At 41.3% G+C, this 144179-nt stretch overlaps 5 protein-coding genes across 8 annotated transcripts; 2 read left to right on the top strand and 3 right to left on the bottom strand.

The window, feature by feature from the left end:
• Nucleotides 1–63400: 63400 nt before the first annotated feature.
• si:ch73-109d9.3 (zinc finger protein 768) lies at nucleotides 63401–70614 on the bottom strand. Its single transcript, XM_039814204.1, has 4 exons — nucleotides 69783–70614; nucleotides 69553–69695; nucleotides 68099–68198; nucleotides 63401–66001 (listed from the first exon to the last, which is right to left on the bottom strand). Exons 1-4 carry the CDS (start codon nucleotides 70072–70074, stop codon nucleotides 64890–64892), a joined length of 1647 nt encoding a protein of 548 aa, XP_039670138.1. The 5' UTR covers nucleotides 70075–70614; the 3' UTR covers nucleotides 63401–64889.
• A 1184-nt stretch (nucleotides 70615–71798) lies between these two features.
• Nucleotides 71799–82632, bottom strand: si:ch73-109d9.2 (uncharacterized protein LOC565042 homolog). 2 transcript variants are annotated; one of them, XM_039795917.1, is made up of 4 exons: nucleotides 81707–82632; nucleotides 75019–75146; nucleotides 74602–74695; nucleotides 71799–73771 (listed from the first exon to the last, which is right to left on the bottom strand). In XM_039795917.1, the coding sequence occupies exons 1-4, from the start codon at nucleotides 81969–81971 to the stop codon at nucleotides 72606–72608; spliced, it is 1653 nt and encodes a 550-aa protein (XP_039651851.1). In that variant the 5' UTR covers nucleotides 81972–82632; the 3' UTR covers nucleotides 71799–72605. The 2 variants fall into 2 exon arrangements, with proteins under 2 accessions (XP_039651851.1, XP_039651845.1); XM_039795911.1 differs by having other exon boundaries at nucleotides 71800–73777; nucleotides 81707–82629.
• An 85-nt stretch (nucleotides 82633–82717) lies between these two features.
• LOC120556345 (mucin-17) lies at nucleotides 82718–103511 on the top strand. Its single transcript, XM_039795899.1, has 5 exons — nucleotides 82718–83123; nucleotides 95830–96017; nucleotides 96111–96180; nucleotides 96344–99030; nucleotides 99410–103511. Exons 1-5 carry the CDS (start codon nucleotides 82853–82855, stop codon nucleotides 102062–102064), a joined length of 5871 nt encoding a protein of 1956 aa, XP_039651833.1. The 5' UTR covers nucleotides 82718–82852; the 3' UTR covers nucleotides 102065–103511.
• An 838-nt stretch (nucleotides 103512–104349) lies between these two features.
• On the bottom strand, nucleotides 104350–143514 carry vwa11 (von Willebrand factor A domain containing 11). 2 transcript variants are annotated; one of them, XM_039814668.1, is made up of 18 exons: nucleotides 143404–143514; nucleotides 119496–119685; nucleotides 117327–117463; nucleotides 117066–117210; nucleotides 116822–116915; nucleotides 115797–115925; nucleotides 114137–114323; nucleotides 113818–113987; nucleotides 112230–112342; nucleotides 112001–112117; nucleotides 111157–111327; nucleotides 110902–111034; nucleotides 110615–110767; nucleotides 109304–109396; nucleotides 107229–107500; nucleotides 106934–107067; nucleotides 105973–106132; nucleotides 104350–105797 (listed from the first exon to the last, which is right to left on the bottom strand). In XM_039814668.1, exons 1-18 carry the CDS (start codon nucleotides 143439–143441, stop codon nucleotides 105417–105419), a joined length of 2817 nt encoding a protein of 938 aa, XP_039670602.1. In that variant the 5' UTR covers nucleotides 143442–143514; the 3' UTR covers nucleotides 104350–105416. The 2 variants fall into 2 exon arrangements, with proteins under 2 accessions (XP_039670602.1, XP_039670608.1); XM_039814674.1 differs by lacking the exon at nucleotides 143404–143514 and adding an exon at nucleotides 120518–120547.
• Nucleotides 124270–134232, top strand: LOC120567709 (prostaglandin D2 receptor 2). 2 transcript variants are annotated; one of them, XM_039814688.1, is made up of 2 exons: nucleotides 124270–124394; nucleotides 132370–134232. In XM_039814688.1, exon 2 carries the CDS (start codon nucleotides 132377–132379, stop codon nucleotides 133790–133792), a length of 1416 nt encoding a protein of 471 aa, XP_039670622.1. In that variant the 5' UTR covers nucleotides 124270–124394; nucleotides 132370–132376; the 3' UTR covers nucleotides 133793–134232. The 2 variants fall into 2 exon arrangements, with proteins under 2 accessions (XP_039670622.1, XP_039670615.1); XM_039814681.1 differs by having other exon boundaries at nucleotides 124270–124398.
• Nucleotides 143515–144179: the final 665 nt, after the last annotated feature.

Raw genomic sequence — 144179 nt, 5'->3', positions numbered from 1 at the left:
GTTTGAAGGGCAAAATTATTATTTGAAATAAAAAATGATTTCCAACCTCGTCAATATCAATATGACTATATTTTCTCTTCATTTTGCAACTCATTTGTTGAGTTTTAATGGAAAACATGAAATTGTCTGGGTGACCCCAAACTTTTGAACAGTGGGGTCTGTTATTTTTAATCTTATCTTGACTAAAATATAACATCACATCAAACATATTTACTTCAACATTTATCTTAAGTTTCATTTTTAGAAAGTTGTCTACATCCATCCCGAACATTCTTCATTCTCTAAGGTGAAAAAATAGATGTATTGTAGCTATCCACAGTCAGAAAAGAAATGACAGGGGAGTGAATGACAGTCAATGAGAGAGAGAGAGAGAGAGAGAGAGAGAGAGAGAGAGAGAATCGTTTATAAGTTCAAAAGAACTTCATCCTGGCGCCTGGCCTCTGTAGACTACCGTTTAGTAAATATTTCTCAGAATCCGTGCAGAATGTCAAATGACAGAGAGCGAGAATGTCCAGTGGACTGAATCAATACACTATACACTTAAAAGCTATGAGGCAACATTGGATCAGCATTAGAGTCCAAGCTACAATTACAGATCAAGGATTCAAATGGGACTTTGGCAATCTCACTAATAAGGCTTTTTTTGGAATTACCCAATCCCACATTTGAAAGAAAAGAAAAAATGCTTTTACTCTCCTGCAGGCCATGGATTGCATTTTCTGTTCAATACATTTTCAGTTTAGTTCAGTGAAACTTCATCACAGGGAGGCAAAAATAATGGCCGGCAGTGTACTTTAGACAGACCGAGTGGGACTGTACACACTATCAACTTATCACTGGATAGGGAAATTCTTCCATGAATCTGGTGACTATAAGGAACTGTGCGGATGTGCTGCCGTTGATGAGAGTGCAGCTGGAGAAATGTTCAGCTCAGCTAATGGACACAGAGACTGGCCATCAAAACACAAGCGTGCACTTCACTCTTTTTTTTTCCATGGCACAAATGGAAATATTTTAATTTGGAGAAACTATTCCACCATAATGGAGGCGATGCCTATAACTGCTATCCAAGGTCTTGCAGTCCTTATAACATTGTTTTGAATGTTAAGAGGGGATGAAGGAGGAAACATATACTTATACAAAGCCATGGCACAATTGTAAAGTTTCACTTATATATTTTTCAATGTTAAAAACTAAGGATTGCATTATAAATCCTTGAATTAGGTTGTTGATTGCATGAGTGAGTACAAAAGACACAGAATGGGCCATGACATACAACTAAAACTACTTTTGGGGTCTACTAGATATAGCTTTACATGCTTTAATGTAAAAAATAAATTCTCATACTGCCCATTGCTGACCTCTGCCTCAAACGCTCTCTCTGAGCTTTTGGCCCGCCTTCCAGAAAAGCCCAGTCCGCGCTGATTGGTCAGCTGGCCCAGTCTGTTGTGATTGGTCAAGCAAATTCAAACAGTGCTTTCTCAGGCAGCACCAATGAGCAACATATGAAAAACTGGGCTGGCTTTCTCAATCAGGCGAGGCATGTGGGAGAGAGAGCTCCATTTAGATTGAAATTAGTTTTTCCTGTATTCTATACATTTATTATCTATTATACACAACAAACTATATTACACCCTAAAACAGTCCTTCCAGAAAAACGCTGAGTTTTTTTGTGATTGTTGCGGGCAAAATATGGTATATTTATTCAATTTTATGCGATGAAATTGCGGGAACTTGCAAAGAAAAAGAGAAAAAAAAAAAACGTTATTTCCAAAAATAGTTTACAGATATTCAGTCATCGCAATACATAAACAAATAAGATACAAAAATAGATACAAATAATACAATATGAAAGTAAAAATAAAAGTAATAGTCTAAACAGAGGGAAATAAAAGATACAAAAGAGACAGACTTTCAAAAATCGTTAATAATATAGACAGTAGGAGCACTTAAACAAAGAGATTTGAGTAGACATCAGATATTAAAATAGCTTTCTGATACCAACTTAAGAGACTCAAAGTACATGTCAAATTCAACTTCCAACACCTGCTTTTCGATGAAGTAGACGTCGCGTAATTACGTCACTTCATAACGTTCCCATGGCAACAGGGGAAAATGACTGCTCTTGTTTGAAGTAAACGCAACAATTTTCTACTTTCTGCTAAGATATATGTGACTTTTTTGCAACAAAAATGCGGGGATTATGAAATCATGCAAGCCCCGCATATTTTGCGCGGAAATCGGCAATTTATGCGGCGTATTTGAAAAAAATGCGGCCCCACATAAATATGCGGACTTTGGCTGATTATGCATTGAATTATGCGATCGCATAATCGCGTTTTTCTGGAGGGACTGCTAAAAGTCCCCCAAAACATAATAGGAGCTCTTAAAAAATGGAATTTTAACTACATGACAGTAGTGTTGTTAAAGTAACTCTATATCATTTTTAAATGTTTCCGTGTCACAGATTTCTCTGTAACACCAGAAAGCCTGTGTTAGTATGCAGGTAAAAGGTAGCAGGAGATGTCTTTATACAGGCCTGATTGTATTTTTACACCGAAGCGGGAAAAGTTCTCTTGTGTTGCTTTCAAAGCGTCCTTGGGTTTCATGAAATGCGCTATATACAACTACAACTACAAGTACATGAAAATGAATATAAATGGGCACATCGTGTCTACGGTCTTTATCACATAGACATGTCCTGCAGGATGTCATGAAGCACACCTCATCTTCATATGGTTCCAGGGACTCTATCATGTTTATCATTTTTGGAATGAGGTGAAATGGAACGCTAACGGTAGGTTTTTTGAAATCATCAACATGAGGAACTGTGTGATCAGCATCTTGTTGAATCTTTGTCAGGCTGTTCCCAAAGGAAAAAGGAGTTGTACTGGGCACCAACAAGGTGTACCTACTGAAATGGACATTGAGTGCGCATGAATCGATGCCAATGGCACTGGTGATGATGACATGATGCTCAAGTCACAACGTTCCTAAATCACTTCCTTCACATGAACGACTAGATTCACCAAGACACACATTAGAACAAAATGCATTGAAAGTAATTGCTGATATAGATTTTTACTATACTATAGACACAGAATAACACCCAAGTGTGGACCTATGGTCAAACCGTTATGTCAACTTTTATAGAAAAGTATCAGCAGAAACAGACACACACACACACACACACACACAGTCAAAACAAAGAACATTCTTACTGAAGATGGGGGCAGAAGTCGGGGAATGCATCAGAAAACAGAACCGAAGTCAGAAGCAAGTGAGGGAAAGGAAAAAGAAAACAAACACACAGGACACCACAACAGTTGAGAACAGGCAGTTCAATTGGGGAGAACACATGCACTTGTACAATCTTACAGTTCGGCAGCAGGAAGAAAAAAAAAAGGAAGATGATTAAGAAGAGAGGACAGGGAAGGAGTGTTCTTTTTTTCTCTCTCTTTAGCTCAGAGTGCGGCAGAGAGACGTGGGGGGGGGGTTCCACATAAATCTAATTTATTTTGCTGTCTCTGCCACTAATTTGCCAAAGGAAGGATTCTTGTCAAAAGGGTGAGACGTGAAGGTCTTGCTCTGACACAAGTAATTGATGGTATTCACTTTTGGAGTCCAGCTATAAAAAAAATAAGTGGGCCCAGTGCAAGTCTGAGCAAATTGAGAGGGTCAGGTGAGGTGAAAATAACTTGCTTGTTTGTGTCTTTTCCTCCATTTCAGAATGTCTTACCTTTTGATCGAATGTTGATGCAGATGACTTATAGTTGCTTGATTATTTTTGAATAATGATGAGTGTGTTTGTTGCTCATTCATCTACTGACTTTCCTTCTTCCAGGCGCGGATTTTTCACCAAAATAAAAAAAAAAAAACTCTTCTGAAAGTCCCAGATTCCCTTAGTTTTCTTATTGTTTTCCCATCTCACCCTCCCGCTATTGTTGTCTTACTCATCTTCCTAAAGGGTTAGTTGGATTTTCCGTGTGGTTACAGGTTAATTTGCTAGTGCAGCTGTGCAGCTTGAGTGAGCAGACAAATGTGGAGGGGAAAAACAAAACAGCATCAAATAAAAAAAGTCTGGAAAGCTTTGCCCTTCTTGTCTCATTTCTCCTGTGTTTTCTCTCTCTCTCTCTCCGTCTGTTTCTCTTGCTTTCTCTAGCTTCTGGCTTTGACTCACCGAAATCTCAGAAATTACAGCCTGCTTTTTATAGTGTGTGTAACCAGTGCACCGTGTTCTCTCCTGATTCGTCCTCACTAAAGGCCCACAGTCAGTCTCGCTCCCATCACGTCAAAAAGTGGCGCTTGGTCAGGTGCCTTTGCCGTTTGTTATTGACGCAAAAAGTCTCCTTTAGCGTCACATTTAGACATGCGTTTAACTGACATGCGGCACGAGAACGGGACATTAACCCAGGGTCTCCTGGGTGAAAGTCCTGTGTTGTTTAACCCATCCACCACCCCAACCAACGTTCTTTTAGGTCTTTCATACTACTCGCTACTGTTGTCGCTCTCAATACTACGTCATCTTACAGCGCCACGGTCAAGCTACTGCTCTTCCCGGGGCGTTCCATACAGGCGCTGAAAGGTCATTTACGCACCGGTAGCGGATGCTGAGAGCCACTGACCAAGCATCATTATTTTACGAGTTGCCAGACCTTCCTTCACAGAGGAGGGTCTTGCTAGTCCTTACAGCAATCTGGGATGGGAGAAAAACTTGCTCTGGTTTATTGGCATTTCTTTAAACCAATCACAATCGTCTTCAGCAAAATAGCCTCGGGAAGGAACTTGTTTTGGTGGAACGAGTATGTTCAAAAGCTGTTTTAGTCGTGCAACAGAAAACTCAGATTGGACAGATAGTCTAGCTAGCTGTCTGGATTTACCCTGCAGAGGAGCAGTTAACCCTCCACGACGTTCCACTTCTGGGATTGCTCAGGTGCCGCCTAAAATTCCGCCGGATGTCCGTTAACTTCCACTTTCTTTGTGTTGTAGTTCTAAACTCCGGTGGATTTGTGAGGACTATGGTTAACTGCTCCTCAGATCTCTGCAGGGTAAATCCAGACAGCTAGCTAGACTATCTGTCCAATCTGAGTTTTCTGTTGCACGACTGACACAAGCTTCGAACGTACACACGTTCCACCAAAACAAGTTCCTTCCCGAGGCTATTTTGCAGCAGCACCGTTGCTCCGTCGCCCAAGACAATTTTGATTGGTTTAAAGAAATGCCAATAAACCAGAGCATGTTCCATCCTCCCGGAATGCTGTGTGGACTAGCCAGACCCTCCACCGCAGCGCTGTGGAAGAAGGTCAAGACGAGGTAGTTTGAGGAGATTAGTCCATTGCTAATTGATACTGCTAGCTCACCTGAGCTAGCTAAAATTAAAGCTCAGCCGAGGAGGACGCCAGAAATGTTCACGTCAATCATGTCACGAGCACGAACCTCTCGTCTATGAGTACGCTACCTTCTGCGCTATACGTTATACGTTTTGACAGGTGTAGTGTGGGAAAAAGAAAATAGTTCCTTCATTAAACTGCTCACAACCAGGTCTGTGGATTATCTTGGGTATCCGGGTAATCTTTCAAATTAATTTTTCTGGCGCTTTGACCACCACATGCCGAGTACCATCAAGTTAATTATTTTTGAGAGAAGGCAGACATTTCTATGGCTGCTATCTCCAACACTGAGCAACTCACACCAAAACAATCTAGATTGATACCTAGCACTACAGGTAAGAGGGAAATATGTATTTTGGATTTGCGGGTTTAACTGTCCCTATAAGATTGTTTGAGCCATGGATAATTAGGGGTCCAAGCCCGAGGCTGGAAGAATCGTGGTAGCAAAGCTACGCCGTTCGCACAGCAGGGCTGTGGAACCCTATTGCTTTCCTAAGGTTTCTTATTATTATTCTTCGGCCGATAAAACAGATGCTACAGCCTAAACCGTACATGATGGGGGGGTGCCGTTTTCAGGACTGGTCCAGATCACTGCAGGGACCTCGGACAAAAAAATTCAGCCACTTCCACCACTAGGTGGTGCTATAGCAGAAAAAACGCGTTTGGCCCTATAACTCCCACACCGTACACCCTATATTCAAAACCCATACATCTACGCGTTCACTGGATCCAGCTGAATCACGTGATATAGGCCACGCCCATTTCCACCTGACTTTTATGCGTGAAAAATCGCGATTTATCATAAACCTGCTTTTTCGTACTCCTCCTAGACCGTGCGACCGATCTGCATGAAACTTGGTAGGTAGCCTCTCCGTACCGACCTGACAAAAAGTTATCAAAAGAATTTTTTCTGGATTTCTTGAATTACGCACAATCAAATTTGTGTAGCTAGCTACGAAGACACAAACATTGCCATATCTCGGCCAAAATAAATGGTATCATCGCGAATCTTTAGAATCTTGTTTGGCATGACCCTCTAAGGCTCCCCAACCAGTTTCACAAAAATTGGCCACTAGGGGGCGCTACAAGTAAAAAACGTTTATATCTCATGAACGGCTCATCCGATTTTTACGAAATTTTTTGTGTACCATCTCGGCCCACTCCTGAGGCCACACCTACAGTAGGGTACTGATTTGTCAAAGTGGGCGTGGCCTATGGGACCCAGGTTTGGATTCACCACTTACACTAATGTGAGCAACTTAAAATTTACAGTGTAGATGGACAATGGGTCATGGACCTTACCTACCAAAAATTACACACATGCACCACTAGGTGGCGCTATAATGATGTAAAACGTGTTTCTGCCTATAACTCCCACAGTCTACATCGCAGATTATAAACCCTTATATCCACGTGTTCCTTGAATCCATCTGAGTCTGATGACAGAGGCCTCGCCCATCTGCGCTAAGAAGTTTTTTCGCAATATCGCGCAAAGCGCAAAACCAACGTTTCATACTCGTCCTAGGCCGTAGGAGATATTGGTACAAAACTTGGCAGGTAGCATCTCCATACGGACCTGACCTAAAGTTATCAAAAGAATTTTGCTACGTTACACCATTCGCAATTTACAAGCAAACAAATTTTTTTAGCTATAGCCACAAAACACGAACTGAAGCATATCTCGGCCAAATTAATGAGTATCGCAGCAAAACTTGGTATTGTTGTTCGACATCCCACTCCGAGCCTCCCTACCAAATTTGGTGAAAATCGGCCGTTAGGGGGCGCTGTAATGAACGTAGAAGCCTTTTGGCAAATAAGTCAATGCATTTAAATGGGAATAATTTGCAATGAAATATCTCTGCTGTAGTAAATGCTATCATCACAAAACTTGAGATTATTGTTGGACATGCAATTGCATTTCACTACAGACTTTGGAGCTCGCACTTGGTCAAATTTCCTTACTTTTGCCGCGCCGCCATCGTGCTTTGGGTTCTCCTTTCGCGGGCTCTTAGCGTCGTCAGGGGCGACTGGCGCCAGGGGGGACTGGCGTCAGGGAGGCTTGGACCCCGTTCATAACTGCTTGCAGTTCTAGTTCTTCTTTGCTTCTCTTCAACTTCCAATCGTTTTTAATCAAAAACATTTTGGTTGTCATTCATCTAACTATTGGATATATGCTGGAGATGTGATGGGAGCAGAGGCACACTCACACACAAGCTTTATGAATGCCACATGACTAAGAACCTATGGAACAATATAATATCCCTCAATAAAGTTCTTGGATCAGAGTTGTTGCAGGGCCCTGCACTCTGCACATTAGCTTTAATAACAGGTGTGGTTGTCGGCTCAGCAGCAGACTCGGTGGAACAGATTGGCCCTAACCACAGGTTATAGAATTGTGCTCAGGCGCTGGAAAGTAAAAAAAAGAAATATCATTCCTTTTAATGAATGGTTTGGAGAAATGACCAAAATAGCCAATTATGTAAATGTATGACTTTAAACAATGACTTTATGGAGGACTAGGATTAAATGAGTGTATACTTCTTCCCACTCCTTTTCGGACATGTCACCAAAAAAAACGATCAAGCGTGTGTTATTCATTTTGTGTAATATTGTTAAATGTATGACCTTTTCTGTTAACTTTTACATGTTCGAAATAAACAGACAGGAAGTACTTCTGACAATATGGGGACCCTGCTTGAATACAATATTTAATCGCTTATTTAGCAGCAAGGTAAGTTTGAATGTTAGCCTCGGTGTATGTAAATAAATGAAAAAGAATTCATGTACATTCAGACGATAAATACTAGGTGTAGGAGAGAAGAACATGTCTAAGACAGGAAAAATAGAGTCTGCGCATTAGAAAATGCTCCCATGAAACATATTTAGTAGATTACCGCCAAGGTGATGTTTTGAGCGTCAAAAAATATATGTTTCATTGGAGCATTATCTGTGCAGACTATTTTTCTTGCATTGAAATATATGGCCTGTTACAGTTTTAATCGACTCCTAGCTAATGAGAAGCAAGTATTTTCTGTGGATGTAATAAAAACACTACATTTCCCATATTTTCTCTCATAACTTAATGTGCCAATATGTCTAATGGGCAACTTTATGGCATCAATCACACTTTCATGTTGTCAAAGTACACCTACGCAAGCTGCATGTATAGCATCTGTATATCACATGTCCCCCACAAAGAGCCTGTGTTTTCGCAGTGCAGTCGGTTTGTTAGCAGACCCCCTTTGGAGCCTGGGTCACTACGTTCTATTACTGCGCAGTATGCATTAAGCCAAACAAACACACTGGCAATAGGCAAAACAAACAGCAGCTCAGCACCCTGCCGCCATTTACGGCACAGCATGGTGTGTGTGTGTGTGTGTGTGTGTGTGTGTGTGTGTGTGTGTGTGTGTGTGTGTGTGTGTGTGTGTGTGTGTGTGTGTGTGTGTGTATGTGGTTTGGAGGGATTGTGACACTGGAGGTTAGCTCATAATATTTCTAATAAGTTGATTAAGTTGAGAAGCGTGTGTGTTTTTGATTGTTCATGATTATGTGATGAATCTGGAACTATGATAATAACTTTTTCAGCGTCAAAACATGCAAAACTGTGACTTTTTAAGCATGTTTGATGTCTAAACTCTGAAAAAGTTATTATCATAGTTCCAGATTCATCACATAATCATATTTCTTCCCATCTAGGTCCCCTCTCATCTGATATTACAGTGTTGCAGAAATCTAGGAATTATCTTTGGCAAACATCTCAACTTCAATCAGCATATTAATTTAGTTGTCCAGACCTATTTCTTTCAGTCAAGAAAAATTTCAAAAGTGAATAATTTGTATCTGCCAAAAATGTACAGTCATACATGCATTCCTTTTATCCCAGTTAGATTTCTCCAATACACTTTTATCATGCATCTCACAATAAAACTTAAATAAACTATATAACTTATAAGCTCATTCAAAATGCCGCAGTCAGACTCATAACTAGGTCCAACAGGAGAGAACACATAACACCTACTGTAAAATCACTTCACTGGCTCCCAGTCCGTTTTATAGTAGATTTTAAGGCTCATATGTAAAATATGTAACTGAACTTCATACCCCGTACAAGTCTAAACGTAACCTCAGACGTACGTTTAGCTGACATGCGGCACAAGAACGGGACAGTTAGGTTAGGAAAAGATTGTGGGTGGGGTTACAAAATATACATTGCAGTGACAAGCGGGACAACAACATGAGTGAAGGTCCTGTGTTGTTTGACCCATCCTCCACTCCAACCTGCTTCCTCATGCAGATTTGCGATCTTTCATACTACACGCTATCGTTGTGGCCCTTAATCAGAGCTGTATAGTAACGAAGTAGAACTACTTCACTACTGTACTTAAGTACTAAAAAGGCTGTATCTGTACTCTACTGGAGTATTATTTTTTTCTCCTACTTCCACTTTTACTTGAGTACATATTTTCGATGAGTTTAATACTTTTACATGTATTTTTTATGTGCTGCATCGTTACTCGTTACTGTTGTGAATTCCTCACGCTACGGAGACTGTGTAGGTTACAGTGTGTGTAGCTTGGGCTACGTTGTTACGTACGATAAGTACGTAAGTTACGAGATCGCATCGTGTTTCTTTTCATTACGGTTGCCCGTTCAGAAGTCAGAGATGATGTAAATTTGTAAATTTGTACTCTGCAGTGAGTCCAGAATGTTAACCGTTTCACCCTGTGATGTGAAGCTGCTAGCTTATCTGTATTTTGCTAGCTTGCTAACTTTCCACTACATCACACATTTTATTTCAGTATTTGTTAATAAGTGATTAATAACCCACTGTTATAGCAGATAATAGTAGTTATAACAGCTGTGACATTAATGTACCTTTTGGAGTTTATTTCAGAAACTTCATATCCAGCAATGTACAGCTTGTGACTGCCTTACTACCAAGTAAAAAGTTTAACTCCAACAATATGATATTCAAAATTTGACTGCTTTCTGTAATAACTACATAACACTATACTATAACACATAACATAAATACTTGTACTTTTACTTTTAGTACTTGAGTAGTACATTTTATAATAAACTACTTGCAATACTTAAGTACAAAAAATGTTGAATACTTTAGTATTTCCACTTAAGTGGGGTGCTTAAAGAGCACTTCAACTTCTACTCAAGTCACTTTTTTGATAGAGCACTTGTACTTTTACTCAAGTCTGGGTCTCTAGTACTTTATACACCTCTGCCCTTAATACTACGTCATCTTACAGCACCACGGTCGAGCTAATGCTCTGCTTGATGCGTTCCATACAGATGCTATAAAGGGTGATTTTTGTGTCAGTATCTGACGCTGAGAGACACTGGCCAAGCGTCTGTATTTGACCAGTTGGTATTGAGAACGGGTTGGGTATGTCACTCTTGATCATTCCCTGGTCAAATCTGAAAATTAAAGGTGATCAGGCCTTTTCTGTTTGGGCCCCTAAGCTGTGGCCAACGCACTTCTTCACGTCTTCTTTTAAGTCTCTTTTAATAACTCACTATTTCAGAATTGGATTTTATTGATTGAAATATTTGTTTGTTTAGATCTCATTTTGTTTTAGCTTTTTCTTATATTATCTGTGTGCTTATTGTCTTTTTAAATGAATGTGAAGCACTTTGTAACTTGTTTTTGAAAAGCGCTTTATAATTAAAGGTATTATTATTATTATTATTATTATTATTATTATTATTATGTGTGTATGCGTGTGTGTTTCTGTGCATATTTGTACACTTCGCTGATGTGCTGCGGCCAATGATTCATTGTCCTTCTGCAGCCGACTAGATCAGGCTGTCTGCCAGCTCCATTGTGTCCCGACAACACCCTTGTCTCCTGCTGATAATTATCTGCACGACTGCTCTCGTCTGAATGGGAAAGACAAAGAGCAAGTTTGTTAAAGAGCCTGAAAACTTCGTTTGGGAGTAAGGAGGGGGGAAAAGAGAGCGACAGTCAGCAGAGTGGGGAGCTGGTTCAGGGGAGGGGCAGGCGGTGGAGCAGACAGACGAAAGGAGAGGAAGGAGAAATGATGATGATGAGTGTGGATAGGCAGGGAGAATTGAATCTTTTAATCTCCCAAAGTGGGAAGAAAGCGACCTGAGGCATTTGTGATTGGATTTCCTTTAAGTCCACAAGTAGGTCAATAGAGCTAGCATTGCTCATTAGCAAAGAGGGAGGAGAGCGAGGGGAAAGTTTTGTGTCGATACAGTGAGCATCATTCATTTGCCCTTTCCTCAGAAGACAACGAGGAGGAGAGAGAGGAGCAGAGAGAGTGTTATGGGAAGTTTGTCTGTGTGGCTTTTTGTTGACTGTCTGAAAAGGGTGGAGGAGTGGTCAGAGCAGGCAGCAAATATAATGAAGTAGGGAAAACTTGCAAAAGGGCATTCACACTCAATATCAATCACAAGGTTTGCAGATGAAATAGACATTTCTCATTGTTGAAACCAGTGTTGTAGTCAAGACCACCTAAACCGAGGCCAAGTCATCACCAGCGTTGTAGTACTCGAGATTGGTCTCGGTCTCAAGACCACTTTTTGAAGGACTCTGTCTCATCTCGGACTCAACCACATTTTTACTTGGTCTAGGATCAAGACCATAGGCGGCGCCAGGGAGGGGCTAGGGGGTGCTGTAGCTACCCCTAGGATTGCCATAGCACCCCCTTAGCACCCCCAAGAAATTGCTCTGGTTGATTTATAAATTAATAAAAAATTGTTAATGTGTAAATAGTATTTCTATTTGAAAAATGAATAAATACATTAAAGCGCCCATATTATGCTCATTTTCAGGTTCATAACTGTATTTTAAGGTTTTACCAGAATAGGTTTACATGGTTTAATTTTCAAAAAACACCATATTGTTGTTGTACTGCACAGCTCTCTCTCATTGCTGCAGATCCTCTTTTAACCTGGTTTCTGTTTTAGCTACAGAGTGGGACCTCTTTTCATCTACTTCTTCTGTACTATCTTTGATTGCACTCGCACATGTGCAGTAGCTCAGATGTAGAGCATGTCAGCTAGCTAACTCTAGAGACAGTAAAAGAAAGCTGTTTCTTCAACTTTGGTCAGTTACAAGGCAGGATTAGCTGGGAGACTTCTAAATGAGGGCACACATGTAAGTAGTTCTTTTGTAGATTATGGTGAACTTGTGTGTGTTGTAGCAGTGCTTTGCTATTGAGAACGACGTAGCATGCTAGCGTTAGCGTTAGCGTTAGCCGCTAATGCTACAAGCTAACGGTTGTGGTTAGCCAGCTCATTTCGGACTGTGACGTCACAGTCCGAGCCGATTTTGAACAGCTCACTAGGAGACTGAAAGCAGGACACATTCAGAAACCTGTATCTCACTCAAAACAGCATGGATTTTTTTCAAAGTTTGTATGTGTGTGGAAGCACCAGAGACACAAAATAACACCCCAAATCCCAGAAAAAGTGTTTTTTTCATAATATGGGCACTTTAATAAAACAAACTGATTATTTTTAGGCTAAAAAACACAGGTGATTGTATTCGGCCAAAGGGTGCAGCACACATTGAATTTTTGACCTTACTTCAGCAGTAACGTTTTCATACAGAAGAGGAAGAGCTCAATATTTGGAGCCGTTAGGATTAGAGAAGTGAATCTAACGCTAGCAATGGATAGTTTTTTACTCCCTAAACGTCAAGGTGTGGAGACTTTATCAAAACCTGTAAATGAGACTGAGAGATATGGTGAACTTGTCACCAACCAGGACCAGGAAAAGCGGCCGGAGGAAGGTGACCTGACCACGGCCGTGATTGCTGCTGAGGATGATTAACATCACCCTGCTGTAAATGACATTAGACCAGGGGATCGCCCAGCCAGGCCACAGTGGGTGAGTCAGCTCATAGGGATCCATGCAAGAACTTTAATCTCATCTCTGTCTCGTAGAAGAACATTACAGTAAACATGGGTTTTACAGAAATGGGAATAAATGGATCACCGAATCTAAAGTTATACAGGACATTGGTTTATTTTTAGCCCAGAAAACATGTTCGCCCTCAGTGGCTTATTTAGATATATTAAGTCACTACAGATATGATTTTGACCATATGTGCAAGTGTGAAAACTGTGTGAGGATACATACGCGTGTGTTTTTATGTGTGTGCTTGGCTATGTGTGGTGTATTTGGCCTGCTCCATTACTCTTCTGAGCCAATGTATGAGAGCTGCAGTAATGACTGTTTGAACCCGGCTTGTTGGCTGGTATTTGAAATGTGTTTGGTGGGCTAATCAGAGTTCTATGGTGCTGTTGTATCGGCAACTTTAAATCAATCTCTCTCGTTCGCTTGCTTAGTAAACCGCGGCGGAGGTGGGTGGGCATCTGCGCGAGTGTGTGTAATGTTAGGCTATTTGTGTCAAGGGAAACTCAAAATTTCAGAGCACCCTCACTGAAACGTCCAGCAAACCCAAAGCACCAGCAAAAGAACATCTCTGGCGCCGCCACTGATCAAGACCGGTCATGACCACAACTGTAGGGATTCCACTAAATTGCCTATGTATGGTCTGAGATGATCAGCAAAGGGCTGCAGGTCAGAGTCGAACCTGCGGCCGCTGCAACACGCACTGAGCCGCTGTACATGGGGCGCACGCTCCACCAGGTGAGCCATCCAGGCGGCCCCTTCACGAGGTTATTTTGTAGCGTCTCTGTAAGGAGCTTAGCGCCACCCATGACGAATGTGATTGGTTTAAAGAAATGCCAATAAACCAGAGCACGTTTTTCTCCCATACAGGAATACTGTGTGGACTAGCCAGACCCTCCTTCGCGGCGCTGTGGAGGAAGGTCTGGCATGCAAGACTACCACCTGAGTCTCAAATACCACTTGCTGGCTAAGCATACGCAGGGAACCCTCCTCCCCCTTCGCCAAAGCAAATATTAGCTATACATATTAGATATCTGTGTATACACTGTATGTTTTAGGGATCTAGTTTCAGTTGTTTGCCAGTTGTTTGGTCTGGTCTTGGTCTTGACTCGGTCTCGCCCTGCCTTGGTCTTGGACTTTACTCGGTCTCAACCCCCCAAAGTCTTGGTCTTGTCTCGGTCTATGCTCTGGTCTTGGGAATGACTTGGTCTCGGTTTAGGTGGTCTTGACTACAACACAAGACCAGTGGATTGAGACCGAGACAAGACCAAGACTTTGAGGTGTTGCGACCGAGTCAAGACCAAGACCAGACCAGTGCGAGTCCCGCACTGCATGCCACGATAAAATGTGGAAAATAACCATAGGCACTCCTCCAATTGATCTGGAAGATCCAGATTCCACAAGACCGATCTTGAGTACTACAACACTGGTTGAAACCCAGGGGCCTTGTTAAGTCAAAGGAAAATTAGCTGAGGTCTCATCCAGTCAAGGAGAAAATGAATGAATAAAAGTAAGACAGCATGCCAAAGTCTCATATTTATCAACCCTTAAAATAACTACGACCTACATTGGAGTGTGAATGAAGGCATTAGCCACTGGTGTTGGCATTTGGCTGAATAATAAACAAGTACTAAAAGGTTGGAGTAATTCTTCCAGCCCAGAATTCTTTCTGCACAATTAGATTGTGCTCTTAAAGCACAATTAGCAATATGGTGCCAAAGGCAACTGGGGAGAGGAAGGAACAAGGTGGCAGAGCTGTGGGAGGCAATAAAAAAGAAAGGAAAAGGTTAAGTTTAGTGGAGCACAGTTTGTATGGAAATGTCAGGATGTTTTTAAATTTGCTGTGGCTGGGTTGCTGTTGCTTTCCAAATTGCAAGGGCTTTATCTGAATGTCATTCTAATTGTGTCTTTAGAATTACTAGTTTGACAATATGATGGTGTTAATTACAACACACTTTAAATTAAATACACAGCTCACGATGGCTATCACAAAAACATGACTGAAGCTGCAAAACCAGTGTTGTGCCTGCAAAAGTCTAACAGAACCATTGTGCGGTTTATTAAAGGGTCACTTTGCATTCTGGGTATTTCATGGGCTAATATACTTGCTGAGAGTTAGATGAGGTAATCAATACCACTCCCATGTTTACCCGTTAAGTATGAAGCCAGGGCCAGCAGGCAGTTAGCTTAGCTTAGCATATAACCTGAAAGCAAGGGGAAACACCTAGCATGACTCTGTCCTAAGGGAAACATAATATGCCCACCAGCAGCACTACTAGCAAGCTGGACAGAGTCAGGCTGTGTTATCCCCAGTCTAGACCAAAAACGTCAGCACATGACACTAACAGCGACTATACAGCCTATGGAGCTTATCAATGTGGTTCCAAAAGTAAAAATCCATTCATTTTCTCTATAAGGATTTTGATTATTAGCCATGATGTCTAAACCATCCCAGGCAGACTAACCACCCAGCCCGGTCTCATGGAAGTTTGTGTAAATGTGACGTTATTTGAATCTATTGATACGTGTTCACGGAGACGTTTTTGTCGTTTTTTACGTGGTGGACAACACGAAAATGTGAACTAATGTATTTCAATGGGAAGCATATTTCGTTACCACAGCACGAAATTGTAGGGAGTAATATAAAAAGCCGAAAACAACGTGAGGGAGGTTGGTCGGGTGGTGGATGGGTCAAACAACACAGGACTTTCACCCGGGCGAAGCGGGGATCGGCGTCCCGTTTGCGGGCGCTTTGTTTCCCGGGATGGCTCCCCTGCGTGTGGCGTTTTGTCCCGCGTGTGTTACTGTGGCGCGTCTCCCAGCGTGTTAGCAGCGCTCTTCCTCGGCGTTTAAGAGCCCTTTCCCCGGCGTTTAAGGCGCTCTTCCCGCGTGTTTGAGCGGGCGTTTGCGTCTCGCTAGCTTTCTCCGCTAGGGCGTTTATGGCGGCGTTTGCTTTCCCGGCGTTTAAAGCCCTTTCTCCGGCGTTAAAAGCGCGTTTAAGGCACCCCTTTCCCCGGCGTTTAAGGCGCCTCTTTCTCCGGCGTTTATAGGCGCCTTTCCCCGGCGTTTAAGAGCAACTTTTCCCCGGGCGTTATAAGGCCCTTTCTCCGGGCGTTTAAGGCGCCCTTTCCCCGGCGTTTAAGGCGCCCTTTCCCCGGCGTTTAAGGCGCCCTTTCTCCGGCGTTTAAGGCGCCCTTTCTCCGGCGTTTAAGGCGCCCTTTCTCCGGCGTTTAAAGCGCCCTTTCCCCGTAAGTTTTTTCCTAAACCCAACCTCCGCCATCCCGGGCCGTCTCGCGGGCGCTTCACGGCTTATGGAGCGTCCTTTTCGGCCGCCTCCCGGCTGGTCCCCAGCGGGCCGTCTCGCGGGCGCCTCCCGGCTTATGGAGCGACCTTTTCGGCCGCCTCCCGGCGTCCTTTCCCCGAGAAAATAATGTGACATTTACACGTAAAAAATAACGTGACAGTTACACGTAAAAAACGAGAAAAACGTCTCCGTGAACACGTATCAATAGATTAAGAATAACTTGTACGTTTACACGAACTGCCGTGAGACCGGGTTGGACCACCACAAGGTTGTGAGATGAAAGTTTCTGCTCTTGTAGAAGCTAGAAGTCCATGTGAAATCAACCTTGTTTTATTCACTATCTTATGGAGAAATACTACACTACCCCCAATCCTAAACGTAACAGCGATGTCTCTGATTGGTGGAGCTTGCTGTTACCATAGAAATGTTTATCCCCCCCGCAAACAACTAGATCAAGCTGGACCATTGAAGTCTATGACAGTTTCTGTACACAGTCTTGTACCTTTTCCTTTTTTGCCATTTATAAAATGTTCTTTTGCATCAAATCAAATGTTTCATCATCCGTTATTAGCCCCTAGGTTCGTCCTTTAAGCCTACGGTCAAACTGAAGGCTGAATGGCAGACGTGTTCATCTCGCTGTTACTGTACTGTCAATAGCCGGTACGTTGGGGTACAACCATTACACGTCACTACCCCAGAATGCATTGAGACGTAAATAACCATGGCGGCCTACGATGGAACAGATTTTCTGCATTTTTTTAAGAGAAAACAAAACATTTGGAGTATCACCTTTTAATAGCTGACGCCCACGTTAATCTTATAAGGCCAACATGTCGTACTAGTCGGGGTTCCTTTTAAAGGAGAACACAGGACAAGTGATTTACAGAGCAGATATGTATGCTGTAGCAGAACCCAAATGCAATAAAATTCCAGTTAAACTTTGAAGAAGATAAACTCTGAGCAGCAGAGTGAAGGGAATATGACTCTGTTGTTGTTGTTATGATGGAATTAGTGTTGTGAAAAAGCACATTTTACCAAATTTAGAATGTGACTTAATGTAGCAAGTTACAGGTAATCCCCCCCCCCAATGTGTTTTTTTACCTTGCTTTTTAGATTAACCCAGCCAGAGCCACCATGCTACTGAATGAGCCACAGGGACGTCGTTAGGCCTATTTTAGGGGGGCTGAAGCTACCCCAAAATGTTCCTAAGCCCCCCTAAATAATAATAAGAACAACAATAACAATTCCATTTATCCTCATTGATATTTAGACGCAACAAATGATATATATATATATATATATATATATATAGCTACAAAACAAATAGCCGAAAAGTCGGAAGTTAGACAGAAGTACAGAGAGTCGTTGTGCTATCAAGATGATGCACCACACCGTCTGGTTGCATTGGTTTAAACTGGCAGCTTTCAGAGCGTTGCAGACCGGCGCTTTGCAAGTAACTGGGGGATTCATCTCGTCTCGTCGCTACTCTTTGGTCTGAACTCGCTATGCACCCTCCCCCCCCACACATACACACACCGATACACACGTTAATGGTGAAAGGAAGATTGATTACACCTAGTGTGATACAGAGTGAAATTGTAAGTTGTTTTTAATTACCTGCTTACCTTTAGCTACCTTTTCTTGAGGTAAAGGAAAGGGGATATTTTGGTTTGCTATGGAAAACTATAGTCTATAGCTAGAGTGAACGAGCGAAATACAAGTAATGGTTAACTTAGCAAGCTAATCACAACTCTTTATTCATTGCCAATAATATAGCCTATCTCTGTAGGAGGCCTATTCTAAAACAATAGCAATCCCCATAGAATGTTGTTGTCACTGAAAACTAAAGTCATAGGGTCCCTGTTAATGCTATTGTACCGTCGTATCCTTCAATTCATTGAGCAGATGAGATGGATATTGGAAGATATTTCATCAGAGAGAAAGAGAAGCAGAGCAGTTGATTCTGAGGGAGCCAGCGTGATTGAGGTCAGTAGTGGTCTATAGGTCTAAGGATTGTTTTGTAACAGTAAGCATTTGTTGGCAGGTCTAGGTACTATGCATAGCCTAAACTAAATTATTTCATTATATTTATTAAATATGCTAGCTATATTCTAACCAATTTAACTTTCTGCATTCATTGGCTGTGATAAATTAAATAAATATGTAGATGTTGCCTAAATGTAGGCTAGGCTAAAGATGAGCACATGCCCACAGATACACATGTGAAAATAAAATGAAAGCAATCCTACATACAGTACATACAGTACATACAGTAATTATTACTCCAAATCTTTTATTCCTTCCGCCATCAGGTTATTGTATTTAGACAGTAGCCACTTTAAATAGGATCCGTATTAATATCTTACATGATAAAGTATGCAGTGATGCCTACTTTTTTCTTTTTCTTGTACTGCTATTTGTCATATTTGTTTAACTTACCAACTTATTAGCTGTCTGTCCTCTGTTTGTCTGTTTTTGAACATTTTGGATGTTGTTTCATGTGACCAATTTGCATTTCGAAGTCATATAATTAGCATCAGGGTTTTGTTTTTATCTTAAAGGATAAGACACACTTTCTACTTGTTAACACATTGGTTTCTATTCTGGTTGTTGACATAAGTGTAGCTCTAATACAGTAACGAAAGATGTGAGCGCAAAGATTTTGCAAACGCAAGTTACAAATACCCTGGGGGCTAAGCCCCCCCTGTCTTTCAATCCTAGTGACGTCTCTGATGAGCCACATCATGATATAAGTTACTATAAAAATATGTTATGTTGACTAAAATACTTTTTATTTGGGCATTTTAAGCCTTTATTCCACAAGACAGCTGAAGATGTACAGTAAAAGGGGAGAGAGGGGGAATGCATGCAGCAAAAGGCTGCATATCGGAATCCAACCTGCAAACTCTGCAAAAAGGAGTGATACTTTGTACATGGGCCACATGCTCAACCAGATGAGCTTCCCAGGCACTGAGACCAAAACACTTAACTTAATAATAATTTAAAGCAAAATCCCCTCTTACAAAATAAAATTATGATGTTGTGACAGAGAGAGTTTTGATGAAAAGCTGTTCAGATGAAGGCAAAATTGTTGCTAACATGTTGTTGTTGTTTCTTCCTTCCTTCCAAGACATGCAACTCAAGTGAACTAGAACTTATTATTGCTGCATGTGTCTCTACACTCCTTCCATTTTGCTCGATGCATTATGGGAAAGGCCCCACCTCCAGCATGCATTTGTCAATTATTCTTTTAACCTGTCCGTGTTCAAAAGTTTTGGATATCGCTAACTAGTTTGGCTCAAAGGATGTACATTGCTGCCACAAAGCCTGACATAATGATGCGTGCATGTCCCTCCCCTTCCACTACCTAGGGCAGTGGAGATAGGGCTGGCTATGCATCGCTAACCGCTGACTTGCTACAAAGATCCCATGCATAAAAACTACTTTATTTCTACGTGAAATGTTATCATATTTGGTAAATATTACAAACAATCAGAAACAGAAAAGACCCTGTAATATTATTTTATCATTCATGTTGACTGTATATTTACAAAAAGAGTATACGCAGTGTGTATATACAGAGTATATTGTGTGATTTTGGAAGAAAAAAAGATAACTCTTAGAAAACCGTAAACATGGCAATTATTTCTGTTTCTACATCTACTTCTTTTTATTACATTTTTATGATTTTTTTCACACACTAACGTTTGTACGTATAAGTGTAGGTACTTCAGTTGTGGTTTTTATAGAAGCCGTTTCTACCACACCCTTACATGTATTTTGTATTTCTTTAATGTAATTTGTTTTTTTATGTTCTGTGAAACAAATAACCTAAACTAACATACAAGTATAGTATGTAGGCCAATATACACTTAATGTGGCACACACTTTTAAAAACAAATATTCATTAACCTGCCTGTGAATGTGCGTGCACACACACACACACACACACACACACACACACACACATATACATACGCATAATGTACAAGGAGCTGATGAAGCAGTGGCAGCCTTTGGGCTGAGGCAGATGATGGATGGAAGGGAGTTGATGACTGTGTTGGGTGGCTGCTCACTCCCTTTCCTTCTCTCTCTCTCTCTCTCTCTCTCTCTCTCTCCCTCCCTCTTTCTCTGTCTCTCTGTCCCTTCCTCCAGTCACACCCGTGTCCAAATGTGAGTGATGGAGGGAGGATATGTCCTGCCTCTTCTCTTCCTCCCTGCCATTTAGGGTGTCAGCATCCCCTACATCCTCCACTGTTTGGACCCTGTACAATTTATATAACCGCGGCAAGACAGACGAGGGCGAGGGAAAGGGAGACGGAGGGAGACAGATAAAGAGGGAAAGAGATGGGGAAACTAGAGATGGTGGGACAGATAGAGGGACGGGAAGAGAGTGAGACAAAATGGAGGGGGGGGGGGTGCAGAGACAGCCAAAAGTATGAGACCAAAACCACTCTGAAGCTCCACTTAGACCAAATCAGTGATAAGCAACAACAAGGGAATGTGTCTGACATCCATGCAACTTATGCCCAGAATTGTCAAAGTTCTTATTCTTTTGCTGATCTGTGAAGCCACAATTTCAACCAAAAAAAAGAAAGAAATATATATATATATAAAGTCCAACGTGAGCACAAAGTTAACCATAGCCTCATGGGAAACTTCATGTCAAAGAACTCTTACGTTGTTGCTGCACCAGAAAGTGACAACCGATTAAACGGTGTGAGATGGTTATTAGGATTAGCACAGAGCAATTAAATGCTAATGATGTAATGAATAATGAGTCCCCACTCGTTCTCATTAGCCAACACTTGTTAATTGTATACAAGGCTACTACCAGCTAAAGCAGGAAGGGGAATTAGGGACAGAAGAGAAGAAGGTAAATTTGGAGTGTAAAAAAAGGGAAGGGAGATCAAGCAAGAGAAAAAAAGGGGAAGGAATGGAGGAAGGAAAAGCACAATAGGTGTAATATACCTACTTAATTGCGATTTTTTTGGGATTAGAAGACATGATGGACACCTCAATCCAAAGTCCTAAATCAAACACTGCCTGCTTCAATATACTGCCTGACATTTTGTATAGACCCAGGAGCAGGTTACCGAACTCGGCAGCTGCTCGGAGAGCACAAAAAAAACCTCTCTCATTTCCTGAAAACGCCCAGAAATCTGAGACAGCGCCGATAACAAAAGTAGTCTTCTCAAAAACAGGATTTTAATAGAGGGTTAGAGCCTGTTTCTTGTACTATTTTTTGTGTGTGAATAACGTCTATGTATTTATTTATTTTGTTCATTTGGGAGTCCTGAGGAGGTGGAGGTTTTTCTTTTCTTTCCGTATAACCAGAGCGCCCCCATGAGGCGGCAAGCCGGACCTGCTGACTGTCCAGAGGGATGAGCATCACTTCGGGGAGCTGGCGGGCAGTGCACCGGAGTAGATTAAGAGGGGGGAAATTATTTATAAATTCCCCTTCAATTATTTATTGAGCAATTCCTCCCAGTGTTTACTCAGGGGTTATTAAATATGATGCTGCTATAAGCTACTCAAAAGACAGAATCGTCAGAGGACATCCCGGGATACTTTTAATTCCAGCGCTCACAGTACTCACAGAGCTTCCAGAACTGGCGTTCAGAATGCAATTAAAAGGAGCGCGTCCTCAATCAATTTTTCTCACCATTTCACTTTCTTTTTTTCCTCCTCTCTTCCACTCTTTTTCATTTGTGTTCAGTAAGAAAAATGTGCAGTCTCCGGCCAAACACTATGGTGTGTGTGTGTGTGTGTGTGTGCGTGCACACGTGCGTCTGTGTGTGTGTGTGTTTGTGTGTACACAGACACTCATGTATGCGTGGCGGAGAGGTAATGGAATAACTGCGACTCAGCTAATCCGATCTGTCTCTCTTCCTCCCATGTCCAGCCCCTGTCTCCCTCTCTCTATCGCACTCCCTCAGTACATGGAGAGACAGACCTCTGTCTGCTGCCTCAGAGACCGTCAATAGTTTGTCCAGATAGTGGCAGCAGGCTTAACCAGGGAGATGAAATGTAGCCTTGGATTTTGTCCTTCTTGGCTCCCACAACAAGCCATCTAATAGGTTTTGGGAAGGGGCAAAGTAAGAGGAAAAGAGAGAGAGAGAGAGAGAGAGAGAGAGAGAGAGAGAGAGAGAGAGAGAGAGAGAGAGAGAGAGAGAGAGGCAGAAAGAGAGTACCTTTAGCTACCAGACAGTAGGTGAACATTACGCAGCTGAATCGGTCTAAATCAACCTGGCTCACACTGATAACACACACATAGGGACACACATATAGTTCTTCCTACTTGTGTCTCCTACAAATAGCACTTTTGTGCACGCGCACACACACATGCACTGTCAAACTGAAAGAGAGAAATTTAAAATGAGCACATAGATAAAAGCTCACAGGGAAGGGTGTGTTTGACATTTCTTCAGCCACGCTTACTGCTTGTTGCCCCTTGTAGGGATTCATTCCGTGTGCTCTGTTCCCTCTGGAGCAAAAAAAAAGAATATAAAGCTGAGGTGTGTGTGAGTGTGTGTGTGTGTGTGCTTGCGTGTGTGTGTGTGTGTGTGTGTGTGTGTGTGTGTGCATGTTTCTCACTTTACCAAAGGAGAAATGTGGAAAACACAAACCACAGCCTATCATCCCTCTCCACTCTTACCCACACTCACAGCCTCTCTTGACTCTCCTACCTCACTTCGCTCTGTGCGTGTGTGTGTGTGTGTGTGTGTGTGTGTGTGTGTGTGTGTGTGTGTGTGTGTTTATGTGTGTGTGGCCAGAGGGTAGAACGCTTAACAAAACAAAAAAAAAGACCAATAGTTTGAAACACGAAAAGCAAGAGGAGGAAGTAAGAGTAAAGAAAAATGTGTCACCTGTCTGATAGTTGTGGAAATCAAAGCTGGGGATGACATCTGTGTGTTTTTGTTTGTGTGTGTGTGTGTGTGTGTGTGTGTGTGTGTGTGTGTGTGTGTGTGTCATATCAGTTTAACTTTTGCTTCAAACAAACACACACACACACACACACACACACACACACACACACACACTGCTCAATCAACACACAGTGATGGAGGCTGGTGGTCTGGCACATTTTAATGGAGCAACACTGACCCCTACTGAATGCATCCAGTTTTCAAACATGTATCAGAATCAGTATGATGCTGCTACTCACAGCATTGCACACCAGAGCCTGTGAAATCTTAGACCCGAGGGATAATAGGTGTTCAACAACACATTTAAATCTACAGAAATCATTCAAATGGAAATGTTCAGCTTCTCACTTTCTAATCTAATCAGGTTGACAGACTGTGATGCTACTATATTCTTGCAAGTGTTTTATTGTGGCTCGACAATAACAATTAGAAAGGAATTTAATGAACAACTTTGAATGATTCTCTTTGAAATTTGCTCCTTCTCTTTTATTCTCCTCGGCGACCTGTTGAAGGCCACGTTCATCCTGTTTGTTTTCAGTGGCATAAACTTTAAATGACTCCGTCCCCGCTCTCTTCAAAAGCAATGATTGTTCAAGGAGCGTGAGCTGGTGTGTTTTTCGCGCGGCACTCAAAGAGCGGCGCCGACATTTTCAAATGGCAGTTTTGGGGATTCAGCAGCAATCTCTCGGCTGATTGAACTCTCTAATGTCGGTCTGTTTCTGATTTGCGGCGCGGCATGTGCACGAGCTCGAGTCGGAAAGGAAAAACGGGGTTTGCTGAAAGAAAATTGAACAGTGGATGGGGACAACCCTAGTATTTCAGCTTCATTAGTAAACAGCTGACAATCTTTCATCTTTTCATGTTTGCCACAAAGAGTGCTGTGCTTTACTGATTTCATTGATGCTCAATTCCCGCATCATTTAAAGAGAACACTAAGTACAAGTAAAAATAGGATTTGTGATGTGAAATAAAGCAGAGAGCTGGATTCCTATTTCAGCCCCGAGTAGTGCCTGCAGTTGAAGCAAGTTAGGTCCAAAACATTTTCTTCTCCCTCTGGGCCCATCCCAGGTGCTCCTGATTTGATCATTAGTGGGTGGCCGGTCAGTGTAACGCTTATCAGGTCAATTTTCTAAGCACAAACGGACATTTGGAAAAACAGAAAAATGGGTTCCAATATCCAATTTTTCATTTTTTTTTTTGCTTTTTTTTTTTTTGCGTTTTTATTCAGAGGATCACAAATTTAGAACATTACAAAATTGCATCTGGGCTCCAATTATTCAATACTGCAATGGTATTCTCTCCCTCGTTCCGCCTAGCTACGCGGTGAGGATGGAGGTCTGGTAGTAGTTTTCGCGGCTTTGTTTCTTTGTTAGTTTTTATCAGAGGTGTCAAGTTACGAAGTACAAATACTTTGTTACCTTACTTAAGTAGACATTTTGGGTATCTATACTTTACTGTGGTAATTATTTTACAGCAGACCTTTTACTTCTACTCCTTACATATCCATGCAATTATCTGTACTTTCTACTCCTTACATTTTAAAAATAGCCTCGTTACTCCTATTTCAGTTCGGCTTGTTTTCATTCCGGCTTGTCATCGTTCAAAATAACACACACACACACAAAAAAAACCCTATCCAGATAAATCGCCCCAGCCGGAGAGAGTAAATTTGATTGTGGTTGGATGAGAAGTATAAACATATACCATTCCGACACTCTATTGGTTTGTACGCGATGCATCGCACCTGCACAGACCCGGTGCTAATACGCCACCAGTGTCTTAACGACCGTTATCTACCGGACCGAATAGCAGCACGGATTTCGGTGCCTTATTTAGGTGCTACTTAAATGACTGCGCTTCTCTCTGATGCTCTGAATACGGACATAAGAGGGAACTGAAACATCGCTGCACGGGACGCTAGTTAACACTACACCAGACAGCAGGTAACGTTAGCCTAGCGTTAGCTAGCAGCTGGAGTAAACACGGTTAAAATGCTGAGAGCTAAACGGTGTAAAAGTGTGTCTGGATTTCACTGGAGAGGATTATAACACCAGACTGTAGCTGCCCTTGTCTGAAAAACACAGACTCAGCCTGAAATAAGTTATTGTTATAAATTATTGTTATTACATTTTTAATAAATCATTTAATTTTGACCCTGTGGCCTTAGCAATACACAAGCTGTTCTTTAATGTCGCCTTGTGCTCCTTTTTTTTTGGATCAACTTTTTATTGTTTTATATTTTTGAACATACAGAACAGACAAATACAATTGAACAAGGTGCTTCCTTTTATTGTGGAGGTAAGGTAGTGCACTAGAGGCCCCTGTGGGAGGGGGCTAAGCTTTTGTCCTTAATGGCATTACTTTTACTTTTATACTTTAAGTAGTTTTGAAACCAGTACTTTTACACTTTTACTTGAGTAAAAAGCTTGAGCTGATACAGAAATCGTTTCAAACCCTAGTATCTATACTTCTACTAGAGTAATGAATGTGAATACTTTGGAAACCTCTGGTTTTTATACTATTTTTGATAGTTTAGTGGGGGGAGTTCTGGGTCCCACGGCCCTTTGTGGGTTGGCCCAGGCTTCTTCCCTTCTTTTGTTCTTTTTGGCCAGACCTCCAGACTCCCAAAGTTTTGTTTAAATCCTTAGTAGTTATTTTTTTGTGAATACAATTAATTTACTCAATTAACTAATCCTCGGGTATGGTGTCCTTTTAATATATTGGCGCTCACAGTTGAGTTCTTTTGTTGTGGCTGTAACAGTAATGCCATTCCATAAACGCTTTTAGGGGGTACTGTTGTTGGCACACGTTCACAAAACGACCTGTTTCCACACGTCTTTACTTACTTTATGTGCAAAAACTACTTTGGTCCGTGTTGCAAATGCAACACCAACAGTGAAGTAAAGGCGACCCTCAGCCCGTGTCTAGTGCTCTCGTTGGCTGTAGTTCTCCTGCAGAGTCCCCGACACCTCCAGATATTTAAACGTTAGATATCTGAAATGGGTCTGCGAGGCACCAGCAAGCCTCTCGTCTCGCAGTTTTCTCACATCGCGCTCGAGCCTACGTCAATTTGCCTTGCCTTGGGGCTTTTGTCGGGGGAGCAGAAAATCAAGGCTAAAGTCCTGTAGTGGGAACTTTAGTCTTCACAAACATGCTCTAACCATTTTTCACAAAAAGTTGAATATTGCCAAAGAATTCAAAGTTACAAGCTGTTGTTGAATTGTTATAGGTGTTCTTTTAAAAATAAATAAATGGGCATCGCAACTACTTGGTAGACGCTAGTAAATAAAAACTGTACTTTATTAGTTTTTTTTAATTCAAAAGCTGTAATTAATTTCTTTCTTTATTTTTAAAAATAAGGCTTCTGGGAGGGACTGTTAAATAAACTCAGGTGAGTATGGCTATATGCATACATATACTGTGAACACACATATACACTCAATCACTGAAAGAAGAAATAAATGACAATAATCCACTCTGTGTAAGTCACTCTGTGTTTTGTAAATGCAGACACACAAGTGGCATTTTCAGCTTCTTGACAAGGAGACAGAGAAGTTAAAGAGAATAATAAAACCACTGCCTGATGGCAGTGGCAACAGGAGCCGCTGTCTTTTGGGAGTGTGGGTGGGTATGTGCCTACAGCTAAACGAAGGGAAATGTCAAGTCGGGGTGGCACTTTTCAATGTTCTGGATCCTCGTAGTGGTGCTGCTAGCATCTCAACATGAGTAATCCTATGCTTGGCTGGAAATGTTGCACCGCAGGAAGAGAACTGCAACTCAGTGACAATATATGCATTGATTAACATGGTGAGCCCTTCCCCCCCCCACTACGCGCTGAGCAATAATTGTTCACACCAAGGATTATCAGAGCAATGGTGTGACGTGGGTGGATGACAGGAGGAGGGAGAGGGTCAAAGAGGTGAGAGAGTGAGAAAATGAGAGGGGCTGCACAAACGAAGGCAAAGAGAGAAAAACAAGAAAGATAAAGGGATGAAATAGGGTGGAAAACACGATGCAAACACAACATTAAAAAGGGACTTTGAAGAGACAGACTCACAATTACAAAGGCACTTGCACACCCAACTTACAATAACTGGAACGGCGATGATAATTAACAAACAGACAATCACTGTCCAGACCGAGGAGTTTTTTTCAAAACAACATGAGACAAAAGTTTCAACAAGAGAAAGTGGGCGATGCCCAAAGTGCCGGGAATTGATTAGTTAAACTGCATTGTGATTCACAGTGGAGGGGGAACTTGACTTTTAACATTCAATGTCCATGACAACGTGAAAAAATAGCATCAGCAAAGTCACTCATGGCCTCTAATACTCTACATAAAGGACTTTAAAAAGTTATGATTTGTGTCTAAAACTACTTGTATTTAAAGTGCTAATAGTATGATTTTTGGCTTTTTCCCTTTCCTTTATCGTGTTATACTGTCTATCTTTTTTTGTGCATGTTATAGGTTTACAAAGTGAAAAAGCCCAAAGTCCACCCCAAAGGGACTTACCATCTCCAACAGAAAACACTGTTCACAAACTGCTCCAAATAGCTCTATTATAGTCCAACCTTTACTTCAGAGACAAAGGCGCTTCATTTTGCGTGCACTGTCGCAAGACACATTATAATGCTCGCCTAGCTGCTAGTGTGGCACGCCCTTAAACCGAGCTAGTTGGTTAGCTAGTGTTAGCTAGCTAGTGGCTACTCTCAATCCTGTTCACAGAGTATACATGTAAGAGGAGTTCTTATTTGTGCCAAGGGAACATATGCACAATGTATTTCTCTTGCCAGCTGGAGTTTTCCTGAATTAAATTTTATTTATAGTATCAAATCATAATAAGAGCTATCTCAAGACACTTTACAGATATAGTTGGTCTAGACCACACTCTATAACAGTGTTTCTCAAATGGGGATACGTGTACCCCTAGGGGTACTTTGGAGGACTGCAGGGGGTACGTGAGATATTTAACAAAATGTTTAATAGTTACAAGGCTGTTGTCCAGAACATTGTTCCTCTTTATGTAGAATCTTTTTTTTCCTACCAAAAATGTGACATTTGTGTCACCTTCTTTCGACCTAATTGCCTTCCTTCCTATACTGTCCTACTTTTTACAAGTTTCTTGCTTTTTTCCTCTTATGTCACTGTTTTTGAAGTTTTTAATAATATTTTGTCCTATTCTTGCCTTTTTTCTACCATCTTTTTCCAAGTTTTTGTATTTTTTACAGTCTTTGTCTCTTTTTCTCATTAGCATTTGAATGGTTTTTTTTTACTTACAAGGCTGTTGTTTAGTAAATCTAACGCTGACAGCGCTGTACTGTTCCTGTTTATATACACTTTTTTTTCCACTGAAAATGATTAGCGCTGGTCAGGGGGGGTACTTGGCTTAAAGAAACAATTCAAAAGGGGTACATTATTGAAAAAAGTTTGAGAACCACTGCTCTATAATATACAAAGACCCAACAATTCCAGTAATTCCTGCAAGAGCAAGCATTTACTGCGATAGTGGCGAAGAAAAACTCCCTTTTAGGAAGAAACCTTGGTGGTGAGAAAAACTTCCTTTTAAGGGAGAAAGCTCGGACAGACCCAGGCTCTTGGTAGGCGGTGTCTGACGGTGCCGGTTGGGGGTGTGATGAACAGTGGCAATAATAGTCACAATAAAGATAATGGAACAGTGACTAGAAATAGTAGTTGTAGTAGTTCATCGTTACAGGACGTAGCAGGGCACAGCAGAGCGTAGCAGGGTGTAACAGGGCAGGGCGCGCAGCAGGACCACGGCGACAGCTGCAACCATGATTTAGGTGCCACCCTAATCAAAGGAAATATGCTGGACAAAAAAAACATAAGGACGCCGGAGAATAAGCTACCCAGAGCTAGGTTAGTAACAAGCATTTCTGCATCTTCTGAATGCCACTTTTTATTACTGACTTACAGTGTCTTCTTAAAAACCTATTCAGCAGTATTTTCCAAACAACCAAGAGAACTCAAAAGCTAAAAGCAATTGTGCGGTTGACCTTGTTGCCTCAAGAATATTGGAATATTGACATGCTAATAATTAATGTCGCCTTTAACTGTAGATGCATCTAAAGGAAAGAAATACAAAATAATACATCACTCTAAAGAAAATGAATCTAAGAAAGAGATAAGAAGAAGATAAAAAGCTGTTTGCCCTAAAGAGAGAAGGTGATCCAGTGTTGGGAGCAGATGCTACAGAGCAGATGAAGAAGGTAAAACGTTGGATGGATCACCCTGTGCATTAACGAAGCTTTGATGCAGTAGCAATAGCTTTATTTGTATAGTAAAACAAAGTGTAATGTCACGGATAGTAGAATAAAAGGTGATAATACAAATAGATCATAGATCCATGGGGGTTTCTAACAATGAGTTTTTAGTGGATAAAATGTTTTGTTGGTCCTGAGTTTAAGGGAATATAATATAATAGCACCTAACATCAAAACACTGACAAGAAAGGAGATCAGTTTAATAGATTTTGGGTGATTGATGCAAGGGATACAAGACATGACATATACTTAGACTGCTTTTATCCTATAGACCTTCAACAATTAATGTTAAAGGTCTCTTTAGCTAAGCCATCTACCTGTCTCTTAGACCCCATCCCAACGAGGCTACTTAAAGAAGCGTTACTTGTGGTTAACACTCCGTTACTAGATATGATCAATATGTCTCTATTAACAGGTTATGTACCGCAGTCATTTAAAATAGCTGTGATAAAACCTTGTCTGAAAAACGATCCTGAGGTCTTAGTCAACTATAGACCTATATCTAACCTTCCCTTTCTCTCCAAGATCCTTGAGAAGGGAGTCACTAATCAGTTATGTGACTTTCTACATAGCAATAGTTTATTTGAGGACTTTCAGTCAGGATTTAGAATGCATCATAGCACAAAAACGGCACTGCTGAAAATTACTAATGACCTTCTAACTGCTTCAAACAAAGGACTTGTCTCCATACTTGTCTTACTAGATCTTAGTGCTGCATTCGACACTAATGACCATACCATCCTGTTACAGAGACTGGAACATTTAGTTAGCATTAAAGGAATCGCACTGAACTGGTTCAAGTCCTATTTATCTGATCAATCTCAATTTGTTAATGTTAACGAAGAATCCTCCAGGCACACTAAAGTTAGCCATGGCCTTCCACAAGGCTCAGTGATTGGACCATTTCTATTAACCTTATATATACTTCCTCTAGGCAATATTATTAGGAAACACTCCTAAACTCCAAGCATGCATCAAAGATATAAAATCATGGATGACCTACAATTTTCTGATGTTATACTCAGACAAAACTGAAGTTATTGTGCTGGGCCCTAAACACCTCCAAACCTCATCATCTAAAGCTATAAATCTATAGCTACTCTGGATGGTATTGCCCTGGCCTCAAGCACTACTGTCAGAAATCTAGGAGTTATTTTACCAAAGTTTTCACCTTCGTAACATTGCCAAAATTAGGAACATCCTGTCTCAACACGATGCTGAAAAACTAGACCATGCATTTGTTACTTCCAGGCTGGACTATTGTAATTCCTTACTATCAGGATGCTCAAATAAAACACTTACGACTGCAGCTGATCAAGAATGATGCAGGGCGTGTTCTGACAAGAAAAGAAAAAGAGAAAAGAGATCATATTTCTCCTGTATTAGTATCTCTGCATTGGCTTCCTGTAAAATCCAGGATTGAATTTAAAATCCTTCTTCTGACTTACAAAGCTCTGAATGGTCAAGCACCATCATATCTTGAAGAGCTCATAGTACCTTATTGCCCCACTAGAGCACTGCGCTCCCAGAATGCAGAGTTTCTGGTGGTTCCTAGAGTCTCTAAAAGTAGAATGGGAGCCAGAGCCTTCAGCTACCAGGCTCCTCTCCTGTGGAACCAGCTCCCAGTCTGGGTTCGGGGGGCAGACACCATCACCACATTTAAAGGTCCCATGGCATGAAAATTTCACTTTATGAGGTTTTTTAAAATTAATATGAGTTCCCTCAGCCTGCCTATGGTCCCCAATTGGCTTGAAATGGTGATAGGTGTAAACCGAGCCCTGGGTATCCTGCTCTGCCTTTGAGAAAATAAAAGCTCAGATGAGCTTTTCTGGAATCTTCTCCTTATGAAGTCATAAGGAGTGAGGTTACCTCCCCTTTCTCTGCTTTGCCCGCCCAGAGAATTTGGCCAACCCATGAGAGAGAGACATCATGGCTTTCAAACGAGAAAAGTGGCAGTTGGTCAAGGCCACACCCCCACTCTCCACCTTGCCCCTCCTCTCTCTCCTCCTCAATAGCTACAGACATAGAAATGGCACATCCTAAGGAAAGCTCATTGTGGGACTGGCTCTAGTGGCTGTAATTCTGCACCAAGGCTGAATTTTGGGAAAGAGACTTCAGATACAGTATTAGGGGACCACTAAGGAATATATAAAAGAGACTTCAGATACAGTATTAGGGGACCACTAAGGAATATATAAAAGAGACTTCAGATACAGTATTAGGGGACCACTAAGGTCTATATAAAAGAGACTTCAGATACAGTATTAGGGGACCAGTAAGGAATATATAAAAGAGACTTCAGATACAGTATTAGGGGACCACTAAGGTCTATATAAAAGAGACTTCAGATACAGTATTAGGGGACCAGTAAGGAATATATAAAAGAGACTTCAGATACAGTATTAGGGGACCACTAAGGTCTATATAAAAGCATCCAAAGAGCACCATATCATGGGACTTTTAAGAGTAAACTTAAAAATCTCCTCTTTGATAAAGCTTATAGTTAGGGAGTGAGGAGTCGCAGCGTTCAGCCAGACCGGCAGGGAGGGTGTGTGTCTGCAGACGCAGACACCCCTTCTCTTCTCCTTTCATAATCGTCAGATTCATCTACCATATAATCAATGATATAATCAAAGTAGAGGGAGTTCTAGCCCGACCAGGCTCCTCTCCTTAACCTGTCTCTCTTAATTATGCGGTTATAGTTTTAGACTAGCGGGGGACTTCCTTTGACACACTGAGCTTCTCTCTCCTCTCTCTTTCCATCTGTGTGCATCCATGTCCCAGAAATGCCTGTTACCAACCTAGCGAGTACTTATGTGTTTTTTTTCGCCCAGCATGTTTCCTCGGATTAGGGTGGCACCTAAATCATGGTTGCAGCTGTCGCCATGGTCCTGCTGCGCACCCTGCTATGCTCTGCAGTTCCCTCCAGTGCCCTGCTACGCTCTGCTGTGCCCTGCTACGTCCTGTAATGCCCTGCAGTGCCCTGCTATGCCATGAACTACTACAACTACTATTTCTAGTACTATTTTTCTCACCCCCGAGGTTTCTTCCTAAAAGGGAGTTTTTCTTTGCCACTGTTGCACTAAATGCTTGCTCTTGGGGGAATTACTGGAATTGTTGGGTCTTTGTATATTATAGTGTGTGTTCTAGACCTACTCTCTGTAAATGTTCTTGAGCAACTCTTGTTAGGATTTGATACTATAAATAAAATTGAATATGCCTCCCAATATTCAGAAGGGGTAGATTTCTCCCCGCTCAAAAAATATTAAAGACAACACACTCCCCATAAAGAGGTAAAAAAAATAAAAATAACCATTCAGGGTGCTCAAAAATGTATATATCCTTCTTAGGGCTTCTTCTTAGGGTTGCGTTTCTCTAAAAGTTTAATCTGTCTTAACTTTATTACAGTATTGAAAAAAAAAAAAATATGAATATTCAAATCCTAAACTTTAAAAATCGAACCCAACAAATGAATATCCGTATGCTGATCCAGCCCTTCTTACCAGTAAATAGGTTTTCCACAGGAAATGACGCTCAAAAGGTCTTGGGGGAGGACACCCCCCCAATATTTAAACAACCCACACCATTTTATGAATCAAAGCACTACTATGTAGTGATGGCCAAATGAAGATTCGTGAAGAATTTTCTTTATTTTCTGAGCGCACTAGATGGCGCTCTCTGCTCAACAAAGAATTGAGAATACACTGAATTGCAATGCCTTAGGCCTTACTCTTAAAAGCAAGAGCGCCACCTAGTGGGCTCAGAAAATAAAGCAAATGCTTCACAAAGCTTCATTTGGCCATCACTACTACTATGCCCGAAATTTAAGCCACTTTGTGTAGAATTAGAAAATTGATGATGGCAAACATCCACATTGTTTATCAATAATTGTATGTCATAAAGGGGGTTAGGTGCATTCAAGGGCTCAAATAAAAAATTGGTATAAAAAAAAAAAAAAAAAAAAGGGGCTGACAACGTCACCTAGGTTTTTATAGGACTGAGGACTAGGACCTCTTTAAAACTACAGTAATTAAAAGTAAACTATTAAAAACAGGTTCTTTTTTTCCAGGGGAGAGCAGTAAAACAGTGTATTTAAAACAATGAATAAAAACAAAAGTGAGGAGTAAATTTATTTTAAAAAGAACAAAATAAAAATTAGTTAAAAGGATTTAAAACTAAAAGAAAACTAAAAAAAATAAATAAGGCTAAACAGTCCAAACAGCACAGGAGTCTTGGCTTTAAAATGTCCACAGGGTTCTGCCAGGAAGCAGCCTCCTTTTCATCGGTCACCTTCCATGGGCATAACCTGCAACAGAAACTCTGGCCAGTAAAACATCCTTAGAAACTGCTACCGCTTCATACACTTCACCACCATCAACACAGGTCTCAAAAAGGACTTATGTGGGAGGGAGAGGTTTTACGCTCTCCCACTTTTGCCGCTAGCGGTCGGTGTTGGGGTTTCCTTCGTTGTAGCTTCAGGGCTCTAGGTTCTTTTTCCGTGTTTCTTCGTCCGATCTCCTGGCTGCTTCTCCGCCTGTTCCGTATGTTCTGTCGTGCTGCGTCTTCACTGGTGTGCTCCCCTCCATCTTCTATGTGTCTCTTCTCATACTCTCAGGACGCCCTCATGTTCTCCATGGCCTCCTCCTTCTCCCATGTGCCTCCGCCCTGTTCCTGCTCTGTCCTTTTTATCTAAGGGCCAATCAACCCCTTCTCACTCCCAGGTGCGAGTCATTAGCCTCAGTCAGTGTCCGGTGGCGGAAGTCAACATTAAAAACCACACACACACACATTTCAGAATAAAAGCATGCAATTAAAAAGATAAAAACAGCAAATAAAACCACAGCAAATCCAATAAAAGCATGCTCAAAATAAAATAAACTTCCGCCCCGTGACATATATAGCAGAGATCTTCAACAGGGGGTCCGCGACCCCTAGGGGGTCCTGAGAGTCACTGCAGGGGGGGCCGCCAAATCATTGTTCAATACTTTTTTGAAAAACAAATGTCCCCCCAAAATTAAAATATTTCTGAAAATATACAGTATATGATTAAAGCATATTATTAGCAAAAATAAATCGGCCTATCCGCAAAAAAAACAAACCACAACCTTAACAACTTTGATGATGCGCTTACAGGAAAGGTATCCAACATGGTAGCCATCCACACTGGATTTATACATAGTATACATGTCTTCCACATGTATGTTTGACATTAAAACATGAGGATATATGAATATGTTAATAGAAGCTTAGTATTGTAGGGCACCATGAAAAGGAATGTGTAGGGGACATATCCCCTACACATTCAACTTATCTCCTTTCTTGTCATTGTTTTGATGTTAGGTGCTATTATATTATATTCCCTTAAACTCTGGAGCGACAAAACATAATTTTATCCACTAAAAAGTCATTGTTCAAAACCTCCATTGATCTATGATCTATTTGTATTATCACTTTTTATTCTAGTATCCCTGACATAAGACTTTGTTTTGCTAACCAAGATATTTTCTCTACTACTCACAGACCACCAGGAGTCGCTTGCGGACCGAGGGCTGTGGTCACCAAACTGGCTCAGCAGAGCTCCCCCCAGTGGTACGTTCCAGTAGGACATGGGAAGGCCTGCACCCAGAACAGACAAGTGACCATAGGCCATGTTCGGTTCGAGCAGGTTTGTGGTGTTGTAGTAGTGATGGGGCTTTCCATATGGGTTTCTGTAGGATGAGGAGGGAACAATGGGATTCAGGGAGTGTCCGTGGCTCTGGGGAAGGAGGAGGCAGCAGACTGGCTGTTGGGAGACAATGCATTGCATGGTTCCATGAGCTTCACCGCATTGGTGCCTATCAGCAATTCCACCTCTGCCTCAAGACTGGGAACTCTAATGCCGTTGAGGTATTTCCATCCCTCTAGGTCCTGTTGAGTGAGAATGTTATTTCTGCTCACAGGCATGGTCCTCTGAGTATAGACTTCAGGTAAGTCCATGAAGTTTTCTTCATTCAAGCCAGAAACCTTGAGACCCCTAAGCAAGAATGTGTCCACAGACCTCTCTTGGCAAACAGTACGAAGAAGAATGCAGGTCTTGACTCCTGAAAGATTTAGTTTTCTCATGAGATGTTGGATACAGAAAGAAGCTGAACTCCCAGGGTCTAGAAAGGCCTGTACACCTGTTCACCTGTACAGGCACAATAGAGAGAACACATTCATCACTTCCTGTCCCAGTATGGCCACGTCTCCAATGACACAAGTGCATTATTGACTGACACTTCCTGTGTTTTAGCTTTAGATTCGATGTATAGGACAGTTGGACAGTTGTTCACATATATCACATGTCAAAGGCTTGTCGCATTCCCTGCTCATATGACCTCTCCTCAGACAGCTGGAACACACTCTTGCCTCTGCCTACTTTCAGAGCATCCAATTTCTCCCTGTTTGTCATCTCATCAAACTGTGAACATTTCTCCACTGAATGCTGGCTCTTACACACAGCGTGACTCTTTGTTGTTCCTCTGTGAAGCTGGCCCTCTGCGCTGTTGGTGCCAAGCTGATGATGTAGTTGGTGCTAAGGCAGTATTGATGGCAGCAACAGTAACTTGGCCTCTTCCAGTATGTCTGCTCTTGGGTTTAGAGGAAGGGTCTGGTTGCCTACCCTGTAGGTCACCAAAGTGAGGATCAGACAGAATCTTTACCTGCCGCTCAATGAAGGCCACAAAGTCTGGGAACATAGCTCTGTAACCACGGCTCCCAGGCCTCCATTTGTCTTTGTTTATATGGCAACTTCATCATTATCAGGCGAAGATTGGATGGCATGTTCATCTCCTCCATATGCTGTAAATCTTCCATGACATTGCAACACTCCCTTAAAAAGATTGAAAAAGACTGCAGAGCATTAGTATCATCAACCCTCATTGTTGGCCACTTCATAGCCTTCTCCATATAAGCTACAAAGTATTCTTTCAATAGATTATTTGCTCTCTCATAGCTCACAGGAGCCATGTTATAGCAACTCCAAACCAGTTCTCTTGGCTGCCCTTTGGTCTATTGCTCGAGGTAATAAAGACATTCTTGTTTATCTGTAGTTTTCTTTTTAATAGTTTGCTCTAAAGCTCTAATAAAGGCAGCATATTTAAGTGGATCACCATCAAACTCTGGGATAGCTCGTGGAGGAAGAGAGGCTAAGGCTTGGTTCTGAACCAGCTGAGCAGTGATGTTAGTTTGCTGTTGCATAAGGTCATACAGAGTAGAGTGTTGAACATTGTCAAGAGAGGAATGATGATGCGACTGTGATTGCATACATGTACTCCCTTGTGAGATCAGTGGCTGAAATCCTGCTGTTGAAGCGTTGGTGAGTCTGGATCCAGGGCCATTTCCACGTGCTTCACTGTCATTCATATTTGTAGGCTCACTCCATTGAGAAGTCAATGGCTGAAATCCTGCTGATGTAGGGTTGCTGAATCTAGATCTGTTTCCCTGCACTTCAGACCCATGCACGTGGGTAGGCCGACTCCCTTGTGAGATCGACGGCTGAAGTCCTGCTGGTGCAGCCTTGGTGGGTCTGGGTCCTAGGACGTTCCCCCGCACTTCAGACCTGTGAGAAGATGGTGCATATGACACTGAAGACAAAGGGTTACTATACCTTACTGAAGACTGGGCTTGTGGAATGTGCGGCCTTCCTTTAGGCCGTACAGCCAATGGCAGAGAATGGTCCTGTTGGAAAGCGACAGGAGCTGTGTTCAAATAACTTTTGTGATTTGAAATGAGCATGAAGATAGGCATTCATGGCATCTTCTCCATTATCCTCTTCATACTTATCCACATCTTCACCACCACATATATTTTCAAAAAAAGACAATTTAGCTGTAGCAGTAGCCAACTTGGCCTCTACCTCTAGCTGTTCCCTTTCCCTTTTCAGCTTTGCCTTTTCAATTTGAAGAGCTTCTTCTTCAGCGTCAATGTCATGCATTTTTTTCAAAGCAGCTGCAGACTGTAAAAGTGCAGCCCTTTCAGCCTTTGCCTTTAAACGTACAGAAATAACACTGGAAACCTTTGAATGGACAGAAGAGTGATCTTTATTTTTTGACCCTTTACTTTTTTTTAAATTTATTAATTTCCTTTGTTTTCTGTGCAAGCCAATGTTGTTGCTTGTCATGTTCAGGGTCTGGCATAGGCATTTCCAGCAAAGTAGTTTGAGTTTCTAAAGCCTCATTGCATAACGTGGTACATTTGCTTAGACATTTCTTCACATCCGACACAGTTTAAGATGTCCTTTTTCCAGAAAGAACCTCATTAATGCTTTGCTTAATTATATTAGCTTGCATAAATTGGGATTTCCAATTTTTATTGCAGATTCTCAAGCAGCATTGTAAATCCCTTAGCTGTTAATTTTCTTGTGCGCTTCCCCGTATCATCAACAACATTGGCTTAACTAAGATGGCGCCGCAGACGGTCGACTCTGTGTGTTTTTGCGCGTTGTTTTGTTGTGTTTTCCAAGAGCTCTTTCTCCAGAGAAAGCTCTTGAACATCAGGGGAACAACGCCAGAGGACTTATTTCCTACAACTGCTGTTGGGGAAAAACAGGGACTTTTCTTCATCTACTGTTTTGTGCTTCATGGAGACGTGGCTCTGTGGATTAATACCAACTCTACAGAGCGGACAGAGACACGGGCCTCTCCGGCAAAACTAAAGGTGGAGGAATCAACAGTGGTTGGTGCAACGACGTGACAGTGATCCAGCAGCATTGTTCTCCTGAGCTGGAATCTTTCATCATAAACTGTAAGCCTTTTTATTCACCCTGTGAGTTCCATTCATTCATTCTGGTCGGTGTTTACATCCCGCCGCAGGCCAATGTGCAGGTCGCACAGCGCATGCTCGCCGACCAGATACTATGTGTGGAGCGGACCAACCCGGACTCCTTAGTAATTGTCCTTGGAGACTTTAACAAAGGAAACTTCACTCACGTACTACGACAAGTTGATACATACCCTTCTCATCTCCGTGTGTGTTGTAACTCTGTCTGCCGGCTCCACCGGTAGCAGCCCAGCACAGAACCTGCAGGTAAGCGGTTCCAACAATCCTACTGCTCCAAATAAGTGACAAAATAACACCAACATGTTCCTATTTACATGTTGTGATTTGTAGAGTCACAGCATGTACAAAAAACAATGTAACATGAGACACAGCCATCTTCTAACCGTAAACAAACCGGGAACTATATTCTCAGACAGGCTTGCTGCGAGCATATCACTCCGCCCCAAGTAGCAGACGTACCTGAGCTTCGCCTTCTGAGAATATAGTTCCCGGTTAGAAGATGGCTGTGTCTCATGTTATGTTGTTCTTTGTACACGCTGTGACTATAAAAATCACAACATGTAAATAGGAGCATGTTGGCGTATCTGTCATGCAATGGGAGGTGCTAATTAGAACCAGTTACCTGCAGGTTCTTGGCTAAGGCTAAGCTACCGGTGGCAGCCAGATCGAATTACACGTTACGACGGACGAGAAGGGTATGTATCAACTTGTCTTACTCTGGGGGTTACGGTGAATAAGCTAAAGTCCCAATAAGTCGGCGTGTTCCTTTAACTGTGGATACATCTAAAGGAAAAAAAATACTAAATAATACATAACTCTAAAGAAAAAATGAATCTAAGAAAAAGATAAAAAGCTGTTTGCCCTAAAGAGAGAAGGTGATCCAGTGTTGAGAGCAGATGCTACAGAGCAGATGAAGAAGGGAAAACGTCGGTTGGATCACCCCGTGCATGAACCAAGCTTTGATACAGTAGCAATAGCTTTATTTTTATAGCAAAAAAAAGTGTTATGTCAGGTATAGTAGAATAAAAAGTGATAATACAAATAGATCATAGATCCATGGAGGTTTCTAACAATGAGTTCTTAGAGGATAAAATGATGTTTTGTTGGTCCAGAGTTTAAGGGAATATAATATAATAGCACCTCACATCAAAACAATGACAAGAAAGGAAATAAGTTGAATATGGACACAATACTGGCGCCCAGATTGTGGGGGATTGATGCACGGGATATGTCCCCCCCAATATTTAGAAAGGGTAGATTTCTCCCCCCTCAAAAAATATGAAAGACAATGCACTCCCCAAAAGGAGGTAAAAATAACCGTTCAGGGGGCTCAAAACATGTATATATCCTTCTTATGGCTTTTTCAAGTTGAATCCGTCTCAACTTTATTACAGTATTGAAGAAAAAAAAAAAAATATGAATATTTGAATCCCAAAATTTAAAATTGAACAAATGAATATCCGTATAGTCGGATATTCGGATCCAGCACTTCTTCTTACCAGTATATATAAAGTATGTTTTCCACAGGAAATGACGCTCAGAGGTTTTGGGGGAACCCCCAGGCCCCGCGGTTATAATGTGCCCCCCCCCCACCAATATTGAAACAAAACCTACGCCCTTGCTGGCGCCAACACCATTTAATTAATCAAGGCTATGCCCCAAATTTAAGCCACTTTGTGTAGAATTTGAAAATTTGATGATGGCAAACATCCACATTGTTTATCAATAATCGTATATAGCACAGATCTTTAACAGGGGGTCCTCAGAGTCACTGCAGGGGGGCCGCCAAATTATTGTTTAATACTTTTTTGAAAGTTTCAAAGCAAAAATAAATTAGGGTCTTCATGTGGAAGACACAGTAAATCCATACATACATGTGTATGTTTGACATTAAAACATGATCATATATGAATATGTAAATAGAAGGTTAGTATTGTAGGGCACCATGAAAAGGAATGTGTAGGAATGTGTAGGGGACATATCCCCTGCGTCAATCCCCCACAATCTATGGGCGCCAGTATTGTATCCATATTCAACTGATCTCCTTTCTTGTCAATGTTTTGATGTGAGGTGCTATTATATTATATTCCCTTAAACTCTGGAACGACAAAACATAATTTTATCCTCTAAGAACTCATTGTTAGAAACCTCCAATTATCTATGATCTATTATCACTTTTTATTCTACTATCCCTGATGTAGCACCTCTAACTGGAATTAGAATGATAGCTATATATCTATTACCTAAGCTCTGAGCAGTAATTGACAAGACTCACAAGGAGACTTCTTTTTTTTTTAAACAGAACAGCTGGCAGGTTTATTACACAATCACAGTGTAACACACTATTCACAGAATTTTACCTTAGATTAGAAAATACCCCAAAATAAAATAGAGCTCTTTCATTTAAAAAATTAGGAAAACAAAATAAATAGTCCTTGGTAAAATAGAAAGTCACTCTACCCGGGTAGTAAACCAAAAAAACCTTCAAGTTTCCTTATCTGGAATCCATGGAATCCAATATCCGAGATCTGGATACGAATCAGTTCAGTCCTCCATGAGAAGAGAATCCGACACAGCTGGCCACACTGCGTCCAACGTTCCTTCTGTGGAATATCACTCACTGGGACAGGCTCGCCATCGTACTCGGTGTGGTTTGGAACCAAACTTAATAAAAACCAATCGGAGGTTTCGGCAGGAAAACACAGTGAAGAACAACAGAAAAGCGTCCCCACAATGCAGTCCTTGGGTTACTAGTACAAAATAATCGTATCCACACAACTCCTGATTAGAATTGACTAGATATCTTAATGTTTTTTCGATTTATTTCCACCAGATGAACTAGAGCTTTCTTCTAATGCAACTCGCTACAAATGGAAAATTCCTAATGACGAACGTAAAAACAGCGCTAGCGCGCCCTCTACTGGCATCATGTAATTTGACACTCGACTAGTTAACCCTTTAGTGACATTCTATATGGGTTACACACTCCCCTCCTAAATCAGCATGAGTCCCTTCATGTGCTATAATATTCTGGCTCAAACACTTATAAGTTCTTTATTTTCATATTCACTGAATATACTGAGTGCATGATTAAAACTTTCTAAAAGGTTTTGAGCAAATGAGATTAGGGGTTTTCCCAACTGTGGGTAATGGAATCGGCCAGGTGCTCGCCTTGCCCTTTCAGATCGACGTACGGACTCGTCTTCCCCAACTTCTCCAAGTACTTCCTCATTTTGTTGATCACAACCATCAGGGATTTCAATGTCAATTTTCTCTACTCCTTTTTTATTATTGTCATCTTCTGGATCACCAAGATCCAACAAGGGAACATCATCATCTTCCAGAGTGATAGCTGACATCACATTGCCTGGCTCAGGCAAGATCTCCACATCCTCAGTAGGAGGTTGTTCAACAGTAGTCTCTTCAAGACGTGCCTCTGCTCCTTGTGCCGGCAATGCCAACTTCTTACTTGCCGAGAGCTCCCCTGGAGACTGGGGTGGTAATGTCTTGCTCAAGTCACTCTCTTCGGGAAGATGGGCAGATGTATCCAGCTTCTTTTGGATGTTGTATATATTTGTGAACCTTTCCTCAGTAAAAGCTGAGGATTTCACAGGAAAGACCGTGTAGTCGTCTTCAGACTCGCAATCTTCCTCTCCTTGCTGCTGAGGAGAATTTTGTCGTGTCCTGGGACGATGTGTGGGCTTTGGCTGATCTGGTTCATCTTCTTCAGCTTCAGACAACTGCCCACATGGTAACAGAAGATCCCTATGCAGAGTGCGGATTGGACCATCTTGATTTTCTGTCCGAACCATGTAAACAGGTAAATCTCCCATCTGTTTTAGGACACAGTACACAGCGGACTCCCACTTGTCTGCAAGTTTGTGCTTGTTGCGCAGCCGGACGTTCCTCACCAGGACTCTATCCCCCACTTCAAGGGTAGATTCTCAGACCCTCTTATCAAAACGGCATTTGTTTCTGTCAGCAACTTTCTGTGAGTTTTCAATGGCTGTTTGATAACTCTCCTCTAGCCTAGACTTGAGATTCCGCACATATTGTGAGTGAGATGCTGGTTTCCCTTCTCTGACAGGTAAACTGAACGCGATATCCACAGGCAGCCTGGGTTGTCCCCCAAACATCAGCTCATAGGGGCTAAACCCTGTAACCTCATTTCTGGTATAGTTGTAGGCATGTGTGAGTGGTTTTACAAAGTCCCGCCAGTGACTCTTCTCTTTATCCTTTAGGGTACCCAACATGCCAAGAAGGGTGCGGTTAAACCGCTCAACCGGATTTCCTCGCTTGTGATCCAGGTTTGGTAATGCATAAGCGTCCTTTATGGTTTGCAGGTTAAGCTTACGGTAATCGACACAAAGGCGGACATCACCATTCTTTTTCCTTACGACAACGATGGGTGAGGAGTAAGGGGACTCCGACTCCCGTATCACACCAGCTTCCAGCAGTGATTGCAAGTGTTTTCTCACAGCTTCATAATCATTAGGATGGATGGGCCGTGCCCGTTGTTTGAAAGGAGTCTCATCTTTTAGCTTGATGTGGTGTTTGACTTTGGTGACATGACCAAAATCAAGGTCATGGTGTGCAAAAACGTCAGCATAACCATTGAGCTTCTCAGTGATTCTGCTTTTCCACTCCTCCGGCAGAGGAGACTGACCAAAGTCAAACGTCAGGTCGCTCTGGGTATTCTGACTCGATGGAGAAACAGTGGCATTACAACAGCTCATAGTAACAGAGTTTTTGTCAGGCAAGTGAACATTTTCAAAGATCTGTTCGGGAGCATGTAGTTCTGCAATAACACAGTTTGTGGGGATTGTTATATCATGGTCTGTTTCATTCCTGATCCAAACAGGCAACTTCTGTTGGTGCTGCTGTGGTAGAGTGATGAGACAACAATCAACGAAAATCCCACCAGGTAAGGCAGAGGTTGTTGGTTGCTGCCCAGAACTGCCCATTTCTCAGTATTAGCAGGACTGACGTTGGCATAACCTTCCACAGCAACTTTCTCATGTGCAGGAATGACTTGCTGCGTTTTTCCTTTAAGTGTCATGAGGCCAATTTTTCCAGTGGTGTTCAGCCTTTTTCTGAGCTCAAGTGCCCTGAGGATTTGTCTATAACCATAGACACTTGAAGTGTTTTGTTTTTGAGTATTGTTCTGGCAGTATTCATCATTTAACACATTAAGTAAGTTAGTCCCTATCAGAATAGGTAGGTCACTGTTGGAGCGTAGATCAGGGACAACTAATGCTAATGTGGATACTTCAGGTGCAGTGTCAATGAAGTCTTTTGGGAAACCAATGTTAACTTCTATGTACCCTAAGTATGGAACAAACTGACCATTAGCACCCTCTACATCAATTAGATTAAAAGGCTGGATTGGCTGCTCTGATAAGTGTTCTTTGTAGAATGCAGTTGATACTGTGGTCACCTGAGATCCTGTGTCAAGGAGACAGTTACAGTTTACTCCTGACACAGTCACATTGCTGGTGCATTTCTCCCCTATTAACCCTTTTGGTATTTTAGACCGGTATTTTGTACTGTGCGAATAACTTGAAGTATTCTGTTTAGCATTTGGTTTGAGACAAGTGTGGTTAATCTTTGTTCCTGTTTGCCCCTCAACAGGAACAGAACCTAGTTTAAATCTGGCTGAGTTTGGGCTTCCCACAACCGCTGCTTCTCTTTGAGTTCTTTTCGTTTAGCCTCAACAACGACTGGGTTGGGCTCATTGCTGCAGGATGGGGCTATATGTCCATCTTCACCACAGTTAAAGCAGAACCACGGGCGAGATCTCTTGCTGGATTTTCCCACATTCTGCTGTGGTGGTTTCTCTGCAGGCTCGTTCGGCTTAGATTAGACTTTGACTTGAATGTCTTGGTGGTAGCCTTTGCTGAGGACTCATCCATCGATGCTTTCAGGGTTGCCAACTGTGCTTGAAGTTGTGCTATTTGTTTTTTCATTTTCTTTGTACATGCATCAGGGTTGTCTTCTGCAGCAGCAGCTGCTATGACTTTCTCGTCAGTGCCAAAGTCGTACACATTCAGGGAGTTAGACTGGACTGTAGTTTTGGGACACCCAAGATGCTGCTTCATGCGGCAGGAATTGGCAGTTTGCTTGTCTTCTTCAGTTCGTAGTAAGAGCAACAACTCAGGAAATGAGGGTGGATCATACTTTTTTTGTTCCAGCTGGAGATTTGTGATGAAACTGTTGTTCCAGCATCCCCTGCAGAACTGTTTCAGCAGTTGGCGGTCTGAGTCTCCAGCGGCAATACCCTTTCTTTTAACTACATTGCTCAATGTAGCCTGTAGTCGGTGTAAGTAAGCTGAAGGTTTTTCACCTGCGTTTTGATTGGTGTTTAGGAATGCTGCAAAGAGTTCATCACCATCATCCACAGTACCATAAGCTGAGTCAAGAACACTCAGATATTCACTGGAACTGGACTGAGGCCCTAGATGTTTCACAACATTGGCAGCTGGAGGAAGCAGGCTTTCTGAAATCTTTCTGACCACTTGTTTGTCAGAAACTGTAGTATCTGTGAGGTAAAACTCTACATTGCTACGCCAGGTGTCATAATCAACTTCTAGGCTGGGACATGGAGATTTTCCAGAGAAAGGCCTCCACTTGCAAAAGCCGTGAGGTGTTGACGACATGTCATTGCTCTTTACGATGTGTTCCACCACCACTCTTTGGACTTCAGGTGTAATAAGTTGTTCAGGGGATAACTGGTAGGTTGCTCTACCACCACTAGGTGGAACCTCATAAGCCTGTTTGAGTGGGAACAGAATGCTATCCGTATTCATTGTCTCTTTGGACTGAGTAGTTGGCTCAGTTGGGGTCTGGTCAGTTACTGGGGCTGCCACTGTATTTGTATCAGGGGTATACAGTGGGGATATGTTGACCAAGTGGTCTTCATGCTCAACTGGGCGGTCCTGCTTTGCAGAGTGTTGAATTCTAGCCAACTCCTCTAGTAGTACTTTCTCAAAATCTGTGCCACTCATTTTTGCTACATCTTTTAACTCAGAAAGGTAGGACTGGGTTAAGCTTGATCCTACATTAGCAGTATAAATACTAGACAAAAGCTGGATGTGATGAGTAATGTTAGGATCAGAAGAGGGCCTGTGACATGGTAAGTCACTCTGGAGTGTTTGAATAGCTGTGCCAAATTGAAACTCAACAACAGCTGTGTTCTTGAAATCAGCATCAGAACTTTCTATCGTAACTACTCTTTCTATGGACCCATATTTCTTCAAAAAGTCGACCACCTTATCATCTACATCAGTACCAGAAAGACCACTGACTAGGACTGAATTGGGCACCTTAATGTTCTTAGACTGAATAATATCCATGTTGCAGTAAGTGAAATTGCAAAACAACACAAAAAATAAAACATCAATTTACAGTCTGAGAGATTATGATGAATTGTGAACAAATGTGCCAAAGCTGTTCTGTATTACGTATAGATATAACCGCAAACTGCTCCTGGCTGGCTCGCCAGCTTTATGTAGCACCTCTAACTGGAATTAGAATGATAGCTATATATCTATTACCTAGGCTCTGAGCAGTAATTGACAAGACTCACAAGGAGACTTCTTTTTTTTTTAAACAGAACAGCTGGCAGGTTTATTACACAATCACAGTGTAACACACTATTCACAGAATTTTACCTTACATTAGAAAATACCCCAAAATAAAATAGAGCTCTTTCATTTAAAAAATTAGGAAAACAAAATAAATAGTCCTTGGTAAAATAGAAAGTCACTCTACCCGGGTAGTAAACCAAAAAAAACTTCAAGTTTCCTTATCTGGAATCCATGGAATCCAATATCCGAGATCTGGATACGAATCAGTTCAGTCACTCCGCAGAAGAGAATCCGACACAGCTGGCCACACTGCGTCCAACGTTCCTTCTGTGGAATATCACTCACTGGGACAGGCTCGCCATCGTACTCGGTGTGGTTTGGAACCAAACTAAATCCAGAATAAAAACCAATCGGAGGTTTCGGCAGGAAAACACAGTGAAGAACAACAGAAAAGCGTCCCCACAATGCAGTCCTTGGGTTACTAGTACAAAATAATCGTATCCACACAACTCCTGATTAGAATTGACTAGATATCTTAATGTTTTTTCGATTTATTTCCACCAGATGAACTAGAGCTTTCTTCTATTGCAACTCGCTACAAATGGAAAATTCCTAATGACGAACGTAAAAACAGCGCTAGCGCGCCCTCTACTGGCATCATGTAATTTGACACTCGACTAGTTAACCCTTTAGTGACAGCATATTCTATATGGGTTACACTGACATAACACTTTGTTTTGCTATACAAATGAAGCTATTGCTACTGTATCAAAGCTTGGTTCATGCACGGAGTGCTCCAACCGACACGTTATTGTAGGCCCAGTTTATTATGCAACTCAGTTGTATGCAATATAAATGTGGCAGGGGCTCCCTGCTCGTCTCTCTTTCAGGTTAGGGGTCCTTGGCCTAAAAAACGTTGAAGACCCTAGGTATTGTAGAAATATATTGGGTTTAGAATAAGAATGTCCTGTAGCCTGGGATGGCCTCGCTGTCTCCTCCTGTCTGGCATGTGTAAGATAAGACGGGTTCAAATTTAGTGGAGCAAAAGTGCTCCTGATTTGTTTAATAAACAATTGGAACAGAATGCACCTAATGAAATCTCTTAAAGGAACAGACAATCTCTAGCGCGCAACTTCTCTATCTTCTCGGAGACAGAAAGTCTGAGTGATATCCAACCAATTGGCGGCCCACACGCAATAGCGGAAGGAGGAACCTGAAGATGAATAAAAGAATAGGGAAAAGGAAGGTCCGGCGTCAGACCCGGAAAGACTTTGTTGGTGGTTAGGGAGAGAAAGTCTCGAAGGAGCGGCTGATCCATATGCATATGAAAGATCTGTTTGCAATATCATTTTACTAAAGATTGTTATAGTTTAACTGAACGAATCCTGAGTATTCATTTCTTGGTCTGCCTTTCAACGAACACAATAAGTAAAGGGGAAACTTTGAGAAGTGACCGGTGGTTCTTAAAAGACTCTGGCTTTTTGAGCCAGAGTAGAATCAGTCGCTTTTTTTCCTACAGTATATAGGATTTACAAAATATAGCAGATCTGCAAGCATATCAACTGGCCAACCTCTTAATCCTTTTTTTTACATCAAATTGATAAATTGTCGTCACCAATCTCACGTGTCGTCACGTGCTCCCTGATAACAAAGGGTGCTGAAATTTGTCTTGACTGACCGATCGCAGACAGTTAATTCAGAAACTGCAATTCTTTGTCTTCTTATTCAAAGTGACATTATCCCTTGAAACCTTCTGTCGGTTTGCTTCCTTTCTTGTCTGCCCTTTTTCTCATTTTCCTTTGTCTCCCCCAGCTCAGGGGGACATTAACGGCCTCTGTAATGAAAGGCGCTGGATAAAAAAACCACTAGACGGTGCTGAGCTGCACATGTTACAATTTTAAACATATTAAAAACAGTGGGAGATCGGAGGGCAAAGCCGAAACAATTTGTAGTAGTCTTGCTTGGGGAGAGCATGGGAGGGTAGTTTTTATTTATTTATTTTGGCTTAAATTTGTGAGTTATAAAAAAAGAGAAAGTATATAGTTACATTGTTTCATGTGCTCTGTGGAGGTGTGTTTAACCGTCTGCAGTGGATATACAGTAGGTTGGGGTGAAAATATCGCGGTGCCCTTCAGCATAAAGCTGTCATCTGTTCCTGACTAACTCCTTTGATGGTTGTAATCAGGGCTTTAAATCCACTTTTTTGATCACCAGTCACCAAGGCCAGTAGATTCTTAAAGTTACCAGCCAATCAGATTTCCTCTAGCCAAATATTGTTTTTCCTAACTACTTCACCAATAATATGGGTATATATTATATACCTAAAATATTATTTAGTATAGTATTTTAAACTAAGTAAAGCGCTGTAACATGAACAGTCTATAGTGCAATAGAACGATAAAACCAGAGTTGCTGGTTGTATTTAGCCGCTACAGAGTGGACGCGGGCTACCAGCGGCAGTTGTTTAGCTGCCAATAGGTGACTGTGAGCCGGGTACAGGCATCGCCAGAGGATGGTCCTTTCAGGGGCCGTGGTAGTGGAGTTTAGCCAAAAAAAATGAGCGTCATGCAGCTATGACAGTTAAGTTTCGGCACCAAAACTACTAGTTAAGTTTAGGAAAAAGACCATGGTTTGGATTAAAACGCTCTCTTTCTTTCAATGACCTTTTCCCGTATGTTTTTTTAGTTTTTTTTAAACCAAATCCAACTGAGCTTGAAAGAGCTTTTCGACATTGCCAAAGGAGAAAGCCAAACAGACCCACCCTCTACACAGAAACAGTCCCTTATTCCTAATAACACTGTGGCCAAAGTGTGTCTTCAGTCAAGGGCCCGAAAGAGAGAGTTTGTGCAAAGAACAGGAAATGTGCCCGAAAGTGGAAAGGAGGGGGAAAAAAAGACAGTGTACTGAGAGGGGTGTTTCTTCTTTTTTTTCAAGTATACTGTACATCACAGTGGTCCAATTAGAGGAAAAACGAAGGATTCACATAAGCTTTACCCTTACGAAACCAAAATATATTGCAGTACATTGGAAAATATCATGTGATATATTGGGCACTATATTCCCATATATGTGATTTAATATTTATATTTTCCAATATATTGCCATATATGCATATACCATATATGTTTATATATTGATAGCCTACATATAAAAAAATATATATTGCAAGGTCTTGATTGCAATAAGGGAAGGGCACTATATTTTTACATGTAATAGTTTGTCTTTAGATTAGGGCTGTCAAAATAACGCGTTAATTTCAATCATTTAATTTAAAAAAAAGAAAGAAAATAACGCAGATTAATCCACTCCATATTGAACTTTGACCCAGAGCCATTCTAGCCACCATTCGACTGTAAAATGAAGGAGGGAGACGAGAATGTGCTGCCTGGATCATTAATTGGAACATTTTGTCATGGTTTCGGTGTTTTGCTTTGTATTTCTGTTCCCTGTTATGTGTAATCCTGTTTTCGTATTAGGTTCTGTTTCCCTAATTGTATACTTCTGTTTAAAGGGTGATAGAATGCAAAACCGACTTTACCTTGTCATAGTTGAATAATGACAGTTTAGTGGGTAACTAGGACATACATAGAACCGCTAAATCCCATTGACACCTCTTTCCTCTGCAAATCTCACAATTTGAAGCTGCCTCTGAAAACGGGCAAATCTCAACAAGCCGCCTAGTTGACGTCAACTCGGCGGCTCCTCCTCATTTGGCTCTAGTCTCTCTCTTTGTCACGCCCCAACATTTACATAGGCTACACAACTGACCTGAGATCAGTTCGTCTTCTAAATGTAGGTGTAGGTCGTGCAGATCTCAGAAATTGTATACATAGTTCATCTGCTATTTTACCATGCAATTCACTTCTGAGACTTTTTTATGCGAGAAATCAACTACATAGAGGTCAAATATGGGCAGTTTTACAAATATTTATGTCTAATTGCAAATTTTGTCCGACTGTGTGTCTGAGTTCAGCGGCCGGTGCGGCCTGTGTTGCTGCCTCGCCGCCTGGCCTGCCTTCCTTCACAGACCCCAGCCTGCTGTGAGCTCGATTGAGCTCCGTCACGGCTGGCAGCCCACGGCACTCTATACCCGCGCAAAGTCACTGTTTTTTGGGTGAATGGACTACCAAACACCGCTGCCTTGACAGAGCTCCAGAGCCTGCAGCTCCCCTTTTCCTGCTAAATGGCCGGTGTGCGTGAGTGAGAGTGCGGTCAGCCAGCTTGTTACGCCTGCAATCTCTTATAATGTGTGTAATTATGTGTGTTGAGTTATTTAAACAAACGAACAAAACACCTCTTGTCCGCAAGTCTCATTGATAGATAGATGGAGCTCTATCAATGAGAGCTAGCTAGCCTCCTCTTAGAATTCCTCTGAAATTCACAAAAATGTATAAAATTGAAATCTGACACCATTGTTAGCTTTATAAGAAATTGGGGTAGATGTTATATAAGTGGCCTGAAGAAATTCAAACTGTAAATATACTATATGTTTCTTGACAAATTATATGCGATAGGCCTTTCTAAATATTCTCTTCTTTGTTTAATTCTTATTTTCATTGTAGACGTCAGTATGTCTCTGTTCATGGTTGTGTATCACAGTCCTTAATAATGGAGAAAGGTGTCCCTCAAGGCTCTTCCTTAGGGCCTCTCCTATTTTCTTTATTTATTAATGATCTTCCTCAAATATGTTCAGACTGTAATATTCATCTATATGCAGATGACACAGTGATCTATACATCTAATGCGCCTGTCTCTAAGATTCAATCCTTACTGCAATCTAACTTCAATGCTATTCAACTTTGGTTCCTATCCATCCACCTTCTACTGAATAAAAAGTCATATAGCATACTGTTTCCCACCAGATCCGCTACATTGAATCAAGATAACAATCTTTCACTCAAATTTTTAGACGATACCTCACTTGTACAAGTTGACGAACTTAAATATCTGGGCCTTTGGCTTGATTCAAAACTCTCCTTTAGGTATCATATTAATTCTGTTGTAAAAATGATCAACTGTAATTTACGAATATTGTATCGTTGTATTAACTGTTTCACTCAAGTGATTAGGTTGAGAATTGTGTCACAATTAATATTTCCTATATTAGACTATGCAGATGTTGTTTACCAAAACACATCAGAATTAAATCTTAAACCATTAAATGTTGCTTTTAATAATATATGCAGATTTGTGCTGAGATGTCCTTTTAATATTCACCACTGTGTAATGTATGACTCACTGAACTTATTATCACCAAAAGCCAGAAGACAGTATCACTGGTACCAGGTTATTTTTAAATGTGTGTACTCTGAATATCCTTCTTATCTGAAGGAATAATTAATTCCATACAGACCTAGCTATAGATTGAGACACACTGAATATCCCTTTTTCACTGTGCTAAACATCTATAAAGAAAGTGGCAGACGTGCCTTTAAAGTTAAAGCCCCTTCAGACTGGAATAGCCTGCCTGGGTCTCTAAGATCTGTCACTTCTTTGCACTCCTTCAAAACATCGGTCTTTACTTACAGTACAGGCCAAAAGTTTGGACACACCTTCTCATTCAATGCGTTTCCTTTATTTTCATGACTATTTACATTGTAGATTCTCACTGAAGGCATCAAAACTATGAATGAACACGTGGAATGATGTACTTAACAAAAAGTGTGAAATAACTGAAAACATATCTTATATTTTAGTTTCTTCAAAGTAGCCACCCTTTGCTCTGATTACTGCTTTGCACACTCTTGGCATTATCTTGATGAGCTTCAAGAGGTAGTCACCTGAAATGGTTTTCCAACAGTCTTGAAGGAGTTCCCAGAGATGCTTAGCACTTGTTGGCCCTTTTGCCTTCACTCTGCGGTCCAGCTCACCCCAAACCATCTCGATTGGGTTCAGGTCCGGTGACTGTGGAGGCCAGGTCATCTGGCACAGCACTCCATCACTCTCCTTCTTGGTCAAATAGCCCTTACACAGCCTGAAGGTGTGTTTGGGGTCAGTGTCCTGTTGAAAAATAAATGATGGTCCAACTAAACGCAAACCGGATGGGATAGCATGTCGCTGCAGGATGCTGCGGTAGCCATGCTGGTTCAGTATGCCTTCAATTTTTGAATAAATCCCCAACAGTGTCACCAGCAAAGCACCCCGGGGCCCCACACCTCCTCGTCCATGCTTCACGGTGGGAACCAGGCATATAGAATCCATCCGTTCACCTTTTCTGCGTCGCATCAAGACACGGCGGTTGGAACCAAAGATCTCAAATTTGGACTCATCAGACCAAATCACAGATTTCCACTGGTCTAATGTCCATTCCTTGTGTTTCTTGGCTCAAACAATCTCTTCTGCTTGTTGCCTCTCCTTAGCAGCGGTTTCCTAGCAGCTACTTGACCATGAAGGCCTGATTCGCACGCCGTCTAACAACTGTTGTTAAGATGTTCAAGCTGGCTGCTAGAACTCTGTGTGGCATTCATCTGGTCTCTAATCTGAGCTGCTGTTAGCTTGCGATTTCTGAGGCTGGTGACTCGGATGAACTTATCCTCAGCAGCAGAGGTGACTCTTGGTCTTCCTTTCCTGGGGCGGTCCTCATGTTTCGTTGTAGCGCTTGATGTTTTTGTGACTGCACTTGGGGACACATTCAAAGTTTTCGCAATTTTCCGGACTGACTGACCTTCATGTGTTAAAGTAATGATGGCCACTCGTTTCTCTTTACTTAGCTGATTGGTTCTTGCCATAATATGAATTCTAACAGTTGTCCAATAGGACCGTATCAACCTGACTTCTGCACAACACAACTGATGGTCCCAACCCCATTAATAAGGGAAAAAATTCCACTAATTAACCCTGACAAGGCACACCTGTGAAGTGAAAACCATTTCAGGTGACTACCTCGTGAAGCTCATTGAGAGAACACCAAGGGTTTGCAGCGCTACCAAAAAAGCAAAGGGTGGCTACTTTGAGGAATCTAAAATATAAGACATGTTTTCAGTTATTTCACACTTTTTTGTTAAGTACATAATTCCATATGTGTTCATTCATAGTTTTGATGCCTTCAGTGAGAATCTACAATGTAAATAGTCATGAAAATAAAGAAAAAACATTGAATGAGAAGGTGTGTCCAAACTTTTGGCCTGTACTGTATGTGTATGCAAACTCTTACAGTAAATGTTTTCCTCAGGTATAGATGTTCAAATATTTGGGATACTTTTTGTCCTCTTTATTTATGTGTATACATGAGTATGGGTGCAGGTGTGCATATGAATATTATGTATGTATGTATATATGTGTGTATATGTATATATATGCATATGTATGTATGGGCAAAATTTTGTCATGTTTCCTAATACTGTAATATGTATTATATACAAACTTGATTTCAAGGGGTCGGTGGAGCGGGTGGGCGGGGTGGGATGAGGGAGAGCTCTAGCGAGTGTGAATGTATAAGTGCTGTATTGTATTGTATTGTCCTTGTCTTATTGTCCGTTGTCTCGAGGACCCCCTCGAAAACGAGATGCTTCATCTCAAGGGGTTATCCTCTTAAATAAACAATTTCAATTTCAATAGCTATGCCGAAAGTGGAGCTAGCTAGCCGCGATATTTTCCCATTGTATTGAATGGAACACATAGTTAGCTAGCTGCTCCTCCTAACAAGAACCCTCACATTCATAAAAATGTTCAAGAATTTCGGTTCCTCATTTCGGTTCCGACTGAAATATTTTCCCTCTGTCGCTCCGGACAGCTGCAGCCTCTTTTTTTCTTTCTCCCTTTTCTGCCGAGTGGCGCACGTGCCCGCTCGCGGTGTGAAGCGCGTGTCCGTGCTATTCCCCCGACATGCACTCTACTATCACAGCTGATAGACGGCTTTTTGTACACGCTCTGAAACGGACGTAAAAATATCACACTTTCTCTGTAGTCTACCGTTAGCTAGCTACCGTATATGTAGGCTACTTTTAAAATGGCATATTTTCCCTCTGGGCTCACCAAAACGGACGTAAAAGCATATTAACAATTCACTGACTGCACGTGATCGCTAATAAACATTACACTTACTCTGCTAGTCTATCGTTCAAGACAAGACCCTGTAGCCTGGTGGTGGGGGAGGCGAGACAGCCTCCCCAAATTGTCTGCCCTTTCAAACTCATACCTGGGTGTGTACAGACCTCTTGGACACCGTCTGAGAGAGTTTTCTCCTATGCAGTAGGCCTACATGCCATAAGTCAGGAGAGGTGTCCTATCTTGCCAGAGAAGGCAAATATGGTCATTTTTCTGCAAAAGACCTGCTAAAGTTTGAAGCTGGTTGGCATACCAACTCAACAACATTTATTTTGTTGTTACTTGTTAATAGTGTAACTGTTATTTGTTAAATTATTGTAGTTGTGTGTTAGGTGACTTAGGTTTACTTATTATATATTTAAGTACTTTAAATCGTTAATATATTGTTAAATTTAAATAATTTTCAATAAAAAAAAAAACCTCCATAAAAAGCCTTTCTTTATGTCATTTTTCAGTTTTTCAAGAATCGGTTTAGGAATCGTTTAGGAATCGGAATCGTTTTAAAAGTACCGGTTCGGCATCGGAATCGTAAAAATCCAAACGGTACCCAACCCTACATATAAGGCGCATTTCCTTTTGCCAGCGGGGGGGGGTGCACTATGACTAAAAGTCAATTTTGGCCTGTAAGTGTCCTCAGGCCTGGACCCTTGTCAATTGTGAGAAATTTTGGGCAGATACGACAACATACACTGAAGTTACAACAACTTCTTTGTTCATAGCTAAACACTCAAAATGAATTTGATCGGATTAAATCTCTAGGGGAGTTCGTTGAAGTGGCCAAAATCTCACTAATTTCGAACTTTGAAATCAAAATGGCGGACTTCCTGTTGGGTTTAGAGTATGGCTCCAATGACGTTTTTTGTACATCTTGACATGTTAAATATTTCTACCAAGTTTCGTGAGTCTACGCTAAACGCACTGCAGGGGCTCAATTTCTTTAACTTTGTAGGGGGCGCTAGCGAGCCATTTTTGCGCACCTATTCCCGAAACCCTTAAAATACAAACATTTTCACCAGACTTTATGCGACTGCCAATTTTGGTGAGTTTTTGAATATGTTAAGCCCCTTAAAAAGCCAATTCATTTGCAGAAAATAATAATAATTCCTTCAGTTTTAATAGGGCCGCTGTTGGCGCTCGGGCCCTAAATATATTATAGTTATGCCGGCAGCCGGCCGCGGAGCCCCGGTAGTGCAGTAATCCACAAAGGGTGACTTTGCCCTGGGTATGGAGCCCAGCAGGCTGCCGCTTTCTCGTCAGACTGTGTGGAGCTCCTAAAGTCCGACATGTCTTTCCACATTTGCAATTAGCCATACATTTTCGTAAAAGGGCCCATATTTTAGCTTTATATAGTTGATTTCTCGCATAAAAAAGTCTCAGAAGTGAATTTGGTAATAAAACATTGCAGTGTCTGGAATATGAGATTCTGTCACGTCTCAAATGTGTGTGTATGGGGATTCGCTCAACTAATCAGCGCGCGTCTCTAATGTGTGTGTATGGAAGAAAAGCTCTTGTTGAAAATAGGGCCAAAACACATGGATGCATAAGGGCCAATAAAATATCCACCAGGCCATTTTCAGTCCAACCAATGTTACATACCCCAGTAAGAGACCATAAGGAACAGTGTGAAATACCCTATAAATCATTCTATCACCCCTTTAATGTATGTTCCTGTATTGTTTTTGTACTGTGGGTTTTGTCTCCTTGTCATTGAGTGATTTTCGGTCTTGTTTTGTATTATGTTCTGTTTCCTGTTTTATTGTGATAGTCAGTTTTCTTTCTTGTCATGTCTAGTTCTGCTTCCTGTGTTTTCGCGCCTGTGTGATTGTCTAATGTGCTCCACCTGTTCCCCTGCCCTGGTGTCACCTGTCCTGTGTTTGCTCGTTAACTAGTTTATTTAGCCTCTGTGTTTCCCTTTGTGTCTTGTCAGATTCTTTTGTGTCCGTTGTCTTGCCTGCATGAGTTTGTGTTCCTCTACCTGCTAGTTTGTGTCCTGGTCCTGTCTATTGAGTAAGTTCCTATCCTGTCAGTTTGTTTCAGCCTTGTGCCTTTTTTTGTATTTTTCCCTGGGTTTTTACCAGCCTTAGTGCTGCCGTGTTTTTGTTAATAAATCCCCTTCCTCAAACCTTCTCCTGCCTACCTGCCTTCTCTCTGCGATTGGGTCCTTTATTCCCTGGCTCCATATTTTACATTTACTTATAAAAATCTTCTTCCTGAATAGGATTGGGTACCGAAATCCGGTGCTACATACCACGAAGTCACCCTACACGACCTGTATCTACGGGACCCACAGTAACGCAGATTTTCGGCTCTCCTTTCAGTGCTACTGATATGTCTGCTCTGCTCTCTGGTGCTCTGAAACAGACGTTAAGACACCGGGCAAAAATTATGTATGCCATATATTAAAAATATATTCTACCATATATTAAACACATATTTGTACATATATGTTTCCATATAGGTTTACATATATTTAAAATATATTCTACCATATATTAAACACATATCTGTACATGTGTTTCCATATAATTTTACATATATTGAAAATATATTCTACCATATATTAAACACATATTTGTACATATATGTTTCCATATAGGTTTACATATATTTAAAATATATTCTACCATATATTAAACACATATCTGTACATATATGTTTCCATATAATTTTACATATATTTAAAATGTATTCTACCATATATTAAACAAAGATGTGAAACTATATCTTTACATATATTACCAATACCTTTTCCCATATAAATGGGAACACATTATGGTGGATATTTATAAATATAAGTTAGCACATATTTTGGAATATATGAAGTGGCAATAATTTGTATATTTTGCAATATATTGCAATACATAATATATTGTATAATATATGTATCATCAATATATTAGTCCATGTTTTTTCAATATATAATATATTGTAAAATGTAATGGAAAATAATATATTGTAATATATTACAATATACACTGTAGCTCATTCTTTTAGCTCATTGGTTTGAAACACACAGACACAAGGTGTGTGTTGGCTAACGTACAGTACAGGCATGTGTTTATATATAATCTGTGAACACCCACACATTCAACTAAGAATCCCTTTCAACCAGCCTATCTAATATGCTTACTGCAAGTAGGTAATTCTCAATGGCTCCTCATAACTTCTCTTGTTATTGGCTTCAAATATCAAACAGAAAAGATATCACCTAGAACAGAAGCGCTGCTTTAATCCACAATTTCTCTCAATCACACATAAACACACACACACACACACACACACACACACACACACACACACACACACACACACACACACACTCAGAGAGAGTTTAGCCTCTGCTAGCTTTTTTCCTCACCTTGAAAATAAGATTAAAATGTTATCGGTTGTACCACCTGCACAGGGCTGCTCTGACTCTAACTACAGATACATGTCAAGCTTAATCCTGAATGTAATGCGCGCACACACACACACATACACACACACACACACACACACACACACACACATAGGCCGACTAAAACAGACTACTGTCAGACAGTAACCATGAATTGTTGCTCTAATGAAATAGTTTTCTCCTACTAGAAAAAAACTATATCTTCTATTGAGTACTATATATCTATAAATGGAGCTCAGCGCAAATTCTTTCAGGAAGACTTCTAAAACATAATCACTTTCTCTCTCCTCTAAACGAATCAGCCGTAGAGGTGGTCACTTTTCTTTTAACAAATCAGAAGCGGCCACGAAAATCACGAGCCAATCATTGCATGACATCCCTGTTTTAAACCCGTCTCTCTCTCTGCTGCTCAGTTGTCATTTCAGGATAAGAGCGCCACCCTCCTCCTCCCCTGCTCCTCCGGTCTTCGCCCCTCACAGCTCCTGGGTCCTCCTCCGGCAGGCCTCCACCGGCGGCTTTTCGGCTTTTCGTCATATTTCGGCTTCTACCCCTTTTAAAAGTTTTTCAGATTTTTAAAATGATGGTGGAGTCTAATCTCCAAAGACTGTACTGTACATTTCACACATATGTACAATAAATCATTGCATATCTGCAACGAAGTCTCTCCTGATTGAAATATATATATATATATATATATATGCCATTAATACAGTAGCAGCCAGACAAGAGGAATAATAGCCTATCATCTGACAATCTCAGCTATGGTCCTGATATTTTCACAAAGTTAGGTGAAAGACTGACACCAAGTGGCCAATTAAGGAACTACAATATTGCTGTAAAACTTGACAATGAGGTATTTTTGGAGGACCTTTTTTCATAACTAACAAAGCTGTATTTAGTCAACATTTACTTTCATCAGTCGTAATATAAATTCAATCATCACTCATGAAACATCATCTAAGTGCTGTCAGTTCTTCGGGAAGGTGCAGTTTACAGCAGTCTTAGAAGAAACAAATGATATTCAAGTTGTAGGAAAATCACACAGACCTTCAATTGCAGGAAAAACATTTTAATAAATCTTTGAAATGGTACGTTTTGAATTCTAGAGTCTCGTGGGCTGGGCTCGTATTTACCAAACTTTTGAGAGTTCTGCTCAACAGTCAACTTTGGAGCAAATAATTCATTTATATGTTTAAGTTGTACAAGTTGAACAAGATGAATGACATGTTCGCTCAGAGTCCTCTTTTTATTATTATATGTACTGTTCAAATGCTGGAATAATGTTACATATCACAGATTGTTTACAGAAATGTCCCATTTTCAGTGGATTTTTCATTTATTTTGTATAACTTGATTTAACATGATGGTAGAATGCTGCTATTGAACTGAGGCATATCAGACATTTCAGTTGACAGGAAAGTACTGATATGTTTTATTGGTATTGTTTTGTTATTATATACTTTATATATTGTACTTTAGATTTTGTGATAAATGTTCTCTGCTTGACCTTTCAATGTTCCCTGCTTATTACAGTTTTTTACAATTGCTTACACACTAAAATTAAAACTTTCCCACAATTAGCAAAACCTTACACTCAAGGAGCAAAACTTGCACAACATTTGCACAACTGTAAGCACACTTTTTGCAAAACATCACACACAGTGATTTGCAAAACACTAAACACACTTGTATGCATTTGACACAGACATTTATCATGATGTCATTTGCTTTCAATTTCAAAGCAAAGGCTTTCAAATGAACACACCCATGAACCAACTGGTTAAACACAGCCACCAGGTATGAAAACACATGATTGCTTAATTGTAGACACACCAATCAGGTTTAAGCACTATATAAAATACAGCAGGTAAGTTCACCTGCCTTCAACCAAAATGGAAGGAGTCAGAAGAAGACTGAGAGTGAGAGGGAGAATCCACAGAGGAGGAGAAGGAGGTAGAGGAAGAGGAAGAGGCCCAGCCAGAGGTAGAGGCCGAGGTGGAGGTAGAGGAAGAGGGAGAGGGAGATCTGAGAATATCCGGAGAATATGCTCAAAGAAGAAGAGGAACAAATGTATCAAATGAAAGTCGCGCAACACTAGTGGACCGTGTTGTGAACCACGGACTGACGCTGAGGGAGGCTGGACTAAGAGTTCAGCCAAATCTTAGTAGATATACAGCGGCATCTGTCATGAGGACATTTCGACAAGGAAACAGGTCAAAGAAAATCTGTCTACAGTTACAGTAATCAGCTGCTCATTGTATGCACCATATCAGCACTTTTGATACCCCTCCCTGTGACATTTGAGGGTCGAGAACGACAAGGAGGAAGGGGGCCCATATTCACGCGGGGGTTTACGATCTCCGGCCCCAGGCTCAGGTACCCCTCATTCAGGCCATGGAGGACGCCTGTGACCAAGTCGACGCTGCAGCTGTGCAAGGATGGATTCCACATTCAAGACGGTTGTCTCGCCAATGAGGATATATCGCCTGTGATGGTGATGAAATTCTCTAGCCAGATCCAGCCAGGCGAAGAGATAATGTCTAGTATTTTCTGTACTTTTTCAGATCATTTCTTTGTTTGCTGTTGTTTTTTTGTGATTGTAACCTGTACTGGATACCGTATTTTATGTTTGTCTGTTGTTTGCGGAGCTAACCGTGTTATGCACACTACTGTAGTAGCATGAAAACTGGGACTTGTTTTGTTGCGATTCTCCATGTTGACATGTTGACTGATTTGGGTATATGGATAGAAATAAATGATATTTTCCTCAGTCTGCAGCATTGGTCTTGTGTAGTGTTTAGTGAACTTATTGTAAATTTGCACTTTCTCTGTGTATCATTTACAGTACTCTAATCACTGAGAAGTAGAATTGCTAAAAGTGTTTTAGGTTAGCAACAGCAGTGTGTATCTGGTTCTGTTTTTATAAATTAGTGTATAGTTTTGCAAAGGGTCTGAGGTGTGCTGCTGATTGGGTGTGTGGTTGTGCTATTTGTGTGTAGTGTTTTGAAAAAGACGGTCGCTGTTTTCAAAATTGTGCTTAAGCAACTGAAAAAAACTGTAAAAGAAAACCGCTTATTGCTGGCAGTTCATATCGATGTTCTCATCCTTGCGTAAGAATATAGAGCAGTTTTGATGGTGTCTCATGTTATAATATTATCTGTTACATAGTGAATATTGAACTTTAGCTAAACTTTTCACACAAAAAATCTGGCAGAAAAATCGCAATTCAGTTCCCCCCCCCCCCAAATCGTTCAGGCCTAGTGGTATATGTTTTCTCCTTTATTTTTGTTTTTAGATGTTTTTTTGTCACGTGATTTGCATTTTAAATAACCTCTATATTTGTTTAGATAGTAAAATCAATTAAAAGAAATGTGATTTAGGAAATTAAAAGTATTAGCCATTCAGTGATCACGATTTACCCGACATCTTCCCACTTTTTCATCCTTTTAACCCTTGTGTTGTCCTTCGGGTCCCAGTGACCCGAAGGACAACACAAGGATTATGTACTTCCATTTACTTTGTTGAGAATTGCTCTCTAAACAAGGGTTAATACAGCACCTTAGTTCTTGTTTGTACAGCATTTTGGTCAGCATAAACTGTGTTTAAATGTGTTCTAGAAATAAACTTTACTTACTTACTTTAAAAGAAACCGGTTTTAGAGAGCAATTCTCAACAAAGTAAACGGAAGTACATAATCCTTGTGTTGTCCTTCGGGTCACTGGGACCCGAAGGACAACACAAGGGTTAAAGGAAACCTGCAATTGGAATTATTTAAAGAAGGAAAGGTTAATTTTATTTCTTTTTAAACCCTTAAAAGGGGAACACCACCTAAATTAATTCCAATGTTATTTCCACGGCCTAGGAACGTTTAATCAATACTGGTGAACATGAGCTACTCTCTCTCAAAGCCATAAACCAGAGAAGTCTCAAACTTGTGATGTCATCAGGTATACAGTCTGGAGCTGCTCCAGAGACAATGAATGGAAGACTGTTTTTGTTTTCTTTTGTTTTAGACCCAAATGAGTTGTATTATATTGTAGTGTTCTCAGTTGTGAAGCAGAAAGTATTCCCATATAGCCAGAACATTCCCCTGGGTGCTCTCAGCGTCATCTATAACATCTTTCCCAATAGAGCTTTTTCACGGCAGACATGTTGACATGTCATAGTAGGAAAAGCACAGGTGTGTTCAAACCCATTACTGATGGCTGCATTCCACTTAGGAGAGGCCCTGGTATTAAACCATTACTGATGGCTGCATTCCACTTAGGAGAGGTCCTGGTATTAAACCATTACTGATGGCTGCATTCCACTTAGGAGAGGTCTTGGTATTAAACCATTACTGATGGCTGCATTCCACTTAGGAGAGGTCCTGGTATTGTGCATGCTGACTCTCTGAAATAGCTTACTGGGACACTTGATGGAACTGAGCCATCGTTAAGGTTATCAATTTCAGCTGTGCTTTTCCTACTATGACAAGTCAACGTCTGCTGTGAAAAAGGTCCATTCATAAGGCTCGTTCGAGATGCGCCAGATCTGCGCAGAATCGATCACCGGCGATCGCCGCCCAACGCATGCCGGTTAGATTTGTGTCCGACTTGATCCCGACTTGCTCTGACGTCATGCACACGTGGGCAACGATAACCTCACGAGATCAAGGCGGCCGCAGTTTGTAGAGCCAGGCGCCGCAGTTGCTCTCCACTGACTGCAAGACCCAGGCGGACCCAGGGCATGCTGGGAAACGCCGGCCTCTCAGCTGATCCAACAGCTGATTGGTTCAGAATCGACTCAACATGATGACGTTTTAAATAAACTTTTTATTGATTTTGAATCGGAGGGATTTTGACTGCGATTTGTCTGATTTAAAGGCTTATTCTGTACAGAACACGTTGTGTGGCTGATAGTTATGTTTAGAAGTCAGAGAGACTAAATCGGTTCAGATTATGGATCATCTAGTCTGTTGTTTATTAAGATCAGCAACAGATCGCATGTAGAGCATTTGGACAGCTACTCTGTCATAATAAAAACCACTGGAGAGTGTGTAGGAGCTGATATATGGGTCTGATAACATTTTATTAAATCGGAATCGGACCACAGTGTTTCTGTCACTTCCTGTTCAGCCTGAAGGCTGCTGGAAACTGTCCCACTTGAGAGCGGATTTTTGTCACCGCCCCCGACTGCTGCCGCCTGCTCTCGTCCACTTCACAGGCGAGGCGCAGGTCATCTGGAACGAGCCTATTGTCTACGGAGCAGTGCCACACATATGCTGCGTTCATGCCACCTGGGAATAACAGGGACCGCCCTCCCGTAGTTACGTTGTTTTTCCGACTGCCAGCGTTCACATGGTCGGGATGTGTGTTCTTCTTCTTCTGTTATATGGGCGTTTGGCATAACAACTTGTTGCATGACTGCCACCAACGGTTGGCCGTAGCCTAGAGGATCAGGTGAGTGAAAACATGGAGGCCGCAATAACAAAAGATCTGCTGCTGTTTTCTTATACGAGCATGGAAACAGCACATGGACAGGTGTGTGTTTGTGTTATCTGCAGGACAACCAACGGGAAAAGACACGGATAATGTGTTGTTTTTTTATGCATAGGCCTATTTATGAATAATTTGAAAAATGTTATGTCTGTGTATGTTTCTTGGCAGAGGCATTTGTCCACAATAAACAGTTTATTGTCACTGAAATATGTTCAGTGACCCAAAGTCGCCTCCATCCAGCCCGAGTTTCCCCACCTCCGATTCCCACAGGAAGTGACGTGAATGATGACGGGTTTTTTTCGATGTCTATGAACGCAGCATTATACACCATACTTGATGACATCACAAAGTTGAGTTTTAGCTCTCTAGTTTATGGATTTGTGAGAGAGTTGTTCATGCATGCTAATATTTTAGGACTGTATTAGACCATAAGAATAACATGTATGAATTTTGAAAATGGGCGTAGTTCCCCTTTAGTATCTCCAGCAATTAACATGTGAAATTAACAACAAATCAAATTTATTTTTTAACATATAAATACATAGATAGGGGTAAAATAATAACAAATAAAGCAAATCAAATAAATATAAAATGAAAAGCAGTTTAACAACGTATGAAATACTTCAATTAAATACAAATATTAGGCTAAAACGACACCATTCTGAACTCATTATTCATCATAAGTCATGATGAATATATTGTGTGTGCTCACCGGTTTCTCTACTGCAGCCATCTAGGATCTACCTTTAACCAAGTTTACAGACCTCTGGAACTATTACGTTTCATAAAAGTATTTTTCAAGACGCAATTAAGTGGGTAACTAACTTACATTTAAGTTTGTGAGTTTGAGTAAAAGGGAAGAACTCTTACATACATCTTTCACAAGTCCAAAAAGTTCCTTTCAGCAGGTTGACAAATACGGGCCCAGATATAAATGTGTTAGTGCTCACAGCAGGCGTGGTGCAATTGATATCATGGAAGCATGTGTTTTGTATTCACAGAATAAGTATTTATTAACCGAGTGACAACTGACCTATCTCTGTGCGTGATTCACAACACGCTGTTTTTCGTCCTTCAATAACACTACAACACGTTACTAGATGAACCTTTCTGGAATGCACACGAGGACTTGGGACAATCACTTCAAGAGACGAGAACACAAGGAGCATTTTTTGCAATCTCAAACATCGCAAAGGAAACACTGTAGCATCTTCATCTCTAAGGCTACATTGACATTGCTACGGCTCGGTTTAAAAACAAATATCTTTTGCTACCTTTACACCTCGCATTCGCGCTGCTCTGGCGCTTCTGAGCCCCTAAACCGGAGACATTTGAAAACACTTCTGACCCCGTTTTGGTTTGCAATCTCCCATGTTGTGTTGCAGTCGCAAACGGCCGCAAACTGAGACCTTTGGCAACACCAAACGCTGACGCCAATGTTTCGCCGCCTGATTGGGTCATGACGTCTCGTTCTCTGAGACTGAGCCACACACGTTGCCATGGCCACTGCCAGCAACAGGCAGAGTATTCATGCTGCCTCCTGTTTACCCCGGCACGTGCATGCGCAGTATACCAGAATGCTGATGAGATATGCGGTTTGGGCCTGTTAGTTTAAACGGAGATTAGCTCTCCTACTGGAGCTAAACACACTTGTGTGCAAGGAGATCGCTTTTGGCTCAAAAAAGCCGCTTAAAAACCAAAAACGGAGCGATGTAAATGTAGCCTAAAAAGAAACAAAACACACCGAACTCGTCTTTTAATCACTGGCTGTCCATCGTCATACATCCAGATGGATCCTCTGGTGGCGTTTCAGGTTACATTTCTGGGTGAAGCGTTTGCCGCACGCCGAGCAGCAGTACGGTCTCTCTCCGGTGTGGACCCGCCGGTGGGCCTTGAGGTTGCTCAGCTTGGTGAAGCTGCGGCCACAGAGCGAGCAGCAGAAAGGCCTCTCGCCTGTGTGAGTCTGCAGGTGGGCCTTCAGGTTGCTGGGGTGGGGGAAGCACTTCCCGCACTGGCCACAGCGCAGGAGGTGCCTGGGGCCGGCGTGAGGGTGCGAGACCGAATGGGGTAAGGGGTTGGCGGGGTGGGAGTTCGCAGACTGATGGGTCTTGATGCTGATCCATGGGGCGCAAGATCGGTTATGTGCTGCGGCTTGTTGAACTCGCTGGGCTGAGTGTGGAGGAAGGGGAGGAGCAGCGGTTTTAGATGTGGAGGGCGCTCTGTTGAGGGGATTTAGGTTTACAGCCTGAGAGTGAGCTACGGACGGCGCCGTGGCGCTACTGTCCGAGTGCGTGTGAGCGGTCTTTTTCATCGGCCTGTGGAGGTGCTGCATGGCGGCTTGCAGTCTGACACCTGTGCCCACTTTGGAATGCAGCTTCATAACCTCCTGCGCGGTGGCTTTGTGGGTAATGCGGTTCTGCCTGAGTGCTTCTGAACTCACTCTGCGCTGTTTTACTGAACACGAGAAAGACGGCATCCCAGACTTTGTCGCTTTCTTTTCTTGAGGCTCGCTTTCCACACACCCATCAGAATCAACGATAACCTCCTGCTTGATAGCCACGCCCGACGCGTCAGTGTTTGGCGGTCTTGCCTTCGGGGACGCTGAGGATGGAATCTGATCTCTCCCTGGGGTAGCCGGAACGTCGTCGGCTGCTGTGGCAGAGTTTGGCCGCTCGTGTTCTGTTTGCATTAGAGGCCAACCGCTGTCCACCTCTAAAGATGGATCTGCAGCCATGTAGGTTTCCCCCTGGTCTTCAGGAAAAACATATGCAGCACAGATCTGTGGGTCTTCCTTAATAACAACCCTCAATTCTTCACTGTTCTCCTGAGTCTGTTTTGGCTGTGCCTCAGTCTTCTCAGTAGCACTGTGGGATTCAGGTCCTGCTTCACCTAGAATAATGAATAGAAACAGGGGTTTATAGTAATGACTGCAACAGCCTTTTTTCAATTGGTAGACAGTCACCATCAAAGCAAGTTGGTTGCTGCCACAGCTAACACGGTCAGCTCGGTATTTTGATCCAGACAAAACATAATCCACTGAAATTGTTGTTCTTCTTTTTTATTTTATTTTATTTATTTTTTTAAATCATAAGAGGATTGTGTAAGAGGATTGATAAAGTCCAGTGTTTCCCAGTAGTTACCTAGATTGCGGTGGCCCAAATGCAATGAAACAGCCCAGGATACACGTGACTACGTCCACTTTTCACTTTTGTTAACACAGAGTATATACAAAATACATGTATATGGAAATAAGATTAATAGGATTATATTCACAGGAAGCATAAAACATGTTACTGGTGCTGTCTTTTAAGAAATTGTGAGGGGAAATTACTTTATTCTTTGATTTTGTGTTTGGTTTGTTCCCAGCGGGGAGTGTAAATATATATATAGGCAGGTATGAAAAAATGCTGTAAACTAAGAATGCTTTCAAAAATGGAAGTGTTAATAGTTTATATTCATCAATTAACAAAATGCAGTGAATGAACAGAAGAGAAATCTAAATCAAATCAATATTTGGTGTGACCACCTTTTGCCTTCAAGACAGTCATGTCAATTCTTCTAGGTACACTTGCACAAAGTTTTTGAAGGAACTCGGCTGGTAGGTTGTTCCAAACATCTTGGAGAACTAACCACAGATCTTCTGTGGATGGAGGCTTCCTCACATCCTTCTGTCTCTTCATGTTATCCCAGACAGACTGGATGATGCTGAGATCAGGGCTCTGTGGGGGGCCGTGCCATCACTTCCAGGACTTCTTGTTCTTCTTTATGCTGAAGATAGTTCTTAATGACCTTGGCTGGATGTTTGGGGTCGTTGTCCTGCTGCAGATTAAATTTGGGGCCAATCATACGCCTCCCTGATGGTACTGCATGATAGATAAGTATCTGCCTGTATCTCTCAGCATTGAGGACACCATTAATCCTGACCAAATCTCCAACTCCATTTGCAGAAATGCAGCCCCAAACTTGCAAGGAACCTTCACCATGCTACACTGTTGCCTGCAGACACTCATTACTGTACCGCTCTACAACCCTTATTCTCTCAAAATCTGACGAAAATCTTTTAAACTGACCTTGATCAGACCCTGATCTGAAATGAAGACAGATTCAGCAACTGCACGGCCTATTTCTGGCTTAAAATGTTTTCAGAAACATGTTTCGGTGAACTATTTTAGTACAGATCGTATTCTGAACGAGCCGCCATGACAGTCTGGCCTTGAATTTCCGGAGAAAACAAACCCATGTGACGCATTTGTCCAATCAGCTGCCGGTTTTCATTTTTTGGGCAACAATACAGATTAGCGCCGCCTGCGGTTATGGAGACGTATTACATCTCGTCTCTTTGGCGTGTTCTGTGGCACTTTTTGGACCGACTCCGGGAGACTGATCAGTCCGACTGGCTTTTCTGCCGACAGTTGGCCGTCTGGTTGGTGTGTAACTGCCATAAGACTTTTGCACAGTACTGTATATTCAAAACTACATATGTAGTTATTACAAAACTCCGCCGGATGACTCGCTTCAGACGGTTGAAAATCAGCAACTTTCCCTCTTTAGCGCTTAGCTTAGCTCAGCACCATGAAACCAACGACACTGGCTTAGCCGCGTCGTTCTCCCCAGTTTCACTCTCTTGTCCAAAAATCGGCATGTCCGGTTAAAAAAAAAAAAAAAAAGATTAATTAAAAAATGATGGCGGCAGCCAAATTGCAAAGCGGTAGTTCACAAACCAATGGGTGACGCCACTGCTGCTCCGTCCATTATTTTTACAGTCTATGATACACACAGACAGAGACGCGTTCTATTAGGTAATAAGGAAATCTGATTTTATTGTTTTATTTTTAATGGCACCTTGAGGCAAAATCATCAACAAAGGCTCTTTTTCAATAAAATGTGTCGTGTAAGATATGTTTCATAATGTTTCACTATATACAGATAAAGAAACTTAATATGCAAATAAAACAAAGGACCTAGGTGACACAGCACAATACTCACTCTCAAGGGGACCGCTGCAATGCACAAAAGAACAAGACAGCTTATTCACTTTTTCTTCCTTCCCATCCACATCCGGTAGCAACACATCGTCTTCTGTTGTCTGAAAAGCAAAGAGAACACATCAGAGAATATGGTTTCATTTTGTTTTGTTAATAATGCTCGGTGCAGATTTGTCTCGTCAGAGAAGATATGCATTAGGCAGGACAACACTAATCTGGCATCACAGAGCAATTCTCTCCCTGAGATAGTCCTGCTGTAGTCTCGCTTTGCCAGACCGTCCACACGCTGCAGAGGAAGGTCTGGCTAGTCCACATCATTCCGGGATGGGAGAAAAACATGCTCTGGTTTATTGGCATTTATCTAAACCAATCACAATCGTCTTGGGCGGGGCTAAGCGCCGGAAAAAAGCTGCGGCGCCGCTGCGAAAATAGCCTCGGGAAGGATCTTGTTTTGGTGGAACGTGTACGTTCAATGCGTTACTAAGTAATGTATTACTGTAATATTATTACTTTTCCCTGAAATGAGTAATGTAAGGGATAACAATTTCAAAACAGTATTTATATTAAAGTTATTTATCAAAGTAATGCTGCGTTATCAGAATGCGATTTGTTTTATGTCCCAGGTAGGCTTAAAAACTTATATGATGACGTGACACGTACGCATGTTGTAATTTAGCTCGCTGCAGGTCAGGGCCAGGGCAGGTCACATCGGCTACTAGCCATAAAAGCTAAATGAAGGATGGAGGATGACAGAGAGAGGAATACCTTCAACAGCTGAAAGTATTGTCATAATATAAAGGCTGTGATCCGAGCAGGAACATCGATGACTTCCAACATGTCACTGTGAGCGAGTTAGTGTGGTGATGGGAATCTGCGTCGCCAGGTCCTTTTCATAATGTAAGCCTATGACAAAAAACTATATATGTGAATTTGCTTCATAACATAACAGTCTGAATGCAGAATGTTTGCAGTTCTGCAGTTTGGATGATTGTTGACTCCTCCTGTAAGGTAAATTATTGTTTGAAAGTGGAATGAAGTTCTAAAAGGAGCTCGCTAAATAGGGTGTGCTTTTTTGGGGGTTCCGCTTTCTTTGTGTGGGCATTTCAAACTCTTGGTAGATTTATGAGGACTATGGTAAACTGCTCCTCAGCTCTCTGCAGGGTAAATCCAGACAGCTAGCTAGACTATCTGTCCAATCAGGGGTTTTCTGTTGCTTTTGAATGTACATGTTCCACCAAAACAAGTTCCTTCCCGAGGCTATTTTGCAGAGGCACCGTGGCTCCTTCCGGCGCTAAAGAAATGCCAATTAACCAGAGCAAGTTTTTCTTCCATCCAGGAATGCTGTGTGGACTAGCCAGACCCTCCTCCGCAGCGCTGTGGAGGGTCTAGCAATGCGAGACTAGTAAGTAAAAGTAACGTATTACACTTCCAAAGTAACTTGCTCATGTGACCCACCTGTGATTTCCTCTCAGGGCTGAGAGTGGATGCAGCATTGTCTGCTGCCCGTGCTGACTCTGGTACGACTTCCTGCGTACGGCTTATTGTCCACCTTTCCACATAGTCGCCCTCTTCTTTCACACCACAGCCCCCCAAAATGTCTGGAAAAAAATGAGTATTGAAGTAGTATATAACATAATACAGAGTTCTGTATACCTACATAAACCTTATGTCTTGCTTGTTCTTACCATCCTGCTGTTCTTTGGGCCTTTCTTTTGCAGTGTGACTGGACAGTTCCACATCATCCCCGGCACAGTGGACACACCTCCCAGTTTTCCCTCCTTGGTCACTTAATTTCCTCTCAGCCCATTGCAGCTGCATCCTCAGGGACTCCACCTCCCGGTTCCTGCGCTGCACCTCCTCCAACAAGCCGTCCTCCACTAACCTGGTGACCTCGTACATGGCTGTCTTCACCACAGTCTCCATCACGTCCAAGAGCTGGGTCTGGAAAGTTACAATGAGGGTGTCCAGGTCCGACATGATAGACTGTCGGTGTCTTTAGAGGACTTTATATTTAGCGTTAGTCTTGTAAAATGCTACCACAGGCTGTTAAGGTTGTAGCTACACCATTAACGCAGAGCAGTCTATCCAACTATACATCCACTTGTTGTTGTGGGCGTTTAAAATAATGAGCAATACATTAACTCATTGATATTTATAAAATTATAAAGGTTAAAAAGCTGGACTAATGATGCCCAACGATCTATTCACTAGCTAAGTGCCTTCATGTTAATTCGAAATGTCACCTAGCCAGCTAATATGACTCTTTAGCTTAACGGTAGCATTCGTAACGTTATGCTAACTAACGTTAACGGAATCAAACCGTCAACAACCCGTACGCTCCTACGAATTATATCAACCATAGTCGAGCCTAACGTGTTGATGATCTATTTACCCGTCCGTTAATAGATTCCATGAGTAACGACTGCTTAGTTTAAGCAAATGCGAGCTAGCTTTTCAACAATCGCTTGTGGTTATATTAGCTACATCCATGTTGTGATGGTCCTTGTTTTTGCTCGTGACGTCACCCACAACGCAGTACGGTGGCCTTACTGTGAATAACAAAACGCGATTTTAATAAAGTGAAAACAATAGATACAGAACATTATGGTGAAAAACATAGGCTGCGCAAAGCAGTCAATTTGAACTCGAACTCATTGTTTGAAATAAGAATGCATTTTAGATTGTGAACACATTATGTTCCCATACGACCACGACCCCTTATAATGCTTTATTGAAAGGAGGCAAAAAGTGAGATTACATACTTTACCCTATTTAAAATAAAAATTATTCATATAGGTTTTTGTTATTAAGTTTATTTGATACTTCCACAATCCACATCAAAACTTGGCCCCTACATTTTGATATTCGTTTCCCAATATAAAATGTGAAAATGTTCATTTTGTAATTTGTTATCTCCCTGATAACTTATCTTAACTGATATATTGATCTTACTAATTACTACATTTAGGCAGATGCCAGGTAAAGTATTTTATTCATTCAGTATCTGGCCAGATAGCAAACATTGACCCATGCTAACCATTTAGGAGCGGTGTACAGTCACCGCACCGTGACTCGGGACCAACTCCAGTTATGAGCCTAGTTACATGCCTAATATTCAAATACATTTTGTGTATTTTGTAGAAATGGAACACCCAGACAAACTCATACAACCATGGGAAGAGCATAGGATAGACCCCCAGCTACAGACTTACTTACCATGATGCCAGAAGAGGGCCCATTAGATATGAAGATACCACTCTGACGCCCTTTAAACCCACCACTGTCTATCCAAACTAGCATTCTCTCCTTCTCAACTACCTTCTATCCTTCTTCTAGCAAAAAAAAGGCTTCTAATCAACCCTCTACTGAAAAAGAGAAAGCACTAATGTATCCAAGAACCCTACAAAGGTTTCCCTTGTTATCTTCCAAGTGATATGTCTTTACGGTCACACTCTTCTGCAACAACAGGACTCAGCGCTGGCTAGGCCTCCTTTCGGAAAAATCACCATGAAACTAAATCCAGTAGCAAGCCTGATCGATAAAATGGAATTTTCCAATAAAGTTTGTTCCAAGCAAGTTTAAAAAATGATTTATGAAAAAAAAAAGCAAATGTTAGAGAAGACATCAACAGACAATTTGTAGTTTTAGTTTTAATCTGTAATGGTATCACAACAATAGTCTCGCATTGCCGTACCTATCTCCACAGCGATGTGGAGTAATGTCTGGCTCTGCCACAGATACATTCCAGGATAGGAGAAAAAACAAACAAGCTCTGGGTTATTTACATTTCTTTAAACCAAATCACAAATCGTCTTGGGCGGGGCTAAGATCCGGACGCAGAGACGATTGCTCTGCAAAATATTCTTGGGAAGGAAATTGTTTTGGTGAACCATTTGCACCCCTCAAAAGAAAACACCATAAACAATATTACATTTTATTTTGTCCATAGCAAATCCCACCAATCGGTCCCAAAACATCCCAGTTAGAGAGTCAATGCTGTAAACATATTCGTTGTTAATCTTTACAATAATTCCCGGAAAAAACCATGAAGGCCTGCCTTGTTGCATGATCCATATTTTCCACCCCAAAAAAAAAGTTTTTTTCAGCGTGTAGCACACTAGCTTGAAGTTTGTTGTTGCTTGAGAACGGTAACACACAGAGAGCGGAAGGCGAGGAACATCCTGCAGGGCCTTCTCTTCTATTTTTCTCATATCCTGCAATTATCCTTGATTCAGACTATCACAAAAATAATGTTACTTAGCCTTTTTTCTTTTACAGTCATTTTTGCAGTAACCAAAGATGCAGCAATAAATGGGTACAAATAAGACGTATTTAACAAACATAAGAAACATATTTTATCTTTGTTCTATGTTTTCCATACCAACGAAAGGTTTTTAAATAAAAGCCAAAAGAAAAAAAAAACATCCATGGCTCATAAATAAAAACTCTCTCATACAATCAACAATCTTACACTTTCTGATGCTCTCTCTCCCCAAACGTCCCTAGTTTTATAGATTTGTCATGTGTTTCCGTTGATGTGATTTCAAATGATCCAGGCGTTTGAAGCTGAGGCCACAGACAGCGCAGCAGTATGGCCGCTCCCCCGTGTGGGTACGCTGGTGCACCTTCAATATGTCCGCCCGTGTGAAGCTCTTATCACACATAGTGCACCGGTGAGGTTTTTCCTGTGTGTGAATTCTCCGGTGCAACTTCAGATTCCAGAGGCGGCTGAACTTGTTCCCGCATACAGTGCAGCTGTAAGGTTTGTCAACCGTTTGGCCACACTTGTGTGTCTTTAGGTCAGAGAAAGAAGGGAAACCTTTACCGCAATGGCTGCAGAGGTGGAGCCCCTGCCCCGAGTGAATCCTCTGGTGGACTTTGAGGTTGCAGGCTTGGGTGAAGGTCTTTCCGCACTGGGTGCAGGAGTACAAGGGCACTTGTCCGATGCCTTTGTGTGTCTGCCTGTGGGCCTTTAGTGAGGCCGAATCTGGAAAGGACGCGGAGCACTGGTTACAGGTGTGTCTCCTCCCTCCTCTCCCTCCTGCCTGATGCTGCAGCCTCTCTCCCGGGTGTAAGGTATCACTGTATGCGCCTGAGGGCCCATACATATCCTCTGTGCTGTCTAAAGACGGGTCAATGTGAATGCCCTGACCCCTGAAGTTCAACCTGCCGCCTGGATCACCAGACACATGTTCGGGGTACAAGATACTCTGGTCCTGTAGATACCCTTCTTCATTGATCAATAAACAGCTGAGCTCTCCGCTTACATCGATGTTAGTCCTCGAGGGAGAGCCTGCAGGTGAACCGTCCGTGCCCCTTCTAGTCCGTGCGGCACCCGCTTGGTAAACGTGATGCTCGACTCCTTCTGGTGCTCCCACGTCCCTCTCATAATGCCCCATGTAACTCAGATCCTCGCCCAGGTGGGATGGTGATCCTTGTAACCCATCCAAGTTACCCATGTCTATCATATTGGAGTCTCCGTAGCCAGTCTTGTCAAAGCCACCCAAATCTTCCATACCATACCTTCTGTGGAACAGTGGTTCAGATGGGTCAACTGAGTGTCCATCTTGGCCTGATTCTGGCCTCTGAGTATAGCCAGCTTCCCAGTTCACATGGCACTTTGGGATCTTGTGGTCGCCAAAACGTTTACTGGGCCCCGGCAGACCTGATGCCTCTGTTTCTGATCAATGAGAGGGGGAAAGGATTTTCAAACAGTTCTGGATGTATGGCGACACATACCACATGAACAGTGAAAATAATAACTTTGAAGCCAATGTTGAGAAAGTAGGGGAGGTACGGTTCATGAAAAAACACCCGAACCGCTCGGTTCGCTAGTCTCGGTTCGGAGCGTGTGTGTACCGAATGGTTCGTCAGTCCACTGTTAATGTGCACTAACCTCTTACTGCCGTAGTGCCCACTTTATACACCTATTTTAAAACACTAACTGGAAATGACGAGCGGGATGGGCGTGACAAACGCAACACATGGCAGCTGATTGGACGATTGCGTCACATGGGTCTGGCTGGTCCCTAATTTCAAAACAGACTGTCATGGCGGCTCGTTCAGAATACGATCTCATATTGTACTAAAATAGTTCACCGAAACGTGTTTCTGAAAACATTTTAAGCGAGAAATAGGCCATGCAGTTGCTGAATCGGTCTTCATTTCAGATCGACAAAGGTCAGTTTAAAAGAAAACCGTGACCCTAAAACCGTGATACGAACCGTGGGTTTTGTGAACCGTACCACCCCTATGAGAAAGTGCATCATCTGGTGTATAATGTTCCTATAAACCAGTAATGTTGGACTATAAACTTACATGTGATTTAAAATGAACACAAATGAATGAATACTGAACGAATGAATAAACATGATATGATATGAATATGGTTAAAATAGCATTTTATGTACGGTACTAGTCAAAGGTTTGGACACGCTTTCTCAGTCACTTCAATGGGAAAGCGTGTCCAAACTTTTGACAGGTACTCTATATTAACAGACTGACCATCCAAATTGACTCCCCATCCCTCTTGGGACTCATTCATTTCTGGTGTGATCCGAAGGGCTTCCTCCTTGAGCAGTCCATCCAGCTTTTCACCCTGTACATATGGAGATTGGCAGACAAGCAGAAAGACAAAATTACATTAATACTACATGAGGTCTAACTCCACTCACCTCAAGAGAAAACATAAGCGTGGCATTAGATCAACAGGCAGGTCTGATTGGATGCTACAGCATTTTAAAAGATACACACAAAAAAACTAAATACTGAAAAGTGTTACAGAGATGTTATTACTGAGTTACTTGACCAGACCAGTGACGTGTGAAAGAATGACATTTCCATTGACTGTGCTTACAGACATTTGAAAACATTTAGACCTAATTTACTGAGGCTAAAATAGTGTAACAAACTGCCTTCTACCTGTGGTGCCTTGATGGCTCGGGGGGCCTCTGGTCTTGCCTCTTCCGCGTCATGGTGTGTCTCTCCATCACTGCCTTGCAAGCTATTTATCTCTTCTTGCAACACACTCTCCTGTTTAAGACTTTTCTCTGTAGCAGAAGATAGGGGAAATAAATAAATATATATATATATATATATATATATATATATATATATATATATATATATATATAAATTGAAGAGCATTAATATTCCCACTTGCATTTGAAGAATTAAAGGCTCAGGTGGACCAAACACGGGTGGGTCATACTCCACCTGCGTTGATTATCACTTTCAGATAATTAATAATCAATATTTCCCCTTAGTTCGACGAAGTTGAAAACTGATTTGCATATTGTTCTTTTGGTTTACAGCCTGTAACTTAACTGTTTTGGTACCCAACAGGCAGCCGTAATCAGCCTAAAGCAGTGTAAAACCCAGATGAAGTTAGCACACAGCTGGACAATTTAGCAGCTTAAAAGAGGAGTTGGTAGAGACCAAAAACCAGAGTTAAAAGGAGCATGAATATTGAAAACCTATATTCACCAGCTGGACAACAACACTACTCCAAATCACTTTTTAAAAAGGTGGTAATATGTCAATGTTGTGTTTACAGCAGTTTGTCTCAGCCTTCCAGAGGCCCATTTCAGAAAGCAGGTTTAGTGAAAACTCTGAGGGCTAGATTTATCAAGCCGTTTGCGCCTGTTTCCAGGCGCTAATTGGTCGCAAAGACGGACGTAACCGATGCGGGCTATTTACAAACAGGGCGCACTTGGGTAGAATCGCAGATTGTCTGCCACATGAGCGAGAAGAGACAAGTTGCCCTTTCAATATGCGTTCGTGGGAGGGTCGTGGGGAAAGTGAGTTCCACCCAAAAAGGTGGGAGGATAAGTGCAAAGTGCACCTAATTCTATATTCCGTGGTATTTACAAAGACTGTCAGTAAGAGCGCGCCTCTATTCTGCGGGGGAAATTCTCCGCCTCTTTAAAGCAGGTCTAAACCAGCCGCAGTCCAGTTTCCTCGAAGACCTTTATATGCCGCTGGTGAAATGGCAACAGTAATTTGAGCAAGACGAAGACATAGGCGAGGCTGAAAATATTTTTTAACAGAAGAATCACACTTTGTCAGTGAACACAACATAATTTAGCGTTACAGATCAAGCAGCCGTGCAATATTAGAGTTACTGGAAGAAATCAAAGATGAAATTGCATCTCCCACTCAGCGTTCACATCCCATTCCAGCAGTTGTTAAACTCCTCGCTACATTACAAATATTGGCATCAGGATCATTTCAAACAGTCATAGCATCAGCAGTGGGAATATCGCAGTCTGCACTCAGCCGTATCATAGCACCAGTACCGCTTTGCTACAGCGCAATTTACGGTATAGTGGGCGGAGAAAGACGCTGATTGCCTGATGGGTGTCAGGGTTGATAAATACTACGCAAAATGTGGAAGCATAGCGTGCGCTATTACCGAACTCGCATAAACGGACGCAGCGCAAACTGCGCTAGTGTTAGTAAATCTAGCCCTGAGTTTGTTAACCCTGAGATGAGGGAAACTCTGGGTTTTCTGTTTCAGAAAGAGAGGTAACCTAACCTCAGAGTCAGTTACTATGGTAACAGAGTCTGTCAACCTAACCTGGTCGGGAGCAGGTTTTCTTCTCTCAGTCTCCTCCCTCTGACACAGCGCTCTTTCATTTCCTCATTCATTCATTCATTCAGTCTGGATCAGGCGCATTTTAGACCAGTTTGTTATCGGCATGAATAAAAAAAAAACAGTGTTGGTTTATTAACCATGTTAGGCAGACTATACTTTTTTTTTTTTTCTCAAAACATGGCATTTCCTTTTGTCGATGATCCCGTTGCTGAAGAAGCTGTATTACTTCGCAGGGAGTTAAAGTTACGTCGGGAGATGATATTGAGGCCCCGACTAGAGATACATTTTCATTCCCAGATGACTACCTATATGAGCGGTATCGTTTTTCTTCCCAGTCTATCAGTCATGTAGCCTACATAACCTTATCCTTCCTCATATCACTAACATCCGCCATCATGGACATGCTCTTACACCCCAGCAGATTCTTTGTGTCGCATTATGTTTTTTGCAAACGGCAGTTTACTCGGAGACGTGTTTTAAACGTTTTTGTAGTGTTCCCTGGACAAAAACCAGTAAGAGCCATTAAAAAAAAAAAAGAGGTCCACAGTATTGCAGGTGAATGATGTAAACCCTTTGAAATAAAAGATTATGAATTATAATTCTGTTAATGATGGTGCTGCATCCTCAGAATGGGATTAGTAAGCCTAGGACTTTTTCGCCCGCAGGATTGCACCTAAATGAAAGCTTATAGGTTCAATACCATTTCACCAGTAATATTATACTTTTGATTAAATATGATAATCACTATATTGGAACTTACGAATTTTGTCTAGCAGCAATTTTCTCCCACGCAAATTCTCTCTCTTTTGCAGCAGCCGCTGTGTTGCCTTTTTTTCGATAAAATGCATGTTCAAACTCGCTGTATGTGCGCAGGAGTATTTTCGCCGACCAGTTTGTTTGTGGTTGTTACCATGGTGAATCGTAGTAGCATGGCTCCATACATGCTGTCTTTTTATTGTGGTGGTGCACACGCTTAACTCTGAGTGAACCTACTCTGAGTTGATTGAACTAACTCAAATCAGCTGTTCTGGAACCGAAAACTCAGAGTTTCTCATCTCAGGGTAAATCACCTCAGAGATCAGGGTTAGACTCAGAGTTTGGTAAACCTCCTTCCTGAAACGGGCCCTAGTTGTAAAAAAACAAACGACAAAAACCAAAAAACTTTGCAGGTTTAAAGCAGCATGATTGATTTTGGCAACTTTTGGGGCAGCAGACACAAGTTGTAAACAAAACATTTGCTAACACATTGTTTGCCTATTTACACATCCAGTAGACACAGGGCAACATTAGCATTCATTAGAAGTCATGCTTCTGAATGAAATTCTCATATTTGCTCTCTTTTCAGCTCTGATTTGGTCTCAAGAAAGCCATAATCTGGTTCTGTAGCTGCTGAATGCTCCACTGTGTTTGCCAGCTTGTTGCTTACTGTCTGTCTGCTGTTTGGTGCCAAGCAGTTAGCATACAGTTTGTTTATCAGAGGGTTTTCTCTGAACATCTGCCTGCTGCTGGAGGCAGAATTGATAAGAGTTGGGAGTTTGAACAAAACAGTGACGTTGAAGGATAAAATGTTCTGCAGAGCTGAGAAGACTTAAAGGGGTGATAGAATGATTATATAGGGTATTTCACACTGTTCCTTATGGTCTCCTAATGGGGTATGTAACATTAGTTGGGCTGAAAATGGCCTGGTTGATATTTTATTGGCCCTTATGCATCCCTGTGTTTTGGCCCTATTTGTAACAAGAGCTTTTCTTCCAAATATGGTATGGTCATGAATATTTAGATGAGCTGCGCGCTGCTTGGTTGAGCCTTAGCCCCGTACACACACATAGAGACGAGCGCTGATTGGTTGAGCGACTCGCCATACACACGCATTAGAGGTTGTGTGCTGATTGGTTGAGCGAATCTCCAATACACATACATTAGAAACGCGACAGAATCTCATATTCCAGACACTGCAATGTTTCCTTACCAAATTCACTTCTGAGACTATTTATGCGAGAAATCAACGATATAAAGCTCAAATATGGGCCGTTTTACGAAAATGGATGGCTAATTGCAAATTTGGTAAAACTGTGTGTCGGAGTTCAGCTGCCTGCGTTAGGGCTCGCCGCCTGGCCTGCCTTCCTCCACAGACCCCGGCTTGCTGTGAGCCCGATTGAGCTCCGGCACGGCTGCTGCAGCCCACAGCACCTCATACCCGCGCAAAGTCACCGTTTGGGCTGGTGGACTACTACCAAACGCCGCTGCCCTGACAAAGCGCCAGGGCCTGCATCTCCTCTCTTCCTGCTAGCTAAATGGCCCGTGTGTGAGAGCCGGTCAGCGCAGCTGGTTACACCAGCAATCTCTTACCAAATGTTACACACATGTCACGCCACTTAGCTATACAACATATAACTATATGTTTTATAAAGCTAACAACGGTGTCCGATTTCAAGTTAATGAATATTTGTGAGCTGTAAGGGTTTCGTTAGCTGCGACTGTCCCTGCAATCCTATGTGTACAGATTGCGGCTAGTTAGCTTCATTTTTGGTCGTAATTTGAGTATATTTACAGTTTGAATTTCGTCACGCCACTTATACAACATATAACTATATGTTTTATAAAGCTAACAACGGTGTCCGATTTCAAGTTAATGAATATTTGTGAGCTGTAAGGGTTTCGTTAGCTGCGACTGTCCCTTCAATCCTATGTGTACAGATTGCGGCTAGTTAGCTTCATTTTTGGATAAATAGTCGAATTATATTTACAGTTTGAATTTCGTCACCGCCACTTATACAACATCTAACTATATTTTTTATAAAGCTAACAACGGTGTCCGATTTCAAGTTAATGAATATTTGTGAATTCCAGAGGAATTCTAAGAGGAGGCTAGCTAGCTCTCATTGATAGAGCTCCATCCAGCCGCGGACGCTCTATCAATGAGACTCATGGACAAGCGGCGTTATTTTCCCAATCGTTTGTTTAAATAACTCAACACATTATAATTACACACATTATAAGATTAACTAGAATCTGTGGTAAGAGAATGCTGGCGTAACAAGCTCGCTGACCGCGCTTTCACTCACATACACCGGGCATTTAGCTAGCTAGCAGGAAGAGGGGAGTTGCAGGCCCTGGAGCTCTGTCAGAGCAGCGGCGTTTGGTAGTAGTCCACCAGCCCAAACGGTGACTTTCGGCGCTGGTATGAGGTGCTGTGGGCTGCAACGGCGCCGAACGCTCAATCGGGCTCACAGCAAACGGTTTACACGGGGTCTGTGGAGGAAGGCAGGCGCCAGGCGGCGGGGCGCAACACAGGCAGCACCAGCCTCTGAAGTTCGACACAGTCGGACAAAATTTGCAATTAGACATCAATTTTCGTAAAACGGCCCATATTTGACCTCTAAGTAGTTGATTTCTCGCATAAAAAATTCTCAGAAGTGAATTTAATGGTAAAATAGCATATGAACAATGTATACATTTTCTGAGATCTGCGCGACCTAGATTCAGAAGACTAACTGATCTCAGGTCAGTTGTGTAGCCTATGTAAATGTTGGGGCGTGACCGTTCTCTTAATACACCCATGGGCTGACAAAGGTTCCGGTTTTTGGGAGGTTGACGTCAACTTCCAGCTTTGTTGGGATTCGCCCGTTTTCAGCGGCAGTTTCAAAATATGAAATTTTCATAGTAAAAGGGTGTCAATGGGATTTTGAGCTTCTATGTATGTCCTATTTACCCACCGAACTGTCGTTATTCAACTATGACAGGGTAAAATCGGTTTTGCATTCTATCACCCCTTTAAAGAAGCTGGGTGGTAAATAGGGCTGTGCAAAAAAAAAAAAGAAACGGGAAAAAAAAAATGATTCACATTCGTATCGCGATTCAAGCTCTACCGATTCAAAATCGATTTTTTTTTTAAATTGTATGTCTACTGCAATCACATGGGAAAAGTAACTACATTTACATGCTGTGAATCATTTTTTTTTTTTTTTTTTTAAATCGAGAATCGATTTTGAATCGAATCTTGAGCCTAAAAATGTATATTGAATCGTGACATTTTCTGAATAGTGCACCCCTAGTGGTAAATGATCTGTAGGTTTGTCACTACCTAGCAGTCCTTTCACATCACACATAAGGTGCATCTCACATCCATTATTTGATAGCTCCTCGGTCCTCGGAAGATGTTTTGGCCCTCCTTCGTGAAGGCCATCTCATAGCTCTTATTCCTGCCCCCAGGAGCGAAGATCGAGGAGGGATCACCAAGGAGCTATAAGCAAGGATACATGAGAGCTGCATTCCCAGGAGCCGTGCAGCTGAAAGCCTCAGCGAACTCCGACCATACGGCTGACGAATTCAAGTGACGCTTTAGAGCGGTGGTTCCCAACCTGGGGTCCGGGCACCCCTTAGGGGGGCGGCAAAGATCACAGGGGGTGCGCAAGTCTTTATCTGGTTTAAGGTTGAGGTAAAAAAAAAAGAATTATTATTAAAAAAAGAAATTATGATAATACACTAGAATATATAATGTATACAAAAGTCTGTATAAAAACTATATATTTTTTTTCTCGCTTAAAATTGTAGGCAGGCTACTTAGTAGGCCAAACCTCCGGGACGTCTTAACCTGGGACCCTGGGCGCCAAGGAAAAAAGGTTGGGAACCACTGCTTTAGAGGAAAGGACGTCTCATCCCTCTAAGACACGTTTCCTCGTTTCCTCTCTCCTCCCATGACTTCCTTGCGTCTCTTTCTTTGGGGGCCGGGTTAATTTTTTTTTTTTTTTTTTATTTATTTTTTTTTGGGGCTTGAATTTGCGGGCTCTTTTTTGGGTTTGGGCTCTTTTGTTGATATAATCTCATATAAATTCATTTTCTAGAATTATATTTTCTTTCACACAATATGTTTTTAGGACCCCATTACCTATGGGTCCTCAAAAAGAGCTCAGCCAGTTTAGGTATACATAAAGTTTGGTCAGCCATGAGACAAAATAAATATTTGGGATTAATAGTGGCTGAATATGGGTGAGTAACACCAGACAGACTCACCTGTCGCTCTGGGATCCATCTCACCGGACGCCCCGACTCTTCCGCAGTCAAGACATCTCCCCCTCCGGTCTCCCTCTCTTTCTCTCCGTCGAACCTCCGACAACTTGAGTCGCCTCCTCAGGGACTCCACCTGCTCTCTGCACCGCGTTACCTCGTCCAAAAAACTGTCCTCCACAAGCCGGGTGATCTCATACATGGCAGCTTTAAATACCGTTTCCATGACACCAGAAAGTTGGGACTGAAACGTTAATATAGTTTCGGCCATTATGCCAAAGATGTGTAATAGCTGTCCTTTTATTTGGAGTAAACTCAGGAACAGGCAACTTTGGACAGTCAAGGACTGTAGCAGAGTAGCAGCTGTCAGGCACAGCTAACGTGGGTCTCTTTAAACTAGACGTACCAGTGACTCGGTTTTCAGTCTACGTAACATTAAGGTTAAACAGGTTGTAGTATCTGGTTGGTCCACATTTACCGTTTGGTTACTTCATCACGCCAAAACTAGAGTCGCTTGTAATCTCAACGTTAGCTAACTAGCGTTAGCTTGCTGCATTAGTTGTGATTCAGAGTTAACGTTACAGATTTCGACAACGGAAACATAAAACAACTATATTCAACATGCATTTAGTTTATGTTTGTAAGCAAACGTAATTAATTTCCTTAGCTGTAATATATCGTCAACGTTACAAATTCCGTTGAGCTTTCGCATTTACTTTTCACTCCGTAAACAACCGCATTTCGAAGATTTAATAATACGGGTCGTGATTTGGGACAATCTTAATCGTTTCAGCTGCACGGGTGGCTGTTACGATCAAGGCTATTAGCTACATAGAGCGTTGATGGTAATTGGTTACTCACACATGTACCAGATTCTTGCCATTTTCTAAGTTATACACAAAACACACAGTCTGGTGAAAGAGGTTAGGTATTTAAGTGCATCACCGGATATTTGCTCAACTCCCTCCTTCCGGTCCGCGGGAAAGCAGCAAGAACGTTACGTCCTCGATGTGCGTCACACAAAGGACAGACGGAAAGGAAGCAGCCATGTTGAGCCAGCTCCTAATATCTCGCTTTTAATAACGTTGCAGTTAATTCACAGACAAAAGTGGACTTCTGTCGAAACTCGGACGAACGGTAAACCATACCAAAATGTCTACGGACGATTTTCAGACGAAGTACTCCTCCGTCATGGAGGGGATGCTGAAGGGTGCAATCGCAGAGACCACGAAACTTTTCGAAACTATGGTCGACGATCTGAAGGCAGAAATATCCAGAATGAAGAAGGAGAACGAGGAGCTTAAAACAAAATGCAACCAATTCGAGAATGAGAGAAACCAACCCACTGTTGACACCAGAGAAAGTGAGCCTCCTCCAGGGCCAAGCGACGGCTCTGAGAAACGTGACCGAGCGGTTCAATGTGGTGAGTTGGGATGCCTGTTAACGTTACCCACCACAAGATTGGTATCTAATCTTTGAGCATAACATTGACTGTCTGATAATGCTATGTGCTGTTTCAGCTAAAAATATGATTGTGTTCGTGTTATGTGGGATACGTATAGCAGCTCTTGGCTATTGATGTATCGCTAATTTAGCCTAGCTTAGTCGTATCCTAAGCGTGGGATCCAAAATAGGAGGGAAACCATACAATGCTATCATGGCTAACGGGTTTGTAACAGCGTTTTTCAATAATACCGTTGGGACAATTTGCTTGTATACAGTACTAAACCGCTGCCAAACAGTATTCACGTTACATTCCTTAACAACGTTACCACTATGCCTTCTTATTTTAATGTATGCCTAGATTCACTACTGAAATGTCGCATCTATTTCGTGTTAAAATGAATTGAAGTCACATAATCTAGAATCGAAATGGGTGATAAACAGAATATTTTAAAATCTCTTAACAAAAGAAGCATTACTATTTCAAAGAATGCTACGTCAAAAAAATTGGTTGTTTGTGGATAATACAATGTAAGGCTGATTAATTATAGAACAAGTTATTTAGGTAGGCACATAGTTTATATTTTATGTGTGTTTGACATTCATCAAAATGTGTGCTTTTGCTTATCAACAATTTATTTTAAAGCTAGCTGTTTTACACATGTTTACGGTAAAAATGGTTCAGCGTTAGGGCTTGATGATTAATCAAAAATGTATTGACATTGAAATTCTGAAGCTGTTATCAACGTATTTTTCCCATGACGATAACATTCTACCGGAATTAACACTTTCCACACACTGACACACACGCACCAGACACCAGCCACTACCTTCTGTTTACTGATAGCTAGTGTTTACCTCAGGCTAATTAATTAGCAGGTAAGTGGATATTTTTGTCCAGCCTGTCGGTACACGATCCGTGCTGCCTGCACGATCCGTTCTGCGCATGTGCAGGACGTTAAGTGCTTGCGCAGATGAAAATCCTGTTTTACGAGGATTTACGACATTGCACTAGCGGTTATCCGAATTAGTTGTTAGCTATATAAACTAACGTTAGCTTCCCAGTGGAGGCTAGCGGCAGACCGCTACAACTACGACCGGAAGCGTGGAACAAATCTGATCTGAACAGATCTGTTCCACGCTTCCGGTCGTTGGTTTAAACGTTACTTTAGCTAGCTAGCTAACAGCTAGCTGAGACAGCATGTAATAATTTTAAAAGACCCTCAAAATAAAACCTGAAAATAACCGTTAAAATATATAACAGCTGTAACGTCAGTTCTACTTTACTTGTGCTCATTCATTTAAAATACAATCAAATCAATACTTGTCTTTATTGTTATTACTATAAAGTTTTAATTTAGCTGTTGCCTGCTTTTCCCAGTGTTTAGTTTGAGTTAATGTTATTTTAGACTGAATCAAGCTGTCAGCTAGCTAGCAGTTAGCTGAATTAGCGGTTAGTTTGGTTACGTTTAGCTTCCCGGTGGAGGCTAGCATGGAACAGATCATGCAGTGTTATCCTGTTTTACCGAGGATACTCAAGAGGATACTGGACACTGCACGATTTGTTCCATGCTTCCGGACATAGTTGTAGCGGCCAGCCATTAGCCTCCATTGGGAAGCTAACGTTAGTTTATATAGCTAATGTCGTAAATCCTCGTAAAACAGGATTTTCATCTGCGCATGCGCTTAACATCTTGCAGATGCGCAGAACGGATCGTGCAGGCAGCACGATCGTGTACCGACACAGCCTTCCAAAAGAATGCGCAATTATATCATAAATGTGTCATTATAATAAAGCCTCTGTTTTATTACTTTTGAAGGGTCATTGTTAACTGATAATAACCTTTACTGATTTCTCCACTCCTGTGTACAAGGCTAAACCGGTTTTATGCTAACTGGTTGAACAAGCATTTGTCACTACGACATGTTCTGGCAAATTTTAAAAAGTTGTTTACATTAGCAGGCTGTGTTGACAGCAATCCAATTTGAATTGCGTGCAGTGTTGGGCAATTGAGAATGAGGAGATGTCGTCCCGATACAGTGCCCCGCCCCCCAGAAATCACGGCATCCTCCCCCTTCCGCCATTTTGGGAGAATACCCGCCAGCACGTGTTCATTGTTTGTGTTGCTAGCAGAGGAGGTTGTTACAATTCCGCACTATTTTAGAATGCTTGGAAACCACAGCTGTGTAAAAAAACTGCTCCAGTGTCTCACATGATTGTCGTGGAAACCGTAGGAACCCTGTGTTAGTTTTTCGTTTCCCTACGTGGAAAAAGCATGAAGGAGAGCATGTCTCCGATGTGACAAGGAGACGTCGGATTTCTTGGGTGGCTGCAATTAGAAGAAAGGACCTTTCTCTGGTCCAGCACAGAGACACCACACTGACTGGAAATTATCCCTACAGAGATAGAGCTTTTAGTTAAAGGTGCCCTGCCACACAAAACCGTTTTTGAAATATGTTAGGTCCATATGTGTTTGTGTTATGTTGTGAATGTGAAAAGGAACGGCTACCTCCTTTGTCAGCTCTAGGCACTGAAAAGAAATAAGCAGAGAAATCAGGCCAATTACAAAAGCTGGTCAGTCTGACATCATATTGTCTGAGCTCATTACTATTCATGAGCTCGCCCAGTTGGGCTGGGTAAAGGATTCTGACAGCCAGGCTCTCATTGGCTAGCTGTTAGCCAATCAGATTCAAACAGCTTAGCTCGTTGAATATTAATGAGAACTGGCAGAAATCGCGCTGAGTCTTCCTGTAGGTTTTCTATACGACGCTAGGATGGCTTGAAACAAGGTAACCAAGGCATTTTTTCCCACAAAAAATGTTAGAGTCCATGTTAGAACTTCAGACATTACCACAAAGTAATGAAATACGTGTAGAGGCAGAGCACCTTTTAAAGAGTAAGGGGGGAGTCAAATCCTCAGGCGTAACCAGGGAAACGGAGTTATGGTTTAGAACAACTTTAGATTTCAATTGTAAAACGAATTAAAATATAAATTAATGCTTTCAAAAACTATTTGGCAAGTGACCATTAGCAGGGCTCGAGAGTGCGACCAATTTGGTCGCAAATGCGACCAAAACTTGTAAGGGTGCGACTAAGATTTTTCCTAGGTCGCACCGGTGCACCTAACGTCCTCGCATCTGCTGCCTCTCCACTAACGAAGCAATGACGTTTATAGCGATATGGTTTAATGTTGCGTTACATGACCCGTTCCTTCTGGAAAGCTGTGCCTGTGTTTGGATCTCTCCTCCGTGCAGCCCCGCCCCCATTCACTCACACACCGGCCGGCTCACCTGCAACATGGAGAGACACAGCGCCGCTGGTCCAAACTCCCGACATTCGTCTACAGTTTTAATTGTTATAACCCAGCTGTATATTGTTAAGTATGAGAGGGAAACCTGTATTGGCAGTGTTACCGCTGGTAACTCTCTATTACTGCGGCCGCCACGGCGAAAAACACATTAGGAGTTATTAAATGCAACTAACTTCAGTTGGTTGAGTAATAGCGTGTAAGACGGAGCTTCTGTGATATTTTAATTCGGTTTTACACAATGTGCATATGGCTTTCGACTTGTCTACTGAGCCATCCGGGAGTTTTGGAAAATAAAAAGCGCCATTCAGAATTGTGTTGCTGCTGTTTTTCTCCATCATGCCTGCAGCAGTAGGATGTGTTAGGAGGAAGTATGGCCGCTTGATGATAAGTAAAGGTGCGGCAAAGGGTCAAAATGGTAACCTGTTAGGCACGACGTGAAGCCGAGTGAAGTGAAAATAAATTAATAAATGGCCCTTAATGTGTTAACATGTTAATGCTGACAGCCCTAATTTTAACATTTATTACATTAAAAGGGTTTCTACTGGATGATCCCTGACAGGTCATATGGTGAAAATAAATTACAAATATACTTTACTTGCAGGACAAAAGAGAAAAGGTAAAACAGGTGCACATTAAGATATATCATACTCTAACTCTTCTTACCTCCCTATTGACAAACTTAGCACCTAGAATTTGGACATTAAATGTCCCTGAGCTTTCAGAAGAACAGTTCTAAAGTATTTTGTCATGTAAGTTAACGTTAAGTGCAAGAGAGGGAAGCCAAACACTGTTTATCTACTAACCCACACTGCATTCACACGAACACCGGTTAAAAATCGGCATAGCTTCCCTTTAACGTTAGCTAACATTGTATAACGTTAAAGTAAACATAACATTATGTACGTTAACACAAGCCACCAGAAATGTCTGTCAACACAAACTGGGAGAGGAGACTGACAGCTAACGTTAGCTAACCTTAGATTAACATTAAATAGCAACGGTAACTTCTGCAGTTCACCGTTTGCTGTTGTACATTGATAAAATTGTGTCTTGACTTGTGGATAACTGCAGTGAATGCTGTGACGTTAGTTAACTGTGGCGGGACAAATTAGGGCGCCACAGTCTGGTTAATGTATGGGAAACACAGAAATATGTTGGCTAACATTTAGGGGTGGGAATCACCAGAGGCCTCACGATACCTATGTCACGATACGATATTGCGATTTTAAACATATCGCAATATTCTGCGATATATTGCAATGTACTACCTTTTTTCCAACTTCAAATTTTTCCCAATTTCAAATTATGTCCCAAAAGGACAATTTTGTCAACATCTGTTTAATCTTAAATGATACATTTCTCTGTTTGTTCATCTCATTTAAATTTTATTGCTGCAAAATGGGATTGTCAAGCAGACAGACTGACCAACACATATATCATAAAAGATCAAAACTTGGCATCTGTGTATCGATACAGTATTGCCACGAAAAATATTGCGATACTATGCTGTATCGATTTTCCCCCCCACCCCTACTAACCTTAGCTAATCTCCCTCTTCTCGCCTTGGCCACCTGCATGTGTCTCTCATGTCACGTCTTATGAACAATAAGTTAGCGGAAGTGAGAAACAAGGCATTGAGTGAGATCTAAGCTAACGTTATGTACCGAGTAATGATAGTACAACATCACAGAGCAAAAACGTTACGTACCGAGTAACGTTAGTACAGGGGGGAGTGACAGGCTGGAAATTGGAAGGACGGGAAATAATTTTATCAAACTTTAAAATTGACATCCACCTAGCCGAAGTGCTTATGTTAACATTAGCAGGGCTCCAGAATAACCTTTTTTGCCTCAGTTGCACTGGTGCACCTAACTTTTTTCCTTGCGTGCCTTTAACGCCACAATTTCAAGGTCACCTTTTTATCACGCTCCATATACATTCATATATATTATGTAAATGATTTTAAACAAGAATAATGTGTTGGTGAATACTTTTTTTTGAAGCACAATTATACTGTATATAAAAATAGGGCTGGGGTAAACGATTATTAAATGATTAATCGGGCGATTATTTTATCGATTGGACGATTAATCTAACGATTATTTTTCTGTTGCTCGATTAATAAAAACCATAATGTATCTCAAATAAATGCCAAAAAATCTTAATAATATACTTTATTAAACAGTTTTGCACAGCAAAAAATCTTCTGCTTTACACAAAATTAAATAAATACAAGTATTTACTGTTATACAAAATGAAAGGCCAGCCTGTTTACTCTTTTACAGTACAAACATAACTCTAAAAAATTAATAAGTTGTAGTGCAAAAAAACACTGTGCAGTGCAGTATAGACATTCCTGAGCGTGTTTAACACAATATAAAAACTTATATCCCATAAATCACTCCTGTACAAAGCTACTGCAATCTGCTTGCTACCGTTAGCTAGATCTAGCAGCTGTACACTTTGGTGGTGCTAGGCTAACAAATGCATCCTAGCTCTCTGTGTGTTCGTGCTATGTTAGTAGCTAATGTTCACGTTAGCTAACGTTAGCTACTATAGATAGTTGTGTTCTGCAGCCGTAAGCTAGCTACCATTCAAGCCAACATTAGATGATAACTAACGTTAGCTAAACACAGCTGTCTAGGCGCCAGTAGCTAGCTAACGTTAACGTTAGCTACTAACCTAGCACGAACAAACTGCACGGAGAGCTAAGATAGTTAGCTAGCACCACCAAAGTGCGCAGAGCTCAAGCTACACAACACACTACGCAAACATGAAATTAATTTAGCCAACGTTAGTACTATTTGTTATTGTCTCCTTCACTAGTGACAATGGGGTGCCTCCGTTTCAGATGCTCCCACATTGCTGTTGTGCTGGTGTGGTATGCCAACTCCATTTGGCAAAGAGCGCAAATAACGACACCTTTTACGTTTGGGACTAAATTTGAAGTATTCCCATACCTTCGATGATTTAGGGCGAGCTGTTTTTTTAGGACTTTTTCTTTTATTGGGGCTTTTTGCAGGGCTTTGTTGGGAATTATGTGAGGAGGTTGCTGTTTCGTTCTCCATTCTGCAATGTTTTGGTCTCCCACGTGTGTGTGGCGAGCTGTTGCGAAGCGTCAACGCAAAAATTTGACATCGACACATCGCTACAGGCCTATATAAAAATAAATATTTCACTGAGCTGCCTTTTAAGCAAAATAAAACATTTCAAAATAGAAAGTGCTACTGTTTATGTGCATGACCATGCTCCACTTCAATGTGTCCAATTAGTATATTGACCAGTCTCCCTATCCCCAAGATCCGGCTGTAGACAATCACACACTCCTTCGTGGAAATGTCTGTGTCACCGTCGATCATAAATTACATGTCTGTGGAATTCGCGATGGCAACAGTCGTCTTTTCTTTATTTTTTTATGTGTAGGCTATTACCCCAATAAATTGGGCACATGCGACGTCATTGCTGTACGTCGGGTTCACGTCTAATCCATTTTTCTTCATCAGAATAATTTCCGATCTAGGGCTGGGCGATAAAACGATAACGATATGTATTGCGATAGACACGTAATCAATATCAATAGAAAATGCGTTCGATAAAACGTTCGATAACTTGTTTTTCTTCTTCGGAAGAAACCAGAAGTTGCGAAGCAAGTTTGGTTGCATGAACAAAGGCACTCACTCTCTGGTAACCTAGCAACGTAGGGAGTGACACTCTAACAGCCAATCATGTAACAGTATCAAGTTTGGTTGCGCCACATCGCTGTCTCGTGTTGGATTCTACCATTCTACAATAACAGAACCGGCGGCGTGTAGCGATAAGTGGAAAGTGAGTGCCGCAGCGAGCGAGGAAATTGTTGATAAAACAGGAAAAGTCAGTATGGCAGTTTTGGGGATTTTATAAGTCTGACCGTCGTCCCCACTAACACTACCGCAAACTTGTTTTACCACCTTAGCCGCGCTCACACTTTGGAGCAAAGCCGTATTCGCCAGCAACGTCCAACAACATCTGCAGCTGCTACACCGAACAAGTAGCAGACCGCCATGGAGAGGTACTCTGCATCAGCGCCTTACTAAACGCTACAAAGAAATAACGGAGGCAGACGTGCTGAGCACTGTCCAGAAGCCAGGTTACCAACCTAGCACTAAACCTGCAGAAAATAGTTCTTCTCAGGTTTCAGGTTTCTCTATGTTTATATTTAACACTTTGCACCATTTTATTACACCTTATTAAGCAATTCTTACTTATTCTTTCTTCACTGTGATTTTAGACTTATGTTTACATTTTAATTATTTGAGTGGTTTCCATGGTTGTGTTGACATTTCTGCTTTTATAACTGAGGGGTTTATAATCTGAGCAAGGTTAAGTTTAAAATAAAAATGTTTAAATTTAATATATTTTTCTCCTGGTCCTTATTTTAAATAGGTCATAAAAAATATCAATAATTATCGATATCGACCGATATGAAACACTTATATCGTGATACAGTTTTCAGCCATATCGCCCAGCCCTATTCCGATCTAAATTTAGTGAATGGCTCTTCTTTTGCGATGTTATAGGCAGTGTTGGGAATGTTACTTTAAAAAAGTAATTAGTTATAGTTACTCACTACTTGTTCCAAAAAGTAACTGAGTTAGTAACTGAATTACTCTATAATAAAAGTAACTCGTTACAAGGGAAAGTAACTATATATAGCAGTTTTCACAAGTCAGTTGAAATGAGTAGAACAGACAGGTGTTCGTACATAACTTTCGATATTTATTGCACCTCGACAGACAGCAAGAGGTTTAGCCTGCACTTCAAGTATTATCTTTGTACGAAAAGTAAACCGTTACACCATATAAAGTGCATTTAACTCTAGCAAATTAAATCAAACTCTCTCAACCTGAGACAACTGGTCAAGTAAACAACCTGTACTTCCAAGTGTTTTGTTCACAACAAAAGTAAACTTTGCTCTGAGTCCTTCTTTGCTAGTGGATGGCGAGCTATCATCTGTGGTGGAGGTATCGGTGTTTTTGGCCACTAGCTTTGTACATACGTGTGTCGTTGTGAGATGCTTCATTAAATTAGAGTTGCTTATAACGGAAGTCGACAAAGTCTTCGCTCCTGGACATAATGTACACATTACATGCACGTTACTTGCCTCGGACCACGATTTGAAGTAGTGCTTATATCTCCACCTTGAAAATGCCAACTTTTCATCGGATTGCTCCTGACTCGCCATCTCTGCTGCTTCATCGAATCTCTGTTTAGCGTGTGTGTGTGTGTGTGGCTTGTGTGCTGGCATGTGTGTAAAAACACTGGCTCTGATTGGCTACCATGAAACATGACTCTACCTTAGCCGATCATAAACGCTTAACTCGTTATTAACCCACCTCATCACTAGCTGCGAGCCAGGGGTGCGTTCGGATTACACAGTTTATTCAATGAATGCGTTTAACGTCCAGTAACGGCATTGTAACGACGGGAAAAGTAATTAGTTAGATTACCCTGTTACTGAAAAAATAACGTTGTTACCTAACGGCGTTCTCTTAAACGGCGTTATTCCAAACACTGGTTATAGGTGACGTTGAATTTTATTATCATCTGTGATTGTTCTGAGGACCTTATAGCTGTTGCCTGCTGCTGAAATGCAGCTGGGATTGGGATCACTTTAGTAACCCACTTATCACAGCATGAAGTGCATTTTATTTTTTATTTTTATATTGTGCTTTTTCAGCGTTTCAATTCGAAACGTTGTTGATCCGCTTACAAATGCACTGTTCCCTGCCATTCTCTGGCCACATTCTTTACAATAAATGCAGTGCATTACGTTCTATTTATTATTAAACTTTAACCAAGGAAAATGGTCTAACCAGTCTTTACGAAATGTATATGTTTTTCCCTTTTTTATTTTGAGTCTCTAGCTCAGGCTCGGTAGGCTCTACCTCCGTCTCAGTCGCACCCTTACAAATTTTGGTCGCATACAGACCTGATTAGTGAGCTCGTTCTTGTTTCCTAACTGCGTCGCAAATTATAGTAACGTTAGCTTAGCTGGGAGCTTCATGGAGACAGCTAAAGTTTATGTTAGCTGCCCTACAGCTCTCAGAGTTAGCTTTGACTTCATATATTTTTAATAGCTTTATTCTCGTGAAAATCTGCAAGAAACAGGTTACTTATTCTAAATCACTAAAATAGTAGTGACCGCACCGTTTGGCTTAGTTATTAATGCTGTTAGCATCATGGCTAACACTATTGTTACTTAGTTTATGACAAATCGTTTCGACTGTGCTTTCTAACATGATGTCATTGTGCTAACTGAGCACCGTTAGCCTTTACAACAATGCTGCTTCACTACACTTGTTAGATAATGTTTCATTACAGAGTTCTCTGTGGATTTGTGTTTGTAGCTGTGTGCTCGTGGTGGAAAATGAATGTAAACAAAGTTGTGTGCAACGCGCCATGACGTAGGTCCCCTTCAAGGACATGCTAATGTTAGAAGCTCTAGTGGACCGAACACGTAACAACAACCACATGCTTATAGTGGCATTGACAATGCATAAGCCTGACTAGTGTACCAGGCCTACATATTAATAACCGGTTTAAAAAGACTTTAACACCTGCAGAGGTGGCGTGTGTGTGCGTGTACTGAGCCTGCTCTCTGTGAAACATGCAGAAAGAAATTTGGCACCGATTTGATTTAGCATGAATCGCTCCTGAGCAGTACCGACGTAATTCTGCACTTATGTGCCGACCTAAACGGTAGTAACGAGACCGAATAAGAACAGAAATTTCTATGCTTCATTTCACACTACACCTGACAGCAGGTTATGTTAGCCTACCTTTAGCTAGCAGCTGGATTAAACACAGTTAAAATGCTGACAGCTAACGTTAAAAATGTTTTAACCTCAACGAGAAATATCGTAACATTTTAATCTCGCGGGACACCATTCCCAAATAAAATGTATCTGTTCACGGACAAGTTTATCAATGTAAGTTTTATTTACGTGACGGCTGCTCGGTTATGGAAAAAGTCATAATCACAATTATTTTGGTCCACATTGAAATCACTATTATTATTATTTTACACGATTACAGTACTTTTGAAAAGTTTGTTGTATGTTGCATTTATTGAATTTAAAAAACTGTGAAATTTCCCTGAATACTTTTCCCGTTTTTAACTTTTTTTTCTATTCCGAACACAGAAGACAAAATATGGGTTTACTTGCAAAACGTTCAAATGTGCAAAAAATTCTTCATTTTGTTTACTTTTGTTTTTTCATCATTAGGAGCCAAAGTCGTAATCACGATTTAAAACAATGTTCATCAATTTCATTCATATGAAATGGCTGCAGTTTTTCAAGTTTTTTGTGATTTTGTTTTGTATTGGTAGCTGTCCAGTTAACGAGCATGCAAGCTAACATTAGCCAGCAGCTAAAACTACAACATCACAATATATTTCACATGTCGGTGTCACCTTTTAGATGTTTTCAGCACCAAAGGAAAGGGGTTTGTTGTAACGTTACTCAATAACACCAGAAACAAGTTTCGCGCGTAGGGATAGCTGGCAGAGTCTCCGTGGCGGTGGAGACGTCCGATAGCCATTGTTGTGCAGAAGATCTCCCGGCTGCCTGGAAGTATGTCCCCCTTCCCTTTTTGCAATCTTAACTACTCGTTTTGGTGCCGAAGATTTTCAACCGGGAGATTTGGCACGAACACCAGTAACGTTAAGAGACTTACAGATGGCTGCTGTTCGGACTCAGGTGCCTGGGATCTAATATGGTCTGTTTCCCGACGGATCATCCAAATGTAGTTTAGGGTTGCAAAGGGGCGGAAACTTTCCATGGAAAGTTTAGCTGGGGAATTTTGGAAACCTTCCAATTTGGAAACTTTCATGGGAATTAATAGAAATTATGGGAATTTGGATGGGATGTAGTCCTTGGGCTCAAATGCAGTACTGTCTTCAATCAGCTTCAGTCTGCTGTAGAATGTTGAATTTTAGAAATTATCTGTGCAGTAGGTGTGTCCTCAATAGCCCTGCAGTAGGCTAAGTAGTAGCCAAAACCATTGACCTTTAGCTTAACATATGAAGGTAGCTTGCATGTTGCCTTTGATTTACTATGGTTATATGCGTGCTAACGTAACCATCAGCGCTGTCTATTGTTTTCAGCCTATCAAGGCTATACAATTAACACACATGGGTTAATAGCATTACATGTCCTGTCAATAGCAATGGGTTATGTATATGTATAGGAAATCGGAATCGGCCTAGAAAGTTGTAGTCGTTAAGTTTACGGAGTATAATTCCTTCTGTGACATTGTATGATTTATAATTACTCTCGAACGTATTACCTGGGTTCCCATGTTTTGATGGAAGTAACAGTTACTAGAGGGGTCAAAGGTTATGAGACTCCACTGACAGGCCAAACGAAACGTTGTGTGTCATTGAAAAAAAATTACAGGTTTCTCTGGGTTTTACATTGTTGTGAACATCTGGTATAGTGTAAGAACACAACTCAACAAATTATATAACATGGATATAGTTGTTTTTAGACATTTTAGTGTGGGTTTCAACAACACTGTTGGGACAACAGTAACAGTTGCCCTTGGAAACCAGATTGAGTCAATTGGCAACCATTTCGTGACCCAGATTTATTTACATTTTTTATTACAACAATACATATAACACTGCATAGTGAACATGCTGTCTTGCTGCACTTTGTTTTTATTTTATAAATAACAGTTGTTTAGGAAATGGTGTATTTTTGTCCATATGTATTATTCATAAGTCTGGTTTCTGGCCTTTGTTGTCCTAGCCTTTCTACTATATATTTTAGCTGTAATCGGCGATCAGGCAAGCTAGCTTTTTGTATATTATTAATAATAATAATAATAATAATAACTTGTATTTATATAGCACCTTTCATGAAACCCAAAGACACTTTACAGAATTACTGTGGCTAAGCTAAAGGAGGTTGTAGGCTGTCATAAACAGTGATTCAGGAGTGTTTTTTTTTTTAAATGTCCAGGGAAGTAGCATTTTGGATATTTGCAGGGAGGGTGTTCCAGAGGGATGGGGCTGCAACACTAAAGGCTCTGTCTCCGAAGGTACAGAGTCTGATGTGGGGAATGGAGAGCAGGTCAGCGTCTGAGGACTGCAGGTTTCAGGTTGGGGTGTATGGATGGAGGAGGTCAGAGAGGTACTGTGGGGGCCGGGAAGGATTTGTAGACGAGAAGGAGGATTTTATATGTGATGCGGGATTTAATTGGGAACCAGTGAAGGTGGATGAGGCTTCTTTGACTTAAACCAAACAGCATTTGGGGATGTAGCGTTATAAAAAATTTTTTTTTTGAAGATTCAGGACCTTAATCTTGTTTTTTGTGTGTTCATGTGTACAGACCTGGCTCCTGTCCGCACGGTGCTGGTGGAGCAATGTCAACCATTGAGGCACTCATTGCAAAATCAAGAGCAACAATGCCGTTATGAGGAGGTAGAGTACTACAGTTTGCAGGACCACAACTATGGAGAGCCGAATACGCAAAGGCCCATTATACTTGTCAAACAAGAAGTGTGTGTTAAACAAGAGGTATGTGTGTATTTTAGCAACAAAAACATTTATTTTCCCATTTATTTATAGTTTGTTTTCTCAAACCAGATTTTTTTTGTCGTCCCTCTGCAGCACACTTATGATGATTCTCCTCTGCAGTCTGTCCTGGTGCAGGAGAAAATTGAGCCCACTGATAACGCAGGTCAGGAATAAAACTGACTTTTATTTTCCCAACTATAGTTTGATAATTTGTCAACATTTACAAAATGTGTTAAGCTTCACTACTAAACATACTCACCTTTTCTTTATTTTCTTTTTTTCTTCTCATGTTTCCTCTGTGATGTCTCTATCACTGCTGTCCCTAGGTTCACCATGGGCCTCTGCTTGTGGAGCTGACAATGAAGGGCCTCTCATTAAGGATGTATGTTCAATTGGAGAAATACCCTTACATGTAAAAGATGAAGAGGACCGAGAGGCCCTCGAACCACCCTGTTTGGGAATGGATAGTGAAGGAGCCCAGAACCAATCGTCTGGATTAGAGCATTCACTAGTCCTCTCACTCGCTGCAATAAAAGACAATATGGAAGAAGAGTCTCAAGTCAGTCAGAAGATATCAGAAACACATGGAGAACCCGTTGCATTGGAAAAACGCCCATTGGAGGTTGCTCAGCATCAACCAGAGGTTGAACCTCTTGAAAAGGAGCAACCATCAGTGGTACCCCAACTGTGTCAAAGAGCGAAAGACAAAACCTCAGTTAATAACAAGGCCGATGTTACTCTGCAACGATATGCAGATGTGCAATCTACAAACGAACAGTTGGAACAACCTACACCACTCAAAAAAGGAGAAGCATGTGGAGAATTAAAAAGTGGTGTGGCAGTTGGTGAGTCAAGTCCCCAGCCTGAGTTGCCTGTACGACGTAGAAGAGGGCGTCCACCAAAGAAAGCCACATGTCAGAATCAGCCAGTGAAAGAAGTTGGTTCTCCGCCTGTTTCACTAGAATCGTCAAGTAGAAGTAGTTATTTAAGTAGAAGATGTTCCTCTAGAAAGGAAAAACCGAAAAAATCAGAATCTCAACAAATTTCGATGGAAATTGAAGAACAGGCAGTTCAGGCTCCGTCCACTGAAGTTTCATCAGTAATTGAAACGCAAAACACTGTTCAGCCCAGAGGACGCAGCAGCTCTGTAACTCTTCAGGATGCAATGCTATTAGTTGAAGCCATGAATCAGTCAACGGTAGAAAATATGTTCTCCTCTCCAGAAACAATGGCAACCCCACCTCAAACCCAGTGTTCCCCCAGTATTGGTACCTTACAAACTGTGGATGAGGACCCAGCTGAGCCACAGACACCGCCATGTCCTGATGAAACTCATGAAGTTGCAGGCAATCTGCCAATAACAGAGGTGTCCACAACAACAGGGGATGAGATCCCAGCTGAGCCACAGACACCACCGTTTCCTGTTGAAACTCATGAAGCTGCAGGGAATTTGGCCATAACCGAGGTGTCCACTACAACACAATCGACAATAGAGAAACTTGGTGCTGCTCCCGCTACTGCAGATGCTACCCTAACCAATAAAGCACAGACCCACATCAAGGCTGTCCTACCAAAACAACCGCATACGGTCACTCTATCCAATGCTACTACATCTTCAATGCCCTCATCAACTGCTGCTGTTCATACACGTATGCAGTCACATCAGCAGCACCCTCCCCATCCTCTAATAACATCGGTAGCAGCCAGCAAACCGGGTAAGGCAGTATCTCATAAAATAACTGCCATGCCAAAATCAGTATCCTCCTTAATACCTCACAAAATAGCAGCACTGTTTCCAACCCAGCTTCCTATTGTTTTGTCAACAGTCGTTGCTGCACAGAGCATTACTTCACTTCCACACTCTACAACTGCAGGTCTGCCTCTCGGAACACTTTCCCTGGCCTCTGATCCTCAGAAAACAACACACCCTATGTCCAATAAAATGCTTCCCGTTGTCCCTTCACAGTCGACCGCCACCTCAACAGACCCACAGTCAGGAACTCTACCACACCCAAAAATAACAATTGTAATTCCGAGACAGATGTCAGCTGTGGCGTCAAAGAAACAGCAGTCGCAGAGCATTCTTACGACAACCAAGCCTGACCCAGCCAAATCATCTGCTCCTGTTACAGTGTCATCGTCGCAGTTGTCATCTCCTTCATCACAGGAGTTAAGCATTTCTGTGGACACGCAAAACGCTTCAGATAAAGTGGGCACAAAACTGGACGGAATACTCAACTTGGAATCTCCCGAACAAATTGACGCTGGTTCTGAAACAGTAAATGCACTTACAGAAGCCCGTTCTAGTTTAAACAAGTCAGTGGGGCTGGTGCCAACCTCCCTGTTGCCAGCGGAACCCACGACTTTTGAGAAAAAACTCACTGCCGTGGTCAGATTAACCAGGCTCCCATTTCCAGTATCACCCAAAGAAGCAGTTTTAGTCTCAAGACTGCTTACTTATGGGTCTTCTAAAACTCAAAGCATTTTCAAAAAAGATATCACACAAACGAAACCATCATCTGCGGTCATATCAACACAGCCAGCAGAGGCACTTGTGTTATCCACTGATATTTGTCCCAGTGTAAAAGAAACTTCCGTTGCTCTGTCTGCAGATACCTCTGAGATGTCAGAGAAGCCAAATGATATTCAAAAGAATGCATCTTTATCCTCAAACGACACCATTTTGGAAGAGTCATCCAACAGCGCGTATGTGCAGCCATCTACGCCATCCAAGGTGTCGGCAACAGTTTTAAAGAACTCAACTACAGCCATCAACACGACTGCGCTGACTGTATCTGGTGCAGCTGGCGAACCTACTTTTAATATTGATGAGGAAATATTCGAAGATTGTGCGTTACCTACTGACCCACCTATAGAAGAGAAACCATCATCTCCAGTTGTACGTCTTACCTCCATCACCACCAAGAAAACACCTGAGCCTCAATTACAAATGACTCAAGCTCAGTTCCTGGCACAGCTGAGAGTGTCCCCTGTTACGCAAGAACCAAAACAGGTAATGTAGTAGTAAACAATCCTGTCTGTTTAGCAATATGATTGTCGTGGGGATACAATATTATTTACACATTCAGGAAGCCTATAGTGCTAGGAATAATTAACCATGGCTGTGATGCTATTGATTGTTTTTTACTAAGTGGTCAACACTATTTCCAATTATGTGAAATAAAAAAAAAAAGCAAGTTATGTCTAAACTTAGTCTGGAATGTGACAAGTTTGTACAATAAATAACTAGAATTACGTATTGTAAAGAGCATTAATGGTCATCAATTCCACGTGAATGTTTGTACTTTTTCACATTTAGCTGGAACTCTAGCATTGCTCTGCATGTGTTTTTTTGCTAAATGTATTTATTGTTCTTTCCTTTTTGTTTAAAGGCCTCCTCTGATGACCATGTAGAGCCCACCAGCTCCAGTGAGAAAAAAAGGTTACAAAGGAAAGGCATTGTAGCCAAACTCCGAAGTCATTTCAAACCTCACTTGCAAGCAAGAAGAGCAATAACAAATCCAGAACCACACAGAGAAATGGAGACCCCCACTGTAAACAACAAGAAACCTAGATTGGAGAAAGACAGTCCAAATGTTAAAAACACATCTAGAGAATCTATTTGCCTCAGCTCAAACAACTCAGGTGCAACTGAAGATGTAACAACTCCAGAAAAGACAACTAATGATTCCGCATCTGTTAGTCCTAGGAGATCTGGACTATGTAGAGCCGGTGTTGAACCCAAAAGGACTGATAGAGAACCAATTTCTGTCCGTTCTAGGAGGTTTAAGGCTACTAGAAAATCCACTCGTGTGAGTCCCAGGAGGTCTAGTTCAGGTAGAGATTGTGCAGGCTCCAAAACAAGAAAATCCACTTTGGTGAGTCCTAGAAGGTCTAGCTCAATGAAAGAAAGTTCTAACTCTAAAAACACCAAGTCCACTTTGTTGAGACCTAGGAGATCTAGCTTAATTCAAGGAAGTGCTCGCTCTAAAATGACCAAATCCACTTCGGTGAGTCCTAGGAGGTCTAGCTCAAACAAAGAAAGTGCTAGTTCTGAAAAGACAAAATCCACTTCAGTGAGTCCTAGGAGGTCTAGCTCTATTAAGGAAAAAGCTAGCTCTGAAAAGACTAAATCCACTTCAGTGAGTCCTAGGAGGTCTAGCTCTATTAAGGAAAAAGCTAGCTCTGAAAAGACTAAATCCACTTCAGTGAGTCCTAGGAGGTCTAGCTCTATTAAGGAAAAAGCTAGCTATGAAAAGACAAAATCCACTTCAGTGAGTCCTAGGAGGTCTAGCTCTATTAAGGAAAAAGCTAGCTCTGAAAAGACTAAATCCACTTCAGTGAGTCCTAGGAGGTCTAGTTCAATTAAAGAAAAAGCTAGCTCTGAGAAGACAAAATCCATTTTGGTGAGTCCTAGAAGATCTAGCTCAATTAATGAAAGTGCCTACTCTAAAAGTGCTAGCCCTATAAAGACAAAATCCAGTTTAGTGAGTCCTGGGAGGTCTAGCTTGATTGAAGAAGGTGCTAGCTCTGAAAAGACTACATTTACTTCAGTGAGTCCTAGGAGGTCTAGCCCAATCGAACAAAGTGATAGCTCTGAAAAGACTAAATCCACTTCGGTGAGTCCTAGGAGGTCTAGCTCAATTGAACAAAGTGACAGCTCTGAAAAGACCAAATCCACTTCGGTGAGTCCTAGGAGGTCTAGCTCAACTAAAGAGAGTGCTAACTCAAAAAAGACAATGTTGACTCCAGTGAGTCCTAGGAGGTCTAGCTCAATTGAGGAAAGTGCTAAAACCACGTCTGTGATCCTTAAGAGGTATGAAATTGGTACTACCCCTAAATTGCCTACCAATAGAACAAATTTCTTCTGCCGTAGGAAGTGTACCCTCACTAAAGACGGTTCTAGCAGTCAGCAGGGCAAAAGGGAGGCTCATTCTTCCAGTCCTAGGTATAGCATGACTACAGATGATGCTAGTACCAAAAACGAGAAGAGCGATACAGGTTCCCCAAGTGTTAGGTGGCCTAAACTGGCGAAAGGTGGTTTCAGTCCTGTTAGGACAGGGGAATCCACACCTGCTAAGAAACCCAGATTAAGTCCAGATGGTCCTAGTCCTCAAAAGAATTTAAGAGTGGCGAATGCTAAGAAGTTGGCAAAAGCAGCAAAAGCCAAAACCATAGCAAAAATGAAAAATGCTAGTCAGTCGCAATTGCAGAATGGCGCTCAAACCAACCAGTTAGCAGAGAACCGTGCTTGCTGCGAGACCGTGAAAAAAATTAAAGTTAAAGGTGTGTGGATTCCTCCTCAAATGACGCATGTCATTGAGACGCCTCCGGCAGAAAAAAAGAAAGAGCCAGCCCCCCCCCCAAGTGTTCCTCTCTCCCCCATACCTGTCAGAGCACCACCTATTGTATCACCGTTACAGCCTTTATCAGTCATTGGTAGGCGTCTGCTCAAGAACCAGTGTGGGGAGTGCGGACGTGTCCTCAGCAGCATTGCCGCCCTGGAAAGCCACGTCAGTCTCCACAAAGGTCGTCGGCCCTTCTCATGCACGCTCTGTGGGAAGAACTTCCCAGACTCAAAATGTCTTAAACGGCATGGCCGGGTGCACCGCAATGGTAGGATCCATATCTGTCAGAAGTGCGGGAAGGGCTTTGTCTATAGTTTTGGCCTCACCAAACACCTCCAGATGGTGCACAGCAAGATTAAACCTTTCATCTGCCAGATCTGCAACAAGGGTTTCCTCACAAAACGAGACGTGGAAGCCCACATACGGATCCACACTGGAGAGAAACCATTCCATTGCGACCTCTGTGGAAGGACATTTACAAGGAGGGTAGAACTCAATGTGCATTTAAGGTGGCATAATGGAGAGAAGAGGCACTGGTGCCCGTACTGTGGAAAAGGATTTTTAGACTTTAATAACCTGAAAAGGCACAAATATACCCACACAGGGGAGAAACCACATGCCTGCCCACACTGCCCGAAGCACTTCTCGCAGTCAGGCCACGTGAAAAAGCATGTTAAAAATGTACATAAAATCCAATGAGAGATGGACATTCAAGATGCCTCCCTGCTCCACTGAGAATGTTAATGACTTTTTATATTGACAGATACAAAGCTGTGATGTTAGAGAACTTGGTGCGAAAGGGATCAGTTCAGTTTTATTCTTTTGATGCAATGGGTTTGTAAAACAATGTGTGCGTATGGAGCTGGAGCAAGGAGGGGATTTGCTAAGCGTAAGAGCAGTGAACGCAGCACATCTAAAGCGTTTGAATTGTAAACTGCGTACAGATTAAACAAAGAAGATAGGACATGGTTAATTAAAGAGCTTCAGAGACTTTGGACAGAGCCAGGCTTGCTATATCCCTCTGCTCCCAGTCTTTATGCTGAGATAAACTGTCTCCAGGCTCCAGATCCATATTGTATGCACAGCTGTGAGAGTGGTAACTCTCTGCAAGTAAACAAATGAGCGCATTTCCCAAGATGTTAAACTTTTTATCATTATGAAGAATTTTCTTTAGAGCACTATGTGCTCTTCACAGGGTACAGAAAAGTGAAGCATGTAAGCATGATGTGTTCTGACAATACCTTCAACCTTGGTTTCTAAGATTACACACATGTAAAAGTGTATTTTTATACACTTTAGCATTTATTTAAATTAATAATTCATTTTTATTTTCAGACTGGTTAGATCACCTGTGAACCAGTATTAAAACATAGTGTATTTTTTGAAGCATTATGAAACAAATAGTAGAGATACAATGGTGAATGCAGTTTATTTGAACAAGTTTAGTTGTGTACACAGCCCCAAGATGGTGTAGATATTGTAATGTTATTTAAAAAAAAATGCAAAGGTAAATTAACATTAACCTCAAGTAGCCTTTATCATGTACATGAAACATCTGTTTTAGACATACAAACATCATGTAAAAAAAACACACATTTTTACTATCCTACATGTTCTGTTGGTTTTATCGCAACTGTTCACAATGGAATTGAGTTTGACAGTTTTTGCAGTTTTGCAGAAAATCCATGAATGTAACCTCATGGCCATCGCAGCTCGGGATAAGCAAACGGTTTTATTGTTAAAAGTTGATACATTTTCCATTCGAGCAGACACCCCCAGATGACGCCGCCATGAAGAAATCCACGTCTGTTAACTTTACTTTAATTTTCCTGTCATGATGGGTCTAAACATACCTAAAGAGGATGTGTCTGTTACAACAGACTAAATGGCATTGCTTTGATAAATCCTTATTTATTTATTTTTTTTTTCATTCTTAAAGACACAGTTGAAGCTTGTTTTCCATTTTCTGTGTTCAGTGCTAACATTTAGACCACTGTTGCTGACCCATCCATTTAGAATTCTGACCCTCATTTCATTGTTCATATTCTGAATTTACACCGTTTTCATTGCCATCAAATGAAGATGTATATGTTCTTGGTCCTGTCATTTGAGAAAACCGGTAATAAATGTTGATTTGTCAACCTAATCTCTTTCTGTGCACTTTTTTTTTATTGTTTTAAATGATTTTGGCAAATGTAGGTCTCAACTTTATTTTCTCCAGTAAAACATTTCCTTTTTACATTATTTTAAAAAGTATAGAATAAGTATCCTGAACAATTCATTGTTCAGGATATCTAATATATCTAAGACTTGCCAAACCGAGGCCTTTCAGTTAAAGGGTAATTTTGGTATTTTTTAACCTGGGCCCTATTTTCCCATGCATTTGTGTTTAAGTAGTCTCGCTTTGCTAGACCCTCCTCCATAGTGCACTGAAGGAGGGTCTGGCTACTCCACACAGCATTCCGGGGATGGGAGGAAAACATGCTCTGGTTTAATGGCATTTCTTTAAACCAATCACAATCGTCACGGGCGGCGCTAAGTTCCGCACGGAGCCGCTGCAAAATAGTTGTCCGAGAGAAAACTCAGATTGGACAGATAGTCTAGCTGGCTGTCTGGATTTACCCTGCAGAGATCTGAGGAGCAGTTTAACATAGTCCTCACAAATCCACCGAATTTAAAATTCCAACACAAAGATAGAGGAAGGAAACGGACAAAACATGCATCTGGCGGAATTTCCTGCGGCACCCGAGCAATCCCGGAAGTGGAACGTCAAGGATATAGACTAGTGTTTATTAATAATAATAATAATGTACGCAAGGGGAAATTACAATGTTTTCACTCTATCTGAATTACACACGCATGCTCAGTACCTACGTGCACTAATGGAGAGATGTCCGAGTGAGGGAACTGCCCATGGAAAGGCACACCAAGCAGTTGGGGGTTCGGTGCCTTGCTCAAGAGCACCTTGGCAGTGCACAGGAAGTGAACTGCTACCAGTCCACCACCATACTTTGGTCCGTGTTGGGACTTGAACCAGCGGCCCTCCGGTTCCCAACTCCCTACTGACTGAGCTACTGTGACTTATGTCAACAAAACTCTGAAATTGGTCCAGTATTCAGCGAGAACGCTGTAACCGGCAACCGCAAACCGGGCCGCAATGTAACCCTACGGTATAAGGGCAAATGTGCACTCCAGTAAAAGTTCTGCTTTTGCCACTGACAGGCTCAGGTTGTTAATTTAAGACTCTACAAACAACATTATAGAAATATAGATGTTAACTAACAAGCACTTTCTGTCAATAACTATTAACAAAGTTAGGGTAATGCAGATTTCTGCCGCCATTCTAGTACATGTTGATGAAAGAAATATTAAATTTTTTTGAAAACGGTCTACACACTGCGTTTCCAGAAACACTTCCACTATTGAAGTTTCTGTCTCTACAGTATAAAACTTGCAAATGAGGCGTGTCCGCTACAGGATGACCGATTGTTTTTGAATATCATTGTTTCCATTTATTCCACCCAGAGAAAGCCTGCCAGCCCATTTTCTTTGAATATTATGGATTTGTTTGGAAAGTGTTATCAAAACCCACCAAATGATGCCAACTGTCTATAATAATGATTTTTTTGCCATTACAAGAAGAGCCTTTTGGGAACAAATGAAATGTTTATTACATCAAAATTTAAAATGTGTCCTTAGAAGAGAATTTACTTGACATGCTTATTTGTCCTGGTGAATGAGTTTAGGGATATTTTGCTTGCTTCATTCTCAGATTATCAGCACTAAAAAAGATTTTTGTCAGCAAAACTGACCAACCATGCAATACAACTTTGTTTTTTTTTATCATAATTATTAAATGTCAGATCTTCAGTATACATTTATCATCACTTGCCTAATCAGTGCTCACATTCTATTCAAGCAGGATATCGGAGCATTAGATGACCATCATCAGTAGAACGTTTATTTTAATCAATTTAGAGTGGTAAGCGGTTTATCCGATACCTGATGCAGAGTACAGACACAAGATAGTGGGCAATCTAACCTAAGGCTTTTAAAACCTTGTTAAAAAGGCAGATACCAGCAGACACAACCACAGTGGAAGCGATAGAGTTAAAGCAGGAGATCCAGCAGACCTTACAATGGAATGATGGCACTTTCCCACATTTCCAACTTTATCTACAGCTACGAACTCAACTATCTGCGAGCAGCAGGAGGCTGTGTAGTTGGCCTGAATGATGGGATCACTCAGGGAGGTCGTTGTGAGGTTTCCACTGCCCTGGCGCAGGGAAATGCTCTCTATCCCCGTGCCGTTTCCGTCGCTAAGGGTGGCCGCAAACTCCCACTGGAAAGGTCCACACTGAGACACGTCTTGAGGGCATTCATCAGCCTGCACTTTGACCACTTCACACAAAGGCTGAACAAAATCTGTAATCTGTACAGAGGACAAGAAAAGAAAGGTTGGTTATTGTAGTTATGAATCACAGCAAAGGGCAATCTAAATCTCTAGGATACACGTATACCTTTTGAAAAAGTGCGTGTGTCAAAGCCATCTTTGTGGCAATGTTCAAAAGCGTTTCAACTGTGCTTTCCAGGATGTGTCAGGTTACCTTGGAAACAACAGAGAATCTCAAAACGACGTAGTTGGAGTCAACGCCACTGGACGACTTGGCATCCAGAGTCAGAGTGACATCAGTGCCTGATGACGTGTCGGCGGGTGGCGTAATGGTAATAGTAGCGTTAGCATACTGTCCAGTTATCAGGTTGAGACTGTCAATAGAAGAGAGAAAAATACACTTTATGAATACAGGAACTGTTACTGTGAATAACATTTGGTTTTGACTGAAATATGAAAAACACTAAAGCCCTATTTGCACAGGACTAGAATTACCAGGGAACCTAATTTCACCCCCATGTCTGTGTTTCGTGCGGCGCATTCGCATGGGATAAGCAAAGTCTGTATTTTATTCGAATTGACTGACATTATCCCTCACATGCAATGCCAAGGCTCTGTCAAAACTTTGTTTCAATTGTTGCACACAGCACCCCCTAATCCGACGTCGGAAAGGTGTGGAGGGAGGGGGTTCCGGAGATATTTTGAATGTCCAAGAAGCAGTTCCTTGCGCACCGAGTCCCAAAAAAATGTTCACGCACAGAAACCTTGCACACTGTGTCCGATGCGTTTTAATTAATCTGTTGTGAAATCTTTTGCAAAAAAAAAAATACAAAATGTGACGCTGCTGTCGCTCTGCCTCTCTCTCCTTCTCCCTCACTTCATCCCTTGCTTCTCTCTGCTGGCAGTAACCTTACCTCTGTCTGTCCTCTCTGCCTGCGTCTTCTTGCGTTTGGCACCTGAAAGAGTTGTGCTGCCCTCGCTCTCTGTCTCCATGCTCTTCTTTTTCTGTCTGCGTTCTCATATTCCCGTATTCCGCTCATCATCATCCTACTGTATATTAGCCTACCATCTTGACTGGACAAATCAGTTTTATTGTAGGTTCTTTAGATTCAGGGACGTGTCAGTATTGATACGGATATTTGACGAAAGAAATGTTTTTAGCTGCTTTCCCTCACCTGGATGGGTAGTTCATTGGGATGTTTCTGTCATTTCTGGCGCTGATGGAGTATTGACCAGCAGAGCCCTTGGTCATGACACTGAAAGGGAGCTTGAAGGCTTTTCCTGGCTCCACACTGCTGTCTACCACGGCCTACAGGGAAATGAAGAAGAATGGAACAAAACATGTGAGGAAGAGTGATATTCTTCGTACACACTGCAAAAGTGTTAATATTCTTTCATTTTTACTTTAAATCAAACAGATCCTGCATGCATGTGAACACATGTTGTAAAAGACAAAGTGAAGAGACGGACCTGGATATTCACTTTGGAGATGGACATCTGGGTGGTGGACTGCCTCTGGAATTCAGTGCTTGACTCCTTGTCGGTACCTTTCAGAGAGACCACAAACTCCCCCTCAGGGACTACATCAACAGTCGCCAGGATCTCTCCGTTGCCCATGTCAGTTGTTGTGCTATTTCTAACAGTCTCAGGACCAGACACAGTTACTAGGGCAACATTCCCTATGGTCATCGAGGACGGCCCTTTCCGACCCATTACTGAGAGCATCAGAGTGGCTGGTTGGCCTGGGTTTCCAGAAGAGAAAGGGAAGAAGTAAGGTAAGGAAAAGAAGAAACAATATTTTTTTTACGCCAAAAAAAGTGATTGAATGATTCAACAGTAGACTACAACTCAATTGGTCAGTTGCTCTTAAGGCCGGGACACACCAGCCAGATGGCCGACCCTCGGCAGAAAAGCCAGTTGAGATGATCAGTCGGGTCCCCGAGGTCCAAAAAACTGCCTCGGGACACAGTGAGGCGACACCGACTTGAGAAACGTAATATGTCTCCATAGCAGCAAGGCGGCGCTACTCTGTATTGTTGCCCAAGAAATGAAAACCGGCAGCTGATTGGACGAACGCGTCACATGGGTTTGTTTTCTCCGGAAATTCAAAGCCAGACTGTCATGGCGCCTCGTTCAGAATACGATCTCATATTGTACTAAAATAGTTCACTGAAACATGTTTCTGAAAACATTTGAAAAGAGAAATAGGCCGTGCAGTTGCTGAATCGGTCTTCATTTCAGATCAACAAAGGTCAGTTTAAAAGATTTTCGTCAGATTTTGAGAGACTCTAGTCACGTCCCAACTGCCCTGCCTCCGACTGAACACGTCAGGTCGGCCAAAATATGGCCAAAACGCCGACAGCCACCCCAGACTGACGACGGCACGGAACACACCGAACAGACTCGAGTCACTGACCTCGCCAGACTGTCCAACGGCCGATTATCGGCCCTGTGTGTCCGGGCCATTAGTGTCGGATACCGATGCAAAAATCCCCGTTTAGCATCTGTATGGAAAACAGCAGGCATAGCAGCAGCTTGATGATGTAGTATTAAGAGCGACAACGGCAGCGAGAAGTACGAAAGACCCAACATCTGCGTAAGGAGGTTGGTTGGGGTGGTGGATGGGTCAAACAACACCAGACTTTGACCAATGAGACCGGAGTTCATGTCCTGTTCTTGTCCCGCGTGCCACTGAAACGTACATTTTGTAACCCGGCCCACGATTTTTTCCTGAACGTAACTGTTTCGTTCTTGTGCCGCATGTCAGTAAAACGTACGTCCCGACCCAGAGCATCAAAAAGTGACGCCATGAGTACCGACCAAGCACGTCTAAATATGACGCTAAAGGAGACTTTTTGCATCAATAACAAACGCCCAGGGCACCTGACCAAGCGTCGCTTTTCGGCGCGATGGGAGTGAGAATGTGTTGTAGACTAACATGGGATAGTTTGGGAGGTGGGATGCCTGATTTCATTGATCAGGAGGTGCCATCAGTTGTAGGAAGCAATGCTGATTATTTTGGACCCTGTCTTTAGTCTTTCAAGGATTTAAAGGGATTTGCGGTTTAGGCAGGAAGCTGGAAAGATGGCTTTGAAGCAATTCACATTTATAAATTGTGTACTGGTGCGTGATGCTAAGATGCTAATATACTTGATACATTTGCTCATCAGCAGGTCCACACAGAATCTGCGGCCGCAAAATTCCGCTAAATTTTCCGCGTATTGTAAACGGATGACATTTTATTTTAAAATAAAACATCACCCCAAGCAGAAAAAAAAGCCTGCTAAATTCAGCAGATTTTCATTCTATATTCGCATTGTGGCATCATACAATATCTCACAGACAATAATTTGGATGCTTTGTATTTTGGGTAGAAAACACTGTTAAAACATTGACACTATTCTACAGTTCCTATAGAGAGTCTTAATTACATATTCACATTTCTGATTGATTATGACACATAATTACTTTTTTCCGTTACAATGTACAGTTAATGAGGTACATCTAACTACTGTTGTGAAACCCTTAAATTGCTTGCAGTGTACCTGCTTGTGGACGCCCACTGAGTACTGCGTAACCTGGGTGAGGTCCGGCGAATCTTTCGACAAACTCATAGATGAAGGTAATAGTACTCTGGCCTGGAAACACAAGCACAGATACAAATGTTTTAAAACAGGATTAAGTCTGACAACAGCTGTGTAATAATTGTGTTAAATTAATTTGACAATAGAAGCAAAATGAATGTACATGGTTTACATGGACCAAGACGCAGTGGGAATAAATATGAAGTAAAAATTCTACAGATTAAAAAACAGTTAACACAATAAAGGGCAGTGCAAATATGAGCTTGGATTACCTTAAAGGAATAGTTTGACTTTTTGTGAAATACTTTTATTTATATATTAGAAAGGCAATACCAGATTAGTTCAGCTTATACCTGGCCCACACTGAAATATTTTTCAAATCTTAACAGAAGTGAGTGTAAGTTGATTATATATCCAAAAGATGGCGGTCACACACAACGGTTGTGGCATCACAAGGGGATGTGTGGTAGAGGGACACTATGTTCCTCTACAGGAGTGGCTACCCCATAACAAGATGGCCGCCACCCGAACTATAGGTCCCAGAATGCACTGCACGGGGAGATGCAAATGCCTCGGTCCCTTGATTAAAGCAGGTGCTCATGCACTGAGGGAGAACAAAGGGTGCAGCAGAGGCAGAGAGCAGAAAAAAGTTTGTGGAAAGACCGGCATTATAAAAAATAGTTTTCAGGACTTTGTTAAGGTATTTGGTTTGCTCCCAGTAAGCTGTTGAGTTGGGTTTACTGTTTTGCGTTGGACTATTTTCTGGAAAAGACTGCTCTAAAATAAAAACCTCTGTTTGCTTGCAACCGCGTTTTGGCTGTTCTCTGCCCTACATCCCGCCTGCTGCAAAGAAAAACCTCTCATGACATCACATGGTACACTGGCCATGCATTATTCATGTAATTTCACAGACTTTAGGGTCTGCATTAGAAAAAAAATTTGCTGAAAATCTGACCTGAGTCAAGCCAGGTGGAATTTTGAGAAATTACAGCCTGGCCCGACCCCGACAGTGAGCAGTAACTTCCTAAAGTTTCTGCTGGTCGCCGTGCAACCTCAGGGTGACAACTGTTGACAGGCTGGTTATTTTCACCATTTCTAGTCTTTATGCTGCTTATTGGAGCCTTATATTCACTGAATAGCTTTTCACTCTCAACAAGAAAGCATTATTCTCTCAATTTCTTTTATCTAGTAACAAAGTGTATAAGCCAGACGACACAATTTCAATAGCATTTCTGTACAGAAAGAGCAGGTGTAATGAACAGAGTATCTGACCTGTGACTTTAAGTGTGTATGGTTGGTTGGAGTTGATGTTGATCTGCCAGGTTCCTGTCTGTATGTCAGCGTTAAAACGGATTCTCCTCAGGTTGCCCACTGTCTTTATGGTCCCCAGTTTACCGGTGGCCTCATTGCTGCTCTGGCTCACACCTGAAATTTGTTGTCATGCATTCAGTTGTCACAAATATGTATCACATAACAATAATGTAAATTGTTGTTAAAATTGTCAGCAAGAAAAAGGACGAGTCGCTGGTGCAGACACTGCACTGGGAATGGTATGTTACCTGCAGGGTTGGTTAGTGTAAAGCTAATGGATGTTCCTGTGATGTAGATGGTGATATTCTTTAGAGATTCATCCAACATGAAGGGGAAGGTCTCTGGCTTCCCAGGGGTCCTTGCTCGTTGAAGAACTGTCACCTAAGGAAGAAGCGAGAACAAGAAGAGCATAATGATTTACTGCTTTATTTTGTCATACTGGTCCAACCTCTGAAGGAGTGCTACATGCCTCAGATAGTACAGAATGACTTGAACAGTTTTACCAGAGCTGAAGTGGAGGTGTCAAGGATGACATCTGTGGCCTCAGGCAACTGCGCCTTAGACACCTTGATGGCCTGGCCTCCAGAGGCCAACGCCAGCTCAGTGTAGTCTTCGAAGGAAGATGCAGCGAGGGAACGCCGGCGCCTAGCACTGCCCGTGATAAGGAATGACACCTGTGGAGATCATTTGATGTTGAGATTATAAACCAAGCCTTTCGAGATTTACTTAAGTTAAACTGATGCGTCTGAAATTCCATACTAGCATGCTATTTAGTAGGCTGAAACAGTACGTGAGATGTTTTAGTATGTCTGAAATCTTAGTATGAAACCAATAGTACATGGATTGCATACTATTTCCAGTGAAATATTACAGTATGCAAACACTGGACACTACGCCGGCATAAGTATCCCACAATGCATTGCGGAGTAATGACAACGTTTAAAACAGACAAACGGACAGCAACCATGGCAACTCTCTAACGTCCAAAACGCTTTAATGTACGTACATTTCTACATATTAAAATCTGTGATTTTGTCAGCTGCAACTGTTGATCTAGTTGCTTACCTTTTTCAGTAACTCAAACATTATCTTGCGATGCCACTAGAGCTAAGGTCGGCAGGGGTTACCATGGTTACGCTTCCCCAACCAGCAAGGAGGCTTTCAGGAAGTGACACATTTAAAATTACAGCTTAGTGCCTCTAAAAGGATACACACTACTGTTTATTTAAACAAAAGTATGTTGAACGAAAGTATACATATTGAGAATGTAGTGCGTTGTATGCGATTTCAGATGTAATCTCAGGTTGAGTGAGCATAGGGCATCATAGGGTGTCAGTCAGTATTTACCGTTGATTTGGAGCTCCTGATGAGAGCAACAATAGTGTCTTTGAGGGCGATGTCTTTGGCTGTAGCATCAGTGAAAACATAGATGTTGGAGGAGGCAGGGGCATTGGTCAGAGCCAACTGGAGATATGAAACAATGGACATAGTCAATTATTTCTGAATCACCACAGTCTTCAAAGGGGCCATAAAAATATTCAACCACCCTAGTTAGATATTATCATAGTTTTGGTACCTGAAGTCCAGACAGGCACATCTCAGGGGTATCACCACCTCCCGTGGCTGTGAGCTTAGCCACTTCTTCTTTCATCTTATTAGGGTCTGTTGTCCTGATCGGTGGTCCAAACTCTACATATAGAGCACAGAAAATGGGCTAAGTGCCAAGACTAACCTGTGTTTAAAGTATTTTGGACTAAATGTCTTTCTATACTACAGAACTATTGAGTCTATACCAGGGGTGGAGCAGGGAGTGACTTCTGGGGCTCCAGACCCAAATCTTTTCTCAAAAGCTGAAGGGGGTTTTGTTTTAATGCTAGATTGAATATATTTGTATCACATGAAACAAGACAATCTAAAGAATCCAGTGGTACCCTGTCATGCTAGCTTGTCGGGAATAGAGCTTAATAATGCTCAAAAAGTAGGTTAAGTTGTTTATTGGGGTCCCTAAACAGTCTTGGAATTGCATAAATTGGTCTGACTGGAAAGCTGAGAATCTTCTGGATTTAATGAGTCCAATTGTATTCACATGTGATGATGTTAGTCCCCATAGTACCCTTTTCATTGTTGTTAGACATTTCTTTTCCAATGATTCTATTATCAACTTGCATGAAAAATTGTGCATAAAGCTGCCATAAATGGGAAAGAAACCTCCATTAGGGAGCATGGCCCCGAGCACCCCTAGGTATGGGCTGAGCCCCGATTGTTTACAAAATCTGTCTCCTTCCCTGGTCTATATACATATTTACAGTATGCACCACAGTTTGCCAAATCTACTTTACATAAGAGCATTCACTTTTACGTAACCTCATACGCCTCCTTTAGTCCAGTTAAATTGCACAAGAGTTTGTTTCCCTCCTTGGTGCGGTTCATTTGGGCAGGTGTTAATGCGACAATCGCACACGAGTGTGCACCAAAAGCAGACCAAACAACTGTACCGAGATCTCCTTCATGGGTTAGTCTCGGTACGCTTTGAACTCTGAAGCGGTTCATTTGTGGTGAGAACGCGATCCGAGCTTGAACCGCACCAACTGTGTACTTCGCAGGTCTGAGCTCATGTAGTCAGGTGTGCTTTGCAATCTGTGATGCGGCAGAACAGCAAACTGTAGCAGCTTGCAATGTTTCTCTCAGAAATAGACTACGGTCTAGCTTGCTGTCACTCCCATTTCCATGGTCCAACCAGCCGCCCCTAAAGTTGGAGCCAGATACCGGCAGAGCACAGCAAAGTCTCGGTGACCAGAGCAGACGTAGTAAAGTCGCTTGCAAAACAATGTCTGATTATTTAAATGAAATGAGCTGGTTTTACCATGGACATGGAAGAAATAAGCACTACACAGGACCTTCTTCCTGCATTTACTTTCTTGCTCCCGCCCAAGACACATCTGACCAATAAGCGGAATGAACCTACTTGCGTGGTTTGTAATGACGAATTTTGGTACGTTTGGATTTTTCCAGGTGTGAAACAAAACTGAACCAGGGAGAAATTGCTCCAAATTTTCAAACTCATTAACCGATTCGGACCAGAACAAACAAACTACAGGTGTGAAAACACCCTATCTCGACTCATGTATTCCTTAACATGATCAGTAAGGTGGAAGAGTTCATACCGGGGTCATTGAAAGGCACCAGAATGTACTCAGATGGCTCGTCCTGTGTTCCTTTTTTGCTGTCAATGATTTCGTTAACAATCGCCCTGGCTTCAGCAATGTCATCTGACATACTGCCAGTGGTGTCAATAACAAAGCACACGACAGATGAGCGAGCGATCCCCATCATTCTGTGAGAAAGAAAGAGAGAGTGAAGAATTAAAGGTCAGGTAAACCCTGCATCCCTCTCAGTCCTGACAGTGACATCATACAGCTTTGCGAACTTTGCGATTCAAGATCAACTCAGGATCAAGATATTTTTCGTATCTAAATTTCATACCTCAAAAATTCGTTGTCCCCGGCAGTTAACCGGATGTCCTGCAGCAGCTGGAGGCTGGCCTCCGTGGCTACATTTACAGCAACATCGTGTAGGGCCACGTTGTCCGAGTGGCGCTCATCTTTGCTGATGCCTCCACGAGGAACTGTTGTGCTAGTCAGGTCAGTTGCACCGCCATGGCTGCATTTACCTGGCACAGGGCAGAGGGAACAAGTTAAAATTTTTATAAATAGTGGACTTGTGCCTGTTATGTATTCAAGTGTGCTTTCCTAGGTAGACTGTGTTACCAAGCAAAATCTTTCATATTTGTCTTGTACTCAAGGTAGAACAAATATGTTTTAAATAACTGCCATATGAGTGCTTCATCTGGATTTTAATTTTAAACTTCATTAACACCCAATTAATACTGGGCATTTTGAATGTCAGAGTTAGAGAATGATGTGTGTTAATGATTGGTGAAGCATAATATCTATTTCCTTGTTCTCTAGTTTGATTTCCAGTTTCTTGCTGAGAGTTAGCCATCTTGCAGAGCCTCGCTGGCGGACAGCCGTCTCACGGAGCCCGGGCAGCCCATTTGCGGAGCTCCACAGGGGGGCAGCCTGCTTGCAAAGCTCCACGAGCTCACAATCTGCAACTATAGTTTCGGTGTCCTGTCTGAACCAGGCATCAGTCAGAGTCTGTTGTGCACCAAAATCGGAGAATAGCAGATTTATCAAAATGGCAAGTGTAGTTAGCATCTTTTTTGTTAGCTTGTTAGCTTGTAGTCTCGCATTGCCAGACCTTCTTCCACACACAAAGAAAGCGGAAGGTGACAGACATCCGTCCAAAATGAGGGACATCCGGCAGCACCTGAACAATCTCGGAAATGAAACGTTCTCAGTATAGTTAGCTTGTAATTGGCAGTGGCTGACAGTGCGTGTGTGTTTTTGCTCGGACTGTCTGCTATGCTCTGGGGGTTTAGGTTTAATAACTAGCTTTTGCATATTTAACAGCAATTGGTTTACGTATTAGTGACGTACTTAATCAAGCTTGCATTTGAATCTTAGATTGAAGGGAAGGGCACAGACATCCCCTTCAGGAGAGGAATGTGAAAACACATCTCTAGTGACAAATTTTGCACTGATTCAAATCAGTATGGTCAAGGTCAGCCATTCTGGCTGACATAAACAAGAAAAACATTTTTGAGTGGAGGGAGACTTTAACCATCTCACCCTAACCATACAAGGTCAATGCATAACCTCAACCATCTCGCGAAAGAATCCTGGATTACCATATACTGTAGACACGACCATATTGAACTGACAGTGGCAAGAAAGCAAATATGCGTATCTACCAAAACCAAACTACTTTAAGGTGTAGGACTTGGCTGATAGTCTTCCTGCTTTTGGATAAATTAATTACTTCATTCTAAATTTGGCCTCTTATATAAATCAGCATTCTACCTAAATGAAATATAGTTTGCCAAGTCATTCATGCAAGAAATAATGGTCTTGTGTAAATGTTTACATACAGTATTTTGACCAGCAGTGAAAGTTCATTTTATTGTTGAGGGTAATTAAACCACGATGCACAGACTCCATCCAATGGTAACAATATATGAATATGGTTTAGGCCCCATGTTCAAATATTGTCCAAACTTTGGAGAACTTTTTGTCTCTGATACCTGTGGGCTTGGCAGCAGAGAAGATTCCCATGTAGCCTGATGTGAGTTTCCTCTCCTGCAGGATGCTGGGGAGGATGGAATTGGTGCATTTTCCACTGGGACAGTCCTTACAGGTGGGAGTGTCGATATCTACACACGCACACAAGATGCACAATCAGTAAACATTAGGTTGACTTCTGCTTTATGGTACATGTTAGAACAGTGATAGGATGCTATGTCGGAGTGATATAAATGAATATAAAGTTATATAAATATAAAACTAATGCAGACCCAGGAGCCAATCAGGATCAAGTACTCTTGGTGCCCATGGCATGAAGCCAAAACCAAACTCTGTCACTCTCACTGCTCTTTGGTCTATAGATATAATCCCAGATTGAGTTTTACTTACAATTATACAGGTAATTCAAGGAGTGCTAGAAGAAGTATTCTGATACTTTACTTAAGTCAAGGTACTAATACCACAATGTAAAAGTAAACGTCCTGCATTGAAAATGTTACTTAAGTAGATGTAAGTATCATCAGGAAAATGTACTTCAATGCAAAAAAATCCTTACATTTTAGAAACTGGAAACGATCAATACCAACCCAAACACAAAAGTGTTTAATCGTCCAATCATCAGCTGTACTTGTAGGTCTATATATTGTTGGGTAGTTTAATTTTTAATAAAATTTTATTAATTGCATTTGTTTAGTGTGCAAATATCTTAATTTGTTAAGTAACTAGCAACTGAAGCTGTCAAATGAATGTAGTGGAGTAAAAAGTACAACATTTCTCTCTGAAATGTATTGGAGAAGTAGAAAGTGGCATGAAAAGAAAAGACACAAGTAAAGTACCTCAAATATGTACATAAATACAGTACTTAAGTAAATCTACTTAGTTATATTCCATCACTGAATTCAAGACATGTTACCCAGTTCACCCTCCTATGTGTTTGACACACACACACACACACACACACACACACACACACACACACACACACACACACACACACACACACACACACACACACACACACACCCACCTGCCAGGTCTTCCAGAGGAAGGTCTGGGCGTATAAGGTTGATGTATGGCTCTTTGTATCCTAGCTCCACCCAGTTACTGTGGCTGTAGAAGTCCTGACAGTGAATAGAAAGACACATATTAACACTTTTATACATGCATATAGACAGTGAGTTGTGATTTCTGTAGAAGCTTTCCCCCATCCAGTCTCCTTTCTCGCTCATTCTACCTCCTCTAACCTAGCTGTTTCTTTCCTCCCATCTCACCTGTAGTGTATGAAGGACTCTGCCCAGTGTTTCCCTAGCAGCCTGGAAGTTCTGCTTGCGAATGTTAGCCTTTATGGCCGCCACACCCTCAGTGATTAGGCCACGTCCCTCCAGAAAGGCCTCTGAGTTGAAGTGGTGTGGAGCACTGAAAGAATGTTTCACAAGTTATAACTAAGTGTAAGAGAAAAATCGTGTGTTTAAAGCTTGGCAACACACACTTTTTATTTCATGGATTTGTAGTAGTAGTTTTGTTTTTCGAACCTGTTAATGAAGTCGCGGTCTACCAGTCCGTTCTGGTTGTAGATCTCTTGGAGGGCAGAATGAAACTTGGCACCGGACACTAGTCCTGTTGCTGTGGGACCTAGACAGGCCTGAACCAGCTCTTCAGGAGACGAACCCTGTAGTCAGAGGTCAAAGGCATGATGTTTCAGTTCCAATATGGAGCTCCAGAATGTTTGTCACAAAGTGTCTAAGGCTACATTTACACTTTGCTACATTTTGGATTTTTTTGCAGAGTTTGGAGCCAAAAGCGATCTCCGTGCACTCAAGTGTTCTTAGGTCCAGTAGAAGAACTAATCTCCGTTTCAACTAACAGCTTGCGACTGCAACACAACCTCGGAGATTCCAAACCAAAACAGGGTCAGAAGTGTTCTTTCTCCGGTTTAGAGGCTCTGAAACTCCAGTGCAGTGTGAATGCGAGGTGTAAACGTAGCAAACGATATTCGTTTTTAAACCAAAACATAGCAATGTTAATGTAGCCTAAAACAAGACTACGGGCTCTAGGTCAAGGTGATTAAAGAAGATTTTTACCAATGATATCGTCCACATGAGTTCCACAGAAATGTCAATACAGATGGTATGTTTATTGAGTGAACCATGAATGTCTGTACTAAATGTCATGGCAATCCATAGTTGTTGAAATATTTCAGGACCAAAGTGATGGACCAATAGCCTGGCATAGTCAGACTAATTTGCAAATGCTAGTTAGTCTGGAACCTCTCAGTTAAGTTTTTGATTTCAAAGGGGTATTATCAACAGTTCCTAAAAGCCTCTGCAGGCTATTGAATAGACCTACAACCAATCAGAGCAACGGAAAGTGACCTACAACCAATTAGAGCAATGAAACGAGCAACTGGGGGCAGTGCTTGGTCCGTATTACAGGTCACAAACTCTTCTAAAATTATAGCTAAACAGTACACTAAAATTTGTTTCTGAAAACATTTGACGCAAGAAATATGCAATACAGTAACAGAATCATCATTCGTATTCATTCATCATTCAGCACTCTGTAGTTTGACAGTTTGATCAGAGTATTGTGAGCCTGGTGTGTTGTGCTGGATGGAGAATGCCAGTTACGTCCTGTAACTACGTTCAAGAATGACGCTCCTCTGTCCAGCCTGTCCTCACTCAGGAAACGACTAAATGGGTTGATTATGCAAGCAGCTCATAAAAACCCACAATAACGCTTCTAGTTAGGTGGCACGTCCACTGCGTCCACCCACGCTCTGCTGTGCCACGTTACATCCTGTAATGCCCTGCTGTGCCCTTCTGTGACATGAACTACTACAACTACCATTGTAGTCACTGTTCCATTTTCTTTATTATGACTATTATTGCCACTGTTCATCACCCCAACCGGCCACGTCAGACACCGCCTACCAAGAGTCCGGGTCTGCCGAGGTTTCTTCCTAAAAGGGAGTTTTTCCTCGCCACTGTCGCAACAGCCACTGCTGCAACACTGCCACAGCCACTGCTAATGCTTGCTCTTGGGGGAATTACTGGAATTGTTGGGGATTTGTCAAACAAACAGGACCCATGTAAAACCAAAACTCAACTGTCATTTAGAAATTAACCAAAGTCTTACGGACCTTAGACCATGACACAATGACGTCTGTGACGTCACGTTACGTCCTCATTTTAATAGTTTTACGTGACTCATTTTAAGCCAATTCCTGATGCTTTACTAACAATAAACATTTTTTGTTGCCTAAAGTTAACTAGTTTTGTTTCAAAATGTTTACTATGTGTTTAAAACTAATCCTAACCCAGACCAACATTACCATCCTTAGAGCCACAATGCTAGCTTGGCTAAAAAAATAAATACCTCTACTTCTGCAGCCTATGACTGCAGTTATATATAAAAAATAACTCCCATAAGCCTCTACTTCTTTCCTCACTCTCGGCTTCAGTATTGTTTAAATGCAAAAAAGTAATCTTGTGCAAATATGGCAAACTATAGTGAGCATTTATCTAGCATATGTGTTCCTCTCTTGCTTTCCATGTGTTGTATTTTAGATCCAGACTGAACCCCCTGCTGAATTTAAACGCACAAATGTGCTGAAACAAGGGTGAAGGTGTGAGTATTTTTGGCCGTTTTGTTTGACTGTGTTTGCGCTGTCTAGCACAATCACAAGTCATCTTCCATCCTACCGTGGGTTTGAACTCATAATGAGCCGCCTCAGCCACCGCACGACATGTCTCCGTCACTTTTTTCAATAGAGCCGTTCCTGTAATGCTGACATGATTGGACGTCCCACCCCCAATGGGGACAAAGGCCACTGTGGGCCCTGATAGGACCAGAGACAGCAGGACTATGCCCAGCCCTGAAGTCATGATCAATCTACAGGAAGACAGAGAGAAAATGATTAGATATTAGTATCAGGTTGGTTAAATGATTAATGACGGAATACAACTGTGAATTCCACTGCTTGATGTTGACAGTTGTTTCTGGAAGATATATTAGAAGACACATTAGAATCAGATAACGAAAAAAACAAAGATATGACACAGAGAAAGGAAAATTCTCAGGAACACAGTCATGTCATGTGTATTGGTATTGATTACCGTAGCCATAATCCAAAATGAGAATTATGTAAAGGTAGAAAACCTGCACAAAATAAGATTTTTTTAGGAGCTTTGTCTGTGGAATCCCTTAAGATATAGTGTTGTTTTTCTAGAAAATTTGAATTTCTAGTGACATAAGGCGTTCATAAAGTAGGCAAAGACCATAAACGGACATATGTTTTGTAAGAATGTGCCACTCCCCACCAAACGTATTATTTGCACTTTTTGCTTTGCCCTTTATTTGCTATTCACACAGATTTCTCAGTGATGATTTAAATAGTGAACTGAAAGCCATCTGGACAAAGTGTCCCAACTCTTATGTTTACATTTTTTTTATTTGGTCAAATAAAACAGTAGAATAAGGTACTGAAACAAAATAAATTACCCAAAAAATATTTTAAATATTAATATATAACATGTTTACAAAAAATTAAATGTGCAAATAGATTCAAGCAATTACTTGTAGGTTAATTTAAGCAAAAAAGACAAGTTTGATTTTAATATAAATACAGATTCCTTTTCCCTACCAAAGAAATACACAATCTGATAAAACATAGCACCCATTATAAATTAAATTAACAAAATGTAACTTTTGAATACAAACATACCTTGAGGTTTCTCTGTGGTAATGACTCCAGTGACTCTTAAGGAAGTGTAGCGTGCAGCACCACCACCCGCTCTTTATCTGAATGTATGTGTGTGTGTGTGTGTGTGTGTGTGTGTGTGTGTGTGTGTGTGTGTGTGTGTGTGTGTGTGTGTGTGTGTGTGTGTGTGTGTTTGCGCACATGCATGCTATCTGCCTAGTCATAAAGACCTGGATATCATCATAAAACTAAAGAATATGGTCACACCTCGAGGACCCACTTTACTGCAACTGGGAAGTGACACACACTAAAAACATGATATTTCATCGTCATGCATACACATGTAGAGTGGAATAGCGTAGATCAAGGGTGTCAAACATAGCCCTAGGGCCAGAAAGGGTCCACCAAAGGGTCCAATCCGGCCCAGGAATTTAATATTCAGCACCACTATCAGACTCATTTCCTGTTCCATCCTGACCAGAATATAGTTGAAAACTGAAACGTATTTTTTTGAAATTGCACTTATTTTTAAGATATATCAGGTTGTTCATCATTTGTTTTGTAAATATATTGTTCATTTTGTACTTGCAACTCTAAAATAAAGGGACAAATATGTAGTTTTGGTTAATTATGAAAGGGTTTTACTGGCTGTTTTGGCCCATGAACTAAAATGAGTTTGCCACCCCTGGCTTAGATGTTTTTGCCATTTGATTCCTCTCACCCTGACCTGTACCCAGGATATACAGGACTTAGTCAAAGCTCGTCAGGGAGCTGTGATGGATTATAGTCTTAACTGTTCTGAGGTCAGAGTTTCACATTTCTCAGAATTTTGTCCTTTTATTTACTGCCAGACTAATAATTATAAATACGCCAAATAAACCAATTAGCAACCCATGCTTGGCAGCATGGGTTGCCAAACTTGTTAAACTTACAACCACAGCAATAATCACTGAACTGCAAAATGTCTCTCAAAAACAAGATGATGCACAAAATGAAGTTCCCAAAATGAAATATGAAATACATTTTGTCCACCACTTTACACTCATTCTTAGATTTCATTTGTTGAGACATCCAGCATGTACTCATCTATCACTTCCTGAAACCTGTTCCCACTAGCTCCACGAAGAAAACAATGAATGCTTTTATTGTGATGGTACAGTCATCTGTGGATGTCAATAGGTGTTCCAGGAAGGACTGTGAAGCTAGTTTGCAACAATTTGTATAGTAAAATAGTTTCCTTTCCGAGAAATCACTCCTATATGACAGTATCACACATACAATATGAGGCACCCAATAAGGTTAGGGTTTATTGTAAATGAACTGGTCAACTGGAAGGTTTTTTCATTTAATGGTGGAACAAAACTTGATGCATCTGACAGTTTCAGCATCAGCAAGCATAGCAAAAATCCATTGAAAACATCAACATTGGCAATCCAGAAATGAAAAAAAAGATAATATAAAATGATAAATAATATAAAATATAATATAAAAGGTAGTAAGCTGACTCTAACTGAAGTTACATGTATAAACAAAGTACTGACTGAAGAAGCATATAAGTACCCAAGCACTCTCAGTTCTCAGGTAAACCCTTTGCCTGTGTGTATCCTCTGAGACATAGTGTACTCTGGTCCTGGGCAGGGCAGGAAGTGCTGTACGGCAGCAGCACCAAAGGTGGAGTTCCTTACAACATTTGATGACACATAGTGCCCTGAGATAAAAATTCACGGAATTGTACAGATATCAGTCAACCAGGTGAACCTCCTCTTAGATCTACAGGTCCAAAGTGTACAGAGGGTGGGGGGCAAACAGAAGACAAATGACAAATGAGTGTGAGTACAAAAGTAGGAACAGGGAGAAGGAATGACAAACTAAGGGACTGTTTGTTATTTATTTCAGGGGCCACCGGAGGAGTTTAGGGATCTTTAGTCAAATTAGACCTGACCCTACCTTAACCAGAAATACATTTTGGATGACCCTCCAAAATGATATAGAAATATAAAGGGATGACCCTCCCCAACAACTTATTTATGCCTTCTGTACTGGTTTGTGCTTGGCAAAGATGTACAGATGCCCGTTTGCTCTTTTATATCCATTAGATACGCGACTTAACCTCTGCATTCTCATCTGACGCATCCCACTCCTCTGTTATAGTGTGGTGGCCATTTCAGTAGATTTACTCACTAACGTGGAAACACAATAAGCGTGGAAACTAAGTGCACACTTCCTGCATTACTGCATTACTTCACATACTAAGTTACTCCTCTAGTAAACTAGTATTCACATGAAATAAAACAATAAAACATTGAGACCAAGAAAGACCAACAAAGCACACTGGGTAATAAGAAATTCAACACTGGTTGCTATGGGCTCGTCACTAGGCTTCCTCAGTCATTGTATATTTTAGCATATAGGTAAAGCTGCCGAAGCTGAACGTTATCCAAAACTCCATTTCTGAGACGAGCGTCAATTTGGGAGCTTGCATGCTACCACTCCTTCCTTCTCAAATGCCTTGAAAAGGCTGTCGTTTGCACAATTTCACAAATAATCACCGGGACCAAGAGTCGGGTAGGGCTGCGGCCTGGAGACCTCCCGTCTCACGCCCTCCCGGCTTGGTACTGTCTGTGAGCTTCGACTTTTCAAAATAAAAGCTTGGGTCTGGTCCACTATGTTTTCGTACGTTTTTTTTGGATGTTTTTGAGCTAACAGTACGGCAATCATGCTAATGAATAAAATACTTTTTTCAGCAGATGTCTTAGTTAGAACACGATGGAGCTAGTGATGGGAAAAACCGACTCTTTTAAGCGAGTCGGTTCAACCGGACGGTCGTTGGTTGTACTACCGAGTTAATAGATTTGGTCACCGGTTCGCGTGCCCTCGGCGACGGCGGAGAGACACAGGAGAGAGAGAGAGAGAAAGAAAAAGAGACGAGCGAGACATAGCGAGTGCTCTGTTGTTGCAGGAAACATTCAGCTGTTAGACAAACTCCCGGGCAGTTCAGTGCCTGTGTTTCGTTTTTTACCCTCATAGTGTTTTAAAACTTTCTTGTGGCAGCGATAAAGGCAGAACACACCGACAAGTCTGATCACCGGTTACATTTGTTGCCTTTCTCCAAAAGTTGAGTCAGTCTCAAAATGAATGGAAAGGCCTGCGTTTTTGCAGGACTTTCAACCGGGCGGCGCTGGCGTTCTGAACGCAGCCAAGGCAGGAACACAGTGTGGGCCCAAACAGGCACATTGAAAGGTGTTTTGAGTGTGTTTTGAGTCATGTTCACCACCAGATGACGACAAAGGCGTTTTGTAACCCCTGAGCAAAACGCAGCTTTGTCCACTTCTCTCTTTCCTCCGATAGATACTGTGAGCAGCCACATAAGTCATGTTTGAATGTTGTTGTTCAAGTTGAAAGTAGATTAAGACTGTTGTGTTAACTGCACAAAGGATGTCAGGCTGAAGATGCGTTAGTAGGTTACCTATATAGATTTTAGATAGACTTTGTTTGTTGACGCAACGTGTATCATGGTGGAAGCTGCAGACCAGTATGTGAAATGTGTGGGAAACTAGTTCACACATGTCCAGCCTTGGCAGGATGATCTGTCATTTAAGATCACACGCTCAGGGGAGGGTGTGTGTGTGTGTGTGTGTGTGTGTGTGTGTGTGTGTGTGTGTGTGTGTGTGTGTGTGTGTGTGTGTGTGTGTGTGTGTGTGTGCGCGCGCGTGTGTGTGTGTGTGGGGGGTGTGATTTAGTGGGTGTCTCCATAACAGGAGAGCTGTAGAAAGTGACAGAACTGGAGGGATGAGTGTCAGTGACAGTAAGACAAAGAGGAACAGGAATTTGTAGTGAAAGATTTAGACTAACGTACGTTGCAGACCTACTTTTTTTCCCATGCTGCCCTACTACTCCCACAGTAGGTATGTTTTTTTTTCTACTATATTTCATTCATTTCATGTCTTTTAAACATGGGGACATTGTAGCCAAATGTCAATGATTATTTGTTTTTTTTTTAAATGTACAAAGAATGGAAGATACTGTCTCTTATCACCAGCTTTCACTCGGTCAGTGTTGGAAGAAGTATTCTGATCCTTTACTTAAGTAAAAGTACTAATGCCACCCTGTAAAAGTAGTCTTAAGTATTACAAGTAAAAGTACTCATAGCAGAAAACCCCTCACAATTTAGAAACAGGAAACGATCCAAACTGTTCTGTCAATCAACTTAGTGTTTAATCGGCTAATCATTTCATCTGGACTTGTTGGCCATTATATAGTTGGGTAGTTTAATTTATAATTAAACATTGTATATTATAAACTACAAATTTTTTGTGAAAACAAATTAATTTATATGTAAGTAGTAACTAAAGCTTTCAGGTTAATGTAGTGGAGTAAAAAGTACAATATTTCTCTCTGAAATGTAGAGGAGTAGAAGTAGAAAGTGGCATGAAAAGAAAAGTCACGTAAAGTTCAAGTACAGTACTTGAGTAAATGTACTTAGTTACATTTTACTGAATTCAAGACATGTCACCCAACCCACACTTCTATGTGTATGAGACACACACACACACACACACAAATTCACCTGCCAGGTGCCAGACGATTTAGAGGTACAATATCATAGTTGTTTGATGCGTATATACAATCTGTGGCCAGGTTATTACCAGGTATATCTGCCTGAACATATATGCAGTCTAATAAAAAAGCCCCACAATAAAAAATGATTTAGTGATTTTGTTGAAACTGATTAAAAGAGATTCAACTTCATGGTCATTGTAGAGGCTGTTTTATGGTGCGGTTACATTATATTGCTTAATACTAATTTATGTCAATAGGGATAGAGTAAATATGAGCTAGGTGCGCCAGCTGATTGTCTATATAAAATGCCGAGCGGTTACAGTGTCAAAGTAGAAATGTGGAGCCAGTTACATCAATTTTAATATCAACTCAAACATGAAAGTGCACTGCTACTGTGTACGTTGACAGTTTGCCAGGAACTTATAGTTTGCCAGGCACACTGAGCTATAATACACAACTCTTTATTCATGGAAATTTAATCACAAAATGAAAGCCTGAATACAACCCACAGAGCTTGTCAGTCTGCTTCAGGGTTTAACAGTTTGTTTCTATGTTGCTGAGTGGCTTATTTTGACTTGTCTTCCTCTGTACTGTGTGTTTAGCATTTCTAAGAAGCATCTGCTTCTCTTAACCTGGTTATTTAAGTGCTCAATTTATCAATAATGGCAGCAGTCACACAAAGACATAATCTAAAAATAATCTTCGAGCAAAAACACCCTCTGATATACCCAATGTACAGTTGAGGGGAATACAGTCACATCAGCATTATGTCATGGAAACATTTACTCACATGTCTACATTCCTGTGCAGACATGGTGCCGTGTTTACCTAATCAAGGCACTTGGTATGAGGTGAGGTGACTAAGTATGTAACCATGGTTGGATGTAAGAATACAATGGCAACACTCAATTTGAATAGTTTTAATCTAGAGCAGGCGTTTTCAAAGTGTTTTTTAGGCCAAGGACCCCTTAGCTAAAAGAGAGAAGGAGCAGGAACCCCCCAACTGCATACATTGTATAGCATTTAATTGCATATTATTAAAGGGGGGGGGGTTGTTTTTATAAAAAAAAAAAAAAAAAAAATTTTTTTTTTTTTTTTTTTTAAAAAATATAATAAGTGGTGTGTAAATGAAATGTTCTTTTTAGCAAAAAAGGCTTTGCAAATAATGTCATGTTAATGTACTGTATGTTTTCAGACATATTTTAATTTTTGAAAAAAAAACTTATCAAACAATAATCAGGCGGCCCCCCTGCAGTAATTCTGAGGAGCCCTTATGGGTCGCTGATCCCCTGTTGAAGATCTCTGATCTAAAGTATTTAGTCATAACTAGATGTTCCGCATGTCAGCTATTTCTTGTGTGTAACTCCAAAGTATAGCCCGTAACCATTACTTAACTAAGCTGCTGAAATATAAACACTACTGTAGCACCTGAGAATATGTTCTGCATTGGAGAAATATTTGATATTTTACAACCGAGAAGAACACTGGGAGAGGGTAGTGAAAATCAAACTAGGTCAGGTATCTGACAGCTCAGGCAAGATAGCATAATTAGCAGAGCAGTGGGGTTCACAGAATGTTTTACTCTTTAAAAATCTTCCTTCTTGGTTTAGATGTTCAGTTTGAGCTGTTTAAAGTATTTTCTAGTATGTGCTTATTAGTTATCCATTGCACATTTTTCAGGGTATTTTCATAGGCTGGTTTGCTGGCAGCTTTGTCATTGATGTGCATACACTGTGACAGTACAAAACAATGTTTTTTTGTGCAGTTGGGTTAGGCCAGATGACACAATAGACAAACAACCTCCATATTAGCTCTGCTGTTGGATCACATGAGCACAGCTATCAAGCTACTGTAAGCAGATACACTTGCATCTTTTATCAACCTAGTGTTGATTTTGTCACCTATTTAGTCTTAGTCTTAGTCTTGTGCCAAATGTCCTTGTTAGTTTTAGTCTAGTTTTAGTCATTCACATATCTTTTTTTGTTAGTCAAGTTTTAGTCGACTAAAAGTCTCGTCATTTTGGTCTAGTTTTAGTCAAAAGAAAACTCAATATATCTTAGTCAAGTTTTAGTCAAAACATTTTAGTCTTTTTTTAAATAACAAATTATTTCTGATAACCATTTCAGTCAAATAGTGTTTCACAAATCTCAAATATATCATAATTACCTGACAAAATACACTTGTTGATTGATTTTTGTTGAATGCAACTTTGTTAAACGCATCTGTTTTTCTGATTTAAGAGACACATTCACAAACGATGAATTTGTTCTGAAGAGTATTTTATTTTGAACCAACACAATTCAAAAGCTGGGGCCCAACAGACTCCGACTGACAAGTTACAAAGCTTTTTGGTTGCCTTGTGTCTAATTTTTCTGTTCAGAGCAGAAATAAAATAAGTAGACTGAAACGATCACTTGCCATTACGTTTGCCTTGCAAGTATGCAAAAGCATCAGTGTCAGCACTGATAAGGGTAAGCTAACATTAGCCTTTGAAATCATGTGTTTTACATGTAAATCCTGTTTCATTGCTACGCTATCTACACAAATTCTGACATGAGCTACTTAACTAGCAGCCTTTATAGCATGTCTACTTTTTGATATGATAGCCATTAGGGATGGGCATTGGATTATATTTTCTTCGTCGATTGTCGGGAGAATTAACGATCGACTATCGATTAATCATTAATATTTTTATATTAAAATTCATGATTTATTTAACTTTTTATAAATTGAAAATGCAATGAAAATACAAAAATACAGCGTGTTTTTCCTCGATCTTAATCACAAGAAGAACAACTTGTGGCAGTAAAACTGGAGGTTATAGATATAGATTATAGATATATATGCGCTGCGGTGCGGCGCTCTGAAGCAGCAGAACCTGTGAGCCGGCGTTCTTAAACAGAATGGAACTAAAAACTATCCAAGGCACGGGACAAAGCTAATAAATAACCAGTAGGCTAACTCACATACAACTTCTGCACCAGTCTACTGATTTTTGTCGAGAAAGATAAGCATGTTGACATGATCTGGGGTTAGACGCGACCGCTACCTAGTGACCGTCAGTCCAGCCGCCGAAAACACCCGCGTTGCCGGGATGCACAGGTCGCCTACCTCCGCGCTAACTTGGCCAGCCTTATTCCGTTCTTCGTAGTGAGTTTCTACCAGTCTGGTGATGGTACATCGTGACGAAATTTGATATGCTGGTTCCAATATCCATCTCAATGAACTTGCAGGTCCCTTGGGTAATTTTCTCTGCTCGTTGTGCATCGCAGCTCCTCCGTGCTAACGCCGAGTTTACGCTAGGTTGAGACTGAGAGCAGGGTGCACCGCGGCCGCCACCGACATAACCAGGCTCGGATGCACTTTGTTTAGTGGTAGACTACATCATGTGAGTCGTGGTCGTGTTGTACTTATACACGGCATCTCAAAAAGTGACTGGTTTTCTGCTTCCTGTCAGTGGGTAAGCTAAGATAAGCTAAGCATTACTTTGCTAAGTACTGAGTAGTTTCATTCCTTAGAGCTGTGTGTGTAGGGTTGGGCATTGTTTTGATTTTTACAATTCTGATTTCAATTCCGATTCTTCCTTTCGATTCCCGTTCTTATCGATTCTGATTTTTTGAGGGGTGGGGTTGCAATGGGCCACATGCTAATTTCACGGATAAGAGTATAAGAGATAAATAATACAAATCTCAATGGAACATATGGAAAATTGCATTTTTATTCAATAGTGATTTACAGATTTACCAGGCTTTTTCATCATAAAATAAAGCCACACTTCACGCGCCGCTTACTGTGCTCCATGGCTGCAACACAACAAGCACCTGGAAGTTCGGTGGCCGCTACGGAAACCAAAACTTAAGTTAGTTAACAGCTGTGTTCAAAACTGTTCCCTGTCATGGAAATAGGGCATTATACAGCATGTTTGCCATTATGTATTGGTGTTTGAATTCTCCGCGGTTCATTTCATTCACTCTATAGTCCACTACAAAATAACCACTAATTTGAGTGTACATACGATGTACCCTACATTTTTACTCCCGTATCCCACAATGCAATGCGGTCGTGTTTTCCGTGAATAAGCAGAAGTAAACTGCAGAAACTGAAAAGAAAAAATGGAGCGGGCTTTTGTTTTTTAAACAGTAGAAATGTAACATGCAACATATATATAACATTCTACTATTCCCCGGGCACTCCGTTTGTTTCAGGGACATAGTAGAAGCATTTCTGTTTCAGTTTGTTTACATGATGCTGGGCACACAAATAACCGGCGCATCTGCTGACGCAACGATATCTTCAGTGAGTGCCCGAAATCTCGTTTGGTCGTTCCCTATATAGGTCACTATTTAATAAACACTATATAGGGAATAGTGAGTGAGTGAATGGGGAACGGTTTCGAACACAACTAATGTGTTAAATTTGGAACCGATAATCAGATTCTAAACCAGATTTTTTTTTTTCATGAATCAATTGGAATTTTTGAAATGTTTCCAAGTTTGAACTCTAGCTGTGTATGACATGCAGCCACTGCCAACCATGCAGCCACTGCCAACCATGCAGCCACTGCCAACCATGCAGCCACTGCCAACCATGCAGCCACTGCCAACCATGCAGCCACTGCCAACCATGCAGTCCGGGAAGTGCTAGCCAGTGCTGCAAGCGCCCGGCTTACATCCTTTCCTCAGTGACAAGCAGACTGATATCCATTAAAAGGAGAATGTCCTCCCCCCGAAAAACTCTCACAGAGGTTGTTTATTCAGACAGCCTATATTTACAGTTCACAACGTTAACGGCGTGCTTTGCGTATTATTTCTGCCACCACTAGTAGTATTTAATGAAACGCTCCTGTTGGTCGTATTGGAGGGCAAGGAACAAACGAGCCACATGGTCATATGGTTCGGAGGACTTGTGGTTTAAAGGTGTGGAATTGAGGTTGAAAACCAACATCTCAGCAAATATCACTTGACTACCTTTATTACTTTCGCTCATCAACTTATGTGTCTTGGTAGTTTCATTGATTATCTCAACGAGAAAGAGATTTATAGATAAACAGCATGCTGGTATCTCCTTGGGTTCTAATGCATTCCCAGACTGTTGTCTTAGTTATTGCTTAACTAAGGAGCTGTAGTTGCCCAAGAGCTGTATGTGCTTTGACAGGTTTTGACATGTTGTCCGCATAAGGGACAAAGTAGAGTATTTTGTTTCTCTTTTAGGTTTCCAAAGAATGTGGGATAGGAAAAAAAAACAGTCTATTATTGTGTGTTTTTTTTATTTTGTATTGTGTGAGATTAGAGTGCACACCTAACTGGTGGTATGTTAAGTAGATTTCCCTCTCAACTGCATGTGGGTGGTTGACGTGACATTTTGCCTTTTTGTGGTCCCGGGCGTCAAACGCAAATAAATATTTGGTGTGACAATAAAAAGCTTTGTTTTTTTGATAAATAATACAAATCTCAATGGAACATATGGAAAATAGCATCAGTAATAGTCACGCGCATTTTCTTAGATTTATAACAGGGTTTGTCAGAAATAATCTAAAATATATTGACAGATTGAGGACAGATGTCTTACTTTGCACGACGATTGAGAAAAATAATACAAAACGTAATAAATTTACAATTTGAGGAAATGCTGGATCTCAATATAGTTATGATAATGAGTTATGATAAAATGAGTTACTTAAGAAAAGTACACTCTATTTTCATTTTATATACAATAACTTCTATGTCACACCATATGATAATTTTAGACACTAATACAACAAATTGGTGAATACATTCAGAATTCTATACAAAATCTAAAAGACCACATATATTTCTGGAAAGCTAAGAGTTGGTACAACACAACTACATACTTTTGATGGACAATATTTTAAGTTTATTAAAAAAAAGTTTTTTAGGCTTATATGTCAACCACCCATGTGTAGCCCAAGGACAGTCATTACAATAGTATGTCATCATTCAACTTGAAAGGCGGTAGCGCAGGACGTACATATTCAACGATACATGTCCTGGCACTAGGTCTTTCTTGCTCTTGTTATTAAAAATTCAAAAGTTGAACCCTAGGAGACTGTATCAAATATTGAGTCACAACAGAGTACTTCTACTGCCAAAAATTTAACTGTTCAAGAAGATTTATGACCTGTAATCATCATGTCATGTCATGATGTTGAGTTACTAAAACTACAATTTTCAACGTAATTGCCTTTGATAAGGTTTTGTTTCCCCAGCAGCAATATAGAGTTGTAATTGATCAATTAGGAACAAAGCTTTAGTGCGTAGCTTTTTGATATTAATGAAGGTCCGTTACATTTAAGCCATCGCCAAATGAGTTGCTACAAAGCTAATTAAGACTATCAGCTCCACACAACTCTCTCTGTATTTCTCAGTATGGCTGAAGAGTCCATCATGTTTTTTTAATCCTCCGTGTCTACCTTGGCTACTAGCAACTGCGTGGAGGGGGGGTGCGTGGTCATGGAAGGCCTGTATCATGTGGATGCGCCATCAGTTTTGCTGTCATTACTTAGAATTCCCCATTGGGGAGACAGAAACTACGCACTATGGCTTTAACAAGTGAGTTGATGTTGGTGCTCGTTTGATTTAGTCACTGTATGACGAAACAGAGTGCTGATTTGTCAGCTGTCTGCAGACAGAGACACGTCTATTATTCATATCAACACCGTCATCATCATCATCATCATCATTAGCAGAGACACTGTTTTTGTAAATCTTTTCCACTGTGGACCACCCTGAATGTGCACAGACAAGCATCAGCTACTGCAGAAGATAACAGGTATTTAGCTTTCAAACAAGAACAATCATGTGTGCAATAGGGCTGCCCAATATATCCTTTTTTTTTAATCATCATTGCGATATTAACTGGTGCAATATACACATTGCGAAAAGCTGCGACGTATCCTGAAAGACACTCAGAGATCTTTAGTGTTATTCGAAAGAGAGTATCTGTAGAAATCTGCACTTTAAAATGTAATTTGTATGCTGTCCACTAAAAGTGGTGCCTTTTATATTCAATTCAATGTTCAATTTGTTCCATAAAAGAATGTTGGAAATGATTTCCTTTTGTTTGTTTTAAATTCAACAAGCATTTGTTGTATTTTAGCTAAATACTAAAAGCAGCAGAAATGCACAACTGTGTACACTTTAATATATGTTTATTTATCACAAGTAATATCGTTATTGCGATATTCATTTTCCACATATCGTGCAGCTATAGTGTGCACTAATACCTCCTAACCCTGACTCTGATTTTAATTTGAATCCACTTGCTTCTTCTTTCTGTTTTTTTTTTTTTTTTTTCAGAGCACTGATGTCAAACATGTCAAATGCCTCGGGGGAACAGCTGATCTGCCCCCTGCTTCAGCTGATGACGACGCACAGCCCCAACAACAACACCCAGGCCAATATGGTGGTGGTTTGCATCCATGGTCTGGTCTCCTGCCTGGGGATTTTTGAGAACGCACTCATCCTCTGGGTGGTGGGCTTCCGCCTGCGGCGCCGCACGGTCACCTCGGTCTGGGTGCTCAACCTGGCAGCGTCCGACTTTCTGGCAACTCTGACCCTGCCCCTCTTCACCTTCTACCTTTACTCGTCACATAGCTGGGAGCTCGGCAGCGTACTTTGCAAAACCCAGGCTTCCATCTTCTTCTTGAACATGTTTGTGTCGGCCTTCTTGCTGGCAGCCATTTCAGTGGACCGCTGCCTTCTGGCGGCCAAGCCAGTGTGGAGCCAGAATCATCGCTCAGTGGTGGGAGCGTGGAAGGTGTGTGCGTTGGGCTGGATGTGGGCAGCAATTAATACATTACCTTACTTACTGTTCCGCTCTGTGACTGAGAAACAGGATGGCAGGAAACTGTGCTATCATAATTTTGCCTTGTATTCATCCTCCCAAGACACTCTGGGGACAGATTGCAAAGTGAGGCAGGCAGCGACGGCCATCTCCAAGTTGCTGCTGGCATTCCTGTTCCCCCTGGTGGTGATAGCAGGGAGCTACATCCAAATTGTCCTCAGCCTGAGGTACAGGAGCCGGAAGAGGAAGCAAAGTGCCGGCAGGCACAATGATGCTCTGATTGTGTCAAACAAAGATGGGGCATTAGGAACTACAAGTACCCCTACAACCACGAAAACCACTAATATCTTTCTCAAGCCTCCGACCACCGGTCCATCTTTATCCCTCACACCTACTACCTTGTCCCCCTCTACCCCTAATCCGACCAGTCAGCTGTCCCAGAGCTTCACCAAGATGGTGACGTTTGTGATCGCAGCATTTGTACTGTGCTGGGCTCCCTATCACATCGTCTGCGTGATAGAAGTGACAGCCGAGTACTGGAACAAGAATCTCCACCTGGTGGAGGTAGGGCTGCCCCTGGCCACAACCTTAGCCTTCTTGAATGCCGTGTTGAACCCCATTCTGTATGCCTTCAGTTGCCCGAAATTCAGCGTGAGAATACGACAGAGTCTGGGAGCAGTGTTTGACGGTCTGGTAGAGGAAGGAGGAGGGCTGCTGTTGGTGCCAGGGAAAAGTTTAAGAGATCACATTCGGCGGAAGAGCAGTCGAGATGTGAGCCTTGCAACCCCAGGGTCCCGAAAGGGTTCGCAGTCACCCTGTCAATCACCTGACATCCAGCACCTCTTCCCAGTGCCTTCGCCCTCTGAAGGTCTCAAAAGCAACACTCACATGGAGCATACCAGACAAGAATCAAAAGATGAGGAGGAACAAAGCTGAGACGCTGTAGTTTTGGCTTTATGTGTGGTTTAGTGTAATGATTTCAGATATGTCTTAATGTACATGTTGGCCTTATTCAGTGGACACCCTCTGACCCTCTGGCCACCACAAATTAATGTGGAAACGGAATAAGTATTACAGTTGGATACAGTATTTTAAGCCATGCTAGCAGCTGGTTTAAGGGACAGCAATGTCGATCTGTCGCTTTATTCATCCACTACGTTGTTCCCGACTGAAAATTGGAAATTTTATACAGACATATATGGTCCACCGAGGGAAAATGTTACGGACTTTGGTGATCCCCTGACTTTCCCTTTAACCATGAGGTTGACATTTTTGGTTTTTATTGAAATACCTAAAAACTATTGGCTGGATTGCCATCACATTTGGTACAGACATTTATGTTCCCCAGAGGATGAATTGTAATCACTTTGGTGATCCCATGACTTTTCTTCTGTTAAAATTGTGTGTGTGTGTGTGTGTGTGTGTGTGTGTGTGTGTGTGTGTGTGTGTGTGTGTGTGTGTGTGTGTGTGTGTGTGTGTGTGTGTGAGAGAGAGAGAGAGAGAGAGAGAGAGAGAGACCCCACATTTAATATCCTAATAAACAAATACATGTGGCACAATAAGTGCTCAGATCTTTTACTCAAGTAAAAGTAAGTCAGGTTTATTTCTAGAGTCATTTGAACACAGCTTAATCTGACCAAAGTGTTGTACAAAAAGCCCTAAGGTGTTGTATAAAAGAACATTAAAAATGTAGAAAGACAACACAAAAGAGAACCTACTAACACCAACAACAAGCAGCACTTCAAATACTGAATCATAGACACAAAAAAAAACTGATTGAGGGATTAGTGGACTACAAAGGCCAATGAATACAAATGTGTCTTTAGCCTGGATTTAAAAACAGAAATGTGGGTTTAAACAGTCAGTCACATGCGGAGGAATGTATTGCATGCTGCATGTTAGCTGCTAGCATCTGACTTCCCTGCTTGTTGGGGGGGATGGAACCGTCAAAGCTGAAAGTAGGAACGATCTCAAAACAAAATTGCCAATAAAACCTATATTTGTCTATAAAACTTATAGTTTTGCTACTTTTATGTACCTATAAAACAAGCAATACTGCAGTAAATGTCCTGCATTCAGATTCCCATTTCAGAATAACATAGCCTATTTTATATTTGTATTATAATAATTGATGCATTAATGTGTTTATCACTTTAATGTTGCAGCTGGTAAAGGCGGAGCTCATTTTAATTACTATATATAATGCTGGGTAGTTTAACCTTTAACAGTACATCGTCATTTATGACATTGTTTGTGTGTGTACATAACCTCAATCTGCAAAGTATTATAAAAGTAAAGCTGTCAAATAAATGTAATGGAGTAAAAAGTACAATAGTTCCCTTTGAGTATGAAGTAGCATAATTGTGAAATACTCAAGTACATCAAAATTGTACAGTGCCTGAGTAAATGTATTCTATTCCACCACTGTTAACATGAATACATTTAACTGTGTTTCTAACTCTAGTCAACAAATGTTTAATGATAATGTTTCTATTCAAGGTGACTATATACATATTTTTAAATGGTTCTGAAACTATGTAATTTTTCATGTGATGATCATAAATGATCTGTAACAGTGAACGAGACTAACGGTGAAAAGAACAGAAAAGGTTAGCAGGAGATGTCTTTATACAGGCCTGATTGTATTTTAATTGTATATATGTTGTAGTTATGGCTGATATTGGGGCAAGACCATCACAGAAAAGAAGGAGGAAATTAAACCAAGAACACCTAATGGTAAAAGCTAAAAGTGTAAGCAAGGTATGTAATATGTCTATTCTTTTCATTTCCCTTGTCCCCCTGTACTTGTGTATAGCGTCCTCTGGTTTCATTTACAAACTGAATGTTACAAATAGCCACTTTAATACTAATTACTTAGAACTACTAATATTATAACATCACAATTCTCTCTGAGTCGCTTAGTCATTGCTGTACTCCCATATTTTCATTTTGACTGCATTTTAATGTTCTGCACAACATTGAATGTCCTCAGCCAATGCCATGTATACAAATTGTTTTTGCCTTTATCACTTTGGTATTAAATTGAAATTCATTTTGTACGGACATAAATTATTAGTATGATTTGGTTTTCTTTTCTTATACTGTTTTATTGATTGGGGAAATTACAATTTACACTAGAAATCACTACACATAGGCCTGAAATACACACACACAAGCTCAGGACCTATTCATGCACAAATGGAGAGATGTCAGAGTGAGTGGACTGGTAAGTGCTGGACCAGCACCCTGAGCGGTTGGGGGAGTACCATGCCTGGCTCAAGAGCACCTTGACAGTGCCCAGGAGGTGAACTGGCATCTTTCCAGCTCCAGCTACCATTCCACACTCCGTACTTTAATCCAACTTGAGCCAGCGACCTTCCGGTTCCCAACCCAACTCCCTACAGACTGAGCTACTGCTACCCCTCAGTCACTTCAGTCCCTTTTCTCAGTAAAAGAGTTAACGTGAAGACCTTTTAGTGAATTCTATTAACATGTTATCGTTTGATTTGTGCCCTGAAATTTCCTTATCTTTTCTCTCCTTACAGTGAACTGTACATCTAGACAGAGAAAGAAGTGACAAAATGTGAGGGGTCATGAGATGTATAGTATAGTTAAAAATTAATAATAATTCTACGCCACCAAATTATGTTATTTCAAATTGTATTCATAGGAGACAAGAGAAAGGAGAATTGTAAGCAAATGCCAAAAGCCTATTAAGGGCTCACAAGCCAAAAACTGCTGGAGATTGGATCTTCATGCTATACAGATTTGGCCAGCAGATAGCAGTATAGCACTGATTACATAAACCGATGTGAAATGATAAAGTAGGATTATGCTTTTCAGGTCTTTAATCCAGGTGCACTTTAATGAATGAACTCTTGAACGTCTGACCACCTTTTCTGAGTGATTTGATTTTTATTATATCTGATATCCATCTTTGATTGACTCTCTCATCACCACCGTTGCAATTGTCTGGTTCCATCCAACTCAATCGGACACACCCACCCATGCACACACACACACACACACACACACACACAAACACACACGCACACAGACAGGCTGAGGTGTAATGTAGGCCACAGCAGCGTGGGATTACCATGTAGGTAGATGTAATTTTGTAGAGAATATTAGAGCGTGAAGATACACAATATAAAGACAGAGCAGGATTAAATCTAACGGACCAGGCGGGCATACAAAGCTCCACTTTCCTTTTAGCAATTTCTGTTCCATCAGATTATCTCTCTTTCTTTCTCTCTCTCTCTCTCTCTCTCTCTCTCTCTCTTCCTTCCTTAGGGGCTATCTTTTATGGAATGCCGTTTTATTCACAATTAAATAAATGAATAAATACATAAATAAATGAATAAATACATAAATACATGAATAAATAAATAAATATGCCTTTGAAATACATTATGAAATAAATTAATGAGGCAATAAATACATATATAATTAAATAAATGTAATTATTTCATGGTACTTTTATTTCATAAGTCCATATTTATTTATTTCAAGAGACTTTTATTTCATAAGTCCACATTTATTTATTTCAAGAGATTTTGATTTCATAAGTCCCCATTTATTTATTTCAAGAGACTTTTATTTCATAAGTCCCCATTTATTTATTTCAAGAGACTTTTATTTCATAAGTCCCCATTTATTTATTTCAAGAGACTTTTATTTCATAAGTCCCCATTTATTTATTTCAAGAGACTTTTATTTCATAAGTCCCCATTTATTTATTTCAAGAGACTTTTATTTCATAAGTCCCCATTTATTTATTTCAAGAGACTTTTATTTCAAAAGTCCCCATTTATTTATTTCAAGAGACTTTTATTTCATGAATCCACATTTATTTATTTCAAGAGAATTTTATTTTCCTAATGCCACATTCCCAGACCCTTCTCAGTTACAACTGAGAAGGGTCTGGTGTCAAACAGGCTAGTAATTTCTATTAACAGATATCGGCATTTTTAGAAAGTTAATAAAAAGCTAAAATGTCATTAGACGATATCCGATGGGTTCTGAGATGACATTTCAGGCCAATGTGTTTTGCGTGTTTTGCTCTCAACACTGACTGTTTACCTGCATGCAACCAAAGCCTGTTCAAACGTGATTGGTCAATACTACTCGGACTACAAATAGAAACCAAAACGCTTCAGATAAATCTCATTGCCTACAGAATTTCACCATATGCAGATATCTGTCTATAGAGGTTAGGGGGAGGGTGTTGCAGTTTTTCTTTATGTCATGGGGATGATCTGATGAAAATATTAATAACTCTGGGGAGGGAAACATATCCCATTTAACCCAGGTGTTACGTGCTCCCTGCCCTGCTTTTCCTTTTCCTTAACATCCAACCGACGCAACTCCAATTCAAGCTCCTTTAATTTCACCTGACCAGAGAATGAATCCTCAACCTTGGGAGACGTAACCACGCCCCCAACAGCTGACAGCACCCCCTGCTCTAACAAAGCAGACCCAAGCTGATCCCTAATCACCTGCTTCTTGCCATGCTTACGGATAACAATCTCAAATCTGTCCGCAACGAGTTTCAGATTCTCCATAGTGCATGCATCCAACTTGCCACATGTTGGGTCACCAACAAAATCCTCAATCCCAAACTCCATCCCAGGCAAAAACAGGCAACTAGTAACAAAAAAACAAACAAAATGCATTCACACCCCACGGGAAGGCCCCATCACAAAAACGCCACAACCAAGGCACACACCAAACTGTTCGACGAGCCCCCAAATATGTTACGGCCACAGCAGATAAACACTATGGAAAATGTGACCATCAACATATTTTAACACCAAACCCGAGGGTAGTAAAAGCAAATCAAAGTTTATTCACAAATGAACTACAATTAATTAAACCAAAACTATGGGAGTCTGGAGGTCTGGCCAGAAAGAACAAAAGAAGGGAAGAAGCCTGAGCCAACCCATCAAGGGCCGTCGGATCCAGAACTTCTTCCCCTAACTTAGGAAGTGATAACTAACTAACAGAAACAAAGCCGCGAAAACTAGACTACCAGACCTCCATCCTCAAAACAAGAAAAGCACAAAAGAAAAGATAACAAAAGAAAAAAAAGAAACAACGCGTTCAAGCTGCTGCAGTCACTGCCCTCCTGGCATTCCAGCCTCCCAGCGTTTTATACCCAGGGGCGGAGCCACCCACAGAGATCAGAGAATCAGGAACACCTGGGTCAAAGAGAAAAGGAAAAGCAGGGCAGGGAGCACGTAACCCATTTTTTATACAGTTAGTGCATGGAGCAATGATAAGGCCAACCTATATGAATTAACTGAACAGGCTTAATATTTATTGGTGTGATTCATAGAATCTCTGTGAGATACAGAAAGGATAGGAGGTTTATGGACACTCGGGTGCAGAAAAGAGAATCCCATAGATAAGGATAAAGATAATGAAACAGCAGGAGAACAGTGAGAACATTGACGACGTAAGATGCTGAAAAGGATGAAGTCAGAGGGATTATATAAAGCCAGAGCCGGCCCAGCCACTAAGCGACCTTTGCAATTGCAAAGGGCCCCGTGGCCAGCAGAGGGCCCCCTAGAGTCACTGCTAGCTAGTTGGCGTTCTAAATCATCCCGCTGCTCCGCGATCGCTGTCTGCCCCGTCATGACATATGTCGGTACACGATCCGTTCTGCCCGCACGATCCGTTCTGCGCATGCGCAAAATGTTCGCGCGTGCGCTGTTGTACGAGGATTTACGACACTGCACGATCTGTTCCACGCTTCCGGTCGACAGCAAGCTAACGTTAGTTTAGCTAACAGCTAATTCGGCTAACCGCTAGCTGAGACAGCATGTAATAACTTTAAAAGACCCTCAAAATAAAACTTGAAAATAAACGTTAACATATATAACAGCTGTTACGTCAGTTCTACTTTACTTGTGCTCATTTAAAATACAATCACTCAATATTTGTCTTTATTGTTATTACTGTAAAGTCTTAATTTAGCTGTAGTTAAGTTTGACTTAACGTTATTTTAGACTGAATCTAGCTGTCAGCTAGCGGTTAGCCGAATTAGCTGTTAGCTAAACTAACGTTAGCTTCCCGGTGGAGGCTAGCCATAGGCTAGCGTGGAACAGATCGTGCAGGTCGTATCCTCGGTAAAACAGTAATATCTTGCGCATGCACAGAACGGATCGTGCAGGCAGAACGGATCGTGTACCGACAACATATACTGTTGGAAAGCTCTCTCTCTCCTCTACCATGCTGTCGGATCCAAATATGGTCATTTCCTTTTCATCAGCAACCAATCGTGAAAGTAAAAGGGGGGATTTAACCATTGACATATATATAAGGATTTAACTCAAAATGCGCAATCTGTACGTGATTCGTTCAGAATCGTCACGTGACGCGCTCTGACATTTCTGCGGTAGTTCAGAATGTCGAAAGAAGTGCGTCGAAAACGGTCGAAAATCACCTCAGAGAAGACGAAAACAGTTATTAGCAAGAAGACACCGGGGATTACACACTAAGACAGCAGATGATGAAATACCTTCACATAGTACGTCGATGTTTAAACTGTCGTTCAGAAAACAGGAGTTTTCAGACAGCGGAGGTAATCAGACCCTCTCTCTCTCAAAGCAGTTTACAGAAAGTCAAATAGCCTACATGTGTCATATATATACTACACTGTACTGATCGCGATACAACACACTATATTACAAAACAATTACATTACACAACATTGTAATTACATTGTTGTATAATATAATTACTATATAATAGGCTACTAAACAAATCTGTAATTTTGGGATCCTAAGAGGTTGTGAGTCCCTCAGGCTGTGGCTGTCAGTAGAGCTGCTGTCCCCTCTCCTAGGAGAACTACCGGCTTCTTTTCTGGTGTTAACTTTGGGAAGTTTTATTTTTTTGGCTATTTTTCCAAGGTGTAATTCTCTTAGTGAAGATAGTTTTTCCCAGTGGAGGAGGAAATGCATCTCTGTCTGACCTAGTTGGTGGTCAAATACCAATTTAGTCTACTTTGTTTGCTTTCTAAATGTTCTAAATATTGGTCTTTTGAATGATTCATAATTAGTTTAGTTCTGTTGTGTTGTGTTGTGTTGTTATGAACCGGTGCTGATGCGCCTGGTTAGTTAGCTTCACCATCGGCTGATTGAGGGGACTGTTTTGTGGGGAAAGTAAGCTTGAGGCAGCAGCAAGTATGGCCATCTCCACCTTCAATGAAGGTGCCTCTGCCATGCGTTCTGTTATGGAGTTGTGGCTTCAGAGCACAGTTGTGATGGTCAATTCAATGAGAGAAACTGTCATACACAGGATCTCGAAAGCTGAGGCTGTCACAACTGCCAGTTATATATTATTATTGTTACTATTGATCTTGTTTGTGGTGTTTTAGATGTTATTATTTGTTTATTTGAAAAATTCTAACATTTGAATGTTCTATTTATTATTTTATATTATTATTATTTAAATGTTATTCTATTTGCTCTATTTAATTTAAATTATATATATGCGTGTGCCTCTTAAACTGTTGTCAATTAAAAATGTATATTTGGTCAGTGAAAATCACTTTATCAGTATTTTTATTGAGCAAGTTCATCAATGTGTGTTCAGTCTTGCACTGCCACTCAGCTCAGTGGTATCATAATCTTTTCTGTTAGACATCAAACATAGTAGATATAATAATAATAATATGTACCGTATAGTTATTAGGTAGTCATTGCTTTTCTTTAGGCCTTACTTAAAATGGTCAAAGGGGCCTCCAACCAAATTTTGCATAGGGCCCCCAAAGGTCTAGGGCCGGATCTGTATAAAGCACTGTGAAAAACAATTGGTAGAGATACGAGATAAAGAAAGAATGAACGAGAGAGTAGGGAGTAGAGCTTAGATCGGGCCCAAAAAATCAAGCCCGACCCTGCCCGAGCCCGTGCACGTTGTGTCCGAGCCCGGCCCGGCCCGACACATTAACTGGAATTATGAGCCCGAGCCCGATTTCAACCCGACACTTTTTTAATCCGTGGGCCGTTATAACTGATGTTCTCAACTACAATTCAGAGTTGTTTGAACTGCAGAAATCTGTTTAAAATGATCTTAATGAATAATGCAACAAGAGCGAAGCATGTAAACTGCGCTGTTTGTTTATTCAGAATGGAACTTATCGCAAATGGATCTGAATGAAGAAACAAAAAAACAAAAAAACAACTCAACGTATTTCTCTGGCAGGGCTTGCCTCGCCCTCAGGGGGAGCCTATGCTTGGAGAAGTAACAAAAGAGGACGTTGAAGGCTGACTATCATCCTGCTTCATGTGTCTGTTCATCATCGACTTCTCCGTTTTATCAGCTGTCATAGGCGAACAGCGTGCCGCACTTAATGCACTCAACAAAGCCGACACATATGTTGTCACTGCCCACGACTTGTTTAAAATGGCTCCATACCTCCGACTTTCCTCCAAACTTGCTCAAAGGTAATTCTCCTGTTTTTCTTTTTTTCTTTACATCCTCAAGCTCCATGTTGCACTTAAGCTCCACCATACAGCCCAGCAGCCCCGGTGTGATGCGTGCGAGAGGAGGAGACTCCGCGCATGACACATGTTGCATTTTGTAACTGTAGTCCAACTTGTGTAACTTTTTGGACACATTTGTTAGGCTACTTTGGCCTAAATAGATACTAGTTCTGATTATGGCATAGCTTTCTTCCCACCCAATTAGGCTAAAGTAATGATAAAAAAAAAACCACAAATGCTTGATCAAGGGTCCGGCCCGGCCCGGCCCGGCCCCGGCCCGGCCCGGCCTGGCCCGAGGATAGTGGCGGAAAATAACGGCACTTAGCACTTATTGCTGACAGATGCTGACTAGATAATGAAAGTGCATCGCACGTCAGTGATAATGTAATGTAATATACACTCAAGCATACACACATACAAAAAAGATATATATATATATATATATATATATATATACATATATATATATATATATATATATATATATATATAGGTATATATATATGTGTGTGTGTGTGTGTGTATATATATGTGTATATATATGTATGTGTATATATGTATGTATATATGTATATACATATATGTATATATATATATATATATGTATGTATATGTATGTATGTATGTATATATGTATGTGTGTGTTATATTTATATAGCATGCAAATGCAACCAAAGAGATCAAACATAGCAGCATGTGTGCACACACAAATGTGTATTATGATATACATTTTTGTAAATAGAATAGTCTCAGCTACATAACTAATAAATTTAGCTCATGATCTGTTTTTGTTGTGTTTATCTGTTAGTTATAGTTACATAGATCCCTGAATGTTAATCTTAAACCAACAGGTTGATATTGTACACTTTCTGTGGAAAGTTGTTTGGAATTGACGTGGCATCGCTAACATATGAATGATGAGTTTCATTCATAATTTTTGATTCTGTTAAACAGAGGTAATCGCATGTTAGCAAAAAACAACCTCCCTATAAATACGGAAGCACTCAAGATCACTTAATAAATCAACATTGGTGTTAATGTTAATATTGTACTTACCCCTGTATTCCAAGGCAGGACCAGGATTTGTTTTGCATTCCAGTTTGTGAAGATAATTCCGATACTGAGGGTGTGCCTTACAGTCAGGTTATATACTTGGAGCAGCGTGTGAAATTGTTTGCTACTGCGACTTGAAGTGGGAGTAAACATGGTTTGTAAATTTCCTTTTTTCTGGGCCATTGAAGTTGGTGGTAAGGATATTGGCAAATCTTGTACAACTGTTGTGCAACTTGTGTAATTCCACATGTTGATTCATGAGTTTTATATATTCACCTGCTCTGACAACTTTACAGATTCTTGGGGTATGGGCATTGAGGATTGAAGCTTATTTAATGGGCATTGTTTGGTACAGTGCTGTCTTTGCCTTGTGTCATGCATTAGTTAGTCTTGGCTACCCCACACATACATTCTGGTATTTCTTTTTGCATTTCTTTAAACCAATCACAATCGTCTTGGGCGGCACTAAGCTCCGGACGCAGCAATGGTGGATCTGCAAAAGGGTCTCGGGTAAGAACTTGTTTTGGTGGAACTTTTGCACCCCGCAAAAGAAAATGCCGCATACAATATTAAACGAAGTTAACTTCCCACAATACAGTAAAATTAGTTATTTAAATTAGCTGGATACATGGTTAAACATAATTTGCTCTTACCAGTGTATCACTGTGTGTACTTCGTCCACAGCAATCCCACCAATCGGCCCCAAAACGTCCAGTTAGAGACTAAATGCCGTAAACATATTGTAAATCTTTACAATCATTCCCCGAAAGAACCAAGCA

This window comes from Perca fluviatilis, chromosome 1 (assembly GCF_010015445.1).
Source record: "Perca fluviatilis chromosome 1, GENO_Pfluv_1.0, whole genome shotgun sequence".
Taxonomy (NCBI): domain Eukaryota; kingdom Metazoa; phylum Chordata; class Actinopteri; order Perciformes; family Percidae; genus Perca; species Perca fluviatilis.
The sequence above is the reverse complement of the archived record's forward strand: the minus strand, read 5'-3'. Positions and strand labels throughout refer to the sequence as shown.

What these genes read in the sequence shown, in the direction of transcription:
- si:ch73-109d9.3 (XM_039814204.1), bottom strand. Translation starts at nt 70,074, where the DNA reads ATGTCGGACCTGGACACCCTCATTGTAACTTTCCAGACCCAGCTCTTG. An exon ending in GCCCTGAGAGGAAATCACAG is followed by an intron (nt 68,199 to 69,552) that starts GTGGGTCACATG and finishes TTTGCTTTTCAG; the next exon opens with ACAACAGAAGACGATGTGTT. An exon ending in TTGCAGCGGTCCCCTTGAGA is followed by an intron (nt 66,002 to 68,098) that starts GTGAGTATTGTG and finishes TCATTATTCTAG; the next exon opens with GTGAAGCAGGACCTGAATCC.
- si:ch73-109d9.2 (XM_039795911.1), bottom strand. Translation starts at nt 81,971, where the DNA reads ATGGCCGAAACTATATTAACGTTTCAGTCCCAACTTTCTGGTGTCATG. An exon ending in GAGCCATCAAGGCACCACAG is followed by an intron (nt 74,696 to 75,018) that starts GTAGAAGGCAGT and finishes CCATATGTACAG; the next exon opens with GGTGAAAAGCTGGATGGACT. An exon ending in ATGGGGAGTCAATTTGGATG is followed by an intron (nt 73,778 to 74,601) that starts GTCAGTCTGTTA and finishes CTCATTGATCAG; the next exon opens with AAACAGAGGCATCAGGTCTG.
- LOC120556345 (XM_039795899.1), top strand. Translation starts at nt 82,853, where the DNA reads ATGTCTACGGACGATTTTCAGACGAAGTACTCCTCCGTCATGGAGGGG. An exon ending in TGAGCCCACTGATAACGCAG is followed by an intron (nt 96,181 to 96,343) that starts GTCAGGAATAAA and finishes TGCTGTCCCTAG; the next exon opens with GTTCACCATGGGCCTCTGCT. An exon ending in TTACGCAAGAACCAAAACAG is followed by an intron (nt 99,031 to 99,409) that starts GTAATGTAGTAG and finishes TTTTGTTTAAAG; the next exon opens with GCCTCCTCTGATGACCATGT.
- LOC120567709 (XM_039814681.1), top strand. Translation starts at nt 124,373, where the DNA reads ATGCTGCCCTACTACTCCCACAGTAG. An exon ending in CCCTACTACTCCCACAGTAG is followed by an intron (nt 124,399 to 132,369) that starts GTATGTTTTTTT and finishes TTTTTTTTTCAG; the next exon opens with AGCACTGATGTCAAACATGT.
- vwa11 (XM_039814668.1), bottom strand. Translation starts at nt 143,441, where the DNA reads ATGCAAAACAAATCCTGGTCCTGCCTTGGAATACAGGG. An exon ending in TGTGCCTGTCTGGACTTCAG is followed by an intron (nt 112,118 to 112,229) that starts GTACCAAAACTA and finishes TCATATCTCCAG; the next exon opens with TTGGCTCTGACCAATGCCCC. An exon ending in TACACTAACCAACCCTGCAG is followed by an intron (nt 110,768 to 110,901) that starts GTAACATACCAT and finishes AACAAATTTCAG; the next exon opens with GTGTGAGCCAGAGCAGCAAT.